Genomic DNA, 144,179 nt, shown 5'->3' with positions numbered 1-144,179 from the left:
CAATACACCTGGCCTTCTTTAGACCGGTTGAGTATCTGGAGCATCAACATTTGTGGGTTCGATTACAGGCTCAAAATGGCCAGAAACAAATAACTTTCTTCTGAAATTCGTCAGTCTATTCTTGTTCTGAGAAATGAAGGCTATTCCATGTGAGAAATTGCCAAGAAACTGAAGATCTCGTACAACGCAAACTGGCTCTAACCAGAATAGATAGAGGAGTGGGAGGCCCCGGTGCACAACTGAGCAAGAGGACAAGTACATTAGTGTCTAGTTTGAGTAACAGACTCCTCACAAGTCCTCAACTGGCAGCCTCATTAATCCGTATGTGCAAAACACCAGTCTCAACGTCAACATTGAAGAGGTGTCTCCAGGATGCTGGCCTTCTAGGCAGAGTTGGAAAAAAAAAGCCATATCTCAGACTGGCCAAATAAATTAAAAGATTAAGATGGGCAAAAGAACACAGACACTGGACAGAGGAACTCAGCCTAGAAGGCCAGCATCCCAGAGTTGCCTCGTCACCGTTGATGTTGAGACTGGTGTTTTGTGGGTGCAATTTAATTGCTTACTTCATGATTCCATATGTGTTATTTCATAGTTTTGATGTCTTCACTATTATTATACAATATTGAAAATAAATAATAAATAAAGAAATACCCTGGAATAAAATAAAACCCTGGAATGAGTAGGTGTGTCCAAACTTTTGACTGGTACTGTATACCTACAGCTAAACGTGTGCTTTCATATAGTTTTTTTTAATCAAATGTGGGTATAAGTGGTATAAGCCCCTCTGTTCTGTACATTACCTTGGACAACTGAACTCTGCAAAGGGACTAGGCTCCAACTCATTCTGCTGAGTTGTCCATTATTTCCAAGGTAATGTACAGAACATTGGCCTTTATCCCTTACTTAACATGATTTTGTATAACTATCCCATCTCTGTTCACTAAAAATACAATTGAGTAGTGAATTCTTTCAATGCCTCACAAAAAAAGGGCACCGATTGTTAGATGTGATTTATTTTTATTTGTAATAATACGCCTATTATCCCTTTGAGCGTGTTGAAGTAATTCATTAGGTTTTGGATGGTGTGTCAATACACCCAGTCACTACAAAGATACAGGAGGATGGAACATGCTCAGGGATTTCACCATGAGGCCAATGCTGATTTTAAAACAGTTATAGAGTTTAATGGTTGTGATATCAGATCTGAGCATGGATCAACAACATTGTAGTTACTCCACAATACTAACCTAAATGACAGAGTGAAAAGAAGGAAGCTTTTTACAGACTAAAAAAATTCCAAAACATGCATCCTGTTTGCAACAAGGCACTTCAGTAATACTTGATTGACAAAAGTCACCTTGTCCAAGAGAGATTTACTGTACATGGTTATCAAAATGTTACGCCAGGGTAAGCCTACACGAAACACAGGCCTTATTTTAAGTGTTTCTAAAATTCCTTATGGGAAAAATGGTTGGTGGAAAAACGATTGGAACCATTTGCCTGTTTGACTACTAGGTTTTATGGGCATTATGACACCTCCGCTGTGGGACTCTATGCTGGTTGTGGAGCGTGCCTGATGCTCTAAGCAGTGGCTTTCTCCAGGCACATCAATGGGTTATATAATACTGTATATGTTTGGATAAAAATAGAAAAATCTATGTACAGTCTGTGCAAATGTAGAGGTAGGGAGGTAGGCAATAAATAGGCCAGTGTCACGCCCTGGTCGAAGTATTTTGTATTTATCTTTATTTATTTGGTCAGGCCAGGGTGTGGCATGGGTTTTTGTATGTGGTGTGTTGGTATTGGGATTGTAGCTTAGTGGGGTGTTCTAGTTAAGTCTATGGCTGTCTGAAGTGGTTCTCAATCAGAGGCAGGTGTTTATCGTTGTCTCTGATTGGGAACCATATTTAGGCAGCCATATTCTTTGAGTGTTTTGTAGGTGATTGTACTTAGTGTCCTGATGTCCTTGGTCTGTGTTAGTTTACACAAATATAGGCTGTTTTCGTTTATTGTTTTGTAGTGTTTGTTTAGTGTGTTTGTAAATAAACATGGATCGCAATCTACACGCCGCATTTTGGTCCGACTCTCCTTCACCACAAGAGAACCGTTACAGCCAGAGGTGAAAATAATTACAATTTAGCATTAATACTGGAGGAATAGATTTGCAGATGATGATGTGCAAGTATAGATACTGGGGTGCAAAAGAGCAAGATGCTAAGTAATAATATGGGGATGAGGTAGATGGGTGTGCTATTTACAGATTGGCTGTGTACAGGTACAGTGATCAGTAAGCTGCTCAGGCATCTGATGCTTAAAGTTAGAGAGGGAGATGACACATATGGTGTCCAGGGCACAACTGGGGGCCGAGGGGGATCTAGAACAAGCCGCAATGGTGAGTGACTTGTTTCTGGAAAGGTGGATGTTTAAAAGTAGAAGCTTGAATTGTTTGGTCACAGACCTGGATAGCATGACAGAACTCTGTAGGCTATCTCTGCAGTAGATTACAGTAGATCACCCCCTTTAGCAGTTCTATAGTGTCAGAAAATTTTATAGTTAGGGATGTAAATTTCAGGATTTTTGGTGGCCTTCCTGAGCCAGGATTCAGACACGGCTAGGACATCCGGGTTGGCAGAGTGTGCTAGGGCAGTGAATAAAACAAACTTAGGGATGAGGCTTCTAATGTTAACATGCATGAAACCCAGGCTTTTACAGTTACAGAAGTCAACAAATGTGCCTGGGGAATGGGAGTGGAGCTAGGCATTGCAGGGGTTAACCTCCACATCACCAGACGAACAGAGGAGGAGTAGGATAAGGGTGCGGCTAAGGGCTAAAAGAACAGGACGCCTAGTATGTTCAGAACAGAGTGTAAAAGGAACAGATTTCTGGGTGCGGTGGGAAAGATTCAAGGCATAATGTACACTATGGTAGGATGTGAATACAGTGGGGGTAAACCTGTGCATAGAGTGACGATGAAAGAGATATTGTCTCTAGGAATATCATTTAAATCAGGTGATGTCACCGAATGTGTTGGAGGTGGAATTAAAGTGTTCATTAAGCTGTATTGAGCAGGGCTAAAGGCTCTACAGTGAAACAAGGCAATAAAGACTAACCAAAACAGCAATGGACAAGGCATATTGACGTTAGTGAGAGGCATGCGTAGCCGAGTAATCATGGGAGTCCAGTGAGTGGCTTCAGGCAGCTAGAGGGCTGGTGCTAGCAGCTAGCAGAAGGGCCTTAGAAGGATGTAGCAATGGAAGAAAGTATGTTGTGGCCCACTCGTGCTGAATATGTCGGCAGACGGATCAGCAGGGCTCCCTGTGGTAAACCAGGCCAATTGGCAGAATAGGTATAGTTGCCAAATAATTTGTCTGATGGGCCTCTTAAGCTAACAGTCCGGTATGCTCTAGACAGCTAACGTTAGCGGGCCGCAGCTAGCAGTGCCACGGAGCCAGTTTGATTACCCCCTCGAGCAGATTTTGTCGGTAGTCCAGTTAAGGATCAGTGAGGTTCCGTGCCCCGTACCGGCAGTCGAAGGGGGTCTGGGACAGTTGGCAAAAAGGGTATTATAGCGCAGGAGTGGCTGTTGGGCTTCTTCTGCTAGCCGGGATATGGGCCTAGCTCCTGGCTAGTTGGTGCTAGCATCGGGACAGGGACGTGACGCTCAACCAGAAATAGTCACTCGGGTTGCAGCTAACCACTGTCTATGATTTTGTCGCCATTGTACATAAATGGTCTGTTTAGCTTAATGTATATATGGTTAGAACTCAAACTCAAAGTAAATGAAGAAATCTTATCACAAACTCAATACAAACTTGACGAAAAACTCAAAGGGAGGTTATACTGCTACACAAACAAGTTATCAGCATGGTTGGTTCCTGTATGTGACTAACACCACACCAGGCTTTTTACCTTGACACTCCTAGTTCCCAGAGCAATGTTCTGGGCATACTGCCAAATTGCTTATGAGTGACAGTGTGGTTTCCTCTGTTAAGGGATTTTTAAAAATCAATAATGACTAAATGAGGTATACGGCACTATAACTGGCAAGAAGAATACCCTGTCTTTCTTGTGTTAAATAATGTTTGTTCATTAGGAAGGGGTTCTATGGCATGTACCTAGGAAGAAAAGAATGTATGTGGAGATAAGAGAGGACAGGGAGAGCTCCTCCAGAGTTCTAGTGTCTGGGAGAGCCTTGAACTGTCAGCTGAGGGTTTATAAACTGTGATGAGACTCATGAGAAAATCCCTATGTTGGTGTGTATGTATGTGCGTAGGTTAGGATGGTAAAGGGAATGTATTTGTGAAAACTTGAGAGCTCTTGCAAATAAATCTGCATCTGATTGATTGTGAGCTGGGAATTCTGTCTGTTTTATTTAAGACCAGAACTTTACAACCTCTGGGTATCAGACAGATAAAGATAATTGGAATTTATGAACATTGATTACAAAATTACTTACACACAGAAACATTTCCATCAAAGGTTGCTCATAAAAATTGCAACCCTTTCCACAGTTTTCTACATGGAACATAAAAATAGTTCTACCTGGAACCAAAAAGGGTTATCCTATCGGGACAATGGTAGAACTCTTTTTTTCCCATAGAAATAAAGTGATATTTGTGCTCTGTGAACAAGGCATGACATACTGCAGATTCAGTTGGCAAACAATAATTGATAGAATTTTTATTATTTCTTTATGTTGGTAACTTTTAAAGGGGTGTGAATGTCTTTTCAGGTCATGGATTGCATTGAATTGAATCTCTTAATGAATACGTTACAGGAAATGAAACCAGCCGTTTTCTTCTTTCAAAGTGGATAATACTGAAATACAAAACAATATTAAATACACATTTCAGTTACAATAAATGTTACACAATGTTAAATATGAAGGTAGTGCAATAAGTAGTATAACTACCCAGATTCACAGACTTAAATTGTCAATACTGCTGTTATTTACTTTGTCAACAAGCTGCTCAATGCTCTCCTGTTGTCCATAGCAATTCATGTTTACCCTGTACATTTGTGGATAATAAATAACAAAGAATATTATTTAATTATATGATAATATTAAACATGATTCGATTTTCTGGTAAGTTGCCCTGTCACTGTGGTTCAGTCTATGAGTATTCGTGAAGCAGTTGTGACAATTACAACCAGACAGATTGTGAGTAGACTTGTCTTGTAGCTTATTCCACTGGAGGCAGAAGCTGTGGTTGTTGCAACAACTAATGTTGTTGAAGCAGCTGTGTTTGCTGTAGGACCAGCTGTTGTTGTTGTTGTTGTGGTGGCTGTGGTAGTTGTGGCAGTTGTAGTTGTCCCTGTAAGACCAAAGAAGTTAACTCATAAATACTATACCAATACTAGAGATGTGACGTGTCAATTTTGAGAGTGACGACAATGACAAGGTCAGCAGTGATGGCTTAACTTACATGCAGTAATGGAGGTTGTGTCAATGTTGAGGAAGAGGTTTCCGTGAGACAGAGAGTCAGTCAATCCCTGCTCTGCACTCGTTGCATTGGGAACCACTGTCTGGTTCTTGAAAATAAGGGTCATGTTGACAATAATTGAGCCACTCCTGTAAACAAAGAAATTTGTTTTTCTTTTCAGGTCAGATGCTTAAAAATATATTTCCCCCAAAAATATTTTAAAAACAAAACAATATGTATTGTAATTGTGTTCTAATAGTTCTTTATGTATTATTCAAACTTGTTATATCACTTATTTCTGGATCATTGAATTTGAATGGAGACATTCTGACTTACAGAAAACAATGAATTGTTACTCACGTGAATTTAATAATCCTACACCTAAGGTATGTTAAAGGGTAAATTATTTTGTAACCACGATTCACCTGTGAAAAAAGTATTTTATTAGTATCAATAATTTCAATCAATAATTTCAGCATTGAAGGGAGAATGTTGTTCAAAAAAGTGCTGATTACCTCTGTGGTAACATTTGCCACCAGTTCCTGATATGTTGTTGTGGAAGAGTCAGAATAGTCACTTAGGAATGTACGGATCATTCTGAATCCTAATCCCAGTGACCCCTCATTTGCTGTCGGTGCCGCTGTTGAGTCTGTTGTTGTGGTTTCAGTGGCTGTGTTGATTGTTGGAGCCATTTTGGTTGTCGTTTGTGCAGCTGTGGTTGTTGTGGAAACCGCTTTGGTGGTTGTGAGAGCAGTTGTGGATGAAGTTGGTGCAGCTGTGGTTGTCATTGCAGAGGCTGTGGTTGTAGTCGAAGCAGCTGTGGTCATTGAGGCAGCAGAGGTGGTGGTGGTGGCAGCTGTGGTTGTAGTTGCAGCAGCTGTGGTTGTCGTGGCAGCAGCAATGTTTGTCATGGTAGCAGCTGTGGATGTAGTGGAAGCAGCTGTGGTTGTTGTGGCAGCTGCTGTAGTAGTGTTGGCTGCTCCGGTGGTTGTAGTTTGAACAGCTGCAGTTGTTGTGGCAGCAGCAGTGGTTGTGGTTGCGTCTGCAGTGGTTGTGGTTGGAGCAGCTGTGGTTGTTGTGACAGCAGCTGTGGTTGTCGTGGCAGGAGCTGTGGTTGTCGTGGCAGGAGCTGTGGTTGTCATGGCAGGAGCTGTGGTTGTCATGGCAGGAGCTGTGGTTGTCGTGGCAGGAGCTGTGGTTGTCGTGGCAGGAGCTGTGGTTGTTGGCAGGAGCTGTGGTTGTCGTGGCAGGAGCTGTGGTTGTCGTGGCAGGAGCTGTGGTTGTCGTGGCAGCTGCAGTAGTTGCAGTTGGACCAGCTGTGGTTGTCTTGGCAGCTGCTGTAGTAGCTGCTGTAGTAGCTGCTGTGGTTGTGGTGGCTGCTCCGGTGGACGTAGTTTGAACAGCTGTGGTTATCGTGGCAGCAGCTGTGGTTGTGGTTGCATCTGCAGTGGTTGTAGTTGGAGCAGCTGTGGTTGTTGTGGCAGCATCTGTTGTTGTTGTGGCAGCATCTGTTGTTGTTGTGGCAGCAGCTTTGGTTGTTGTGGCAGCATCTGTGGTTGTGGTGGCAGTAGCTGTGGTTGTTAAGGGGGCATCTGTTGTTGAAGTTGGAGCAGCTGTGTTTGTTGGAGCATCTGCTGTGGTCGTTGTGGTAGCAGCTGTGGTTGTTGTGGTGATAGCTCTGGTTGTTGTGATGATATTTGTGGAATCAACTGTGTTAGTGGTAGCAGCTGCTATGGTTGTTGTGGCAAAAGCTGTGGTTGTCGTGGCTGCAGCAATGTTTGTCATGGTAGCAGCTGCTGTAGTTGCTGCTGTGGATGTTGTGGCTGCTCTGGTGGTTGTAGATTGAACAGCTGTGGTTGTCGTGGTAGCAACTGTGCATGTGGTTGCATCTGCAGTGATTGTAGTTGGAGCATCTGTGGTTGATGTGGCAGCAACTTTGGTCGTTGTGGCATCAGCTGTGGTTGTTGTGGCAGCTGCTGTAATAGCTGCTGTAGTAGCTGCTTTGGTTGTGGTGGCTGCTCCGGTGGTTGTAGTTTGAACAGCTGCAGTTGTTGTGGCAGCAGCAGTGGTTGTGGTTGCGTCTGCAGTGGTTGTGGTTGGAGCAGCTGTGGTTGTTGTGACAGCAGCTGTGGTTGTCGTGGCAGCAGCTGTGGTTGTGGTTGCATCTGCAGTGGTTATTGTTGGAAAAGCTGTGGTTGTCGTGGCAACAGCTATGGTTGTTGTGGCAGCTGCTGTAGTAGCTGCTGTAGTAGCTGCTTTGGTTGTGGTGGCTGCTCCGGTGGTTGTAGTTTGAACAGCTGTGGTTGTCGTGGCAGCAGCTGTGGTTGTGGTTGGAGCAGCTGTGGTTGTTGTGACAGCAGCTTTGGTTGTAGTCAGAGCAGCTGTGGTTGTTGTGGCAGGAGCTGTGGTTGTTGTGGCAGGAGCTGTGGTTGTTGTGGCAGGAGCTGTGGTTGTTGTGGCAGGAGCTGTGGTTGTCGTGGCAGGAGCTGTGGTTGTCGTGGCAGCCGCTGTGGTTGTCGTGGCAGCCGCTGTGGTTGTCGTGGCAGCAGCTGTGGTTGTCGTGGCAGCAGCTATGATTGTCGTGGCTGCTGCAGTAGTTGCAGTTGGAGCAGCTGTGGTTGTCTTGGCAGCTCCTGTAGTAGCTGCTGTAGTAGCTGCTGTGGTTGTGGTGGCTGCTCCGGTGGACGTAGTTTGAACAGCTGTGGTTATCGTGGCAGCAGCTGTGGTTGTGGTTGCATCTGCAGTGGTTGTAGTTGGAGCAGCTGTGGTTGTTGTGACAGCATCTGTTGTTGTTGTGGCAGCATCTGTTGTTGTTGTGGCATCTGTTGTTGTTGTGGCAGCAGCTTTGGTTGTTGTGGCAGCAGCTTTGGTTGTTGTGGCAGCAGCTTTGGTTGTTGTGGCAGCAGCTTTGGTTGTTGTGGCAGCAGCTTTGGTTGTTGTGGCAGCAGCTTTGGTGGTTGTGGCAGCAGCTTTGGTTGTTGTGGCAGCAGCTTTGGTTGTTGTGGCAGCAGCTTTGGTTGTTGTGGCAGCAGCTTTGGTTGTTGTGGCAGCAGCTTTGGTTGTTGTGGCAGCAGCTTTGGTTGTTGTGGCAGCAGCTTTGGTCGTTGTGGCAGCCGCTGTGGTTGTCGTGGCAGCAGCTGTGATTGTCGTGCCTGCTGCAGTAGTTTCAGTTGGAGCAGCTGTGGTTGTCTTGGCTTCAGCTGAAGTTGAGGTTGGTAGAGCTGTGGTTGTAGTCAAAGCAGCTGTGGACGATGTGACAGCAACTGTGGCAGTTGTTATGCCAGCTGTGGTGGTCGTTTTGTCAACTTTGGTTGTAGTGGAAGCAGCTGTGGTTGTTGTTGGAGAAGCTGTGGTTGTAGTTGCAGCACCTGTGGTTGTTGTGGCAGCTGCTGGGGTAGCCGCTGTGGTTGTGCTGGCTGCTGCGGTGGTTGTAGTTTTAACAGCTGTGGTTGTCGAGGTAGCAGCTGTTGCCATCATTGTGTCTGCTGTGGTTGTAGTTGGAGAAGCTGTGGTGGTTGTGACAACATCTATGGTTTTTGTGTTAGCAGCTTTGGTCGTAGTCTGAGCAGCTGTGGTTGTTGTGGCAGGAGCTGTGGTTGTCGTGGCAGCAGATGTGGTTGTCGTTGCTGCTGCAGTAGTTGTAGTTGGAGCAGCTGTGGTTGTCGTGGCTGCAACTGTAGTTGTAGTGGGTACATCTGTGGTTGTAGTCAAAGCAGCTGTGGTCGTTTTGGCAGCAAATTTGGTAGTTATGCCGGCAGCTGTGGTTGTGGTTGCATCTGCTGTGTTTGTAGTTGGAGCAGCAGTGGTTGTTGTGACAGCATTTGTGGTTGTTGTGGCAGCATCTGTGGTTGTAGTAGCAGCAGCTTTGGTTATAGTCGGAGCAGCTTTGGTTGTTGTGACAGCCACTGTGGTTGTCGTGGATGCTGCAGTAGTTGTGGTTGGAGCAGCTGTGGTTGTAGTCAAAGCAGCAACTGTGGTAGTTGTTATGCCAGCTGTGAAGGTCGTGGTGGCAGCTGTGGATGTAGTGGAAGCAGCTGCGGTTGTTGTTGGAGAAGCTGTGGTTGTAGTTGGAGCACCTGTTGTTGTTGTGGCAGCTGCTGGGGTAGCTTTTGTGGTTGTGGCAGCTGCTGCGGTGGTTTTAACATCTGTTGGTGTTGTGGCAGCAGCTGTTGTCATTGTTGCATCTGCTGTGATTACAGCTGTAGTTGTAGTTGATACAGCTGTGGTTGTAGTCAAAGCAGCTGTGGTCATTGTGGCAGCAAATGTGGTAGTTGTTAAGCCTTCTCTGGTGGTCGTGGCGGCAGCTGTGGTTGTGGTTGCGTCTGCTGTGTTTGTAGTTGGAGCAGCTGTGGTTTTTGTGACAGCATCTGTAGTTGTTGTGGCAGCAGCTTTGGTTATATTCGGAGCAGCTGTGGTTGTTGTGGCAGCTGCTGTGGTTGTCGTGGCAGCTGCTGTGGTTGTCGTGGCAGCTGCTGTGGTTGTCGTGGCAGCTGCTGTGGTTGTCGTGGCAGCTGCTGTGGTTGTCGTGGCAGCAGCTGTGGTTGTCGTGGCTGCAGCTGTGGTTGTTGTGGCAGAAGCTGTGGTTGTCATGCGTGCAGCTGTGGTTGTTGTGGCAGAAGCTGTGGTTGTCGTGGCAGCAGCTGTGGCTGTCGTGGCTGCTGTAGTCGTTGTAGTTGGAGCAGCTGTGGTTGTCTTGGATTCAGCTGAAGTTGTGGTAGGTACAGCTGTGGTTGTTGTGGTTGTTTTTGCAGTAAACTTGTTAGTTGTTATGCCAGCTGTGGTGGTCGTGGTGGCAGATTTGGTTGTAGTGGAAGCAGCTGTGGTTGTTGTTGGAGAAGCTGTGGTTGTCGTGGCAGCTGCTGGGGTACCTGCTGTGGTTGTTTTGGCTGCTGTGATGGTTGTAGTTTTAACAGCTGTGGTTGTGGTGGCAGCAGCTGTTGTCATGGTTGCATCTGCTGTGATTCTAGTTGTTGCAGCATCTGTGGTTGTTGTGGCAGCAATATTGGTTGTAGTTGGAGCAGCTGTGGTTGTCGTGGCTGCAGCTGTGGTTGTAGTTGGTACAGCTGTGTTTGTAGTTGGAGCACCTGTGTTTGTTGTGGCAGCATTTATGGTTGTTGTGGCAGCAGCTTTGGTTGTTGTGGTAGCAGCTGTGGTTGTCGTGGCAGCCACTGTGGTTGTCATGGCAGCAGTAGTGTCAGTTTGAACAGCTGTGGTTGTCTTGGCAGCTGTTGTAGTAGCTGCTGTAGTAGCTGCTGTGGTTGTGGTGGCTGCTCCGGTGGATGTTGTTTGAACAGCTGTGGTTATCGTGGCAGCAGCTGTGGTTGTGGTTGCATCTGCAGTGGTTGTAGTTGGAGCAGCTGTGGTTGTTGTGACAGCATCTGTGGTTGTTGTGGCAGCATTTTTGGTTGTTGTGGTTGTTTTTGTGGTTGTGGTTGGAGCAGCTGTGGTTGTCGTCAAAGCAGCAGCTGTGGTAGTTGTTATTCCAGCTGTGTTGGTCGTGGTGGCAGCTGTGGTTGTAGTGGAAGCATCTGCGGTTGTTGTTGGAGAAGCTGTGGTTGTAGTTGGAGCACCTGTTGTTGTCGCAGCTGCTGGGGTAGCTGTTGTGGTTGTGGCAGCTGCTGCGGTGGTTTTAACAGCTGTTGGTGTTGTGGCAGCAGCTGTTGTCATTGTTGCATCTGCTGTGATTACAGCTGTAGTTGTAGTTGGTACAGCTGTGGTTGTAGTCAAAGCAGCTGTGGTCATTGTGGCAGCAAATGTGGTAGTTGTTAAGCCTTCTCTGGTGGTCGTGGCGGCTGCTGTGGTTGTGGTTGCGTCTGCTGTGTTTGTAGTTGGAGCAGCTGTGGTTTTTGTGACAGCATCTGTGGTTGTTGTGGCAGCAGCTTTGGTAATATTCGGAGCAGCTGTGGTTGTTGTGGCAGCTGTGGTTGTTGTGGCAGCAGCTGTGGTTGTCATGCCTGCAGCTGTGGTTGGTGTGGCAGCCGCTGTGGTTGTTGTAACAGCATCTGTGGTTGTCTTGGCAGCAGATGTGGTTGTTGTGGCTGCTGCAGTAGTTGTAGTTGGAGAAGCTGTGGTTGTCGTGGCTGCAGCTGTAGTTGTAGTTGGTACATCAGTGGTTGTAGTCAAAGTAGCTGTGGTTGTTGTGGCAGCAAATGTGGTATTTGTCATGCCTTCTCTGGTGGTCGTGGCGGCAGCTGTGGTTGCGTCTGCTGTGTTTGTGGTTGGAGCAGCCGTAGTTTTTATGACAGCATCTGTGGTTGTTGTGTCAGCAGCTTTGGTTATATTCGGAGCAGCTGTGGTTGTTGTGGAAGCTGCTGTGGTTGTCGTGGCAGCAGCTGTGGCTGTCGTGGCTGCTGTAGGTGTTGTAGTTGGAGCAGCTGTGGTTGTCTTGGATTCAGCTGAAGTTGTGGTAGGTACAGCTGTGGTTGTTGTGGTTGTTTTTGCAGCAAACTTGTTAGTTGTTATGCCAGCTGTGGTGGTCGTGGTGGCAGATTTGGTTGTTGTGGAAGCAGCTGTGGTTGTTGGAGAAGCTGTGGTTGTCGTGGCAGCTGCAGCTGCTGTGGTTGTTTTGGCTGCTGGCTGTGGTTGGTTTTGGCTGCTGTGATGGTTGCATCTGCTGTGGTTCTAGTTGGTGCAGCTGTGGTTGTTGGTGCAGCTGTGGTTGTTGCAGCATCTGTGGTTGTTGTGGCAGCAACATTGGTTGTAGTTGGAGCAGCTGTGGTTGTAGTTGGTACAGCTGTGGTTGTAGTCAAAGCAGCTGTGGTCGTTGTGGCAGCAAATGTGATAGTTGTTATGCCTGCTCTGGTGGTCGTGGCGGCAGCTATGTTTGTTGCTACAGCTGTGGTTGTGGTTGCAGCAGCTGTGGTTGTTGTGGGGGCATTAGTTGTTGGGCTTTGGGCATTCCCTGATGCTATTGAAAATTAAAGCATAGATTTTAGAATACATTTTTGCAATTCAAAATGATCTACAATATAAATACCAGTGGCTCAACTTACCAACAATCAGAAGGACTGTGAGAATATTTCTGTTCATCTTTGAAACTGTTTCCTTTTTAATCCATAATCACAGAGAGATAAGATAAGATATAAGATAATTACAAACAGAATGACATTGACACATTTAATATATACTGGAATATTGTGGAAGGAGATCGTTAATGGTAAATGCCCATCAGTATTTTTTGTCTGATATTGCACTGTTGTAAAATGTTATGGTAGGAGATCACTAGTATTTAAAAAAATTTAACCATAATTTATTTATCCAGGAAGTCTCATTAAGGTCAGAAGGGATCTTTTATGCTGGAGACCTGGCTAAGAGGGCAGCTAACAAAACCCCCCGGAAAGATACAGTACAGTGCGGTTAGTGTAAATGTGTAAAAAATGTAAATGTATAGATTACCTGCCACAGTATATCTGTAGATTTACCAACGAGAATGAAATCTTTTAGATGTACTGTTTTTACACATTTACCATAACACATACACAGCACAGCGAAAACATAACTATAAATTACAATAATTACCCACCATCATTATAAAACACATGTAATCATAGAGTTGAAGCAGTTCCACAACTCCCGCAGAAAGTTTGCAACTATAGCCTTGAATTCCTCTTTCAGGTCAAAACACTCTAGGTTTAAGGAGTTCTTGAGATTATTCCGTGACTAAGGTGCCAGAAAGTTAAAAACAGTTCTACTAAAGGTCTGATCTGGCCCTGGTACCTGGAACAAGAACTTCACTTGAGATGATCTGAGATTTAAGAACCAAGGATGACCGAGGTCAAGGAACAGAGAGGAAGTTTACCAGTTATAGCCTTGCCAATTAAGATTAACACATTTTTATGCCAAAAGTTCACTTTTACAAATACACACTACAACTCTGATCATAATAAAAAATATAACACAATAATTGAAAACCACACTTACCCCCAAAAATTATATTGTAGCTGAACTCTGAACTCTGAACTCTCTGAACTCTGAAAGCTCAGTATTCAGTAATGGTGCACCTCCAAACTCTACTAAACTGCTGCATTGCTACAGCCTTTATAGTTTAAAAAACAACCTTGATGACATCATTATGATGAATAAGATGTAAAGGAAAATGTGTGTTTATGTCACCTTGTAGAAAAGAGTGTGCTGAAGTGTGTCCTGTGACATCTTTTGAAGAACAATGAATGAGGCCTCCCCCACGTTATGACTGAGTTCCTAATCTAGCAGTACATGGAGACACACATACCAGGGGTGCAATCATTTGTACAGTTACAAAATGTACAACCACAAAACGAAAACTATTGTTTCTATGTCCCACCCTGTTTGCTGAACCTGTCCAATAGAAATGCAGTTGTAATGATTACACCCCTGGACCCGTTTGTATCAATTGCCATTGATTGTAAGACATAATGTCATCTACTACATAAGGAGTGTGATAAATTGATTGAGTTTTCATCAGTCTGAGTTTCCCAAGGAAATGCCAGAACCACAAACATACAAGGTTATTTTTCCAATGACACACACACATATGTATGCTCAAACGTGTGCACACAGCCATTGATGAAAGACAGAATGTGCACATCTACAAACCACGTATTTGATTAAGTAAATAAAGGCTATTATTATGATAATGATCTAAGGGAAATTAACATTCAATTCTCTGGAAACAGCTCTTGTAGACATTTCTGCAATCATCATGCCAATTGCCCACTCCCTCAAAACTTGAAACATCTATGTCATTGTGTTGTGTGACAAAATTGCACATTTTAGAGTGGCCTTTTATTGTCCCCAGCACAAGGTGCACCTGTGCAATAATGAAGGTGTTTAATCAGCTTCTTGATATGCCACACCTGTCAGGTGGATGGATTATCTTGGCAAAGGAGTAAAGCTCACTAACAGGGATGTAAACAAATTTGTGCAACATTTTGAGCGAAATAAGCTTTTTGTGTGTATGGAACATTCTTTACATGTTGCGTTTATATTTTTTGTTCGGTATAAATGAGCACCTAGTTAAACCCAATACTCACAACGAGTAGCTGCATTTATTTTGCATGCTTTGTTTTTCACTCTCAGTGAAATCGAATGGTCCACAAATGGTTTGTGTTTATTACTATAAAATTAGAGTTTGTATTGCATAGGTGTACAAAATAGGGATGCCCATTTTTCCAGACCTATTTACGCTCTTGGTAGAACCTATAGGCTGTTAGGGAACATCAGTGTACTGTATATCGCCGTTTTAAATCACAGGAATAACTCATCATATTTCCTTTTGAGCTGATCACATTTGGATGTACTTATATGATACGCCAAACTCTGTCCCTCAAGTCCTTAACCTTTTTGAATAATTCGTTTTTTTGTCAAGTTTACGATTAAAGACAAATTATATGGAAAAAATGTGGTTACACAGTCTTTGGCCAAGACAACTGCTAACAAATGCTTCTTCTAGTCACCAATGAGCTTGCTGCACCTTTTCACTGGCAATGTTTCAGCAACAAACTGCTCTAATTCTTCAGTGTTTGAGTGGTACCCTCCACCAACTGCTGTTTTCAGCTCTTGACATACGTCATTGATGTGATTCAGATCTGAACTCTTCTGCTGGCCATTCCAGAGCAGTCCAGTGTTTCATATTGGACCATACCAGGGGTTGCTTTCGATGCGTGTTTGGGATAATTGTCCTGCTGGAAGACCCACAACCTTAAGTTTTTTTTCCATTGCAATTTATTTGAGAAGAAATAGGGAATTATTTAATAACAGTGCATGGATGCCAATATATTTGACCGCAACTTTATACTCTGAGTGCTGTCTTCAACCAACAGGGTCTTGTTGGTTGAAGATATTCGAAGATCTGAAGGAGATCTCAATCCCTGGCTCTGTCACGCCCTGGTCTTAGTATTTTGTGTTTTCTTTCTTTATTTGGTCAGGCCAGGGTGTGACATGGGTTTATTTTGTGGTGTGTTTGTGTATTGTTTTTTTTTTCGTAGGTTTTGGGATTGTGGCTTAGTGGGGTGTTCTAGCAAAGTCTATGGTTGCCTGAGGCGGTTCTCAATCAGAGGCAGGTGATTCTCGTTGTCTCTGATTGGGAACCATATTTAGGCAGCCATATTCTTTGAGTGTTTCGTGGGTGATTGTTCATGTCTCTGTGTTTGTTTTCACAAGATAGGCTGTATAGGTTTTCACGTTCCGTTTCTTGTTTTTGTATTTATCGTGTTTCTTCATCATTAAAGATGTATCGAATTAACCACGCTGCATTTTGGTCCGACTCTCCTACGACGGAAGAAAACCGTAACAGGCTCATCATGGTTTTCTACTTTAAACTACAGCTCTGTGAAAACGTATGGTGTACAAAACCCTCTTGCAATATTGATTTCCTCCACCAGAATAACTGGGCGTGTATCCTTGATTGTCCCCCTGAGTGAAATTGGGTGGCTGTGGATCTGTCTCTGTCCTTAGTATTTTAGTCACACTTGACATCATGGACAACACTGGCCCAATTTTGACGAAACTTGGTTGAAAGGTGTGTCTTGCCATAGGAATATGTCATTTGCAAATGTACACTGATTGGCTCAAGGTTGGGAGCTGCATCATTCATGGGGGACAGCCGGTTTACTGTTTCCTTTAAAAAATATATATATTTTGGGTCTGTTTTTCAGTCATAGCAGTTCAGGATCAATGTTCTCTAAAAACTGCCCCCGCAGAAGCCCCAAAACTGCCTTGCTGCTCTCCCAGGGACTGCTGAGCAGAAATATCAGCCCACAGTGAAAAGAACCAGATTGAACTTTAATCAACTTTCTAGAGCACTGGTCACCAACCGGTCCATCGTGATCAACTGGTCGATTTCCAAGGCATTCCTAGTCAATCGACAAACATTTCTGTAAAAAACAACGACGATAAAGCCTTGTGTTACTATTATTTTTATTTATTTGTCTCGAGTTTTTGTGGTAGTTGCACATTAATCAGCTGTCCTGCGTGCCGGGTAGGTGAACAGTTTTGAACCACTTCATGTGTCTGAAAGTACAATCTCTGCCTTCCCAGGGGGGCCCAGAGAGCAAATCAAGTGCATTATAGGTTACCGCAGCCCAATCGGATGGTTCAGATCACTTATAAGCCATACAATGTGCGTTCTTCCTATTTCCACTCAGCACTACAACAAGCACTGTGCAGCAATGAATGAGTAGGAAAGTGTATCTACAGGCTTGCGTTGTTATTATTGGCGGCTTGTGTCTTTTTTAATATCGAGGAATATTTCACTTTCTCTGTTCATAGGAGTAACAACATGAATGTGTGCATGAGGCAGAAATAATGTGGTGTGACTCAAGTTTTAAAATCAGCTGGAAGACGGTGTCCCTTTTTGGTCGGTGTCCTTCGGAAAGTATTCAGACCCATTGACATTTTCCACATTTTGTTACGTTACAGCCTTATTCTAAAATGCATTACATTTATAAAAATCCTCAGCAATACCCCAAATGACAAAGCAAAAACAGGTTTTTAGAAATTTTAGCAATACATTTTTACCAGAAATAGCTTATTTACATAAGTATTCAGACCATTTGCTATGAGACTTGAAATTGAGCTCAAGTGCATCCTGTTTCCATTGATCATCCTTGATGTTTCTACAACTTGATTGGAGCGCACCTGTGGTAAATTCAATTGATTGGACATAATTTGAAAAGGCACACACCAGTCTATAAGTCCCACAGTTGACAGTTCATGTCAGAGCAAAAAACAAGCCATGAGTTCGAAGGAATTGTCCGTAGAGCGCCGAGACAGGATTGTGTGGAATCAGGGGAAGGGTACCAAAACATTTCTGCAGCATTGAAGGTCCACAAGAACACAGTGGCCTTCTGGAAGTGACCAAGAACTGATGGTCACTCTGACAGAGCTCTAGAGTTCTTCTGTGTAGATGGGAAAACCTTCCAGAAGGACAACCACCTCTGCAGCACTCCCCGGCTCAGGCCTTTATGGTAAAGTGACCAGACGGAAGCCACTCCTCAGTAAAAGGCACATGACAGCCTGCTTGAAGTTTTCCAAACTCCAAGCTCCAAAAAGGTGCCTTTTGGAAAACTCCAAGCAGGCTGTCATGTGCCTTTTACTGAGAAGTGGCTTCCAGACCATGAGAAAGACCATGCGAAAAAGGATTATCTGGTCTGATGAACCCAAGATTCAACTCTTTGACCTGAATACCAAGCGTCACGTCTGGAGGAAGCCTGGCACCATCCCTACAGTGAAGAATGGTGGTGGCACATTATGCTGTTGGGTGTGTGTGTGTGTGTGTGGTCAGAGGCAGGGATACAAGTCAGGATCAAGGCCAAGATGAAGGGTGCAAAGTACAGAGAGTTCCTTGATGAAAACCTGCTCCAGAGCATCCAGGACCTCATCCTGGGACGAAGGCTCACACAGCCAAGACAACGCAGGAGTGGCTTCGGGACAAGTCTTTGAATGTCCTTGAGTGGCCCAGCCTGAGCCCGGACTTGAACCCGATCAAACATCTCTGGAGAGACTTGAAAATATCTGTGCAGCAACACTCACCATTCAACCTGACAGAACTTGAGAGGATCTGCAGAGAAGAATGGGAGAAACTCCCCAAATACTGGTATGCCAAGCTTGTAGCGTCATACCCAAGAAGACTCAAGGCTATAATTGGTGCCAAAGGTGCTTCAACTAAGGTATGAGTAAAGGGTCTGAAAACTAAGTAAATGTGATATTTCTGTCACGCCCCGACCTTAGTTCCTTTTTTATGTCTCTATTTTGGTTGGTCGGGGTGTGAGTTGGGGTAGGCATTCTATGTTGTTTTTCTATGTTTTCTATGTGTTTGGCCTGGTATGGTTCCCAATCAGAGGCAGCTGTCTATCGTTGTCTCTGATTGAGAACCATACTTAGGTAGCCTGTTCCCACCTGGTGTTTGTGGGTAGATGTTTCCTGTTTTGAGTTGTGTCACCTTTCAGGACTGTTTCGATTATCGTTGTTTCACTTCGTTATTTTGTATTTCGTGTTCAGTTTTATTAAATTAACATGGACACTTACCACGCTGCGTTTTGGTCCGATCTTTCCTATTCCTCAGATGAAGAAGATCGTTACAATTTCAGTTTTTCTTTTTTTATAAATTAGAAAACCTCTTCTTGCTTTGTCATTATGGGTATTGTGTGTATATTGATGAGGGGATTTAAAAAAAAATCAATTTAGAATAAGGCTTTAACCTAACAAAATGTAAACAAAGTCCACATAATTAAAAAAAAACATAATAAAAAAAAATGTCCCGAACAACATTGCATTGGCAGTGCAATTCAAGCAAAGCTAATAAGATATTTACTACAGTACCGTTTTTAATTGGTTAATGTTGCATAGGCTTACGTTAAGTCATGTTAAAATGAAATCCGAGCGGTAGATCTCAGCTTGCGTTTTGACTCAAAGTGATCTTAACTCAGAAAATGTTGGTGACCACTGTTCAAGAGTTTTCCCTGTTAACACTATCAACGTTTTCCTTAACTGTGGCAGTTTTGATCGAATTAATGCAATATTAGCCACTTTCAATGCATCATATCGAAACAAAATGAACTATGCAAGGTATTTTGTTGGCAGCAGAAGCATTCGGAGTAGAATTATATTGTATTGACACACACTACTAAGCCTGTACTCTACACAGACACGTGCCGCATAAACAATCTGAGCTGCAGTCGGCCTATGTGCAAATAGAACATTGTCATATATTGATCTGTGCCATTTACTTTGAACTGGATTGCGTTTACAGCATGAGCAGTTGTGATGCGATGCAATTGTTTTGAGATCAAAAAGAGAGCTGTATGTAGCCATGTGTGCATATTTTGTTCATATCCTTTGGTAGTTGGTGAGTTATTAGCCCAGTTGTAGATCATTGAAATCAGCAATAGGGGTGTGATTGCTTCCGACAACAGCACAAAACGTATACAATTCTACACCTCCTTGAAAAGCAAGTCAAGCAAAGAGTTTTTTTTTGTCTTAAATGGGCCGTGTTGTATTTTGAGACGGGCTTGAATAAGCTAAGTAGCCAGTAGGCAGAGGGTAGCATAATTTGTCTGATTCTCTGTAATAATGTCATGAGAATAATAATGCATTTTATTTTGTAAAGTGGTTTCTTGCATCAAACAACACAACAGCATTTTCAGTCACCTTGTCTGAAGAACAAGTGGATAAACAGGTTAATGTCAAGCCCTGCATGTTTTTTTTCAAAAGTCTCATTGAATGTGGACCTACGTCGAACATCACACTTTGGCTGCTACTGTAGGCTGAATGATCGAACAGCTATTTCCATGTTAATTGTTTTGGGGTGCATTTTCTCCATTGTTTTTGATGGTAGGCCACTCTGGTAGGCCTGCATTATGTTCAAATAGCCACTGTAGCCTACACGGCCACTGTGAAAACTTAAAGCAGGTACAGACTCAGTGTTCACAGTAAACATGCCCTGGAAGTTGTACAGAATTTTCACAACCCGAGTTGCCCTCAGCAGACCTGAAATATGGTCTGTCAGAAAAAATTAGGGGGAAATTGTTCAGGACCCCTGTCTAAATAAATGTAAGCATCCAAGCCTGATGGCATCAATAGAGTAGTGTGTTGATGGATTATAAAGGTAATTTGATGATTGTCCCCCACAATGAAATTGGTGAGGGGACTGTGGTTCTGTCTCTGTCTGTTAATATGTTCGTACCTTAATCACATGCAATAAGGATCAATGTAACAAATGTTATTTTGCTGAAATAGGAATGTAAGTGCATATGTCTTGGCAATGTTTAACTGTGGAAGCTCTTTGGAAATATATTGTTGATGTTTTAAGACAAATTCTAAGTAAGATCCTTGCAACTTGACCTGCTGTTATGCTCTTTGGTTACAACCCACTTTAAAAAAAAGTATTTTTAAGAAAAGCAACTCATTTGAGCTGCTTCAACAGATGTGAAAAAAACTATTCTCAAGAGATGGTTTAAACCTTATATTGTATTGTATAAATATTGTGTATTAATGTTCAATAACATTTGTATATTAGAGAGGTCAACATAAAAAATGAATGGACCCTGTGTGGAGACTAATCTGTTTCAGGATGTCCAGAGTCATCACCTTTAGTGTATTTGGCTGCTTTTATAGGCTTCATTTGTATGCTTTGTTTGTATGTTTGTGTATTTTTTGCAGTCCTCTTGTGCAGGAATATGTGTCTTAGCACCATCGTGTGTCCCACATGTGTAATTACTCTGCTCATTATAACAGCTGTTTATTTCCCACAGAATACACAAGAACACTATCTATTTTGTGTTTTAGATTCTTGGCTTTATTTATTCCTTGATTTTTTTCTCTTTCATTTGGATGTTTCTCCCCCTGTGTACTGCTTTTATGAACTGCTTGTTTGTTACCTTATACTGAATATACAGTGCCTTCACTGGGGTGGGGGGAGCAATGCAAATAGTCTGGGTAGCCATTTGATTAGCTGTTCAGGAGTCTTATGGCTTGGGGGCAGAAGCTTGGACCTCTTGGACCTAGACTTGGCACTCCGATACAGCTTGCCATGCTGTAGCAAAGAGAACAGTCTATGACAAGGGTGGCTGGAGTCTTTGACAATTTCTAGGGCCTTCCTCTGACACCGCCTGTTATGGAGGTCATGGATGGCAGGAATCTTGGCCCCAGTGATGTACTGGGCCATACGCACTAACCTCTGTAATGCCTTGTGGTCGAAGGCCGAGCAGTTGCCATACCAGGCAGTGATGAAATCCTTTTGAGGATCTGAGGACCCATGCCAAATCTTTTCAGTCTCCTGGGGGGGAATAGGTTTTGTTGTGCCCTATTCACGACTGTCTTGGTGTGCTTGGACCAGGTTAGTTTGTTGGTGATGTGGACGCCAAGAAACTTGAAGCTTTCAACCTGCTCCACCACAGCCCCGTCGATGATAATGGTGGCGCACTGTCACTGGACAGCTCTCGGCTGTTCTTACCTTTGTAGTCTGTAATAAAAAATCCAAACAGGAAGTGGGAAATCTGAGGTTTGTCGTTTTTGAACTCAGCCCCTAACCAATATCCCACTGTGTATTCGATATGTTGCACTTCCTAAGGCTTCCACTAGATGTCAACCGTCTTTAGAACGTTGTTTGAGGCTTCTACTATGAAGGGTGGCTGAATGAGAGGGGATTGAGTCAGAGGTCTGCCAGCAGTCACGTGCTCGTCACACGCATTTCACATGAGAGGTAGCTCTCGTTCCATTGCTTTTCTACAGACAATGGAATTCTCTGGTTGGAACATTATTGAATATTTAAAACAACATCCTAAAGATTGATTCTATTCATAGTTTGATATGTTTCTATGACCAGTAATATAACTTTTTGGAATTTTCGTCCGACCTTTCCACTGGACTTGCATGCACGTTTCGATTTGTTTACCAAACGCCCTAACAAAAGGAGATATATGGACATAAATGATGAACTTTATCGAACAAATCAAACATTTATTGTGGAACTGGGATTCCTGGGAGTGCATTCTGATGAAGATCATCAAAGGTAAGTGAATATTTAAGATGCTATTTCTGACTAATGTTGACTGTGCAACATGGCGGATATTTCTTTTGGCTGTTTTGGGCTCTGAGCGCTGTTCTCAGATCATGCTTTTTCAATAAAGTTTTTTTGAAATCTGACACAGCGGTGTTGCATTAAGGAGAAATTGATCTAAAGTTCCAGGCATAACACTTGAATTTTCATCAACATTTATAATGAGTATTATTGTGAATTGATGTGGCTCTCTGCAAAATCACAGCATGTTTTGGAACTTCTGAACATAACACGACAATGTAAAATTAGATTTTTGGATATAAATATGCACTTTATCGAACAAAACATACATGCATTGTGTAACATGAAGTCCTATGAGTGTCTTCTAATGAAGATCATCAAAGGTTAGTGATTAATTTTATTTATATTTGTGCTTTTTGTGACTCCTCTCTTTGGCTGGAAAAATGGTTGCGTTTTTCTGTGACTTGGTGGTGACCTAACATAATCGTTTGTGGAGCTTTTGCTGTAAACACTGTGGCTGGATTAACGAGAATTGTATCTTTAAAATAGTGCCTAATACTTGTATGTATGAGAAATTTGATTTATGAGATTTCTGTTGATTTTATTTGGTGCCCTACAATTTCATTAGCTGTTGGCGAAGGGTAGCGGAACCCCGTTCCCAGACAGGTCATTGAGTGCAGTTTTAGTGCCAGCCTCGGTCTGTGGGGGTATTTAGACAGCTACGAAAAATACAGATATAAACTCTCTAGGTAGATAGTGTGGTCTACAGCTTATCATTAGATACTCTACCTTGGAGTGGTACAACATTCCACAGGCCACAATCAACAACCTGTTCAACTCTGTGCGAAGGAGATGTGTTGCGCTGCACGAGGCAAATAGTGGTTACACCAGACTAGTTTTCTCATCCACACCCCTACCTTTATTTTTAGGTATCTTTGAACAACAGTAGCATATCTGCATTCCCAGTCATGGAAAATCCATAGAATAGGGCCTAATGAAATTATTTAAATTGACAAATTTCCTTATATGAACTGTAACTCTGTAAAATCCTAGAAAGGATTGCTTGTTGCGTTTATGTATATACAATGCATACGGAAAGTATTCAGACCCATTTACTTTGTTAAGGCCTTTTCAAAAACTGATTAAATTGTTAGTTTTTCGTCATCAATCTGCACACAACACCCCATAATGACAAAGCAAAAACAGGTTTTTAGAATTTTTTGTAAAAGTATTAAATATGTACATAAGGTTTCAGACACTTTACTCAGTACTATGTTGAAGCACCTTTGACAGCAATCACAGCCTCAAGTCTTGTTGGGTATGATGCTACGAGCTTGGCACACCTGTATTTGGGGAGTTAATCCTATTCTTCTCTGCATATCCTCTCAACTTCTGTCAGGTTGGATGGGGAGCGTCGCTGCACAGCTATTAACAGGTCTCTCCAGAGATGTTCCATCAGGTTCAAATCTGGGCTCTGGCTGAGCCACTCAAGGACATTCGGAGACTTGTTCTGAAGCCACTCCTGCATTGTCTTGTGTCATGTCTGGACAATTATTAAATGTGATGACTTATTTATATCAAATCAGGTCTCCAGGATGAATTATGACTGTTATTAAATGAATCATGTAAACATGAATTAACTAGGAAGTCGAGAGTCCATGGAAAATATTGAGATTTACAGTTATCATTTTCCAAATATAACTCTTCAGATATTTTAATATCTGATCGATAGTCCATTCTCATTAATGTATTATTATGACATCTTGTATATTTGCACAAACCCTAGCCTAAATCATGAATCAGAGATATACAAATTGGCTTAATTATTTATTTACTAACTAACTAAATAATCACACAGAATTATATAACGAACAGTAGATATTTGGGTTAATACATGATACAAAGAAAATGTCCCTAGCCGACATAACCGATACGACGGCTTGGTAGACAAAGAAAAGGGATGGGGACTGAGAAAGAGTGGGAAAGACAAAATGGATTCACCTCACACAGTTGGTAATTATATTAATTTAAATGCTAATCCTTTGCACATGAACGGCCGCTCATTCGAGAATAATTGCAATGTATATATTTACACCCGTATGTCATTCTTGTCTACTCTGTTGGAATCCAGTCCGTCCGCTGGAGAGTCAATCGGCAGAAAGTCTCTGGTTGTGTTCATAATGCATACCCATGGTTGTCGCATAGAATAGATGTTTCGATGGTTGTTGGTATGCCCATACTAGACGTACGTAATTTCCAGCTGCAGACTAGTAATTATACGTCTAAGATTTGCTCTTATTCTCTAGTGATCAATAGTCTCAGAGTTTAACAATTTCCAGCCGTGTAGCCAAAACTACAGCTGTATGGTCTAATGGTCTATAGAATTGTAGCCATTCCAAAGTGGGGACTCCACCCCGGTGTTCTCTGACTTAATGTCTATTTTGTAGGAAGTGGGTTTTATACTCTGTGGAAAAAGGGGCGGTTCTATGATGCCTGATGTAATGTCTGGGCTCATGGGGCCACTGACTAGTTAAAACTCTATAACTAAACAAGTATCTCGTTTAGAAGGCCAACATGACATTACATCTTCTCACAAATAGTTCATATTCTATCCTATATTTTACACAACATTCAGGAAGAAAACTAATAACTGAGAAATGTACACTTCCAAAGCTACCGTTATTCTGTGCTTACCGCCCATCCTGATGTCACAAAATTAGACAGCTTCGACAAGATTGTTCTTTAAATACCCACGGGCCATTCCCACATTCTCAAAAATATAACTATTGTCTAATCCTCCAATTTTGTGGAAAAGGAGTTGAACAAAGAAAAGCTCTTTATTCCATAGGTTTATTTCCCCTCTCTTTCTACATGACCAGGGGAGATTGTCTCTGCCAGGAATTTATGACCTGTCGTAAAGTCAATAAATAGCCACAATATACACCCCAAAGGGCCACATCGTGACACTTGGCTGTGTGCTTAGGGTTGTTGTCCTGTTGGAAGGTGAACCTTCACCACGGTCTGAGGTCCTAAGCGCTCACTAGCAGGTTTTCATTAAGGATCTCTCTGTACTTTGCTCCTTTTCATCTTTCCCTCGAACCTGACTAGTCTCCCAGTCCCTGCCGCTGAAAAACATCAGCAAAGCATGATGCTGCCACCACCATGCTTCACTGAAGGGATGGTGCCAGGTTTCTTCCAGACATGACGCTTGGCATTCAGGACAAAGAGTATCTTGTTTCTCATGGTCTGAGTCCTTTAGATGCCTTTTGGAAAACTTCTTCCATTTAAGAATGATGGAGGCCACTGTGTTATTGGGTACCTTCAATGCTGCAGAACATTTTTGCTACCCTTCCCCAGATCTGTGCCTCGACACAATCCTGTCTCTGAGCTCTACAGACAATTTCTTACACCTCATGGCTTGGTTTTTGCTCTGACAATCACTGTCAACTGTATGGCCTTATAAAGACAGGTGTGTGCCTTTCCATATCATGTCCAATTAATTGAATTTACCAAAGGTGGACTCCAATTAAGTTGCAGAAACATCTCAAGGATGATCAATGGAAAAAGAATGCACCTGAGCACAATTTCCAGTCTCATAGCAAAGCGTTTGAATACTTATGGAAAAAAAGGTGTTTCTGACATTTGCAAAAATGTCTAAAACCCAGTTTTTTCTTTTTCATTATAGGGTATTGTGTGTAAATTGATCAGAATTTCTTTAAAAAATATATTTATTCAAAGTAGTCAGAGTTTTTGTTTAATACTGAATTAAGGTGAGGTGCGTAATAGCACAAAATACAATGTTTAGTTAAAATAAATACAAAATAACTGTGACTACAAGGATGATTATTTAAGGGTAAAGGGGACTGAGTAGCAGCAGTTGTTTAAGAAGATCCTACAGATATTTCAGTGTCTCTAGGAATCTTTACCGTCTTCAAAATACATATTATTTATATTTTCATTATATATATTTCATTATATTCAATAAGGCCAAAGGAGGTGTGGTATATGGCCAATACACCACAGCTATGGGCCAATACATATGGCCAATACACCACAGCTATGGGCTGTTTTTAGGCATGCAGAGTGCCTGGATACAGCTCTTAGCCATGGTATATTGGCCGTATACCACAAACCCCTGAGGTGCCTTATTGCCATTATAAACTGATTACAAGTGTAATTAGACCAGTAAAGGTTGTTTTTTGTCATACCCATGGTATACGGTGTGATATACTATTGCTTTCACCAAATCAGCATTCTTGGCTCGAATCAACCGCTCTATAAACAATTATGAATAGGATTTGATATGTGTATTTTGAGGTATGCTATCAAGATGATGATTCGTCTACCGGTATGAGTGAACCAGACATGACATCACAGCCAGGCAGATTGTGAGAAGACTTGTCTTGAAGCATATTCCACTGGAGGCAGCAGCTGTGGTTGATGCAGCAAAAATGGATGTTGTTGTGGCAGCCGTGGCTTTTTTAGTAGTTGTAGCTGGAGCAGCTGTGATTGTCGTAGCAGCAGCTGTGGTTGTTGTTCGAGCTGCTGTGGTTGTGGGGGCAGCAGCGGTAGTTGTGGTGGTTGTAATTGGAGCAGCTGTGGTTGAAAGGGCAGCAGCTGTTGTTGTAGTTAGAGCAGCTGTGGTTGTAGTCGGAGAAGCTGTGGTTCTTGTGGCAGCAGCTGTGGTTGTAGTCGGAGAAGCTGTGGTTCCTGTGGCAGCAGCTGTGGTTGACATGGCAGCCTCTGTCGTTGATGTGGCAGCAGCTGTGGTTGTTGTGGGAGCAGCTGTAGTTGTGTTGGCGGCTACTGTGGCTGTAGTTACAGCAGATGTGGTTCTGTTGGCGGCTACTGTGGCTGTAGTTATGGCAGCTGTAGTTGTGGTGGCGACAGCTGTAGTTGTAGTTGGTGCAACTGTGGTTGTTGTGGCAGCAGCTGTAGTTGTGTTGGCGGCTACTGTGGCTGTAGTTACAGCAGATGTGGTTGTGTTGGCGGCTACTGTGGCTGTAGTTAAAGCAGCTGTGGTTGTGTTGGCGGCTACTGTGGCTGTAGTTACAGCAGCTGTGGTTGAAAGGGCAGCAGCTGTTGTTGTAGTTAGAGCAGCTGTGGTTGTAGTCAGAGAAGCTGTGGTTCTTGTGGCAGCAGCTGTGGTTGTAGTCGGAGAAGCTGTGGTTCCTGTGGCAGCAGCTGTGGTTGACATGGCAGCCTCTGTCGTTGATGTGGCAGCAGCTGTGGTTGTTGTGGGAGCAGCTGTAGTTGTGTTGGCGGCTACTGTGGCTGTAGTTACAGCAGATGTGGTTCTGTTGGCGGCTACTGTGGCTGTAGTTACGGCAGCTGTAGTTGTGGTGGCGACAGCTGTAGTTGTAGTTGGTGCAACTGTGGTTGTTGTGGCAGCAGCTGTAGTTGTGTTGGCGGCTACTGTGGCTGTAGTTACAGCAGCTGTGGTTGTTGTGGCAGCAGTTGTGGTTGTTGTGAGGGCATTGGTTATTGTGCTTTGTGAATTCCCTGATGATGTTGTAAATTAAAGAATCAATTTTAGAATATATTTTAGCAATTTCAAATGATTTACAATTTACAGACTAATGGATCAACTTACCTATAATCAGAAGAAGGACTGTAATAAGTGTTGCATTCATCTTCAAACGGTTTTCTTATTATTCTAATATAACAGAATAAGGGTGAAGTCATTAGGACAACATCATTCATAAGGTAAAAGACAAATAATGACAAACAGAATGACACTGACACATTAAATATAGGAGATCACTATAGTAGTGATTTTCTGGTAATGCACAACATTTGGGATCTATGATTTGCACTTTATAAACAAAGTCATCCATGAGTCCTTTGTCTTGGTATTAATCTCTAGTTAAACTATTGTTTCATAAAAAAATCTTCAAAATATGATTTGTTACACTGTAATTGGGGTGGCAGGTAGCCTGGTGGTTAGAGCGTTGGGCCAGTAACCGAAAGGTTGCTGGGTCGAATCCCTGAGCTAACAAGACAAACTGTCGTTCTACCCCAGAACAAGGAAGTTAACCCACTGTTCCTAGGTGGTCATTGTAAATAAGAATTTGTTCTTCATTAACTTGCCTAGTTAAATAAAGGTTAATAAATAAAATATATGTATTGGGTAGTAATTTCATCCATTAATGTGTATGTTCATTCATTGATACATTTGAGTTATTACACTTTTTGTCAGGTGGCCTCTCCATTGTCAAGACAACAGAAACCCAGCACAAACCAGAATAGTCCCAGGTCTGGATAAAATAATATTTGTTTAGGTCTAGTACCCGAAGTCAATATCCTAAAAAAATTGTAAATAAGAATTTGTTCTTAACTGACTTGCCTGGTTAAATAAGAAATAAATTAAAAACAGACTTACCCCCAAAAATGTGGTTATGGATGTAGGTTTTTCAGTTTACTCCAAAAAAAGGGCTGGCAGTTCAACAATGCTCTTCAATTGTGATGATACACCTGAGTATACACCTGAGTATTGCTACAGCTTTTATAGTTTGAGGAACAGCCTTGATGACATCATTATGATGAAGGTTGATGTAATGGAAACTTTGGTTTTGAGTCACCTCAAAAAAGGTGTGCTCAGTTGTGTCCTATCCTCCATTTCTGCTGAAAATAGTGTCAACTCTCTCCAACTAATGAGTCATTAAGTCCTAATCCTATCCAGCAGGATATGGACCTACACCACACATCCCCGGTCACACTATGTATAAAGTATAACTGATTGTAATATGTAATGTTTTATACACTACTTTGATCAGTAATTGTATGTTTGTTATTCAGATATCCCAAGGCAATTCTAAAACCAAAACAAATGTACATATGCACATGTGAGAACACACACACCCAATGATGACACAGGTTTTTTTTTTAAATTCATGAACAGTATGAAATGATCACTTCATTGGGAATTAAAAAAGATCTACCCATCTTAAAAGGGTTATGGTTTACTCCTCAATAGTGCCTAAGTATGCTCTCCCAGCAGTGTATCCGGCATAAAGCAATTGTCCAGTGTTTCCAGATTTCTATTTAAATATGACCTAGAATTACTTTTAAGAGTGAAATAGTTTTCCTTCCCATAAATGATAGTTAAGTATATTAAAAAGCAGCTTTTATGTGTTGGAATGGTGTAGGTGTACCCCAACTGCAGAATGGTATGGGCGTATACCAGTAAATCCAAAATATTAATGCAAGTAGAACATTTCTGGGAACGTATAATTGGTACAGCATACAACATTGACAACAAATATGACTGACAGGTTGTATGAAAACTTGGGGAATTGTCTTCCACTCTATAGATTCAGAATGCAACTCATTCTATGATTTGTGAAATTCTGAACATACCGTACTGTATTCTCTACACAATCTCCCCACAAAACATTTAGGTACAATCAAATCATTCTGCATTCCTTCGCAACTAATCAAGAGCTGAAAGGATGAACACAACGGGTCAGAAGTATTCATAGAAATGTGATTGCCACATAAATGGCCATTGTGTTGCCCAACAACATCTCTAAAACTAAGAGCATTGTATTTTGTACAAATCATTCCATAAGTTCTAGATGTCAGCTGAATCTGGTAATGAATCTGGTGTTACTTGGTGTTAAATAAGTTGGTAAACTGTCATGGTCAAAACATATAGATTTAATGGTTGTAAAGATGGGGAAAGGTCTGTCTGTAATAAAGAGATGCTCAGCTTTTTTTGACACCACACTCCACAAAGCAAGTCCTGCAGGCTTTAGTTTTTATCTTATCTTGATTATTGTTCAGTCGTATGGTCAAGTGCTGCTAAGAAAGACCTAGTTAAGCTGCAGCTGGCCCAGAATAGTGTGGCACGTCATTGTTCTCAGAGGGCTAATATTAAAACTATGCATGCCAGTTTCTCTTGGCTAAGATTTGAGGAAAGACTTGTTTTTGTATGTTGCACATTCCAAATGGTTTGCATAGTCAACTGACACACACACACTTACCCCACCAGACATGCCACCAGGGGTATTTTCACAGTCCCCAGGTCCAGAACAAGATCAAGGAAACATAGAGTATTATACAGAGACATGAGCGCATGGAACTCCCATCTTATATAGCGCAAGTGAACAGCAAACCTGGTTTCAAAAAACAAATATACTAACACCTCACGGCACAATGCCTCTCCATGTGACCTACTTGACCTACTTTTCCCTTATTACTCATTTGACTGTCTTTTTTTTTCCATTTATGAATGTGTTATTCAATATGTTTCTATGGGCTATGGCAGTAAAGGCCAAATTCTGCTTTTCATAAAAATAATAATAATGTAGAAAAATAAAGTTACCCAAAAATTCAAAATCATGTAGCTAAATTATCCATGATATGACTGTCACGAAACAATTCCATGTTAGTTTAGTAGAACCCCCCCAGCTGGGTGCTTCACAAAATGAATGATCACCTGTTGTTTTAGTAAGAGTAGCAGGACAGTCTTCGTGAAAATCACCTGACAAAGAGGATGAGGCTGGCTATACTCCAAGAAATGGCTTGGCCAAAAATACCAACAATAAACATTGTGGTGTGCCTTAATGGATATGTATACATGAGGTTTACCTTCAGAGATATTTGTCTTTAAATGTAACATATTTGAGTTGAGCATCGACATAGACAATATATATCGCATAGACAATATATATATATATATATATTAATTTATATATTCTGTGTTTACTAATGATTTAGGCCTATGAATACTGATATCAATACAATCACCAGATCAGCGTATACCAAACCCTGGGAGTGCCTACATACTGCCACTATGCAACACTGGCTGTCTACCCTGGCTGCCTATTAGTACCATCTTCACAATTATCTTATAAACCTTCAAAGCATAATTTTGTTTGGCACACATTGTGCTTTCATGACCTTTTAGTCATATATTCCCACTGGCACTCTAAAGTCAACACTCCTCAGATGCTGGCCATGCTTCAATATTTCTCACAGCAACAAGCTATGCGTCATGGTAGGTTGTGTACAGCTACTGCCTTCCAAATTAGGAGATCCCTCTTCTCCCAACCACCTTTCAGAGATTCAGAATCCATCCACATATTCCATTCTAAACATAAGACATACATACACTTAGAAAAAAATGTTTCCAAAAGGGTTCTTCAACTGTCCCCAGAGGAGAACCCTTTTTGGTTCCAGGTAGAATCAAACCAAATCAAATGAATTTATAAAGCCCTCCTTACATTAGCTGATGTCACAAAGTGCTGCACGGAAAACCAGCCTAAAACCCCAAACAGCCAGCAATGCAGGTGTAGAACCACGGTGGCTAGGAAAAACTCCATAGAAAGGCCAGAACATAGGAAGGAACCTAGAGAGGAACCAGAATGTGAGGGGTGGCCAGTCCTCCTCCGGCTGTGCCGGGTGGAGATTACAACAGAACATGGCCAAGATTTTCAAAACAGCAGGTCTGGGACAGGTAGCATGACCGGTGAACAGGTCAGGGTTCCATAGCCATTCCATTCCATTGAAACCGGAGCAGCAGCATGGCCAGGTGGACTGGGGACAGCAAGGAGTCAAGCCAGATAGTCCTGAGGCAGGTCCTTAGAGGGAGAGAGAGAAATAAAGAAAGAGAGAAAGAGAGAGAAAATTAGAGAGAGCATACTTAAATTCACACAGGACACCGGATAAGACAGGAGAAATACTCTGCCTAAACTCTGATTTGGGGTTTTAACTATTGCTTTGATATCACAGGTTTTCATCTATTGTGTTACAACCATGTAATCCAGTGTAAGGCTTGAGTATGTTTAAATCTACGTTCAATCGGATGGAACAAGTTATCTTGATATCGGGGCAGCAGGTAGCCTAGTGGTTAGAGCGTTGGGCAGTTAACCGAAAGGTTATTTGATCGAATCCCCGAGCTGACAAGGTAAAAATCTGTTGTTCTGCCCTGAACAAGGCAGTTAACCCACTGTTCCTAGGCCATCATTGTAAATAAGAATGTGTTCTTTCTGACTTGCCTAGTTAATTAAAGATTAAATAAAATATATATATTGTCTAGCAATTTAATTCATTCATCCTTTCATTTGTATGTTCGTTCATTGATCAATTCAGTTATTACACTTTTTTTCAGTCGGCATTGTCAAAACAACAGAATCCCAGCACAAACCAGAATAGTCCCAGGTCTGGATAAAATAATATTTGGTTAGACCTAGTACCTGACATCAATATCCTAAAAAAAGACTTGGTTACGCCATCGTGGGGTGTTTTCACAGCAGACTAAGGGAGAACAAAGGGTTTAGTATGTGATCTGTGTGTGTTCCAGTACTTGTTATACTTTGACGGTTGACTTCTTATCAAAGCCTTCTTTGTTACTGATATGATCTAAGAGCTCTGGATGTGTAGATGTCTGTGACTGCACTCGGCAACACTTATTTGGATTAGTCCATCTGTAGGTGGTCTACAGACTATCAGTAACATTTCAACTAACACTAGCTCTAACCATAACCTTTACTCTAACCCTAAACTTAACCTATGCCCTAACCAGAAATGTAACCCTTACCCTAACCCTTATTCTAAACCTAACCATAATCTTAGGAAGCAGTTGTTTATCAACAGATAGTTTGTTGATAGTATGAGCGTCTGTATAGCGTCTACAGACGGACAATCCTGACTTTTCTTAACCAGATGAGTAAGTCCAGAATTTCATGTCATTCCCCCAAGACACACTAACCTCTCACCATTACAATAAGGTTAGCATTTTGAAGGGTGTGTGATATTTGTGTGTCTAACTTTCTCACGAGTCATTATTCACGATTCATTCAGGACTATATTTAATCATGGTAGCATCCAAATTAATGTAGAAGTGTTTAGAAACATATTGTATTCTTGTTTACAATAAAAGTGACTCCAAAATGACACCGTACATGATTTACAGTACCATTCATTTCTATTGGGCACAACATAATATGAAGCGCAACCAAAACAAACTGCAAATGCATCCAACAAGTTTGTAGAGTCACAAGTTTGATGTAAAAATTGTGTGCAAATACTAAAGTTTTGACTACTTTAAAACACATATAAGTGAATTTATCCAAATACTGTTGGTCCCCTAAAATGGGGAAGTATGTAAATAAAGTATTGTAATTTCTAAGCGGCTCATCCGATATGGATGAAAATTCCCTCAAATGAAAGCTGACAGTCTGGACTTTACCTCATAGTATCATTTCAAATCCAAAGTGCTGGAGTACAGAGCCAGAACAACAAATGTGTCACTGTACCAACCCTTTTGGAGCTCACTGTATATTACCAGTGCAACGTTTTGTCCGGTTGACAGGCAGCATTTTACACATACCAATAAACAATGTGCGAATGACCAGTGTTGTATTGAGCAGCTTGCTGACCTATGGTGCAGTGGGCAGCTGTAGCCTATCACAGTGTCGCCGGCGGTAGCTAGTAACGTTTCCCTCCTATGATTATATTTCAGGCAAGATGGCAGCCTACACAATAATGAACTCATATTGGTAGCCATCTAGATGTCACCGTGATATAGTCTACTAGTCAATGGGGAGAGCATGAACGGCAACCACACCAGGACACAGTGACCTCCTCAACCCTGTGGGATTCGTTCGGTCGGCTCTCAGCTGGGCGACATATATCATCGGTCATTGTTTTGCAGGCCAGGAGTGTCGGTATACCCTATCCCCGCTAACCATTTTGATGAATTTAAACAACATTGTTCCATACAATACAACAGTATTAGTTAACCTGTTCACTTTACAAGTGGCATGCAAACATTTGGTGGCACAAAACAAAATATGCATGTTGTGAGTCTGGTCAAATAATCTGCGGAATTGTGTAGCAATGTTTTGTTAGTTAGCAAGTGGCTTGAAGTAGGTGTGTCTTGTTGTTTTATTTGTATTTGTTCAATGCCTCAATTGATTTCACAAACTATGTTGGATATATGCTGTAGGTTGGAATAAACCCAAGATGATGAACCCTGAAGATGGAACAAAGTGCATGACAAGGTGGCCCAAAGGAAGCCAGCTTTTCTCAACCCCTCCATTTGCCCCATTCTTCCAAGAGCTCAGAGTTTGAATTAAGACCTCTAGTGAGGTAAGTACACACACACATATACACACACACGACACCAGCTTGACATCTCCCTTGTCACCTGTCTTTTTACCCTCAGAGTAACAGCCCTTGTACTCTCCATCTCCCATTCTATTCTTTCTTTTTCTATGCTTGTCCTAATTAAAGGTGAGAAGAGCTAGCAAATCAGAACTGAGGAAGATTATTACAGAGCCCTATGAGAAACATCTGATGTTGCGCTGACATTCCTGCTCAAACTGTCTCGTTGTGTGTTTCACCGCCTCTGAACCCCCTTACCCTGAATAGTAATAATACTCTCTAATACTCTCTTTGTCTTTCTTCCCCACACCACCCACACAGAGGCACACAATATAGTTTTTAGATTAGATTAGTGTTGTAATGATGCTCTTATTTGGTTAATGTTGTTACCAATTTCAATAAATGGATTTTATTTTAATTTTTAAATTTGTTTTATTTCACCTTTATTTAACCAGGTAGGCTAGTTGAGAACAAGTTCTCATTTGCATCTGCGCCCTGGCCAAGATAAAGCAAAGCAGTTCGAAACATACAACAACACAGAGTTACACATGGAGTAAACAAAAACATACAATCAATAATACAGTAGAAAAATCTATTTACAGCATGTGTAAATGAGGTAGGATAAGAGAGGTAAGGCAGTAAAAAGGCCATTGTATAGCAATTAAACACTGGAATGGTAGGATGTGCAGAAGATGAATGTGCAAGTAGTGTTACTGGGGTGCAAAGGAGCAAGATAAAGAAATAAATACAGTATGTGGATGAGGTAGATTGGATGGGCTATTTACAGATGAGCTATGTACAGGTGCAGTGATCTGTGAGCGGCTCTGACAGCTGGTGCTTAAAGCTAGTGAGGGAGGTAAGAGTCTCCAGCTTCAGAGATTTTTGCAGTTCGTTCCAGTCATTGGCAGCAGAGAACTGGAAGGAGAGGCGGCCAAAGGAAGAATTGGCTTTGGGGGTGACCAGTGAGATATACCTGCTGGAGCGCGTGCCACAGGTGGGTGCTGCTATGGTGTCCAGTGAGCTGAGATAAGGTGGGGCCTTACCTAGCAGACTTGTAGATGACCTGGAGCCAGTGGGTTTGGCGACGAGTATGAAGCGAGGGCAAGCCAACAAGAGCATACAGGTCGCAGTTGTGGGTAGTATATGGGGCTTTGGTGTCAAAACGGATGGCACTGGGATAGACTGCATCCAATTTGTTGAGTAGAGTATTGGAGGCTATTTTGTAAATGACATCGCCAAAGTCGAGGATCGGTAAGATGGTCAGTTTTACAAGGGTATGTTTGGCAGCATGAGTGAAGGATGCTTTGTTGCGAAATAGGAAGCAGATTCTAGATTTAATTTTGGATTGGAGATGTTTAATGTGAGTCTGGAAGGAGAGTTGACAGTCTAACCAGACACCTAGGTATTTGTAGTTGTCCACATATTCTAGGTCAGAACGGTCCAGAGTAGCGATGCTGGACTAACACAGTGTCCAAAGAAGGGCCAGAGGTATACAGAACGGTGTCGTCTGCGCAGAGGTGGATCAAAGAATCACCAATAGCGAGAGTGACATCATTGATGTATACAGAGAAGAGAGTCGGCCCGAGAATTGAACCCTGTGGCACCCCCATAGAGACTGCCAGAGATCCGGACAACAGGCCCTCCAATTTGACATTCTGAACTCAATCGGAGAAGTAGTTGGTGAAACAGACAAGTCAATCAGTTGAGAAACCAAGGCTGTAGAGTCTGCCAATAAGAATGTTGTGATTGACAGAGTCGAAAGCTTTAGCCTGGTCGTTGAATACGGCTGCACAGTAATGTCTCTTATCGATTGCGGTTATGATATCTTTTAGGCTCTTGAGCGTGGCTGAGGTGCACACATGACCAGCTCTGAAACCAGATTGCATAGTGGAGAAGGTCCAAACTTATCATAACCATTGTCTTTTTTTGTTGTTGCCGTTGTAAAAAAATGTCCTGTTCGGCTTGAAATCGATCTTCTGATATTCATATCTCATTCCTATCATAGAAATAAAGTGGTATTTATGTTGTATGTGAACAGGTTGTAGTTGGAGCAGCTGTGGTTGTTGAATGAGCAACTGTGGGTAGTTGTGATGCCTGCTGGAATCGAACCAGGGCATGTAATCATGGCTCTGACATCTAGGGGGCCCCTATTGATTTTGTTAGTCACTCTCACTCAGATATTATTGACATGGCATAAATCATGGCAAAATGTGTAGAATTACAGGAAATTGACTTTATAACTTACATTTTCTCTCTGCCATCAAGAGACAGGCCATTAAATGTTTATGCCATCTGATGACATTTTCATGACAAAATTTTTGCACATAATTTTTGTTAGATCGCCCATCAAAATCTGTTAGTTTAAGGTAGTGATATCTGTTTTCTTGCATGGGCTGCGTTTTAATCCCTCACATCTGCCTATGTTTTCATTCCACATCTGCGGTGGAAAGTGGCAGAGCTACTGAATGTAACCCATAAAAATATATGGAAGTATGGAGGCACTGTAGTTTCACGCCAACAAAATAAAGGGTTCAAAAAGTATAAAAAAACAGTTATTTATTTTTTATGTATATTTCCTGAGCTTTCAAAAATACCAACAATAAACATTGTGGTGTGCCTTAATGAATATGTAGGACATTCCCTATGGCTTTCCACTCTTCAGATTACAGGTATATGGTCGTTAGATACTATACATCAAGTTTCTCTTCAGAGATATTGATGTCTTTAAATGTAACATATTTGAGTTGAGCATCGACATAGACAATATATATATATATAGCATAGACAGCATAGACAATATATATATATATTATATATATTAATGTATATATTTTGTGTTTACTAATGATTTAGGCCTATGAATACTGATATCAATACAATCACCAGATCAGCGTATACCAAACCCTGGGAGTGCCTACATACTGCCACTATGCAACACTGGCTGTCTACCCTGGCTGCCTATTAGTACCATCTTCACAATTATCTTGTAAACCTTCAAAGCATAATTTGGTTTGTCAAAAATTGTGCTTTCACGAGCTGTTACAGTCATATATTCCCACTGGCACTCTAAAGTCAACACTCCTCAGATGCTGGCCATCCCTCAATATTTCTCACAGCAACAATGTTCCATGGTATGTTGTGTAGAGCTACTGCCTTCCAAATGAGAAAATCCCTCTTCTCACAACCACCTTTCAGAGATTTAGAATCCATCCACAAATTCAATTCTAAACATAAGACATACCTCCATACTCTTAGAAAAAAATGTTTCCAAAAGGGTTCTTCAACTGTCCCCAGAGGAGAACCCTTTTTGGTTCCAGGTAGAATCAAATCAAATCAAATTCATTTATAAACACCTTTCTTACATCAGCTGATGTCACAAAGTGCCGAACAGAAACCCAGTCTAAAACCCCAAACGGCAAGCAATGCAGGTGTAGAAGCACTGTGGCTAGGAAAAACACCCTAGAACCTAGGAAGAAACCTAGAGAGTAACCAGGCTATGAGGGGTGGCCAGTCCTCTTCTGGCTGTGCCGGGTGGAGATTATAACAGAACATGGCAAAGATGTTCAAATGTTCATAGATGACCAGCAGGGTCAAATAATAATAATCACAGTGGTTGTCGAGGGTGCAACAGGTCAGCACCTCAGGAGTAAATGTCAGTTGGCTTGTCATAGCCGATCATTTAGAGTATTTCTACCACTCTTGCTGTCTCTAGAGAGTTGAAAACAGCAGGTCTGGGACAGGTAGCACATCCGCTGAACCGGTCAGGGTTCCATAGCCACAGGCAGAACAGTTGAAACTGGAGCAGCAGCACGGCCAGGTGGACTGGGGACAGCAAGGAGTCACCAGACCAGGTAGTCCTTGAGGCATGGTCCTAGGGCTCAGGTCTTCCTGAGAGAGAATGAAAAGGAGAGAGAATTGGAGAGAGCATACTTAAATTCACACAGGACACCTGATATGCCAGGAGAAATACTCCAGATATAACAGACTGACCCTAGCCCCCGACAGATAAACTACTGCAGCATAAATTCTGGAGGCTGAGACAGGAGGGGTCGGGAGACACTGTGGCCCCATCCGACGATACCCCCGGACCGGGACAAACAGGCAGTATATAACCCTACCCACTTTGCCAAAGCACAGCCCCCACACCAATAGAGGGACATCTTCAACCACCAACTTACCATCCTGAGACAAGGCCGAGTATAGCCCAAAAGATCTCCGCCACAGCACAACCCAAGGGGGGTAGGGGGGGTAGAATAACCTAGAATAATTCTGGGTTCCATGTATAACCCTCTGTGGAAAGGGTTCTACATATAACTCAAGAGGGTTCTACCTGGAACCAAAAGGGATCTTCTTTGAACATAAAATGGCACCTTTTTTTCTAAGTGTGCATAGACAGGCCCTCATATAGTCACTGTTAGTGTTATGTCTTCTGCCTAACCCATCACCGTTGTTTTGTTGGATGGTTATGAACTGTTATGTTTCCTCACATCCACCTTTCATGTTCTGTGTAATTACCTACTAAATGTTTCCTTAGTTTGATTAAGTATGCGATTAGTACATCTTCGGACTTTTAAATTAACAGCCATTCATTCTTGAATATAACTTAAATGCTTCATGATAGGGAGAGGGAGGGAAGTGATAGGGAGATGTCAGGGAAGTGCATGACAAAGTTTTTTGTTTGCCACTTATTTTTAGCACCCCGTGAAATCCGTTTCCCGAAGAAACTATACTGAACACAAATGTAAACGCAACATGCAATAATTTCTAAGATTTTGCTGAGTTACAGTTCAAATAAATAAATCAGTCAATTGAAATACATTAATTAGGCACTAATCTATGGATTTCATATGACTGGGAATACAGATATGCATCTGTTGGTCACAGATAGCTTTAAAAAATTGGCCTCACAGTGGGCCTCGGGATCTCGTCACAGTATCTATGTATATTCAAATTGCCATCGATAAAATGAAATTGCACTCATTGTCCTTATCTTATTCTGCCCATACCTTAGCCCCACCATCACCATGGGGAATTCTGTTCACAATGTTGTCATCAGCAAACCGCTCGCCCACATGACCCCATACATACATTTGGTTGTGAGGCAAATTGGACATACTGCCAAATTTTCTAAAACAATGTTGGAGGTGGCTTATGGCAGAGAAACGAACATTCAATTCTCTGGCACCGGTTCTGGTGGACATTACTGCATACCAATTGCATACACCCTCAAAAGTGGAGACATCTGTGGCATTGTGCTGTGTGACTAAACTGCACATTTTCGAGTGGCCTTTTATTGTCGCAAGCACAAGGTGCACATGTGTAATGATCATGCTCTTTAATCAGCTTCTTGATATGCCAAACCTGTCAAGTGAATGGATTACCTTGGCAAAGGAGAAATGCTCACTAACAAGGGTGTCAACAATTGAGATAAACAAGATTTTTGTGCCTCCAGAACATTTCTGGGATATTTTATTTTAAGTCAGGAAACATGGGACCAAATAAAATAAAATCTAATTGTATTTGTCACATGTTCCGAATACAGCAGGTGTAGACCTTACCGTGAAATGCTTACTTAGAAACCCTAAACCAGCAATGCATTTCAAGAAAGAGTTAAGAAAATATTTAGTAGATAAACTAAAGTCAAAATGGTAAAATAAAAAGTAACACAAAAAATAACAATAACGAGGCTATATACAGGGGGTACTTGGGGGTAGAAGCTGTTAAGGAGCCTTTTGGTGCTAGACTTTGGTACTCCGGTACCGCTTGCCATGCGATAGCAGAGAGAACAGTCTATGACTTCGGTGACTGGTGTCTTTGACAATTTTTTGGGCCTTCCTCTGACATCGGCTAGTGTATAGGTCCTGGATGGTAGGAAGCGTGGCCCAGAGATGTATAGGCCGTACGCACTACCCTCTGTAGCTCCTTACGGTCAGATGCCGAGCAGTTGCCATACCATGCGGTGATCAACTGGTCAGTATGCTCTCGATGGTGCAGCTGTAGAACTTTTTGAGGATCTGGGGACCCATGCCAAATCTTTTCAGTCTCCTAAGGGGGAAAATATGTTGTTGTGCGCTCTCCATGACTGTCTTGGTGTGTTTGGACCATGATCATTTGTTGGTGATGTGGACACCAAGAAACTTGAAATTCTCGACCCGCTCCACTGCAGCCCTGTTGATGTTAATAGGAGCCTGTTCAGCCAGCCTTTTCCTGTCCACAATCAGCTCCTTTGTCATTGAGGGAGAGGTTGTTGCCCTGGCATAACGCTGTCACGTCTCTGACCTCCTCCCTATAGGCTGTCTCATCATTGTCAGTGATCAGGTCTACCACTGTTGTGTCATCATAACTTAATGATGGTGTTGGAGTCGTGTTTGGCCATGCAGTCATGGGTGAACAGGGAGTACAGGAGGGGACTAAGCACGCACCCTTGAGGGACCCCAGTATTGAGGATCAGCGTGGCAGAGGTGTTGTTCCCTATGCTTACAACCTGGGGACGGCCGTCAGGAAGTCCAGGATCCAGTTGCAGAGGGAGTTGTTTAATCCCAGGGTTCTTAGCCTATTGTGAGCACTATGCTGTTGAACTCTAAGCTTTAGTCAATGATCATACAGCATTCTCACATAGGTGTTCCTTTTGTCCAGGTGGGAAAGTGCAGTGTGGGAGTGCGATTGAGATAGCGTCATCTATGGATCTTTATATGTTGCGTTTTATTTTTGTTCAGTGTATTTAAATAAAAAACAAAGACAGTCAGGCTGAAAACATTCAACGTTTAGCCAACGTATGAGAATCTATATCAAAACTGCATTGAGTTGGGCCTGAGCTTTAACAGTTTTGTGCACCTCCTTTGTTTTTGAAGGTCTGAAACAGACTGCTGAAATAAGAGTGAAACCACCTTTCCCCCTTAGGACTATACCAAGTCTCACACAAATGGGAAGACTTCACTTCACTTAGTAAGCAGATAAGTTCAACACGATTGCACTGAAATAAAACACCACATGAATTACCAACATTTAGGTAAGTATACCCAACACTTCTGGACTGTAATAATTAGGAAAAACCCTTTTGTTGGCATAATAAATTACAAAAATAGGTAAACTAATCCTGTGTTAAGGTGATCAAGTCACCTTTCCTATAACCACTGCATTTGACCGGCGTCCTTCCACAATGGTGGAAAAAGTATAAATTGTCATACATGAGTAAAAGACTAAAAGTATTTGGTTTTAAATATGCTTAAGTATCAAGAGTAAGTTTAATTGCTAAAATATTCTTGAGTATTTAAAGTAAGTGTAAATAATTTTAAATGACTTATATTAAGGCAGTCCCTAGCTGCTGGGCTGCTCAGTCTGGTCCCTGGGGGTCTGCCATACTGTTGGTTTTCACTCTGGCCTTGGCCTAACACACCTGAAACCAATAATGAATGTTGGGGGGCCAATAATGAATTTAGGGGGCCGTGGACCACTACGGGCAGGACTTCTTAAAGGAAGATGTTGGGGAGAGAGTGGTGGGGGTCGGGCATGCAGGCGGCTTGGGCTGGCTCGTCGGTCTGGCTGAATTTCGATATAGAGGATGTCTTAATAAAGACAATCAAATAAAAGTAACAAATAATTCAACAGCAGCAGTAAAAAACAAACAATAGCTAGGCTATTTACAGGGGTTACCGGTACGGAGTCAATGTGTGGGGGCACCGGCTAGTCGAGATAATTGAGGTAATATGTACAAGTAGGTGGAGTTAAAGGCTGTTTCACATCCGGCCGTGATTGGGAGTCCCTAGGGTGGCACACAATTGGCCAAAGTGACTATGAAAGATAGTCACAAAGTGACTATGCATAGATAATAAACATTGAGTAGCAGCAGTGTAAAAGGAGGAGGGGGGGGGGCAATGCTAGTAGTCTGGGTATCCCTATGATTAGCTGTTCAGGAGTCTTATGGCTTTGGGGTAGAAGCTGTTAAGATGCCTTTTGGACCTTCTGAATCAAAAGTTAAGTCTTTGTACTTTATTTGTAAGAGTTGTTCATTTGCAATGCTAACAGTTAAAGGTGCAAGACAATATTGATTATTTAATTACCATTGATCAAGTTCAGTCTTATCAATCCTCAAACTTATTTTATAATGATCTCTTACTGTAGCTAGATGACTGTGGGCATTACTTTTTGTTGTTCTAAATAGAGATGGCTAGAAGGACCGTGGGTCATATTAGATTGTGTAGAAATGCAGGAAATGAGCTTTAGCTGCCCCAAAAAAGGGGAGGACCCCCAGACCCCGTTCAAGTTATGTCTCCCCCCACTTCTAAAACTAAAGTTGCGTCCCTGCTATGGGCTATTGTATGGCTTAGACCCTTAGTAATTAAAACTAGAATTTGGAACTCATGGATTGTCAGTCCTTCCTTACATAGCATTGTTTATACATTTGAGTGGCGGGCGGTAGTTTTGTTGTATTCCAAATGTCCGACTGTAGCTTTAAATGTTAGTATCCTTGGCTATACAAAAGGTTCTCCGTAAATAAATAGTGTATTGTTATTATTAAGATTGTAGGGAAGCAGCATCCTTGTTTGTCCTTGTTGTTTTTGCCAAGTCACCTTCTCTCTCGTCACCACATACCATATGACAGGTACGTCTTTGATTCAGAGAGACAGGTGTGGTTCTGTGGAGAGGCACCTTAAAGTCACGTAATGTAGGGCAAAGTAACATTTGTTGCCTCCCTGATATGTCCTGTCCCATTTTTGGACTTTTAAATGAACATAGCCATTGATTCATGAATATAACTTATACATGCTGCATGATACTTGTAAACAACAGACCTGGGTTCAAATACAATTTAATTTATTTCAATTACTTTCAAATACATTTCAGGGTAAGTATTTGGATATTTCATGGTTTGAAAGTACAATTAGTTGCATAATGAAAAGGCTACATCCTTGTTTGTCCTTGTTATCTTCGAAACATCACCTATAGGCATGACAGATACAGTATGTCTGATTCAGAGAGACAGGTGTGGTTCTGCCGAGAGCCACCTTAAGTCACATTTGTCGTCAGGTGCCTCCATGATACTGTATGTCCTGTCCCCACCGATGGCGCCTTGATTTGCACACCTATGTTTGCACCACAAACAATAATTTATGAAAGACACAAGCCGGCCATGTGACATTGCGGTACAGGAAGACAGGAAAGTGTCAGGGAAAATATTTACCGTGCCCAGATTCAAACCAATAACTTACCATTAGGCAACTTGACCTGAAACAACTGAATATGTGTTATTGTACTAGATGGAGTTTCTGCTATATAGTTTACACTGATCTAACATCAGCAATGAAAGACACAAATACTCTTCTTCTTACAGTGACAGTTAAGGTTGTCTTCAGTGTTTCTCCACTGTCATGAATTATGTCTCTTTCAAGACCGTGATCGTACAGATACACCTCTCTAATTGCTACCACACTGTCACCCTCCCTTTAGTTATGTACAAGGATTTTGATATTCCCTCTTGAGTCTTAAACGCTTGGTGTGCCATTCTAAGTAAGCATTGCTAAAACTCTGCTTTGGGTCATCTGAAACTCAAGTGAGTTTGCAGATGTAATCATGCAGTCAATTATTTTGCAACAGCTAAAAAATAACAAATCAAAGATGAGGAACCCGAACAAGGACCGAGTTGGAATCGTCGCATCTTAGTACCACGAAGGAATAATGACCTAATTGATAGTTTGTCATTCCATTCCTAATTCTAAATCAAATAATATTTTATTTGTCTCATACTTCCTGAAACAACAGGTAGAAACTAACAGTGAAAGGCTTACTTACGGGCACTTCCCAACAATGCCGAAAGAAAGAAAATAGAGAAATAATAGAAAAGCTAAACATGTAATAATAAATACACAATGAGTAACGACAACTTGGCTACATTTACATCCGGTGCCAGTACTGAGTCTATGTGCAGGAGTACGATGTAGTTGAGGTAGATATGGACATATAACTAGGAATAAAGTGACAGATAATATACAGTAGCAGCAGTGTATTTGTTCAGTCAAAAAGTTATTGCAAAATAGATTAATGCAGATAGTCCAGATAGTTAAATAGTTAGCCAAATAGCTAACTATTTACAGAACTTATGGCTTGGGGTAGAAACCATTCGGGTGACGTTTGGTCCCAGACTTAGAACTCCGGTACCGTTTGTTATGCGATAGCAGAGAGAACAGCCTACGACCTGGCTGGCAATTTTGAGGGTCTTCCTCTGACACCGCCTGGTATAGAGGTCCTCGATGGCAGGGAACTTGGCCCCAGTGATGTACTGGGCCATATGCACTACCCTCTGTAGCACCTTGTGTTAAGATGCTGAGGAGTTTCCATACTAAGCTGTTATGCAGCCAGTCAAGACTCTCAATAGTTCAGCTGAATAACTTTTTGAGGTTCTGAGGGCCCATGCCAAATCTTATCAGCCTCCTGAGGGTGTAAAAAGCGTTGTCTTGCCCTCTTCAGAACTGTGATGGTGTGTTTGGACAATGATAGGTCCTTAGTGATGTGGACACAGAGGAACTTGAAGCTTTTGACTTGCTCCGCTACAGCCCTGTCGATATGGATGGGGGCGTGCTTGGCCCCCTGTAGTCCATGATCAGCTCCTTTGTCTGGTTCACATTGAGGGAGAGGTTGTTGTCTGACACCACACTGCCAGGTCTAGGGGTCAATTTGCATTGCAGCTCGGCCTAAACTTTGATTTTGGGGTTTAACTATTGCTTTGATATCACAGGTTTTCATCTATTGTGTGACAACCATGTAATCCAGTGTAAGGCTTGAGTACATCTAAATGTAACAAATGATCTTGATATAGGGGTGGCAGGTAGCCAAGTGGTTGGACCAGTAACCAGAAGGTTGTTAGATCAAATCCCTGAGCTGACAAGGTAAAAATCTGTCGTTATGCCCCTGAACAAGGCTTTTCCTAGGCCGTCATTGTAAATAAGATTTTGTTTTTAACTGACTTGCCTCGTTAAATAAAGATGAAATAAAAAATATTGTCTAGCAATTTCATTCATTCATCCTTTCATTTGTATGTTCGTTCATTGATCAATTCAGTTATTACACTTTTTTTCAGTTGGCATTGTCAAGACAACAGAAACCCAGCACAAACCAGAATAGTCCCAGGTCTGGATAAAATAATATTTGGTTAGGCCTAGTACCTGACGTCAACATCCTAAAAAAATACTCTTGTTTATGCTATCGTGGGGTGTTTTCACAGCAGACTAAGGGAGAACAATGGGTTTGGTATGTGTGTGTGTTCCAGTACTTGTTATCCTTTGACGGTTGACTTCTTATCAAAGCCTTCTTTGTTACTGATATGATCTAAGAGCCCTGGATGTGTAGATGTCTGCGACTGCACTCGGCAACACTTATTTGGATTAGTCCATCTGTAGGTGGTCTACAGACTATCAGTAACATTTCAACTAACCCTAGCCCTAACCATAATCTTTACTCTAACCCTAAACTTAACCTATGCCCTAACCAGAAATGTAACCCTTACCCTAACCCTTATTCTAAACCTATCCGGAATCTTTGGAAGCAGTTGTTTATCAACGGATAGTTTGTTGATATTGTGAGTATTTGTATTGTGTCTACAGATGGACAATCCAGACTTTTCTTAACCAGATGAGTAAGTCCAGAATTTCATGTCATTCCCCCAAGACATATGTCATGACGTTGCCCTCTTTAGGTACAGCGAACACCATCCCCCGCTCTTTGCTCCATTCAACCAGGCTGCTGTGGTCAGTGAGGTCGTAAATTCCTAGGGCAGTATAGAGAGAGTAAATGTTCATAGAGAACAAAGGAAATCCTTCCACCTCACAGAACTTGAGGTCCGAACAATGTTTACGTTCCAGAGAAGGTATAAAAGATCGGTGAAGAATCCAGCTACGAACTGGTCCGTTTGTTACAACTTGGGGAAGCTCATGGGAGATGTGTGGCCACATTACCATAACGCTGTTTATATAATAGCCTCAGATATGAGGTTTACATCTAATTGTTGTATAAGATGAATGAGTGAGCATGATACTGTTTGTAAAATTGTGTAATGTGATTTTGGACTGTTTAATGAAGGAAACTCCAATTCCCTTTTGAGTTGATCTAAATCAGAGAACTGCCTGTGAGCCCAGTTAGGGTCAGGCATCCAGGGACAGCCCCTTTTCTGCAATTCTGAATAAAACCCTGATTTTTCTCTCAATCACGGGAGGACAATGGTTGTAGACCATTGCTGAATCTTTTAACCATACCACGTGGTTAAACTCTTAGACTATCGATACCGACAGAATAAGAACAAGTCTTTGATATTAATTACTAGTCTGAAGCTAGGAATTCGGTATCATTGAATGCGAATAACGACAACCGCCGAAACATCCATTCTATAACGAATGGATCACTCTGAACAGTCTACTTTAACAGAGAGAGAGAGAGAGAGATAGAGAGAGAGAGATTTAAATCATCTTTATTGGGTCTGGGGCTCCACCACACAATACCACAGTTACACATCAATTAAAAACACAACTTCAATTCCTCCTCCACAGTAACTAAACACAACAGCCTCTGAATACCCCATATACTCAAAAACAGATCAATGTTGTTGACAAGTTTATATTAGGCAAACTCAACCCTTAGTCCCGCTGCCAACATTCCCTCCAGCATTCCCACCACATCCACAGACCCCTTTCCCCGTTCTCAACACAACTACACCCTTTTGACTGAACCTGTACTTTGGCCCAAATATATACAGTTGGGAAGAAAAAAACCTCTCCCAACGTTGAGAACCAATCAGTGATCAGTTCAATCATCCCGACCAACCTGGGACACAGTAAAAAAAGATGTGCCAGAGTTTCAGACTCAGCACAGAATGGACACCCCTCCCCAACAGTAGGGTCCAGGTGTACCAGATGCATGTTGGTGGCTGTAGCTCCATGTATTATCCTCCATTGGAGGTCAGCTGTCCTCTTATCAATAGGCAGTTTGTATAATGATCGCCAACAGCCTTTTGGAGAGGCACCTGAACCAAGCACACCCGCCCACCTCGTCGATTTTACCCCTTCCAGGGAAGAGGCATGGGACACCTTTACACATATTCTGTACATGGCCTTCTTTCCCACCTCCTTGAACTCCCCCAGCTCCGGGGTATCGAAGGAAAGCAGCATCCCCACGGCCTCCTCGATTGCCCCCATTGCAGCACTAACAATCAGTGCAGGGAACACATAATCCAGACCCTCCTTCCACCGATCAGAATTGGAAGTGTCAGTCACATACTGCAGATGAAGCACTGGCAAGGAGTCGCAGACCTCAGCAATGACCTTCATCAATTGGCGAGATGATCGGATCCCCGCTCTTTCTCCCAGCTCCTCCAATGATCTGCTCCTGCTCCACATCAGATGACCCAGCTTGGTACACCCCACGCCTAACAGGCATGAACGTAGGCTAGCTGAACCCAAAACACGGGACTGGATGGCGGTGTTGTGAAAAAGAGGCTCTTTAAAAAGCCACATCCCTGGTGGCGTGCAGGCCTTACGGGACTTGACAAGAACTCTCCAAGCCTGCATAACAGACTCATAAAATGGAGTCAGGCCAGGCAAATCACCCCCCTCCAGCTTTAAGAGGAAAAGGTGCTTGTCTAAGCCCAAACAGCCCGCTCTCCTCATCAATGTGTAGGCTGTTTCGACCCAGCTAGAACCGTCTCTGTACAACAATCTACAACAAGCCATGATTCTAGAGGAAATGTCCACCAGGCCTTGCCCACCCTCGTGCAGTGGCAGGTACAGGGCTGCAGCTTTAATCCAGTGTTGTCCAGACCAGAAGAAATTGACAAGGGTCCTCTAAAGCTCTTGTATCATACTCTTTGGTGGCTGCAAAATCATTAGTCTGTGCCACAGGGTAGAGGCAGCAAGATTATTAGCTACCAGGACCCTTCCCCTATAAGACAGCTGGGGCAGCACCCATTTCCATCTCTACAGTCTGGCACACACTTTCTCCAATACACCCTCCCAGTTCTTTTTCTGAAAGACATCGGAGCCTAGAAAAAAAAGTCTTCATACCATTGAAGCCCCACTGAAGCCCCCCTGGTAACCGTGGAGCGGACCTCGTTTGAAGCTGACCTGCCCATAGGGCTTCACTCTTTCCCCAATTGACTCTAGCTGAGGAGGCCCCCTCATACACCTTTAAAGCGTTTGAGAGAACCTTAACATCCTCACCCCCTGTAATAAAAACTATCACGTCATCTGCATACGCAGACAGTGCTATCGTGGGACCCTTCATTACACCTGGCACAGAGAAACCAGTAAGCTTCGCTCTTAAAAAACAAAGCATTGGTTGAATCGCCAGACTATATAACTGCCCTGAAATTGGGCATCCCTGCCTGATGCCCCTTTGGACAGGGATGGGGCAACTCAAACCACCCCCCCACCTTCACCATACACGAGGCCCCAGCATACAGTAAATTCATCCAAGACAAAAAAACATCCCCAAACCCAAAAGCTTTCATTGTTTTAAACAAGTACTGGTGGTCCACACGATCAAAAGCCTTCTCCTGATCCAAAGAAAGTAAACCCACATTTACAGTTTACAAATGTCTAAAACATCTCTTATCAGAAACAAGTTGTAAACAGTAGAGCAGTCAGGTACACAGTAGGACTGGTCCTTGTGGACCAACAATCCCAGATACTCTTTCAACGTGTTTGAGAGACATTTAGAAACAATTTTGTATTCGGCGCACAGCAAAGCAACTGTTCTCCAATCTTTTATGAGAGCCAAATACCCCTTTTTTGGCAACAGTGAAAGCACCGCACATTGACAGGATACAGGAAGAGAACCCTCATGAAAAGATTCACACACCACTTCATAAAAATCCTCCCCAATAGACCCCCAAAACCATCGATGCCAGGGGCTCGGCCTGTTGAGAGCTGCATAACTGATGTGGACAGCTCTTGCAGTGTAATATCAGAGTCCAATGCGACTTACTGCTCAGGTCCAAATTGAGGAAGACCGCGTAACAACTGTTCAGTACACAGAGAGTCACAATCCTCCGCCTTATAGAGGGCCGAGTAGAAATCCACGACATGTTGACGCATTTCACTGTCATCCGCGGTCACCTTCCCATCAGAGAGACGAAGGCAGACCATCTGTTTACGCTGCAATGTCGACTGTTCTAGGTTTTTTTAAAGCGCTAGAAGCATCCATATCCTTGAGGGAAGCGAAACGAGACCTAATCAAGGCACCCTTCACTCTTCCATGCAGAAACGACCTCAGTTCATGTCTCTTGTCCTGTAAGTTCATGACTAGTCCAGGGTCTTTCTGAGTGAGCAGCTTCAATTCAATAGACTTGATGTCCTGTTCAAGGGCCTTGATATTCTCTTTAACTTCAATTTGAGACAGAGCAGTATACTGTTGACAAAATAATCGTATTTGGGCCTTCCCAACCTTCCACCATTGTCTCAAGGACTCAAAATTCCCTTTTGTAACCCTCCATTTTTCCCAAAACAACAAAAACCTGTCACAAAACATGACATCATGTAACAATTTAACATTAAAATATCAGTAAGGTGATGACCTTCGTGGACAGGACAAGTGAATATCAACAGTAACAATCTGATGATCAGAGAAACCCACAGGAGTAATGGCACACTTTCCAACCCTACTACAGTATTGCTCAGATACATACAACCTGTCTAACCTTGCTGCACTGACACAACCTTCATTCATTTTTAGCCATGTGTACTGCCTATCTTTTGCATTCCTTACTCTCCACACATCAGAAAGCTCAAACTCAGTTAATAGGCCAGACAGGCAAGTGGCTGACCGCAGGTGAGGTTCTTCAGCGGTGCGATCAACAGTAAAATCCACTGTACAGTTCCAGTCCCCCCCTAAAACCATACACCCCTCTTGATCACACTGTCTTAAGGTTTCCTTTATTTGATCAAATATAGAAATACGCTGTGTACCCTCATTAGGAGCATAGACGTTTATTTTTTTTATTTTTTTTAAACCCATAACATCCACCTTGACCAATAAAACCTGACCCTTGACAATCTCTGTTGTAGATACCACAGTCACCCCTAAACCTGAAGAAAACCAGATTGCCACCCCAGCACTGAAATTAGTACCATGACTGAGTACCGACCCTTAGTACCTACATATAGAAAAGAGAAAAGAATAGCAGAAGAAACCACAGAGAAACCAAAGTGAAAAAAGACACCCTATGAAGCATGATCATCATCATTATTTTAATCTTCTCTTAACCTGACCACGTTTCCCACCACCTTTTGCTACTGCAACAGCAGTAAAAGATTTCCTCAAGCGAAACAGCTTCTTCTCACTCAATTGGTCTAAAGCCACCGTCTTCTGTAACATCACAGCTGACCTCACAAACTTATCAACAACAACATAATCTGACAATTTGACAGATTTCCCAAAAGTCTGATCCAGAAACTCATTTACCTCCTCTAGATCGTAAATTGAGTCCTCACCAGCTGCTATCATATCAAAACAGATATCCATATCCTTCTCCTGATCCTCAGCTGAGGCCACAGACAACTGACTCCCCTCTACCACATCCCTTTCAACAATCCCCACTTGCACCCCATCACTCATACCAGGCATCTCCTCCACTACCTGGGAGTCTAGCTCCACATGAACCCCAGCACTTGTAGTGGGCAACTCCTCCAATACCTGGGAGCCTAGCTCCACATGAACCCCCTCCTTTACCCCAGCACTTGTACTGGGCACCTCCTCCACTACCTGGGAGCCTAGCTCCACATGAATCCCCTCCTTTACCCCAGCACTCATACTGGGCACCTGCTCACCTGTCTGAGGAACTAGTTCTTCAGATACATCCTTACCTTCTACAACAATACTTTTCTGCTGCATAACATTTCCCTCTAATACAAGTTGCAACTCCGTGCCCTCAACACGGATAACTTGTTCCTCAGCAACAGGTGCTTGTGGCTGCTCCGGTGAGTCCAGAAACATAAACACCTGTCGCCGAAATGACATAACCTGTTTCAACGCCTGGTGTTTGCAACCCAACGGGACAACCTTAATTGAACTGGCGAACTTCCCAAAGCGCAATAACTCGCGCTCCAATAGCTCATTTGCAATAAACGGCGGTACATTTGAAATCGTTACCCTTGTTGACGGAGAAATGCTCAACCATCCGATCAACAAGACATTCTTCTTTAAGAAATACCACCACCGCTTTATTCATCCGGGATGCATAAGCAACATTCTCGTATCCTACCTTCTCTCCTACGGCGACCAGAAGCTCCTCCACCGTGACAGTAGCTTCAGTAACACACCTAAAGCTGTGCCGAAGTGACAGGGACAGAATCCCCATTCGGGCTGCCATCCCCGCCAAAATCAAGGTAATTTCGATACGAAACTAACTTTTCAAGAAAGATCCCGATGACACACTGAGTGTAAATATATATATTGATTGCAATTGTTCCTGAAAGAGTAAGCGTTATTGTGCAAAGGTTTGCATTTCAGTTGTTATAATTATCAACTTTGTAGTGTCTCATCTTAGTCGACCCCCATCTTCCCTTTTGTCTAACAAGCCACCATGCCAGTTTAGCCCACAAGGGCACATTCTCCTATCATTCCTTGTAACTATCTGCTGTTTGTTTATGCATTTCTGTGATTGTTTAGTTAGTTAATAAATAAATGATTTAAGACAATTGATGTATGGATGACTCATGGTGAAGACTGGGTTCGTGCAGATAACCAACAATTTACTACATTTGGAATGAGACTAACGTGAGGTAAACTAAATAGTTCATTAATTCGAAGACTAATTGATCAGATATAAAATATCTGAAAGATTATATTGGGAAATTATAACTTTGTAATTTGAATATTTTCCTTGGTGCCCCGACTTCCTAGTTAATTACAGTTACATGATTAATCAGTTTGATTGCGTAATAATAATTACAGAGAATCTTTGATAAAAACTAAGTCTTCAATTTAATGATAGTAAAGACACGACACATACTAACTTCTCACCATTACAAAAATGGGAGGTTAGCATTTTGAAGGGTGTATGATATTTGTGCATCTAACTTTCTCACTCGTCATTATTCACGATTCATTCAGGACTATCCTTAATCATGGTAGTATCCACATTAATGTAGAAGTGTTTAGAAACATATTGTATTCTTGTTTACAATAAAAGTGACTCCAAAATGACACTGTATATGATTTACAGTACCATTCATTTCTATTGGGCACAACATAATCTGAAGCACAACCAAAACAAACTGCAAATGCATCCAACAAGTCTGTTGAGTCACAAGCTTGATGCAATAATTTGGTGCAAATACTAAAGTTTTGACTACTTTAATACACATATAAGTGAATTTATCCAAATACTGTTGGTCCCCTGAAATGGAGCAGTATGTAAATAAAGTATTGTCATTTCTAAACGGCTCATCTGATATGGATTAAAATTCCCTCAAATGAAAGCTGACAGTCTGTACTTTACCTCATTGTATCATTTCAAGTCCAAAGTGCTGGAGTACAGAGCCAGAACAACAAATGTGTCACTGTACCAACCCTTTTGGAGCTCACTGTATATTACCAGTGCAACGTTTTGTCCGGTTGACAGGCAGCATTTTACACTTTGTCCAAAGAAGGGCCAGAGGTATACAGAATGGTGTCATCTGCGTAGAGGTGGATCAAAGAATCACCAGCAGCGAGAGCGACGTCATTGATGTATACAGAGAAGAGAGTCTGCCCGAGAATTGAACCCTGTGGCACCCCCGTAGAGACTGCCAGAGGTCCCGACAACAGGCCCTCCAATTTGACATTCTGAACTCTATCGGAGAAGTAGTTGGTGAACCAGGTGAGTCAATCATTTGAGAAACCAAGGCTGTTGAGCCTGCCAATAAGAATGTTGTGATTGACAGTCTAAAGCCTTATCCTGGTTGTTAAATACGGCTTCACAGTAATGTCTCTTATCGATGGCAGTTATGATACCGTTTAGGACCTTGAGCGTGGCTGAGGTACACCCATGACCAGCTCTGAAACTAGATTTCATAGTGGAGAAGGTATGGTGAGATTCGAAATGGTCAGTAATCTGTTTGTTAACTTGGCTTTGAAAGACCTTAGAAAGGCAGGGTAGTATCGGCCTTACGGCCTTCGTCAAAGCTTATTAAAGACCAGTGATACTATCAAGAGCAGTGTGGGGGTTTCCTCTTTTTTTTCTCATTTTATTCAACCGTTACCATGCACCTGCAAAAAGATAGCTCAGATGTGCAAGTGACTTTTAAATTTGGATATACAAATCTATTGTTTTTCTTACTTTAGATTTCAGTGGCAATTTTACAGCTCATAAATAGAGGATAGGCCTAAACAACATTTTTATCTATATTAACATATTGTAAATTGTGGTGGCTTACTTGTTTATTATCTTTTTTTTGCTCCTAAAGTTAAGTAACTTTAGGCTCAAATTTCAACTCTGTCGTTCAGCATACGTAATCTATTTCTTAACCCAATATACGCTGAGTTTACAAACATTAAGAACTCTCATTCCATGACATATACTGACCAGGTGAAAGCTATGATCCCTTATTGATGTTACTTGATAAATCCACTTCAATCAGTGTAGATGAAGGAGAGGAGACAAGTTAAATAAGCATGATTAAGCCTTGAGACAATTGAGACATGGATTGTTTGTGTGCCATGGGCACAATGACTCAATATTAGGAAACTGTTCCTAATGTTTGGTATACTTGGTGTATATACATATACACACTCCATCTTTTTCAGGATATGCAAGACAATCTGTTGTCATCACAATGAGAAACTAGGAACCAGCAAGAGAACATTTGGAGGTAAGATTAATTTTGTAATGTAGAAAAAAATAAAACAATCTATTAAACATTGCCTTGTGCGCTGTAGTTCCCTCTTACTAATGAATGAAGAATATTTACAAAGTCCTGTATCAAATCAACAAAGTCTGCAAATAATTATATTTAGGCATGGTATTTTTACTGGATGAGTGTCACACCCTGACCGTAGTGTTTTTGTTTTCCTTGTTATTTTGGTTAGGTCAGGGTGTGACATGGGTGATGTGTGTTTTCTCCTGTCTAGGGGTTTTGTATGTTTATGGGGCTGCTTCCTTTCTAGGTGTTTATGTAAGTTTATGGTTGCCTAGATTGGTTCTCAATTAGAGGCAGGTGCTTATCGTTATCTCTGATTGGCAACCATTTGTGGGTGATTGTTTACTGTGTCAGTGTTTGTGCCACACAGAACTGTTTCGTTGCCAGTTCATGTTGTTGATTTGTGTTTATGTTGAGTTTTCTTATTAAATACCATGGACACTTACCACGCTGCATATTGGTCCGATCCTTGTTTCACCTCTTCAGAGGACGAAATCTGCCGTGACAATGAGTTGAGGTGAAAGTCCCTTCATTGATATTTTTCTGAGGTTGATACCTTCTACAAAGCCTGAAGTTAAATTACCTATAAATTAACAACATACTCTCAGATCACCATTCAGTTAGCATAGCATGAACCTTTTGTGCATAGGCCTTTATTTCCCACCAAAATATGTTAATCTTTCTGCCTTCATGTGATACGTGACACAATTTTGTGTACATGAGAGACAGACACTGGTTTTATAATGTCTGTAAAGGCCTCTCTCTAATTCTTCAACTCTAGCAGAGAAATACATAGATACACAATTGGTGAAATCAGGGTGACAAAGAAATGGTTGAGGTGTGTTCAAAGCCCTCCCTCAAGACGATAGGAGCTGAACAATGAAATAAGTAAGCAGAACAAAAAATGTTATCTGAAAGGACTGATCTCGTTTATCCCATTTTTTAAGTGTGTTGATAACTGATTTCACAGCACAAACACCCAGTAACATATTACAGCCAGTCTAATATTTTAATGTTATTTCAACATGTGAAATATACCAAACAGATATTCATGAATTTAGAAAAACCTTTCTGGGATAACCTTATCATAACAATTGTCTTTTTTTTTGTTGCCTATGTTTTTGTTGTAAACAAATGTCCTGTTCTGCCTGAAATTAATCTGATATTCATATCATCTCATTCCTGTCATACAACATAAATACCACTTTATTTCTATGTGAACAAGGCATAACAGATGCAGTTGGCACACAATAATAATTATTGAAATGTAACTTAAGGGAAGTGAATGTCTTTTCAGGTAATGGATTGTATTTAATTTAATTTCTTCATTAATCCGGTACAGGAAACGAAACCAGCATTTTCTTCATTCAATGTATAAGTAATAGTGAATTACAAAACAGTATAAATACACCATTCAGTTACAATAAGTATTAGTGCAGTAAGTAGAAGGAATAACTATCAAGATTCTTAAAATCTTGTTGATAATTGGTAGACCAGCTGTCTTTTTTTTTTACATTGTCCTCAAGCTGTTCAATATTCTCATGTTCTCCATAGCAATTAATTATTTCCCTGTACATTTTGGGGTAATAAATAATAATAAATAGTATACAGTTCTAATAATTAATATGATTACATTGTTGGTAAGTTTCCCTGTCACAGTGGTGATCAGTTATATCAGTATTAGTCAAGCAGTTGTGACAACATAACAAGACAGATGAGTAGACTTGTCTTGTAGCTTATTCCACTGGAGGCGGCAGCATTGTTTATTGTTGATTCAACAACAGAAGAAGGTGTGGTCTTAGTGGGGTCAGCTGTGGTTGTGGTTGTAGCAGTAGCTGTGGTTGTGGTTGTAGTTGGAGCAGCTGTGGTTGTTGTTGCAGCAACTGTTGTTGTGGTGGCTGCTGCAGCAGTTGCATGTGTCGTTGTCATGGCAGGATCTGTGGTGGTCATCATGGACATAGCTGAGGTTGTAGTTGGAGCAGCTGTGGATGTTGAATGAGCAACTGTGGTATTTGTGATGCCTGCTGTGGTGACCGTGGCAGCACCTGTGGTTGTGGTGGCGGCACCTGTGGTTGTGATGGCAACACCTGTGGTTGTTGTGACTCCATTTGTGGTTGTAGTTGGAGCAGCTGTGGTTGTTGTGGGAGAAACTGTGGATGTTGCGACTCCATTTGTGGTTGTAGTTGGAGCATCTGTGGTTGTAATGACAAGAGCTGTGGTTGTAGTAGGAGCAGTAGTGGTGGCAGCTACTGTGATTGTGGAGGTTGCTGCTGCTGTTGTTGTAGTCGAAGCAGCTGTGGTTGTTGTGACCGGAATTGTGGTAGTCATCATGCCAGCTGTGGTGGTCGTGGGGGCAGCTGTGGTTGTGGTTGCAGCAGTAGCTGTGGTTGTAGTTGGAGCAGCTGTGGATGTTGTTGAGCACCTGCTGGATGCAGGTTGTTGTCAGCAGGAACTGTGGTAGCTGTGGTTGTTGAATGAGCAACTGTGGTAGTTATGACGCCTGCTGTGGTGACTGTGGCGGCACCTGTGGTTGTTGTGGGAAAAACTGTGGTTGTTGTGACACCATTTGTTGTTGTAGTTGGAGCATCTGTGGTTGTTGTGGGAGAAACTGTGGATGATGTGACTCCATTTGTGGTTGTAGTTGGAGCATCTGTGGTTGTAATGACAGGAGCTGTGGTTGTAGTAGGAGCAGAAGTGGTTGTGGTGGCAGCTCCTGTGATTGTGGTGGTTGCTGCTGTTGATGTTGTCGAAGCAGCTATGGTTGTTGTGACTGGAATTGTGGTAGTCGTCATGCCAGCTGTGGTGGTCGTGGGGTCAGCTGTGGTTGTGGTTGCAGAAGTAGTTGTGGTTGTAGTTGGAGCACCTGTGGTTGTTGTTGCAGCAACTGTGGTTGTGGTGGCTGCTGCAGCATTTGCAGGTGTCGTTGTCATGGCAGGAACTGTGGTGGTCATCATGGACGTAGTTGAGGTTGTAGTTGGAGCAGCTGTGGTTGTTGAATGAGCAACTGTGGTAGTTGTGATGCCTGCTGTGGTTGTGGTGGCAGCACCTGTGGTTGTGGTGGCAGCACCTGTGGTTGTTGTGGGAGAAACTGTGGATGTTGTGGGGGCATTCGTTGTTGGGCTTTGGGCATTCCCTGATGCTGTTGCAAATGAAAAAGCATAGATTTTAGAACATCTTTTAGAATTTCGTAATGATCTACAATTTAAAGACTAGAGAATGAACTTACCTATAATCATAAGGACTATGAGAATTTTTCTGTTCATCTTTGAAAATGTTTTCTTTTTAGTCTGTGGTCACAGAGAGATGGGCACATGATTCATTTAAATGTAAAATACAAATATTTATCAACAGAATGTAATATAAACTTGAATATTGTGGACAAAGATCACTAATGGTAAATGCAGTATTTTTGTCTGTTTGTGTACAGTAAGTCTTGTTTGTGATGTTTCTAATCAAGTGATCCACAACTTCTTTGTCTTGATATTTAATATTTTAATAATTCACATTTGTATTTTTTTTAAACTTTTATTTATTATTTTAACCATGATTTATTTATCCAGAAGTCTTGTTAAGGTCAGAAGGCATATTTTTATTTATTTAAACATGGCTAAGAGGTCAGCTGAATTAAAACACATAGATACGCTACAGTGCATGTGTTATTGTATAATCCGTACATGTATAGACTTACCACTAAATCTGTAGATTTACAAAATGAAAATGTAATCATTCGATTTAGTGTTTTTACACATTTACCATAACACATACACAGCAGAGCAAAACATGAATATGAATAACTGTAATTACCCACCATCAATCATAAAACACATGTAGTCATTAAGAATTGAAACATTTGCACACCTCCTGCAGCAAGTCTGAAACTATAGCCTTGAATTCCTCTATCAGGACAAAGCACTCTAGGTTAAAGAAGATGATTCCTGGACCAAGGGGTCAGATATTCTGATCAGACCCTTGGTAACTGGAATAAGAATTTCACTAGAGATGATTTGAGATGATAAAATGAATCCATGGCTGAACAAGGACAAGGAACAGCGGTATAGAGTGAGTTTACGAGTTATAGCCTTGTCAGTTAACATACACAAATGTTTCTTCCAAAAGTTCACTTTTAAAAATACACAGAAGTCTAATCATAATAAAAAATGTAACACAATATTTCAAAAACCACACTTACCAAATTGTGTTAATTGTGATGTAGCTGAAATCCTCAGTGTTCAGTAACTGTGCAGCTGCAAACCATACTAAGCTCCTGCATTGCTACAGCCTTTATAGTTTAAAGCACAACCTTCATGACATCATTATGATGAATGAGATGTAAAGGAAAATGTGTGCTTACGTCACCGTGTAGAAAAAGGTGTGCTGAGTTGTGTCGTAATCATCTTTTGAAGAAGAATGAATGCGGCCTCCCCCACGTTATGACTGAATTCCTAATCTAACAGTTCATGGAGACACACATACCAGGGGTGCAATCATTTGTACAAACAGATGCAAAATGTTCTGTTTTACAACTACAACTATTGTTTCTATTGTACAGATTCAGATAGGTCCCTCCCAGTTTGCTGAACTTGCTCAATAGAAACACCATTGTAATGATTACACCCCTGGACCCATTTAATGTATCAATTGTATTTGATTGCAATGCATAATGTAAATTCATCTATTACATAATCATTGTGATACATTTTTTTTTCATCAAGCTAATTTTCCTAAGGAAATGCCAAAACCACAAACATGCAAGGTTATTTTTCCAATGACACCACACCCATATGTTTCCGCATACGTATGAAGACAACCTTTGATGACACCCAGGATGTGCACATCTCCAAAACACGTCTTTGATAAAGTAAATAAAGGCTATTATTATGCCAATGGTAATGATCTAAGAATAGCTGTATTACAGAATCTGGACTTTTTCCACATTTTGTTGTGTTGCAGCCAACGTTTAAAATGTATTAAATTGAGACTTTGTGTCACTGGCCGACACACAATACCCCATAATGTCAATTTGGAATTATGTTTTTAGATTGAAAACATAATAATAACATAAAATATGAAATGTCTTGAGTCAGTAAGTATTCAACCCAGTTGATATGGCGAGACTAAATACATTCAGGAGTAAAATGGACTCACTTAATAAATTGCATGGACTCGCTCTGTGTGCAATAATAGTGTTCAACATGAAAAACTACCTCATCTGTGTACCCCACACATACAATTATCTGTAAGATCGAGCAGTGAATTTCAACCCAATACTGAACAAAAATATGAACGTAACAAAGTGTTGGTCAATTGTGAGGTGAAATAGAAGGTCCAAGGATCTGTACACAATTCCTTGAAGCTGAAAATATCCCAGTTCTTCCGTAGCCTGGATATTCACCAGATATGTCACCCATTCAGCATGTTTTGGATGCTCTGGATTGACGTGTACAACAGCATGTTCCAGTTTCCGCAAATGGTGGTCACATTCGATGCTGGCTGGTTTTCTGATCCATCCTTTTTTTTAAGGTATCTGTGACCAACAGCTGCATATCTGTATTCCCAGTCATGTGAAATCTATTGATGAGGGCCACATTTCACTGATTTCCTTATATGAACTGTATCTCAGAAACACCATTTTCAAAAATGTATGTTGCGTTTATATTTTTGTTCTGTATACATTATAAATCAATACAGAAAAGAAAAAGATACTACTTAATGAATTTTTTTCTTAAACTATTTGAGGTACTCAAAGCATTGTTGTGTAATACTGAACTAAAGTGCATAATTCCACAAATAAAATGTTGAGTTATAATAGATATAAAATAAATAAGTTATTGCTGTGACTTCAAGGATGATTACTTAAGGATTACTTAAGACTCAGTAGCCTCGGTTTTTCTAATGACTGCCTTGCCTGGTTCACCAACTACCTTGCAGACAGAGTTCAGTGTGTCAAATCAGAGGGCATGTTGTCCAGTCCTCTGGCAGTCTCTATGTGGGTGCCACAGGGTTCAATTCTCGGGCAGACTCTTTTCTCTGTATATATCAATGATGTTGCTCTTGCTGCGGGCGATTCCCTGATCCACCTCTACACAGTCGACACCATTCTGTATACTTCTGGCCCTTCCTTGGACACTGTGCTATCTAACCTCCAAACGAGCTTCAATGCCATACAACACTCCTTCCGTGGCCTCCAACTGCTCTTAAACGCTAGTAAAACCAAATGCATGCTTTTCAACCGTTCACTGCCTGCACCCGCACGCCCGACTAGCATCACCACCCTGGATGGTTCCGACCTAGAATATGTGGACATCTATAAGTACCTAGGTGTCTGGCTAGACTGTAAACTCTCCTTCCAGACTCATATCAAACATCTCCAATCTAAAATCAAATCTAGAGTTGGGTTTCTATTCCGCAACAAAGCCTCCTTCACTCACGCCGCCAAACTTACCCTAGTAAAACTGACTATCCTACCGATCCTCGACTTCGGCGATATCATCTACAAAATAGCTTCCAATACTCTACTCAGCAAACTGGATGCAGTTTATCACAGTGCCATCCGTTTTGTTACTAAAGCACCTTATACCACCCACCACTGCGCCCTGTATGCTCTAGTCGGCTGGCCCTCGCTACATATTCGTTGCCAGACCCACTGGCCCCAGGTCATCTACAAGTCCATGCTAGGTAAAGCTCCGCCTTATCTCAGTTCACTGGTCACGATGGCAACACCCACCCGTAACACGCGCTCCAGCAGGTGTATCTCACTGATCATCCCTAAAGCCAACACCTCATTTGGCCACCTTTCCTTACAGTTCTCTGCTGCCTGTGACTGGAACGAATTGCAAAAATCGCTGAAGTTGGAGACTTTTATCTCCCTCACCAACTTCAAACATCTGCTATCTGAGCAGCTAACCGATCGCTGCAGCTGTACTTAGACCATCGGTAAATAGCCCACCCAATTTACCTACCTCATCCCCATACTGTTTATATTTATTTACTTTTCTGCTCTTTTGCACACCAGTATCTCTACCTGCACATGACCATCTGATCATTCATAACTCCAGTGTTAATCTGCAAAATTGTAATTATCCGCCTACCTCCTCATGCCTTTTGCACACAATCTACTGTGTTATTGACTTGTTTATTATTTACTCCATATGTAACTCTGTTGTTGTCTGTTCACACTGCTATGCTTTATCTTGGCCAGGTTGCAGTTGTAAATGAGAACTTGTTCTCAACTAGCCTACCTGGTTAAATAAAGGTGAAATAAAAATATATTTTTTGAAAAGGGTGAAGGGGACTGAGTAGCAGCAGTTGTTTTAGAAGATCCTACAGAAATTTCATTTTCTCTCTAGGAATCTTTACTCTCTTCAAACTAAATATTATTTTATGATATATTTAAGCAATAAGGCCTGAGGAGGTGTGGTATACGACCAAAGGATACCATGGCTAAGGGCTGATCTTAGGCACGCGGAGTCCCTGGATACAGCCCTTAGCCATGGTATATTGGCCCTTTACCACAAACCACAGAGGTGCCTTATTGCTATTATAAACTGGTTACCAACGTAATTAGACCAGTATTTTTTATTTTTTTTGTCAAACATATACGGTCTTATATACTAGTTTTTAGCCAATCAGCACTCAGGGTTCGAATCACATGGTTTATATAAAATTCTGAATAGGATTTTGTTTGTGTATGTTGAGGTATGCTGTCAAGATGATGACTAGTCTACCAGTATAAGTGAAGCAGATATGACATGACAGCCAGGCAGATTGTGAGAAGACAAGACTAATCTTCAACTGGAGGCTGCCACTGGAGGCAGCAGCTGTGGTTGTTGTTGCAGTAACAATGGATGTTGTGGTGGCATCTGTTTTTATTTAGGAGCAGCTATGGTTGTCGTAGCAGCAGCTATGGTTGTAGTTGGAGTGGCTGTGGGGGCAGCAGCTGTAGTTGTGGTGGTGGCTCCTGCTGTGGTTGTAGTTGGAGCAGCTGTTGTTGTCATGGCAGCAGCTGTTGGGTTTGTAGTGGCAGCTGTGATTGTAGTTGGAGTAGCTGTGGTTGTTGTGGTGGCTACTTTGGTTGTAGTTGAAGCTGCTTTGGTTGTAGTGGCGACAGCTGTGGTTGTAGTTGGAACAGCTGTGGTTGTTATGGCAGCAGCTGTATTTGCAGAGGCAGCAGCTGTAGTTGGTGGAAGTTGCTGTGGTTGTAGTTAGAGCAGCAGTGGTAGTTATGGCAGCAGCTGTGGATGTGGCAGCAGCTGTGGATGTATTTGGTTCAGCTGTGGTTGTTGTAGCAGGGACTGTGGTTGTGGTGGCATTGGTTGTTGTGCTTTGGGATTTTCCTGATGCTGTTGTAAATTAAAGCATTGATTATAGAGTATATTTTTTCAATTTCAAATGATTTGCACTTTAAAGAGAAGTGGATCAGTTTACAATAATCAGAAGAAGGACTGTGATAATTGTTGCATTCATCTTCAAACCATGTTCGTATTATTCTAATATCACAGAGTAAGGGTAAAGTCATTAGAGTTGAATTCGAAGTTGTGGATGTATTTCAAGGCCTACCTTCAAACTCAGTGCCTCTTTGCTTGACATCATAGAAAAATCTAAAGAAATCAGCCAAGACTTCAGGAACAAAATTGTAGACCTCCACAAGTCTGGTTCATCCTTGGGAGCAATTTCCAAATGCCTGTTGTTACCACGTTCATCTGTACAAACAATGGTACGCAAGTTTAACCACCATGGGACCACGTCATACATGTCAGGAAGGAGATGCGTTCTGTCTATTAGAGATGAACGTACTTTGGTGCGAAAAGTGCAAATCAATCCCAGAACAACAGCAAAGGCCCTTGTGAAGATGCTGGAGGAAACGGGTACAAAAGTATCTATATCCACAGTAAAACGAGTCCTATATCGACATAACCTGAAAGGCCGCTCAGCAAGGAATAAGCCACTGCTTCAAAACCACCATTTCAAATCCAGACTACGGTTGGCAACTGCACGTGGGGACAAGGACATACTTTTTGGAGAAATGTCCTCTGGTCTGACGAAACAAAAATAGACCTGTTTGGCAATGATGACCATTGTTATGTTTGGAGGAAAAAGGGAGAGCTTGCAAGCCGAAGAACACCATCCCAACCCTGAAGCATGGGTGTGTCAGCATCATGTTGTGGGGGTGCTTTGCTGCATTAGGGACTGGTGCACTTCACAAAATGGATGGCATCATGAGGAAAGACAATTATGTGGATATATTGAAGCAACATCACAAGACATCAGTCAGGAAGTTAAAGCTTGGTCACAAAGGGGTCTTCCAAATGGACAATGTCCCCAAGCATACTTCCAAAGTTGTTGCAAAATGGCTTAAGGACAACAAAGTCAAGCCATTCGAGTGGCCATCACAAGCCCTGACCTCAAACCTAAGGACATTTTTGGGCCGAACTGAAAAAGTTTTTACGAGCAAGGAGGCCTAAAAACCTGACTCAGTTACACCAGCTCTGTCAGGAGGAATGGGCCAAAATTCCCGCAACTTATTAGGGGAAGCTTGTGGAAGGCTACCCGAAATATTTGACCCAAGTTAAACAGTTTAAAGGCAATGCTATCGAATACTAATTGAGTGTTTGTAAACTTCTGACCCACTGGGAATGTGATGAAAGAAATACAACCTGAAATAAATCATTCTCTGGGAAACATTTGGGATGCATTTTCTCCATTGTTTTTGATGGTAGGCCAATCTGGTAGGCCTACATTATATTCAAATGCCACAGGAGCCTACATGGCCACTGTTAAAACTGTAACTTAAAGCAGGTACAGCCTCAGCGGTCACAGGAAACGTGCACTTGACGTTTTACAGAATTTTCACAACTCAAGTTTGCACTCAGCAGACCTGAAATATGCTCAGCGTCAGAACACAATTGGGGGAACATTGTTCAGGACCCCTGTCTAAATCAATGTAAGCATCCAAGCCTGAAGGCACCAATAGTCTAGTGTGTTGATGGTCATAAATTTAATGTGATGATTGTCCCCCGCAATGAAATCAGGGAGGGGCCTGTGGTTATGCCTCTGTCTGTGAGTACGTTCATACCTTAATAACATGCAATGATGATCAATGTAACAAATGTAATGTGTATATATATTGTGTATTGACTTCTTATTGCTGCATGGGCACTATTGTGTAGCTTGGATGAAAGGTGCCCAGAGGTGCCTAGAGTAAACGGCCTGCTCCTCAGTCTCAGTTGCTAATATATGCATATTATTATTAGTATTGGATAGAAAACACTCTGAAGTTTCTAAAACTGTTTGAATAATGTCTGTGAGTATACAGAACTCATATGGCAGGCAAAAACCTGAGAAGAAATCCAAACAGGAAGTGAGAAATCTGAGGTTGGTGGATTTTCAATCCAGGCCCTATTGAATTCCCATTGGGATATGAATGAAGTTGCACTTCCTAGGTCTTCCACTAGTTGTCAAAATCTTTAGAAACTTTATTGATGCTTCTAATGTGTTGTGAGACTGAATAAGAGCTGAATGAGTCAGGTTACTGGCAGAGAGCCATTTCCTGGTGATATCGACTTGCGTTCCATTCCTCCTCTAGACACAAAGGAATTCTCCGGTTGGAACTTTATTGAAGATGATAAAAACATCCTAATGATTGATTCTGTAGTTAGTTTGAAATGTTTCTTCGACCTCTAATATAACTTTTTGAAGTTGTTGTCCGAACAAATGCACGAGCATTTGGATATGTATACCAAACGCGTTAACAAAGTAGCTAATTGGACATAAATAACGGACATTGTCGAACAAATCAAGTATTTATTGTGGACCTGGGATTCCTGGGAGTGCATTATGATGAAGATCATCAAAGGTAAGGGAATATTTATCATGTAATTTCTGGTTGCTGTTGACTCCAACATGGCGGCTAATTTGAAGATATTTCTGAGCGCCGTCTCAGATTATTGCATGGTTTGCTTTTTCCGTAAAGTTTTTAAAAAATCTGACACAGCGGTTGCATTAAGGAGAGGTATATCTATAATTCCATGTGTATAACTTGTATTATCATCTACATTTATGACGAGTATTTCTGTTGAATCGATGTGGCTATGCAAAATCACTGGATGTTTTTGGAACTAGTGAACAATGTAAACTCTGATTGTTTTAAATATAAATATCAAACAAAACATACATGTATTGTGTAACATGAAGTCCTATGAGTGTCATCTGTTGAAGATCATCAAAGGTTAGGGATTAATTTAATCTCTATTTGTGCTTTTTGTGACTCCTATCTTTGGCTGGAAAAATGGCTGTGTTTATTCTGTGGCTCGGTGGTGACGTAACATAATCGTTTGTGGTGCTTTCGCTGTAAAGCATATTTGAAATCGGACACTGCGGTGGGATTAACAACAAGATTACCTTTAAAACGGTATAAAATACATGTATGTTTGAGATTTTAATTATGAAATTTCTGTTGTTTTGAATTTGGCACCATGCACTTTCACTGGCTGTTGTCATATCATCCCGTTAATGGGATTGCAGCCATAAGAAGTTTTAATGTTCAACTACATTTGCAAAATAGAGAGGTCAACATTCAAAATTAACGGACCCTGTGTGGAGACTCTGATCTAACCAACTGATCCAAGGCTATCACGTACTCACAGACTCTGTTTTAGGATCTGTCCACAAGTTATCACTTTAGGATATTTGGCTGCTTTTATAGGCTACATTTGTATGCTTTATTTGCATATGTGACCTGATTCAGGAAACTAGGCCTATTTCGCAATTCACTACTTCACAGGAGAGCCTTTTGAACGTAACTTTTAATTTATTAATTTATATTTTTTATTTTTTTCAAAATGCATTCTTTGGCAGAAGTGCCTTCCCGAACATGTGAACTTTCATGTGCCTTAATATCAACACTGAATGTCATCTGTAAAATTGTTACATTTCGAGCCTAGATTGTTTAGCCACAAAAAAGTCAGCAACCTTCCCACTAGCCATGATTGCCTGAGATAATGAGTCGGCTGGACATGCCGAGAGATGAGTTTGGATTGGTCGGTGTTGCATCTTGTGTCTATAAAATGAGCTGCTCGTAATGCGTGAATAATTGTTTCTAATGCAGTTTTTTCCCGAAAGATATTATGTTAGCTATGGAAAACTGCACATATGTTGCTACTGCTCTCAATAACATTGCTGCCCTGAATTTACCAGGCGCTATCGACAAAGGTCAGTGGGAAAAGGTTGTGATGGACTACTTTCTGGATGACGATAGTGACATGCAATTCTGACTCTCTCATTTCATAACATGTTTTGAAATCAGTGGAACACAACAGGCCAAACAAGCTGTGCAAACTAAACAGAAACACAGGATGTCTTATAAAAGGGGTCTGCCGTGAAGCTTTCATCCATGTATACAGTTAGGAATCTAGCTACAGAGTCAGATATTTACATTTCAAATTTTGTCCAAAAGTTGTTTTCATAGCAAGCTAATGCTTTCTGTTAGCTAGCCAGCTGGAGTTCAATGGCTGGCTTGCTAACTAACAATGAACCTAACATTATTTTGTTAACTTTATCTTGCTATGACAATCAGTTTGTATTGCTAATAATGTTCTTTGGATGGTGATTATAGTAATTTTTTTAGCTATCTCGCTAACGTTAACGTGACATGTCTAAAGAAAAGATCCCAAGTTAAAGTTTGCTTTTAGATAGCTAATGTTAGTTGAGATTAGGTGGCTGGCTTGCTAGCTAACATTAACTTATGTGTATGAAGTGTTGCTAGTTATAGCCTAATGCTAGCTAGCTAACATTGAACTTATTGGTTAACTTTAGCTAGCTATGACAATCGGTTTGTATTGCTTTCTGTTAGCTAGCCAGCTGACAATAGATGGCTGTCTAGCTACAGTGTAGTGATATCTCATAATGCCAATTTGCATCTATTGTATAATAATGATAAAATATTTGTATCTGGAATTTGTCTTCAGCAATAATCAGTGGAACACGCCTGACTCTAATCCACCAGTCATACAGAGAGCTGGCCCAAGCAAGCAAAGGCCGCAGCGTAGTCATCAACTACGTGCACCATTTCTTCAACTACGAAGTTGGGAAAACACGTGTGGACCTGAATTGTGACAACTGCAGTGGCCAAAACAAGAACAAGTTCGTCATCAGTTATTGTACCTGGTGGACCATGCACAAGCTCCACCACAATCTGGACCTTCACTTCCTGATCACAGGCCACACCAAGTTTGCCCCTGACTTGTGCTTTTGCCTCATCAAGCAGCGCTTCAGAAAGACCAGACTTTGTCTGAGATTGCTGGTATTGTGAAGGACAGCACTGTGACAGGGGTCAACATCCCACAGCTGGTTGGACTGTAGGATGGTGCGGTGCTGGTGGAAAGCTATGGTGGCAACAACACCTGACTCCATACTTCAGGCCGTTGCCACAGATGAAGCAGTACCAGCACTTCAGGTAAAAAATAGTTTTCTTTGTATGAGGTTATTCTTATCTAAGCTTGGGAGGTGAATTGATGTTGTGCAAGGTTGTAATGTCTTCTGATTTTTTGTTATTCCCTGTTTTACAACTTCAATGCTCTGGAGCCTGGTGTTGCGTTCGGACTATCGGGACAAGGATTCAGCTGCTGCGCAACACTGACATCCTTCCTCCCATAGATGGTCTGCCTGTAAAAGCACCACCCGGACTGGACATAGCTAGACAAACTATATTTTTGACAAAATCAGGGAGTTTTGCGACGAAGAGGCTATGGACATCACATGCTCTGTACCAAAGTCAAGGACAGGACAGAAACAGGCTCTCTGAATATAGATTCCCTCATCCATGTGTGGTTTGGACGGACCAGTCATCAGCACTATCTGCAGTGTACCATGATTTTGTGGCATACCACAACAATATCATGTAACCGTATCAAGTGTCCACCACTTAAATATATGGTGCATGCATCTGTTTATGTACTGTACATGTGCTCCTCACTCAGGTTTCATGGCCTTAACTTATGTATGGAATACTATGTGATAAGTGCATGTGTAAGAGTATATAAAGTACGCCAATGTACTGCTGTGAAGGCATTCTGGCAGTGATGTCAAAATACTTTAAAGTACTTCTTAAGTAGTGTTTTGTGGTATCTGTACATTACTTTACTATTTATATTTTTGGCAACTTTTACTTCACTACATTCGTAAACAAAATAATGTATCTTTTACTCCATATATTTTCCTTGACACCCAATAGTACTTGTTACATTTTGACGGTAAAATTGTCCAATTCAAACACTTATCAAGAGAACATCTCTGGTCATCCATTCTGCCTCTGATCTGGCATACTCACTAAACACAAATGCCACATTTATAAATTATGTCTGAGTGTTGGAGTGTGCCCCTGGCTATCCATCAATAAAAAATAATATTGTGCTGTCTGGTTTGCTAAATATAAGGAAGTTGAAATGGTTTATACTTTTACTTTTGATACTTAAGTACATTGTGCCCCTGGCTATCTGTAATTTTATTTTTTAAATACAATTGTGCCGTCTAGTTTAATATAAGGAATTTGAAATGATTTATACTTTTACTCAAGTATGACAATTTAGTTCTTTTCCCACCACTGGATGTGGCTGGGTGTTATAGCATTTCTTTCACATGACCCATCAATTTAGACAAGTGTATCTGGGTAAGCATCATCTAATATTCATAAAATATTTTGATCTGGACACTCTGTTAACCTGGAATGTTTCCTTATTGTAGGCTACTACCGCTTTTAGTCTTTAGCTCAGGACCTCATGTGAATCCTTAAAGAGATGGGTGGGGCTAAGGCTTAAGAGGGTGTGAACAATGCTGAATGGGTGTAGACAAAGGAGAGCTCTCCAGTAGGTACCAAAATATTCAAATACCCTTTTCTCAAAAGTGAGTTTACCAACTTTCAAAGTAGAATTACTTTCCCATTGTTCCTCAAAAATGATGTGTATGATATACCAGTCTCTACTTTTATCCAATGTAAAATACTGAATTTCATATGTTGCTACCTAAGACCGAATCCAGGTGGTGAGTCACATATTTTTTACATTTATTTCGCAGTCCTCTTGTGCAGGAATATGTTGCTTGGCACCATCATGTGTCCCAAACGTGTAATTACTCTGCTCTTTTTAATAGTTGTTTATTATCCACAGAATACACAACTGCGACACACTCTATTTTGTGTTTTGTTTTGCCTTTTAGATTCTTTACTTTATTAATTCCTTTTTTAAAAACTTTAATTTTGATGTTTCTCCCCCTGTGTACTGCTTCCATGAATTGCTTGTGTGTTACCTTATACTGAATATACAGTGCCTTCAGAAAATATTCACTCCCCTTGAATAAAAAAAAAAAAGCTGAACCATCTTGAGTCAATAAGTTTTCAACCCCTTATGGCAAGCCCAAATAAGTTCAGGAGTAAAAATGTGCTTAACAAGTCACATAATAAGTTGCGTGGACTCACTTTGCGTGCAATGAAAGTGTTTGACCTGGTTTTTGAATGACTAGCTCATATCTGCACCCACACATACAATTACCTGTAAGGTTCCTCTGTCGATGCAGTGCATTTCCAACACCGATTTAACCACAAAAACCAGGGAGGTTTTTCAATGCCTCGCAAAGAAGGGCACGTATAGGTAGATGGGTAAAACAAAAACAAAAAAGACATTGAATATCCCTTTGAGCATGGTGAAGTTATTAATAACACTTTGGATGGTGTATCAATACACCCAGTCACTACAAAGATACAGGCTTCCTTCCTAACTCAGTTGTCAGAGAGGGAGGAAACCGCTCAGGGATTTCAACATGAGGTCAATGGTGACTTTTAAACAGTAGTTTAACGGATGTGATTGGAGAGAACTGAATATGAAGTGTTACGTTTGGGGCAAATCCCATACAACACATTACTGAGTTCCATTCTCCATATTTTTAAGCAGAATGGTGGCTAGATCATGTTATGGGTATGCTTGTAATCGGTAAGGACTGTGGAGTTTTGCAGAATAAAAAATGTATGGCATGTAGCTAGACACAGGCAAAATCCTAGATGAAAACCTGGTTCAGTCAGCTTTCCACCAGACACTGGGAGTTGAATTCACCTAGGCCAAATCTAAGCTGGAGTTGAATGCCAAGAACACAGTGAATGTTCCTGAGTGGCCGAGTTCCAGTTTTGACTTTGTTTGTCTAGTTTTGAAATTGTTGTCTAGTAATGATCAACAACCAATTTGGCAGAGCTTGAAGAATTTCAAAAAGAATAATGGGAAAATGTTTCACAATTCAGGTGTGGAAATCTTTTAGAGACTCACAGGCATAATTGCCGCTAAAGGGGCTTCTACAAAGTACCCACTCAGGAGGAGTGTGAATACTTACGTAAATAAGATAATTATGTATTACATTTTCTAAACATTAGGACACATTTAAAAAAAAAACATGTTTTCACTTTATCATTATGGGCTATTGCATGTAGATGGATAATATACAAAAATGTATATTTGAATTCAGGCTGTACCACAACAAAATGTGGAATAAGTCAAGTTTTATGAATACTTTCTGAACAAAACTGTAAACCCTACATGTAAAGTGTTGGACCCATGTTTTATGAGCTGAAATACAATTTCCCAGAAATGTTCTAAATGCACAACAAGCTTATTTCTCTCAAATGTATTTCTGTCCCTGTTAGTGAGCGTTTCTCCTTTGCCAAGATAATCCGTCCACCTAACAGGTGTGTCATATCAAGAAGCTGATTAAATAGCATGAACATTACACAGGGGCACCTTGTGCAGGGGGAAAATAAAAGGCCACTCTAAAATGTGCAGTTTTGTCACACAGCACAATGCCACAGATGTCTCAAGTTTTGAGGGAGTGTGCAATTGCAGGAATGTCTACCAGCGCTGTCGCAATCATTTTTTATGTTCATTTCTCTAACATAATACGCCACCTCAAATGTAATTTTAAAGAATTTGCCAGTATGTCTGTTACGGGAATTAAATTCCTATATGTTTTAATACCCAATTAAATTAAACACTCTGTCCACTCCTAAGAATTTTGAAGACTCTTATTTGCATAAAATGGACAGGGACCAGTCTCAAAATCAATCTGTAGCGTTTATTCTCGAGAGTACTGAACATGATACACTTTACCACAGGTTAAATACTGAAAATATCGTCATTAGTTTTCAAACTGTCCCGTCTCTTCTTCACCCTGGTACAAAGGCAGTATCTCAAGCCTTCCCACACCAATTTAATATAATTTATGACTGAGCCAAGGTCTTCCTGTGTAGATAAGCATTCTAGCCAGACTGACGATAAGTTCATTAATTTCTACCAAGGAACAGTCATTGTTCTAATTCTTGATTATATTTACACACATTAGATTCAATACTAGGATTAAAAGAAAATGCATACATCTGTACAGTAACATAATAGTATTCTGATTATTCAGTCCTGATTGAAATGTATACATAATTAGTCATTATTGATAAAAAATCCCTTAACAATGTCCGACCGGCCTCACAAACGCAGGCCACATGTATGGCGTCGTGTGGGCGAGCGGTTTGCTGATGTCAACGTTAAGAACAGAGTGAATGCACAGAAAATGTGACAAGATCCTGAGGCCCGTTGTCGTGTCATTCATCCACCACCATCACCTCATGTTTCAGCATGATTATGCCTAGCCCCATGTCGACAGGATCTGTACATAATTCCAGGAAGCTGAAAATGTCCTAGTTATTCCGTGGCTTGCATACTCATGAGGCATGTGAGACATGTTTGGTTTGCGCTGGGTCGACGTGTACAACAGCATGTTCCACAGGCCACAATCAACAGCCTGATCAACTCTATGCAAAGGAGATGTTGTGCTTCACGAGGCAAATAGTGGTCACACCAGATACTGACTGGTTTTCTCATCCACGCCCCTACCTTTGTCGTGGAAATTTCCCAAAGTAAACGGCCTATTTCTCAGGACCAGATGCTAGAATACGCATATAATTGTCAGCTTAGGATAGAAAACAAGTTTCCAAAACTGTCAAAATATTGTCTGTGAGTATAACAGAACTGATATTGCAGGCGAAACCCTGAGATAAATCCAATCAGGAAGTGCATCTTATTTTGAAACCGTTGTGTCCCTATGCATCCCTATTGGCCATTGAAAGGGATATCAGCCCAGATTTCTTTTCTACGTATTCCCAAAGGTGTCTACAGTCTTTAGACGTAGTTTCACAGCTTTATGTTGAATAATGAGCATAAACGACTACATTGCGTAAGTGGCCAGCTGAGGGCTCTCAGAGTGATTCTTGCGTAAAAGACAGAGGTAGTCATGTTTCCTGTCGCTCCTACTGAAAAGCCAATTGTCCCAGTTGATATATTATCGAATAGATATTTGAAAAACACCTTGAGGCTTGATTATAAAAAACATTTGACATATTTCTGTCGATATTATTGATATAATTTGAATTTTTTTTCACCGTTGTCGTGACCCCTGGTGTCGAGGTCCTGGATGGCAGGGAACTCGGCACCAGTGATGTACTGGGCCATATGCACTACCCTCTGTAGCACCTTGTGTTCAGATGCTGAGGAGTTTCCATACTAAGCAGTTATGCAGCCAGTCAAGACTCTCAATAGTTCAGCTGAATAACTTTTTGAGGTTCTGAGGGCCCATGCCAAATCTTTTCAGCCTCCTGAGTGTGTTAAATTGTGTTGTCGTGCCCTCTTCAGAACTGTGATGGTGTGTTTGGACCATGATAGGTCCTTAGTGATATGGACATAGAGGAACTTGAAGCTTTTGACTTGCTCCACTACAGCCCTGTCAATATGGATGGGGGCGTGCTCGGTCCCCTGTAGTCCATGATCAGCTCCATTGTCCTGCTCACGTTGAGGGAGAGGTTGTTGTCTGACACCACACTGCCAGATCGAGGGGTCAATTTGCAATGCAGCTCTGCCTAAACTTTGATTTTGGGTTTTAACTATTGCTTTGATATCACAGGTTTTCATCTATTGTGTTACAACCATGTAATCCAGTGTAAGGCATGTTTAAATCTACGTTCACTCGTATGGAACAAATTATCTTGATATCGGGGCAGCAGGTAGCCTAGTTCTTACAGCGTTGGGCAGGTAACCGAAAGGTTATTCGATCGAATCCCCGAGCTGACAAGCTAAAAATCTGTTGTTCTGCCCTGAACAAGGCAGTTAACCCACTGTTCCTAGGCCGTCATTGTAAATAAGAATTTGTTCTTACTGACTTGCCTAGTTTATTAAAGATTAAATAAAAATATATATATTGGCTAGCAATTTAATTAATTCATCCTTTCATTTGTATTCATTTGTATGTTCGTTCATTGATCAATTCAGTTATTACACTTTTTTTCAGTTGGCATTGTCAAGACATCAGAAATCCAGCACAAACCAGAATAGTCCCAGGTCTGGATAAAATAATATTTGGTTAGGCCTAGTACCTGACGTCAATATCCTAAAAAAAGACTTGGTTACGCCATCGTGGGGTGTTTTCACAGCAAACTAAGGGAGAACAAAGGGTTTAGTATGTGTGTGTGTTCCAGTACTTGTTATCCTTTGACGGTTGACTTCTTATCAAAGCCTTCTTTGCTACTGATATGATCTAAGAGCCCTGGATGTGTAGATGTCTGCGACTGCACTCGGCAACACTTATTTGGATTAGTCCATCTGTAGGTGGTCTACAGACTATCAGTAACATTTCAACTATCCCTAGCCATAACCATAACCTTTACTCTAACCCTAAACTTAACCTATGCCCTAACCAGAAATGTAACCCTTACCCTAACCCTTATTTTAAACCTAACCATAATCTTAGGAAGCAGTTTTTTATCAACAGATAGTTTGTTGATAGTATGAGCGTCTGTATAGCGTCTACAGACGGACAATCCCGACTTTTCTTAACCAGATCAGTAATTCCAGAATTTCATGTCATTCCCCCAAGACATGCTAACCTCTCACCATTACAATAAGGTTAGCATTTTGAAGGGTGTATGATATTTGTGTCCAACTATCTCACTGGTCATTATTCACGATTCATTCAGGACTATATGTAGAAGTGTTTAGAAACATATTGTATTCTTGTTTACAATAAAAGTGACTCCAAAATGACACCGTACATGATTTACAGTACCATTCATTTCTATTGGGCACAACATAATATGAAGCGCAACCAAAACAAACTGCAAATGCATCCAACAAGTTTGTAGAGTCACAAGCTTGATGTAATAATTGTGTGCAAATACTTTTTGACTACTTTAATACACATATAAGTGAATTTATCCAAATACTGTCGGTCCCCTAAAATGGGGAGGTATGTAAATAAAGTATTGTCATTTCTAAACGGCTCATCTGATATGGATGAAAATTCTCTCAAATGAAAGCTGACAGTCTGCACTTTACCTCATAGTATCATTTCAAATCCAAAGTGCTGGAGTACAGAGCCAGAACAACAAATGTGTCACTGTACCAACCCTTTTGGAGCTCACTGTATATTACCAGTGCAACGTTTTGTCCGGTTGACAGGCAGCATTTTACACATACCAATAAACAATGTGCGAATGACCAGTGTTGTATTGAGCAGCTTGCTGACCTATGGTGCAGTGGGCAGCTGTAGCCTATCACAGTGTCGCCGGCGGTATCTAGTAACGTTTCCCTCCTATGATTATATTTCAGGCAAGAATGCAGCCTACACAATAATTAACTCATATTGGTAGCCATCTAGATGTCACCGTGATATAGTCTACTAGTCAATTGGGAGAGCATGGACGGCAACCACACCAGGACACAGTGACCTCCTCAACCCTGTGGGATTCGTTCGATCGGCTCTCAGCTGGGCGACATATGTCATCGGTCATTGTTTTGCAGGCCAGGAGTGTCGGTATACCCTCTCCCCGCTAACCATTTTGATCAACCCAAGATGATGAACCCTGAAGATGGAACAAAGTGCATGACAAGGTGGCCCAAAGGAAGCCAGCTTTTCTCAACCCCTCCATTTGCCCCTCCATTTGCCCCTCCAACCCCTCCATCTCAACCCCTCCAAGAGCTCAGTTTGAATAAAGACCTCTAGTGTGGTAAGTACACACACACATATACACACATACGACACCAGCTTGACATCTCCCTTGTCACCTGTCTTTTTACCCTCAGAGTAACAGCCCTTGTACTCTCTGTCTCTCATTCTATTCTTTATTTTTCTATGCTTGTCCTAATTAAAGGTGAGACGAGCTAGCAAATCAGAACTGAGGAAGATTATTACAGAGCCCTATGAGAAACATCTGATGCTGCGCTGACTTTCCAAACTGTCCAAACTTTCGCAAACTGTCTCGTTGTGTGTTTCATCGCCTCTGAACCCCCTTACCCTGAATAGTTGCCCCTGATCATAGATCTAGGATTGTACCCAATCCCGATGTTAACTTCTAGGTCTCTCTGTCTTTCTTCCCCACACCACCCACACAGAGGCACACAATATAGTTTTTACATTAGATTAGTGTTGTAATGATGCTCTTATTTGGTTAATGTTGTTACCAATTTTAATAAATTATTTTATTTAAATGTTTTAATTTGTTTTATTTCACCTTTATTTAACCAGGTAGGCTAGTTGAGAACAAGTTCTCAATTGCAACTGCGAACTGGCCAAGAATAAAGCAAAGCAGTTCGACACATACAACAACACAGAGTTACACATGGAATAAACAAACATACAATCCATAATACAGTAGAAAAATCTATATACAGTATGTGCAAATGAGGTAGGATAAGAGTGGTAAGGCAATAAATAGGCCATGGTGGCGAAGTAATTACGATATAGCAATTAAACACTGGAATGGTAGGATGTGCAGAAGATGGATGTGCAAGTAGAGATACTGGGGTGCAAAGGGAGCAAGATAAATAATTAAATACAGTATGGGGATGAGGTAATTGGATGGGCTATTTACAGATGAGCTATGTACAGGTGCAGTGATCTGTGAGCTGCTCTGACAGCTGGTGCTTAAAGCTAGTGAGGGAGGTAAGAGTCTCCAGCTTCAGAGATTTTTGCAGTTTGTTCCAGTCATTGGCAGCAGAGAACTGGAAGGAGAGGCGGCCAAAGGAAGAATTGGCATTGGGGGTGACCAGTGAGATATACCTGCTGGAGCGTGTGCTACGGGTGGGTGCTGCAATCGTGACCAGTGAGCTGAGATAAGGCGTGGCTGTACCTAGCAGAGACGTGTAGATGACCTGGAGCCAGTGGGTTTGGTGACGAGTATGAAGCGAGGGCCAGCCAACGAGAGCATACAGGTCACAGTGGTGGGTAGTATATGGGGCTTTGGTGACAAAACAGATGGCACTGTGGTAGACTGCATCCCAGTTTGTTGAGTAGGGTATTGGAGGCTATTTTGTAAATGACCGCCAAAGTCGAGGATCGGTAGGATGGTCAGTATTACAAGGGTATGTTTGGCAGCATGAGTGAAGGATGCTTTGTTGCGAAATTGGTAGCCGATTCTAGATTTAATTTTGGATTGGAGATGTTTAATGTGAGTCTGGAAGGAGAGTTTACAGTCTAACCAGACACCTAGGTATTTGTATTTGTCCACATATTCTAAGTTCAGAGTAGTGATGCTGGACTGGCGGGTGCGGGCAGCGATCGGTTGAAGAGCATGCATTTAGATTTAATTGCATTTAAGAGCAGTTGGAGGCCACGGAAGGAGAGTTGTATGGCATTGAAGCTCATCTGGAGGTTAGTTAACACAGTGTCCAAAGAAGGGCCAGAGGTATATAGAACGGTGTCGTCTGCGTAGAGGTGGATCAAAGAATCATCAGCAGCGAGAGCAACCTCATTGATGTATACAGAGAAGAGAGTAGGCCCGAGAATTGAACCCTGTGGCACCCCCATAGAGACTCCCAGAGGTCCGGACAACAGTCACTCCGATTTGACATACTGAACTCTATCGGAGAAGTAGTTGGTGAACCAGGCGAGGCAATCATCATACATAGATACACAATTGGTGAAATCAGGGTGACAAAAAAATGGTTGAGGTGTGTTCAAAGCCCTCCCTCAAGACTATAGGAGATGAACAATGAAATATGTAAGCGGAACAAAAAATTATATCTGAAAGGACTAATCTCGTTTATCCCATTTTTAGTGTGTTGACAACATGTTTCACTTCACAAACACCCAGTAACATATTACAGCCAGTCTAATATTTCAATGAATTTTGACCTATGAAATATACCTTCAGATATTCATGAATTTAGAAAAGCCCTTTCTGTGATTACTGTCCAAACTTATCATAACCATTGTCTTTTTGTTGTTGTTGCCATTGTAAACAAATGTCCTGTTCTGCTTGAAATTGATCTTCTGATATTCATATCATCTCATTCCTATCATAGAAATAAAGTGGTATTTATGTTGTATGTAAACAAGATATAACAGATGCAGTTGGCACACAATAATAATTATTGAAATGTGACTTAAGGGAAGTGAATGTCTTTTCAGGTAATGGATTGCATTTAATTTAATTTCTTCATTAATCCGGTACAGAAAACGAACCCAGCATTTTCTTCATTCAAAGTATGAGTAATAGTGAATTACAAAACAGTATAAATACACCATTCAGTTACAATAAGTATTAGTGCAGTAAGTAGAAGGAATAACTATCAAGATTCTTAAAATCCTGTTGATAATTGGTAGAACAGCTATCTTTTTTTTACATTATCCTCAAGCTGTTCAATAAATAGTATACAGTTCTAATAATAAATATGATTACATTGTTGGTAAGTTTCCCTGTCACAGTGGTGATCAGTTATATCAGTATTAGTCAAGCAGTTGTGACAACATAACAAGACAGATGAGTAGACTTGTCTTGTAGCTTATTCCACTGGAGGTGGCAGCATTGTTTATTGTTGATTCAACAACAGATGTTGTTGAAGCAGCTGTGTTTGGTGTAGGACCAGCTGTTGTTGTTGTTGTGGGGGTGGCTGTGGTTGTTGTGGTGGCTGTGGTAGTTGCGGCAACTGTGGTGGCTGCAGAAGTTGTAGTTCCTGTAACACCACAGAGGTTATCTCATAAAAATGTACCCAATATAGAGTGCCATGAGTCAATGTTGAGAGTGACGACAAGGTCAGCAGTGATGGCTTAACTTACTTGCAGTAATGGAGGTTGTATCAATGTCGAGGAAGGTGTTCCCGTGAGACAGAGAGTCATTCAATCCCTGCTCTACACTCGTTACATTGGGAACCACTGTCTGGTTCTTGAAAATAAGGGTCATGTTGACAATAATTGAACCACTCCTGTAAACAAGGAAATATAGAAAGATTTAGTTTTCATTTCGAGGTCAGATCTTTTTTTGATGTTTTTTTTAAACCTTTATTAACTAGGCAAGTCAGTTAACAATGACGGCCTAAAACCGTTGTTTCCATGAAAGTATTAAGAAAACAAGACAATGTATAGTAATTATTTGTATTTGTTTTCTTAATATATTATTCAAACTTATATCACTGTTATTTCGAGATAATTCTATTTGAATGGAGAGATTCATAGACATACAGAAAACAATTATTGTTACTTACGTGAACTGAATAATCCTACACCTTACGTATGTTAAAGGGTAAATTATTTTGTAACCACGATTCACCTGTAAAAAAAGAAACAAATTAGCATCAATAATTTCAACAGTGAAGTCAGTGACACAATGTTATGGACACAATGTTGTTAAAAGATGAGCTGATTACCTCTGTGGTCACATTTTCTGCCAGTTCCTGATATGCTGTTGTGGAAGAATCAGTATAGTCACTTTGGAATGCACGGAACATTCTGAATCCTAATCCCATTGACCCCTCAATCGCTGTCGGTGCCGCTGTTGACTTAGTTGTGGTAGCGGTGGCTGTGGTGGTTGTGGGAACAATTTTGGTTGTCGTTGGTACAGTGGTGTTTGTGGCAGCAGCTGTGGTTGTCGTCACAGAAGTTGTGGCTGTAGTCGAAGCAGTTGTGGTATTCGTTCCAGCAGCAGTGGTGGTGGTGGCAGCTATTGCTGTAGTAGCTCTGGCTGTTGTAGACGCAGCTGTGCCTGTTGTAGTAGCAACTGTGGTAGTCCTGTTGCCAGCTGTGGATGTGGTGGGGGCATGTGTGGTTGTAGTTGGAGCAGCTGTTGTTGTAGGGGCAGCAACTGTGGTTGTGGTGGCTGCTGCAGCAGTTGCAGGTGTCATTGTCATGGCAGGAACTGTGGTGGTCATCATGGATGTAGTTGAGGTTGGAGTTGGAGCAGCTGTGGTTGTTGAATAAGCAACTGTGGTAGTTGTGATGCCTGCTGTGGTTGTGGTGGCGGTACCTGTGGTTGTGGTGGCGGCACCTGTGGTTGTGGTGGCAGCACTTGTGGTTGTTGTGGGAGAAACTGTGGTTGTTGTGACTCCATTTGTTGTTGTAGTTGGAGCATCTGTGGTTGCTGTGGCAGCAGCTGTGGTTGTTGCGGGAGAAACTGTGGATGTTGTGACTCCATTTGTGGTTGTAGTTGGAGCATCTGTGGTTGTCGTGACATGAGCTGTGGTTGTAGTAGGAGCAGTAGTGGTTGTGGTGGCAGCTCCTGTGATTGTGGTGGTTGCTGCTGTTGTTGTAGTCGAAGCAGCTGTGGTTGTTGTGACCGGAATTGTGGTAGTTGTCATGCCAGCTGTTGTGGTCGTGGGGGGCGCTTTGGTTGTGGTTGCAGCACCTGTGGTTGTTGTGACAGCAGATGTGGTTGTTGTGGGAGAAACTGTGGATGTTGTGAGTCCATTTGTGATTGTAGTTGGAGCATCGGTGGTTGTCATAACAGGAGCTGTGGTTGTAGTAGGAGCAGTAGTGGTTGTGGTGGCAGCTCCTGTGATTGTGGTGGTTGTTGTAGTCGAAGCAGCTATGGCTGTTGTGACCGGAATTGTGGTAGTTGTCATGCCAGATGTGGTGGTCGTGGGAGCAGCTGTGGTTGTGGTTGCAGCATCTGTGGTTGTTGTGAAAGCAGCTGTTGTTGTTGTTGCAGCAACTGAGGTTGTGGTTGCAGCGGCAGCCGTTGCAGGTGTCGTTGTCATGACAGGAACTGTGGTGGTCACCATGGACGTAGTTGAGGATGTAGTTGGAGCAGCTGTGGTTGTTGATTGAGCAACTGTGGTAGTTGTGATGCCTGCTGTGGTGACCGTAGCAGCACCTGTGGTTGTGGTGGCAGCACCTGTGGTTGTTGTGGGAGAAACTGTGGTTGTTGTGACTCCATTTGTTGTTGTAGTTGGAGCATCTGTGGTTGTTGTGGTGGCAGCTGTGATTGGTGTTGCAGCAGTAGCTGTGGTTGTAGTTGGAGCACCAGTGGTTGTTGTGGGAGGAACTATGGTTGTGACTCCATTTGTTGTTGTAGTTGGAGCATCTGTGGTTGTTGTGGCAGCAGCTGTGGTTGTTGTGGGAGAAACTGTGGATGTTGTGACTCCATTTGTGGTTGTAGTTGGAGCATCTGTGGTTGTCATGACAGGAGCTATGGATGTAGTAGGAGCAGTAGGTGTTGTGGTGGCAGCTCCTGCGATTGTGGTGGTTGCTGCTGTTGTTGTAGTCGAAGAAGCTGTGGTTGTTGTTACCGGAATTGTGGTAGTCGTCATGCCAGCTGTGGTGGTCGTGGGGGCAGCTGTGGTTGTGGTTGCAGCACCTGTGGTTGTTGTGAAAGCAGCTGTTGTTGTTGTTGCAGCAACTGAGGTTGTGGTGGCAGCGGCAGCAGTTGCAGGTGTCGTTGTCATGACAGGAACTGTGGTGGTCACCATGGATGTAGTTGAGGATGGAGTTGGAGCAGCTGTGGTTGTTGATTGAGCAACTGTGGTAGTTGTGATGCCTGCTGTGGTGACCTGTGGTTGTGGTGGCAGCACCTGTGGTTGTGGTGGCAGCACCTGTGGTTGTTGTGGGAGAAACTGTGGTTGTTGTGACTCCATTTGTTGTTGTAGTTGGAGCATCTGTGGTTGTTGTGGTGGCAGCTGTGATTGGTGTTGCAGCAGTAGCTGTGGTTGTAGTTGGAGCAGCTGTGGTTGTTGAATGAGAATCTGTGGTAGTTGTGATGCCTGCTGTGGTGACCGTAGCAGGACCTGTGGTTGTAGTGGCAGCACCAGTGGTTGTTGTGGGAGAAACTGTGGATGTTGTGAGTCCATTTGTGATTGTAGTTGGAGCATCGGTGGTTGTTGTGGCAGCAGCTGTGGTTGTTGTGGGAGAAACTGTGGATGTTGTGACTCCATTTGTGGTTGTAGTTGGAGCATCTGTGGTTGTCATGACAGGAGCTATGGATGTAGTAGGAGCAGTAGGTGTTGTGGTGGCAGCTCCTGCGATTGTGGTGGTTGCTGCTGTTGTTGTAGTCGAAGAAGCTGTGGTTGTTGTTACCGGAATTGTGGTAGTCGTCATGCCAGCTGTGGTGGTCGTGGGGGCAGCTGTGGTTGTGGTTGCAGCAGTAGCTGTTGTTGTAGTTGGAGCACCTGTGGTTGTTGTTGCAGCAACTGTGGTTGTGGTGGCTGCTGCAGCAGTTGCAGGTGTCGTTGTCATGGCAGGAACTGTGGTGGTCATCATGGATGTAGTTGAGGTTGGAGTTGGAGCAGCTGTGGTTGTTGAATGAGCAACTGTGGTAGTTGTGATGCCTGCTGTGGTGACCGTGGCGGTACCTGTGGTTGTGGTGGCGGCACCTGTGGTTGTGGTGGCGGCACCTGTGGTTGTGGTGGCAGCACCTGTGGTTGTTGTGGGAGAAACTGTGGTTGTTGTGACTCCATTTGTTGTTGTAGTTGGAGCATCTGGGGTTGCTGTGGCAGCAGCTGTGGTTGTTGTGGGAGAAATTGTGGATGTTGTGACTCCATTTGTGGTTGTAGTTGGAGCATCTGTGGTTGTCGTGACATGAGCTGTGGTTGTAGTAGGAGCAGTAGTGGTTGTGGTGGCAGCTCCTGTGATTGTGGTGGTTGCTGCTGTTGTTGTAGTCGAAGCAGCTGTGGTTGTTGTGACCGGAATTGTGGTAGTCGTCATGCCAGCTGTTGTGGCAGCGTGGTTGGGGCAGTTGTGGTTGTGGTTGCAGCACCTGTGGTTGTTGTGACAGCAGATGTGGTTGTTGTGGGAGAAACTGTGGATGTTGTGAGTCCATTTGTGATTGTAGTTGGAGCATCGGTGGTTGTCATAACAGGAGCTGTGGTTGTAGTAGGAGCAGTAGGGGTTGTGGTGGCAGCTCCTGTGATTGTGGTGGTTGCTGCTGTTGTTGTAGTCGAAGCAGCTATGGCTGTTGTGACCGGAATTGTGGTAGTCGTCATGCCAGATGTGGTGGTCGTGGGGGCAGCTGTGGTTGTGGTTGCAGCACCTGTGGTTGTTGTGAAAGCAGCTGTTGTTGTTGTTGCAGCAACTGTGGTTGTGGTTGCTGCTGCAGCAGTTGCAGGTGTCGTTGTCATGGCAGGAGCTGTGGTGGTCATCATTGACGTAGTTGAGGTTGTAGTTGGAGCAGCTGTGGTTGTTGAATGAGCAACTGTGTTAGTTGTGATGCCTGCTGTGGTGAACGTGGCGGCACCTGTGGTTGTGGTGGCAGCACCTGTGATTGTGGTGGTTGCTGCTGTTGTTGTAGTCGAAGAAGCTGTGGTTGTTGTGACCGGAATTGTGGTAGTCGTCATGCCAGCTGTGGTGGTCGTGGGGGCAGCTGTGGTTGTGGTTGCAGCACCTGTGGTTGTTGTGAAAGCAGCTGTTGTTGTTGTGGGAGAAACTGTGGATGTTGTGACTCCATTTGTGGTTGTAGTTGGAGCATCTGTGGTTGTCATGATAGGAGCTGTGGTTGTAGTAGGAGCAGTAGTGGTTGTGGTGGCAGCTCCTGTGATTGTGGTGGTTGCTGCTGTTGTTGTAGTCGAAGAAGCTGTGGTTGTTGTGACCGGAATTGTGGTAGTCGTCATGCCAGCTGTGGTGGTCGTGGGGGCAGCTGTGGTTGTGGTTGCAGCACCTGTGGTTGTTGTGAAAGCAGCTGTTGTTGTTGTGGGAGAAACTGTGGATGTTGTGACTCCATTTGTGGTTGTAGTTGGAGCATCTGTGGTTGTCATGATAGGAGCTATGGATGTAGTAGGAGCTGTAGGGGTTGTGGTGGCTCCTGTGATTGTGGTGGTTGCAGCTGTGGTGGTCGTGGGGGCAGCTGTGGTTGTGGTTGCAGCACCTGTGGTTGTTGTGGCAGCAGCTGTGGTTGTGGGGGCATTCATTGTTGGGCTTTGGGCATTCCCTGATGCTGTTGCAAATAAAAAAGCATAGATTTTAGAATATCTTTTAGAATTTCATAATGATCTACAATTTAAAGACTAGAGAATGAACTTACCTATAATCATAAGAAGGACTATGAGAATTTTTCTGTTCATCTTTGAAACTGTTTTCTTTTTAGTCTGTGGTCACAGAGAGATGGGCACACATGATTCATTTAAAGGCAAAAGACAAACATTTATCAACAGAATGACTTTGACCAATGCAATATAAACTTGAATATTGTGGAAAGAGATCGCTAATGGTGAATGCAGTAATTTTGTCTGTTTATGTACAGTAAGTCTTGTCTGTGATGTTTTTAAACAAGTGATCCACAACTTCTTTGTCTTGATATTTAATATTTTATTAATTCACATTTGTATTTTTTACTTTTATTTATTATTTTAACCATGATTTATTTATCCAGGAAGTCCTGTTAAGGTCAGAAGGCGTATTTTATTTATTTAGACCTGGCTAAGAGGTCAGCTGAATTAAAACACATAGATACGCTACAGTGCATGTGTTATTGTATAATCCGTACATGTATAGACTTACCACTAAATCTGTAGATTTACAAATGAGAATGTAATCCTTCGATTTAGTGTTTTTACACATTTACCATAACACATACACAGCAGAGCAAAAACATGAATATGAATGACTGTAATTACCCACCATCAATCATAAAACACATGTAGTCATTAAGAATTGAAACATTTGCACACCTCCTGCAGCAAGTCTGAAACTATAGCCTTGAATTCCTCTATCAGGACAAAGCACTCTAGGTTAAAGAAGATGATTCCTGGACCAAGGGGTCAGATATTCTGATCAGACCCTTGGTAACTGGAATAAGAATTTCACTAGAGATGATTTGAGATGATAAAATGAATCCATGGCTGAACAAGGACAAGGAACAGCGGTATAGAGTGAGTTTACGAGTTATAGCCTTGTCAGTTAACATACACAAATGTTTCTTCCAAAAGTTCACTTTTAAAAATACACAGAAGTCTAATCATAATAAAAAAAATGTAACACAATATTTCAAAAACCACACTTACCAAATTTTTTAATTGTGATGTAGCTGAAATCCTCAGTGTTCAGTAACTGTGCAGCTGCAAACCATACTAAGCTCCTGCATTGCTACAGCCTTTATAGTTTAAAGCACAACCTTCATGACATCATTATGATGAATGAGATGCAAAGGAAAATGTGTGCTTACGTCACCTTGTAGAAAAAGGTGTGCTGAGTTGTGTCGTAATCATCTTTTGAAGAAGAATGAATGAGGCCTCCCCCACGTTATGACTGAATTCCTAATCTAGCAGTACATGGAGACATTCATACCAGGGGTGCAATCATTTGTACAAACAGTTGCAAAATGTTCTGTTTTACAACTACAACTATTGTTTCTATTGTACAGATTCAGATAGGGATTCAGAAGAGATCAACATCCGGACGAGCTTCTCCTTCACGTCTCTATGGAATAAAATGACAATTTTTTGCTGTTTGCTGAACTTGCTCAATAGAAACGCCATTGTAATGATTGCACCCCTGGACCCATTTAATGTATCAATTGTATTTGATTGCAATACATAATGTAAATTAATCTATTACATAATCCTTGTGATACATTTATTTTGTTTTCATCAAGCTAATTTTCCTAACAATGCCAAAACCACAAACATGCAAGGTTATTTTTCCAATGACACCACACCCATATGTTTCCGCATACGTATGAAGACAACCTTTGATGACACCCAGGATGTGCACATCTCCAAAACACGTCTTTGATAAAGTAAATAAAGGCTATTATTATGCCAATGGTAATGATCTAAGAATAGCTGTATTACAGAATCTGGACTTTTTCCACATTTTGTTGTGTTGCAGCCAACGTTTAAAATGTATTAAATTGAGACATTGTGTCACTGGCCGACACACAATACCCCATAATGTCAATTTGGAATTATGTTTTTAGATTGAAAACATAATAATAACATAAAATATGAAATGTCTTGAGTCAGTAAGTATTCAACCCAGTTGAAATGGTCGAGACTAAATACATTCAGGAGTAAAATGGACTCACTTAATAAATTGCATGGACTCGCTCTGTGTGCAATAATAGTGTTCAACATGAAAGACTACCTCATCTGTGTACCCCACACATACAATTATCTGTAAGATCCATCAGTCGAGCAGTGAATTTCAACCCAATACTGAACAAAAATATGAACGTAACAAAGTGTTGGTCAATTGTGAGGTGAAATAGAAGATCAAAGGATCTGAACACACACAATTCCTTGAAGCTGAAAATGTCCCAGTTCTTCCGTAGCCTGGATATTCACCAGATATGTCACCCATTCAGCATGTTTTGGATGCTCTGGATTGACGTGTACAACAGCATGTTCCAGTTTCCGCAAATGGTGGTCACAATCGATGCTGGCTGGTTTTCTGATCCATCCTTTTTTTTAAGGTATCTGTGACCAACACATGCATATCTGTATTCCCAGTCTTGTGAAATCTATTGATTAGGGCCTCATTTCAAATCATTTCAAAGGACTGATTCCCTTATATGAACTGTATCTAAGAAACGTCTTTGAAAATGTTGCATGTTGCGCTTTATATTTTTGTTCTGTATACATTATAAATCAATACAGAAAAGAAATAGATACTACTTAATTAATTTTTCCTACATTATTTGAGGTACTAAAAGTAATACTGAACTAAAGTGCATAATTCCACAAAAAAAAAGTTGTTATAATAGATATAAAATAATAAAGTTATTGCCGTGATTTCAATGATGAAGGGGACCGAGTAGCAGCAGTTGTTTTAGAAGATCCTACAGCTATTTCATTTTCTCTCTAGGAATCTTTACTCTCTTCAAACTAAATATTATTTTATGATATATTTAAGCAATAAGGCCTGAGGAGGTGTGGTATACGACCAAAGGATACCTTGGGTAAGGGCTGTTCTTAGGCACGCAGAGTCCCTGGATACAGCCCTTAGCCATGGTATATTGGCCCTTTACCACAAACCACAGAGGTGCCTTATTGTTATTATAAACTGGTTACCAACATAATTAGACCATTACATTTTATTTTTTTTGTCAGAAACATATACGGTCTCATATACTACAGCTTTCAGCCAATCAGCATGCAGGGTTCGAATCACATTGTTTAAAAAATTCTGAATAGGACTTGGTTTGTGTATGTTGAGGTATGCTGTCAAGATGATCATTAGTCTACCAGTATGAGTGAAGCAGATATGACATCACAGCCAGGCAGACTGTGAGAAGACTTATCTTCAACTGGAGGCTGCCACTGGAGGCAGCAGCTGTGGTTGTTGTTGCAGTAACAATGGATGTTGTGGTGGCATCTGTTTTTATTTAGGAGCAGCTATGGTTGTCGTAGCAGCAGCTATGGTTGTAGTTGGAGTGGCTGTGGGGGCAGCAGCTGTAGTTGTGGTGGTGGCTCCTGCTGTGGTTGTAGTTGGAGCAGCTATTGTTGTCATGGCAGCAGCTGTTGGGTTTGTAGTGGCAGCTGTGATTGTAGTTGGAGTAGCTGTGGTTGTTGTGGCAGCAGCTGTGGTTGTTGTGGCAGCAGCTGTGGTTGTTATGGCAGCACCTGTAGTTGCAGTGGCAGCGGATGTAGTTGTGGTGGCAGCAGCTATAGTTGTGGTGGAAGCTGCTGTGGTTGTAGTTAGAACAGCAGTGGTTGTTATGGCAGCAGCTGTGGATGTGGCAGCAGCTGTGGATGTATTTGGTTCAGCTGTGGTTGTTGTAGCAGGGACTGTGCTTGTGGTGGCATTGGTTGTTGTGCTTTGGGATTTTCCTGATGCTGTTGTAAATTAAAACATTGATTTTATAGTGTATATTTTTGCAATTTCAAATGATTTGCACTTTAAAGAGAAGTGGATCAGTTTACAATAATCAGAAGAAGGACTGTGATAATTGTAGCATTCATCTTCAAACCATGTTCGTATTATTCTAATATCACAGAGTAAGGGTAAAGTCATTTCAGTTGAAGTCGAAAGTTAACATACACTTAGGTTGGAGTCTGTGGATGTATTTCAAGGCCTACCTTCAAACTCAGTGCCTCTTTGCTTGACATCATAGAAAAATCTAAAGAAATCAGCCAAGACCTTAGGAAAAAAATTGTAGACCTCCACAAGTCTGGTTCATCCTTGGGAGCAATTTCCAAATGCCTGTAGTTACCACGTTCATCTGTACAAACAATGGTACGCAAGTTTAACCACCATGGGACCAAGTCATACACCTCAGGAAGGAGATGCGTTCTGTCTATTAGAGATGAACGTACTTTGGTGCGAAAAGTGCAAATCAATCCCAGAACAACAGCAAAGGCCCTTGTGAAGATGCTGGAGGAAACAGGTATAAAAGTATCTATATCCACAGTAAAACGAGTCCTATATCGACATAACCTGAAAGGTCGCTCAGCAAGGAATAACCCACTGCTTCAAAAACACCATTTAAAATCCAGACTACGGTTTGCAACTGCACGTGGGGACAAGGATCTTACTTTTTGGAGAAATGTCCTCTGGTCTGACGAAACAAAAATAGAACTCTTTGGCCATAATGACCATTGTTATGTTTGGAGGAAAAAGGGTGAGCTTGCAAGCCGAAGAACACCATCCCAACCCTGAAGCATGGGTGTGTCAGCATCATGTTGTGGGGGTGCTTTGCTGCAGGAGGGACTGGTGCACTTCACAAAATAGATGGCATCATGAGGAGATACAATTATGTGGATATATTGAAGCAACATCTCAAGACATCAGTCAGGAAGTTAAAGCTTGGTCACAAAGGGGTCTTCAAAATGGACAATGACCCCAAGCATACTTCCAAAGTTGTGGCAAAATGGCTTAAGGACAACAAATTCAAGCCATTGGAGTGGGCATCACAAGCCCTGACCTCAAACCTAAGGACATTTTTTGGCCGAACTGAAAACCTTTTACAAGCAAGGAGGCCTACAAACCTGACTCAGTTACACCAGCTCTGTCAGGAGGAATGGGCCAAAATTCACGTAACTTATTGTGGGAAGCTTGTGGAAGGCTACCCGAAATATTTGACCCAAGTTAAACAATTTAAAGGCAATGCTATTGAATAGTAATTGAGTGTATGAAAACTTCTGACCCACTGGGAATGTGATGAAAGAAATACAACCTGAAATAAACCATTCTCTGGGATGCATTTGGGATGCATTTTCTCCATTGTTTTTGATGGTAGGCCACTCTGGTAGGCCTACATTATATTAAAATGCCACAGGAGCCTACATGGCTTCTGTTAAAACTGTAACTTAAAGCAGGTACAGCCTCAGTGGTCACAGTAAATGTGCACTTGAAATTTTACAGAATTTTCTCAACTCAAGTTTGCGCTCAGCAGCCCTGAAATATGCTCAGCGGCAGAAAAAAATTGGGGGAACATTGTTCAGGACCCCTGTCTAAATCATTGTAAGCATCCAAGCCTTGAATGAAAGGTGCACAGAGGTGCCTAGAGTCAACAGCCTGCTCCTCAATCTCAGTTGCTAATATATGCATATTATTATTAGTATTGGATAGAAAACACTCTGAAGTTTCTAAAACTGTTTGAATGATGTCTGTGAGTATAACAGAACTCATATGGCAGGCAAAAACCTGACAAGAAATCCAAACGGGAAGTGAGAAATCTGAGGTTGGTGGATTTTCAACTCAGGCCCTATTGAATTCACATTGGGATATGAATGAAGTTGCACTTCCTTGGGCTTCCACTAGATGTCAACCGTCTTTAGAAACTTGATTGATGCTTCTACTGTGTTGTGGGACTGAATAAGAGCTGAATGAGTCAGGTTACTGGCCGAGAGCCATTTCCTGGTGATATCGACTTGCGTTCCATACCTGCTCTAGACACAAAGGAATTCTCCGGTTGGAACTTTATTGAAGAGTTATAATAAAAACATCCTAATGATTGATTCTGTACTTAGTTTGAAATGTTTCTTCGACCTGTAATAAAACTTTTTGAAGTTTTTGTCCGAACTAATGCACGAGAATTTGGATATGTATACCAAACGCGTTAACAAAAGTAGCTAATTGGACATAAATAACGGACATTATCGAACAAATCAAGCATTTATTGTGGACCTGGGATTCCTGGGAGTGCATTCTGATGAAGATAATCAAAGGTAAGGGAATATTTATCATGTACTTTCTGGTTTCTTTTGACCCCAACATGGCGGCTAAATTGATGATATTTTTGAGCGCCGTCTCGGATTATTGCATGGTTTGCTTTTTCCGTAAAGTTTTTTTGAAATCTGACACAGCGGTTGCATTAAGGAGAGGTATATCTATAATGTCATGTGTATAACTTATTTTATAATCTACATTTATAATGAGTATTTCTGTTGAATCGATGTGGCTATTCAAAATCACTGTATGTTTTTGGAACTAGTGAACGTAACGCGGCAATGTAAACTCAGATTTTTGTATATAAATATGAACTTTATCAAACAAAACATACTTGTATTGTGTAATATGAAGTCCTATGAGTGTCATCTGATGAAGATCATCAAAGGTTAGTGATTAATTTTATCTCTATTTGTGCTTTTTGTGACTTTATCTTTGGCTGGAAAAATGGCTGTGTTTATTCTGTGGCTTGGTGGTGACCTAACATAATCGTTTGTGGTGCTTTCGCTGTAAAACCTATTTGAAATCTGACTCTGCTGTCGGTTTAACAACAAGATTACCTTTAAAACGGTATAAGACACATGTATGTTTGAGAAATTTTAATTATGAGATTTCTGTTTTGAATTTGGCACCCTGCACTTTCACTGGCTGTTGTCACATTATCCCGTTAATGGGATTGCAGCCATAAGAAGTTTTAATGTTCAACTACATTTGCAAAATAGAGAGGTCAACATTCAAAATTAACGGACCCTGAGTGGAGACTCTGATCTAACCAACTGATCCAAGGCTATCACGTACTCACAGACTCTGTTTTAGGATCTGTCCTCAAGTTATCACTTTAGGATATTTGGCTGCTTTTATAGGCTACATTTGTATGCTTTATTTGCATATGTGACCCGATTCAGGAAACTAGGCCTATGTCGCAATTCACGACTTCACAGGAGAGCCTTTTGAACGTAATTTTTTATTTATTATTATTATTATTTAATCAAATGCATTCTTTGGCAGAAGTGCCTTCTCGAACATGTCAACTTTCATGTGCCTTAATATCAACACTGAATGTCATCTGTAAAATTGTTACATTTTGAGCCTAGATTGTTTAGCCACAGAAAAAGTCAGCAACCTTCCCACTAGCCATGATTGCCTGAGATAATGAGTCGGCTGGACATGCTGAGAGATGAGTTTGGATTGGTTCTTTGTTGCATCTTGTGTCTATAAAATGAGCTGCTCGTAATGCGTGAATAATTGTTTCTAATGCAGTTTTTTCCTGAAAGATATTATGTTAGCTATGGAGAACTGCAAATATGTTTCTACTGCTCTCAATAACATTGCTGCCCTGAATTTATCAGGCGCTATCGACAAAGGTCAGTGGGAAAAGGTTGTGATGGACTACTTTCTGGATGACGATAGCTGACTCTCTCATTTCATAACATGTTTTGAAATCAGTGGAACACAACAGGCCAAACAACCTGTGCAAACTAAACAGAAACATAGGATGTCTTATAAAAGGGGTTGCAGTCTGACGTGAAGCTTTCATTCATGTATACAGTTAAGAATCTAGATACAGTCAGATATTTTATGCTTCAAATTTTGTCCAAAGGTAGTTTTGATAGCAAGCTAATGCTTTCTGTTAGCTAGCCAGCTGACAATAGATGGCTGTCTAGCTACAGTGTAGTGATATCTCAGAATGCCAATTTGCATATATTGTATAATAATGATAAAATATTTGTATCTGGAATTTGTCTTCAGCAATAATCAGTGGAACACGCCGGACTCTAATCCACCAGTCATACAGAGAGCTGGCCCAAGCAAGCAAAGGCCGCAGCGTAGTCATCAACTACGTGCACCATTTCTTCAACTACGAAGTTGGGAAAACACGTGTGGACCTGAATTGTGACAACTGCAGTGGCCAAAACAAGAACAAGTTCGTCAACAGTTATTGTACCTGGTGGACCATGCACAAGCTCCACCACAATCTGGACCTTCACTTCCTGATCACAGGCCACACCAAGTTTGCCCCTGACTTGTGCTTTGGCCTCATCAAGCAACGCTTCCGAAAGACCAGACGTTGTCTGAGATTGCTGGTATTGTGAAGGACAGCACTGTGACAGGGGTCAACATCCCACAGCTGGTTGGACTGTAGGATGGTGCGGTGCTGGTGGAAAGCTATGGCTTTGCAACAACACCTGACTCCATACTTCAGGCTGTTGCCACAGATCAAGCAGTACCAGCACTTTGGGTAAAAAATTGTTTTCTTTTGTATGAGGTTTTTCTTATCTAAACTTGGGAGGTGAATTGATGTTGTGGAAGGTTGTAATGTCTTCTGATTTTTTGTTGTTCCCTGTTTTACAACTTCAATGCTCTCAAATCAAATCAAATCAAATTTTATTTGTCACATACACCTGGTTAGCAGATGTTAATGTGAGTGTAGCGAAATGCTTGTGCTTCTAGTTCCGACAATGCAGTAATAACCAACAAGTAATCTAACTAACAATTCCAAAACTACTGTCTTATACACACAAGTGTAAGGGGATAAAGAATATGTACATGAAGATATATGAATGAGTGATGGTACAGAGCGGCTTAGGCAAGAGTACAGTATATACATATGAGATGAGTATGTAAACAAAGTGGCATAGTTAAAGTGGCTAGTGATACATGTATTACATAAAGATGCAGTAGATGATGTAGAGTACAGTATATACGTATACATATGAGATGAATAATGTAGGGTATGTAAACATTATATTAGGTAGCATTGTTTAAAGTGGCTAGTGATATATTTTACATAATTTCCCATTAATTCCCATTATTAAAGTGGCTGGAGTTGAGTCAGTGTGTTGGCAGCAGCCACTCAATGTTAGTGGTGGCTGTTTAACAGTCTGATGGCCTTGAGATAGAAGCTGTTTTTCAGTCTCTCGGTCCCAGCTTTGATGCACCTGTACTGACCTCGCCTTCTGGATGATAGCGGGGTGAACAGGCAGTGGCTCGGGTGGTTGTTGTCCTTGATGATCTTTATGGCCTTCCTGTAACATCGGGTGGTGTAGGTGTCCTGGAAGGCAGGTAGTTTGCCCCCGGTGATGCGTTGTGCAGACCTCACTACCCTCTGGAGAGCCTTACGGTTGTGGGCGGAGCAGTTGCCGTACCAGCCGGTGATACATCCCGCCAGGATGCTCTCGATTGTGCATCTGTAGAAGTTTGTGAGTGCTTTTGGTGACAAGCCGAATTTCTTCAGCCTCCTGAGGTTGAAGAGGCGCTGCTGCGCCTTCTTCACGATGCTGTCTGTGTGGGTGGACCAATTTAGTTTGTCTGTGATGTGTACGCCGAGGAACTTAAAACTTACCACCAATACCCTCTCCACTACTGTTCCATCAATGTGGATAGGGGGGTGTTCCCTCTGCTGTTTCCTGAAGTCCACAATCATCTCCTTAGTTTTGTTGACGTTGAGTGTGAGGTTATTTTCCTGACACCACACTCCGAGGGCCCTCACCTCCTCCCTGTAGGCCGTCTCGTCGTTGTTGGTAATCAAGCTTACCACTGTTGTGTCGTCCGCAAACTTGATGATTGAGTTGGAGGCGTGCATGGCCACGCAGTCGTGGGTGAACAGGGAGTACAGGAGAGGGCTCAGAACGCACCCTTGTGGGGCCCCAGTGTTGAGGATCAGCGGGGTGGAGATGTTGTTGCCTACCATCACCACCTGGGGGCGGCCCGTCAGGAAGTCCAGTACCCAGTTGCACAGGGCGGGGTTGTGACCCAGGGTCTCGAGCTTGATGACGAGTTTGGAGGGTACTATGGTGTTAAATGTCGAGCTGTAGTCGATGAACAGCATTCTCACATAGGTATTCCTATTGTCCAGATGGGATAGGGCAGTGTGCAGTGTGGTTGAGATTGCATCGTCTGTGGACCTATTTGGGCGGTAAGCAAATTGGAGTGGGTCTATGGTGTCAGGTAGGGTGGAGGTGATATGGTCCTTGACTAGTCTCTCAAAGCACTTCATGATGATGGAAGTGAATGCTACGGGGCGGTAGTCGTTCAGCTCAGTTACCTTAGCTTTCTTGGGAACAGGAACAATGGTGGCCCTCTTGAAGCATGTGGGAACAGCAGACTGGGATAGGGATTGATTGAATATGTCCGTAAACACACCAGCCAGCTGGTCTGCGCATGCTCTGAGGGCGCGGCTGGGGATGCCGTCTGGGCCTGCAGCCTTGCGAGGGTTAACACGTTTAAATGTTTTACTCACCTCGGCTGCAGTGAAGGAGAGGCCGCATGTTTTGGTTGCAGGCCATGTCAGTGGCACTGTATTGTCAAAACAAAACACTTATCAAGAGAACATCTCTGGTCATCCATTGTGCCTCTGATCTGGCATACTCATGAAACACAAATGCTTCATTTGTAAATGATCTATTATCTTAGTGTTGGAGTGTGCCCCTGGCTATCCATCAATAAAAAATAATAAAATTGTGCTGTCTGGTTTGCTTTAATATAAGGACATTGAAATGGTTTATACTTTTACTACTTAAGTACATTGTGCCCCTGGCTATCTGTAATTTTATTTTTAAATACAATTGTGCCGTGTAGTTTAATATAAGGAATTTGAAATGATTTATACTTTTACTCAAGTATGATAATTTAGTACTTTTTCCACCACTGGATGTGGTACTAAGACTGGTGTGCAAAAGAGCAACCAAATCTGAACAGTATACATTACGTACTTTTACACTCAAAACCTCAACACCCGGAGTGTGTTTGCTAACTCATGAGCTCCTTCCATTACATTCAAGGAGACCATTTTCCCTGGACCAATATCCAATCTATATAGGTCAAATGTTTGCAAGTTGCCATTTCACTTTGATATATCTTGGCAAATGGTTTAGTTATGTTTTTAGAGCTTTTCACTTGTTTTTAAAAATGTATATGTTTTGATTCATAGCACATACACCAGCTTTGGAGAATTGGCCACATTTTCTAAATACATTGCGCATAATGCACCATAGAATGATGCTTTGGTAACAACCTTTTCCAGGAAACAAATGCTTAAACAATCTGTGGTGTTCTGCAATCAAGTGCTTCAAATAGACTGTAATACCAGCTGAAAACACTGGAGAAAAGACCATGTTGACTATTTGAAGCAACAAAAGCAGCAAATACCAATGTTGATCATTTGGAGACACCAAATCACCAAAGATAAGTGGTAGATTACGTGGTAGACACCAAGAATGAATGGCATTTAAGCCCAAATCATTGGAACCCTCAAGTAACTTCACTGCAATAAAACTGCATTAAACCATAGCTGAATCTCTAAATTCTCATGTCAATTTCTGTTGAGGTTAAATGTTCATTTTGAAGGGGCCTCCCGGGTGGCGCAGTGGTTAAGGGTGCTGTACTGCAGCGCCAGCTGTGCCACCAGAGAATCTGAGTTCGCGCCCAGGCTCTGTCGTAACCGGCCGTGACCGGGAGGTCCGTGGGGCGATGCACAATTGGCCTAGTGTTGTCCGGGTTAGGGAGGGTTTGGCCGGTAGGGAAATCCTTGTCTCATTGCGCACCAGCAACTCCTGTGGCGGGCTGGGTGCAGTGCGCGCTAACCAAGGTTGTCAGGTGCACGGTGTTTCCTCCGACACATTGGTGCAGCTGGCTTCCAGGTTGGATGCGTGTTGTGTTAAGAAGCAGTGTGGCTTGGTTGGGTTGGGTATCGGAGGACGCATGACTTTCAACCTTCGTCTCTCTCGAGCCCGTACGGGAGTTGTAGCGATGAGACAAGATAGTAGCTACTAAACAATTGGATACCATATAAAGGGGGTAAAAAAAAAGCTCATTTTGCAAGTAGCAATTTCACCTCATACAACCTCCAAGATGTCTTATGTAATATGATTTCATCTTGTCTTTCCTGAGCCCGTACGGGAGTTGTAGCGATGAGACAAGATAGTAGCTACTAAACAATTGGATACCACGAAATTGGGGAGAAAAAGGGGTAAAATTAATATTTTATTTTTTAAAGTTCATTTTGCAAGTACTGTAGTAACAATTTCACCTCATACTGCCCAACAACCTCCAAGATGTCATACATGATACCAAATCAAACATGATTCAACATTTTTTAAAATTAATTTAATATGCAAGACTTTTTAACACCCACATGTATCTCTTTAGTTCAATACTATCTTTGGACAGTCTTCACTAAACTCTGCCTGAAAGTTGTCTTTCTCAGCAAGACAGAAACGGCAGCAATATATTGCACAAAAAAATAAAACATATTAAAATAAACCATGAGGACCATGGTTGTCACCTGTTTATTGGACAATGGTTCCATGAATTTGGTGGTCGTACAAGGGAACCTTAATTCCCTCCCTTTCCAAAATGATTACATCTCGTACAATTGGGTCAAGTAGTTAGAGAAACTGATAGGTTTTTACATCTTGAACATCTTTTACATCTTGAACATGACATAGAAACCAGGTGAACATTGAGCAGCACTTTGGAGAGACATCTCTTAAAGTAAAGTAAATGGCACCCAATTTATGTATGCCACGCCTCGATCCAAGAGGATTAGAGGTTTCAAAGTCATCATAGAAGAGCTGCATTTTATTGCATGTTTCTCTTTTGAGAGTAGAGCGTGATTCTTAAAGATCAATCTTGCCTCTCATAAAGTGGGACCATCCATAGCCTGCTAAATTTAGTTTATGTGTGAATTTTTGTAAATAGACTAACGTCTGCAAAATGGGTATGTACATTCACTTACCTGTAACAATAACCTGGTCATATGTAACAGTAACCTGGTTCTGTCACGCCTGGTCCCGCTCCCTGGAGCTCGAAGGCTCCAGACTCCTGCCACCATCAGTACGCACACCTGCCCCCCGTCCCCCCGTCCCCCCGTCACGTGCATCAGCGACTCACCTGGACTCAATCACCTGGTTATTACCTCCCCTATATTTGCCAGCTCCCCAGCTTTATTCCCCGCTGATGCGTTAAAGTTTTTATATCGTTGTTACCTGTGTACTGATGATGTCTTGTTACCTGTCTGTTCCGCATTAAATGTTCAACTCCGATTTACCTGCTTCTCATCTCCGGAGTCGGTCCTTTCAGGTTCTATTGTGTTGCGTGTCAAATCTTGTGACAATAACGTATTCAACTGGATCTACAGTTCCCCGTTTCTCTGAGAAACACTTCAACCTTTTGGTTTCAGAATTCAAGTAACTGAAAGGATTTTCAATTTGCACTGATCTATTTTACACCCAATATCATTGTTACCAACGTCCTGTAAAGACAGACACTTCCTCACAGATTTTGTTAGTTTGACTGTGGATATCAACTACCTCTTCATTTGAACTGTCTAAGATGTTCACTGTTGTTTCACCAACTCCTGCTGCTTTGAGTTGAGCTATTGTTGTGGCACAATTTTCCACAATAGTCTTATTATACAGAGCTGAATCACAATGGGAGCTTTGCTACAGACCTGTTAGCAGCCGTAGAGGGGCCTCCACCATCAATATCAGAAACTGCTATGGTATGCTCTTCATGTGCCTTGTTAAGATGCTTTCAAAATCCAGACAAAAGTGCCAAATACATGTGAACATCCAACCTGACCACATTTTAAATGCAGATATTTCCCTGAAGAAAGACTGTGGATTAACTTTAGATGTTTTACAAGGCTATTGGCATTTGCCTGGCAGCATTTGCAAACAAAACAAAACAATTCTGTGTCTCAAACAGATTTGTTTAATGCAACATTCTGTCCCTCATCTCTGCTACCCTATCTCTGCTACCACGGGATTCATCTTAGTTGTATCAACGTCAATGTTGTAGATGGTCGTTTGTAGAAAAGTGGACATGTTTGCCAGACCCTGACTGTATGAGGTACCAAAGACAAAGTGAGCTTTGAAAAGCTAATCAAAACATCTCAGTGAGCCAGATGCCTTACAAGGTACCGCATGTTAGTCAATCGCCATGAAGTTGGTGTAAAAGCTCGTTCTCTGGGTCCCCACGGCAAGAAGAAGGTGCTGTTGACCTCCAGTGATGCCATCAAGAAGCTGGTCCCTGCCTGTAAGACAACAATGCATCATTAGAACACCTACTATTAATTCTATCAACATCTACCATAAGTCTCGCAGGCCAGACAGTAGTGATTCTAATATTTATTACAGTATTATACTGCCACAGTTGAAGTAGTTTAACTAGTATTATAGCAGTAAAGTTGATGATTGTGCTCTTTGCTGGGGTAAATGTTTGTACACTTGAAGGAGGGGTGAAGGGGAAAACGGGGGTGGGGAGGGGATCAGGATACAGTGACACAATTTAAAGATAACACATATTTGTTGAATTGTAGCCTTACCTTTATGAACCTCACAAGATGTTCCGCTGCGTGCCGTGCTGACATCTTCCCTGGCTTGTTGCGGCCTTGAGCGGAGGGAGGCAGAAGATGGATGAGGAGAAGGATGGTCGACATGTCACTGTCCCAGCCTCGAAACACAAATTTGAATTCTGACATTAGAAAACTTTCAGAAAACATGCATGCCAGGGCTGGTGTGTGAGATGTGACCCTTTCAACAAAAATCCCAAAATTATTCTCCAGCCCAAATGCACATAATAGAACTTCATATTGCAGTGTAAAGTGGTAAGTCTGCACCATTTCCCACCTCAGCTGTAGACTCAGCGTTGTGTATCAGGTCATGAAGCCCGGTTGTTGGTGTGAGTCCATGGCACTGCAGGATGACCTTCTGTTTGAAAACAGTAGGCCATTGCTCCAGGAATTTTGTGGAAGTTGCGTCACCTAACAATCTGTCCAAAATCTTGCTCAATCTACAGACAAGACACATAAATACAACAGTAAAATCTCAGATACGGGATTTCTAAGACATGGTCCAGTCGCCTTTTAAGGGTAATAGCTCTGGCAATGGCCACCCTGCGGCATGGTCATGCTTTGGGAAAAAACAATACATCAACATGTTATTCATACATCCAGAAACAACAGAAACGCTGACTATGTCAGAGGAGCTCTGTGGGTCCGTTTCATCTTTACTTTTAAGGTTGCTTCATCAGACGTGTGTTTCATCAGCGCGATGGCCTCTCAACACTGCCCTTCTTCACTCTTCGTCCATGGTGGGGTCTCTGTCAGCAGCTGGTCCACCTTCAACCAACGATTAAAAAGGACCTGAACACACAACACTGGTCTAACAGTCCAACCAAACCCATAAGAAAACAAGTCTCCCTCCCTTGTGAACAAACCCTCACATGCCTACACCCTCAAATGCCTGCACCCTCAAATGCCTGCACCCTCAAATGCCTACACCCTCAAATGCCTACACCCTCAAATGCCTACACCCTCAAATGCCTACACCCTCAAATGCCTACACCCTCAAATGCCTGCACCCTCAAATGCCTGCACCCTCAAATGCCTGCACCCTCAAATGCCTGCACCCTCAAATGCCTGCACCCTCAAATGCCTACACCCTCAAATGCCTACACCCGAGCAAAGCACAAACCATAAACACACAAATAAAAGGCAGTTACGTATGCCAACCAGCTGACCTACCTGTTCGTGATCTACAAGGGAACTTTACCCCAGCAGCACCCTTTTGCAGGTGCTTCAGTCTCCATGCCAAGTTTTCTGCATTGTAATAGTGGGCCTAGATAAACAAACATTTTATTCACCTGAAAGCAAATTTGTCACCGGTTGATGTTAGAATCTGGAAGAAAGGTTTAACAGTTGCAGGGACTGAGTAATGTTTAATGCTCCTCGGTCACCTTCACATACACACAGCCTGATTGATGTCATCTTCAATTGCAAGTGACTGAGGAGCAATGTAAACAACATCTGTGCTATGTTAGACAGCTTTGCAATTTGAATTGTGATTTGAAATGCTGTGTTTATCATTTATCATTTAAACATCTAGTGATGTTGCAGTGGCAGATTCACTAACGGCAGATTGTGCCTCTAAAACAGCAAAGCCGTTGCATAAATAGTCTTACAAACACTTCCCATTGGCCCTGTAACCATATTGATGTGTGCAGATTCAGAGTGAAAGAACCATGCCTACACTGCTTACATCTATCCACACACTTCAAATCTGCAAACATCAAAGGGTTAGGGCTAAGGGGAAGTGGTAGAGAGGGAATTGGGACCCAGATTTATTTCGTAGTCACATAGCCAGTCTTGCTTTTTGGGTCGGCCAGGTACGGGAACAAGGAAACTATTCTTCTTGCATTATGTCTCCTTCACATGTCATGGGAGACTTGTTCTTACTAATTATTAGACAGGCAATAATGCTCCAATTCAAAACATTGATCCTAATGCTTTAAAAAATGTAATGGTTTACCTATGATCCTCTGTCATATTTGCAAACCAATACCTTGATCATGTCGCGTCTAGTGTGGTCAGTCAAGCTTTTTGTGCGAACATACTCGTTCATGATCCTTTCCCCTCCAGCTTTGCTCTGGAGAATGCCCTCAATCATCTAGCAAAAAGACACAGACCCTAGTAAACCAGGGTTCTTTCTCAAAATATTTGTTATTGATTCCTCGCCTCCTTCTCAAATCCCATTTGATAATAAAACCCAATGTTCCTCTCCTAATTCATTGTTCTGTAGTTGGTTTTGATAAAGATGAGAAGAGGACACTTGGAGCCAAGGATAGAAAAATTGAGCTCATCCTCCTGGAGAGCTACTGTGCAAGCATTGGTTTCAGCCCTGCTCCAACACCTAACTATATCACTAAGCTGCACATTAGGATCTTCCAAAATTATTTAAGTCGATAAGAGCAGGACTGGAAACATATTAAGTAACTCTCCTTGAGTAGGCCAACCCAACACCAAAAAGATGGACCCTCAGGAAGATCAATACCATTTTTAAATGTAAAAAGACAATCATAGCAAATAATGAAAGGCTTACTTTGGCTGCACTATCTTCCTCTGCTCTCCTTTTTCTGTTAGGACTTTGTGTCAGGGTAACAGTGTCATCAAGGTCTGATGAACCACCAAAATCAAATCAAATTGTATTTGTCACATGCTCCGAATAAAACAGACGTAGACCTTATCATGAAATGCTTACTTACAAACCCTTAAACTCTTTAATGTAATGGCAAAATGTACATTTCTGCATAGACAAACGTGATTATAACATGCAAACACTTGGTATATTTGGAAAGAAGACGTCTGGGATATTATGAGGAAATTATCAGAAGATAGATAGGAGTTACATAGTTCAGAATACACAAGCACAAACAAAACATCTGTTTGTTTCTTTATTTTGAAAGTCAAAATAAATAATATAGCTTGTCTTTCATTGACAAGCTATACGCGAGTTGTTGATGACTAGAGCTGGAAACAAATCAGATAGCTTCCACAACATGTGAACAATATCAGAAAAAATGGGCAGATATGTTAGTAATTGGTGTCCAGAGTGGTCAAAGGACATTTGCGTGCATCCCAAAATCTCTCCAAAGTGTCATATGTTTGTACATTAGATCATTCCTGTGTATTACATATGAACATGCGTGACATTTGTTTATTGTGTGTCGATTTCAGCATTTAAGATTGAGATAAACACCTAGCTAACTTTCTAAAATCCCTTAATGGCTGTGATAGGAGAGAACTGAGGATGGATCAACAACATTGTAGTTACTCCATAATACTAACCTAAATGACAAAGTGAAAAGGAGGAAGCCTGTACAGAATAAAATCTATTCCAAAACATGCATCCTGTTTGCAATAAGGCATTAAAGTAAAGAAATTAACTTTATGACCTGTATACAAAGCGTTATGTTTGGGGCAAATCTAACAGAACACATCACTGGCTACCGCTCTTCATGTTTTCAGGCATGGTGGTGGCTGTATCATGTTATGGGTATGTTTGTCATTGGCAAGGACTAGGGAGTTTTTTTAATGATAAAAATAAACTGAATAAAGCTAAGCACAGGCAAAATCCCAGACGACAACCTGGTTCAGTCTGCTTTCCAACAGACACTGGGAGACAAATTCAACTCTCAGCAGGACAGTAACCTAAACCAGGCCAAATTTACACTGGAGTTGCTTACCAAGAAGGCTGTGACGATTCATGAGTGGCTTGAAAATCTATTGCAAGACTTGACAACAATTTTAGTTTGAAGAAAGGATAATGAACCTGTAATGACGTTGGCCTGGGGGGTAGGTTTATGACAGCCATAAATACCTCTTCCCCCATTTTCCTCTCTCTACCCTACTGATGTTACATTTGCAAAAACCTTGGTTAACATAGAGATTCTGGGAACATCAGAAGGTGGGTGAAAATGAACTATATTCTGGTCATCCGAACAATGGAACATATGCGGTAGTACTTAATGAATTAGATGTCAGTTCGGTTGTCATCTGAGACATTCTCATCAATGATAAGATGACATATACTCTACAGGGGAAAGTCTACACATCAGAGTTATTGGATTCACATGGAATTGTTGTTCAATTTAAATGTTTGAATATGAAATTATTTGTGATGGGATGAAATGTGATTTTAGCTTCTAAAATGTGAGATTTGGGTTTTCATAAGACAGGGCTCTGCTCAATGGCCCACCCCTGTGAAGGGACATGGGCTCTAAAACTTTTCAAACACGCGCTCCTCTCCCTTCCTATATAAAGCCTTGATGACAATATAACCTCCTGTTCCGAGGATGTAGGACGACAGTCCGATGTCAGAATGGTTCAGATAATAACTACAGAACGAAGCCAACATCAGCGTGAGCTTTGGTTGCGAATGGTATGAACTTTGAACTCTTATTCACTACAGAAGTGATACCTCCTGGCCGTTGAGTTAGCAACAGCAGATGCAACGAGGGTTAGGAAGGACAGACAGAGTACAGACAGAGTATCCCGTATATCACCCCACAACGTTGCTACAACGTATCCATTTGACAACCAGAGACATTCTTCAAAGGACATTCTTCAAAGGACTTGGTTTGACAACACAGCCTTCCATCTACCTCCAACCTACCGAAGCGCAGCTCAGAGTAAATATTTATTGCATTTTCCTTTTCCATATGGGCAGTAATTTAGAATGCATCAGATACTGTATTTACGATAGCACAGCTTCTCCCTGTGTCCCTCAGTCTTCCCGCTCTTTCACTCAAACCCAGCCCTTTTCCTTTGTGTAACAAGCTGTCATATCTGTTCCGCCCGCTAGGGACGTTTTCCTTTATGACGTAATTTGTAATCAAGTTATGATTTAATTATGTGTATGTTTAATTCTGTGTGTTAGGTATTAGGTATTAGTTAGGTATTTAGTAAATCAATAATTAAACCCAACTTTGTATTGCTGATTCAAATTGTTAGCCAGGGTTCATGCAGATAACCAAGAATTTACAACTTTCAGATGAGACTGAATTAAGATGACGATTGATATTGACTGCTATTGATGTAAATTATTACTAGGTCTTTAAGTGTTTATTCGGAAGATAACAGCTCTATAAATATTATTTTGTGGTGCCCGAGTCTCTAGTTAATCACATTTACATGATTAGCCCAATCAAGTGATATTAATTACAGAGAAATTATTTTATAAAATAGCATGTCATATCACTTAATCCGGCATATCCAAAGACACGACAAACCTATATTTTACAATCCAGATGTGCAAAGCTGTTAGAGACTTACTCAGAAAGACACACAGCTGTAATCGCTGCCAAATGTGATTCTAGCATGTGTTGACTCAGGATAGTTGACTACTTACCGTATGTAATCAAGATATATTAGTGTTAGTGTTTTTTTTTTGTGTTTTTTAAAAACAATGTTCAAATTTTTTCTTCCATTTTGAAATTACCAAGTATTTTGTGTAGATCATTGACAAAAAGATGACAATTATGTAATGTTCGTCGTCCTAAGATTTGCAGTGTGGTTTGTGTCCATTTTAATAAAAAAAACTGAACTCACACGGAAACAAACACCCACGAACCAAAAGTGAAACCCAGGCTACCTAAGTATGATTCTCAATCAGGGACAACAATTGACAGCTGCCTCTGATTGAGAACCATACTAGGGCGAATTCAAAACCCCAACATAGAAAAACACACAGACTGTCCACCCAAATCACGCCCTGCAGCGCCGGACAGGCGGGAGACTCCGGCAGAGTCCCCAGCACATTCTTGTGAACACCACTGACACCCATCTCCAAAAGGACACGGTTGATGAATCTTATGATATCCCCTATCACGTAACAGTCAGATTTCAGCAGATAAACATCTGGCAATAGCACTCTTGGTAACCTGGATGAGGATAAGAAAAATAACCAGAACTCCCACTATTGGAAATATCATGCTCACCAAAAAACTTCCCCATGTACAAAATGTGGAAGACAACCACATGACTAAGCCTAAATCATCTGGATTGGAATCATGATATTTAGTGCCCTCAGTCCTGATCTTTTGGATTAGATTAGATTTATCAGAACTGTATGTACAGTATTCAGCGCCAATAACAGCACATGTACCCCTGTATGCGGACAAGAAATAGTCCAGGGCAAAACGATTGTGCATCGCTACAATCCGAATGGCAACCATCTCAGCTGTAATTAACTCAAGACTCTCAGCCGTTCTATGAGCTAGGATTTCCAAAGAGTTGGCCATATTAATGACTTCCCATTCTATTTTAGAAATACCATAAGAAGAAACGCAACTGCAAGAATCTCTCAGTTTCTGTAATCACACGTTTATGATGGTGTAAAGAAGGAGAATTCATCGAATGTCTTACATGGGGTACGACATATCCCAAATGACCCTCGCCACAACTCTAGTAACCAGGAATAGGCAGAGAAGAATTAGGCCTCCTCCAGCACCTATCTGCAGAACTAGGTACTCTCGCATGTTGATACTCAACATTCGTACCCAAATTAGTACCAATAACCGTCTCACACCAATTAACATCTCTCCATATACCCAACATTTCGCTCTGGTTAATAAAGGAATAACCCTTAATGGAATCCCTGGCCTTGATGTGAATGGAGCATACGTACAAACCCAACCACTACTTTGACTGACTACTGTGGCATAATGTAGAGAGAGAGCTAGAAACCTATTGACGCCCGAGTGTCCCTCATCCTGCTGATGCATCACTGTGTTAGAAATGGAAACACCACCCACATCCTGTATTAGGAGGAAACTCACAAGGAAAATCATTTCAAACATCTTTCACTTGTCTGCAAGACAACAATATTCAATCGTCCTATTGACAAGGTAATCATTCACAAAGTCCTTTAAAAATGACCAGCTCTTCCACCAATGTATCAGTCCCACATAGATAACTATTAGAAATGATGTTCTGACAGTCTGCGGGTAGTGAGGAATTCTTCTTCCCTTCCACTGGTTGCACTTCACCAGTGATCTTGTATTGTTTGAAGTACAGTCCTTGAATCAAAGGATATTGCTTCAGACTGTAGATTATCATAACCTGTAATGAAGCAAACAAAAAAGTGAAAGTAACATGTCCTGATTTCAATAGAAATTGGTATTTCACAAAGATTTCCCTCAGTAAGCATGTCCCAATTTTCAGGAAAACGTTGGACATTTCACCTAGATATCCCTATGATGATGACTGCGGTGTACAACATAGAAGCTCATCAGATTCTGATCATCTTACTATGCTTCTTCACCTGAGATTGGCCCCCAATTGCTAATCAATCAGTTCTTTATTCTCCAGGCTCCGCTTCGTAATTATAATGGACAACTTTGCAATTGAATGACATGTACCCATCGTGATTTTCCCTGAACTTGTACTGCTTACCTCGTTAGGTGCATAACTTGATAAGGACCTTCCCATTTTGCCCTAATGTGTCTGTCACATATTTTTTTTTACCATCACCCACTGTCCTGGTACTACGTCATGTCCCCCCTCGGGAGTTATGCCCCATTAGAGAGTTGTATGCAATAGTTAAAGTGAACGTCTGCAGTTCTCAAATCTAACATGCCTGTATTATCACATTGTCCATTGTAGTAACTACCCAGTAACTAACCATGTCCAGCCTGCCCCCCTCTACAGTGCTTGAACCGCCGGTGTATAAGATGGACTCAGGGTTTTCCAACTGATGACTCTATAAACCCATTGGATAGCTGATCCAAAACAACTTGCAACAGTCGTGTTCAAGTAATGTGGTATCTGTAGGATACAACAGGGTAGCTGGATTGCATTGTGTCTTTTCAACTATACCCATGTCCCATAGATCTTTAATCACTACTGTAGTAGCGTCCAAAGCTCCTTGCTAATGGGATACTGTTTTGCGCAAGGTGGGGCAACACCTGTCAAGCACACTGATTCCAAATCCAAAATTCCACACTCATTTTTCTTCATAGTCCAAATAGGATGGTTCTGAACCATAGATTCCTACATCAATCATTGGACCAATAGAAGTTGATAATGGTTTGGTCTGTTTCATATCTGCTGCTCTGCTGCTGAGCCGGAGAGAGCTTCTTAAATTTCTGTACAAGTATTGTGTCATTGTGGCTGTTGCCTTGTTTCCATCTTCCCTTGGACGGATCCTTCTTCTCCTGGCCACTTCTCATAAAATCACATTTTCTTTTCCAACAATCTCGTTGCCAGTGACCAGAAAACCCGTAATAATGACATACCCCAGGTGTCTTTTCTACTGAACGAATAATGTTGTTGGTTTCACTCGAAACATGCATAACTCTGATAACCACATCTCGTGGATGCTTAAAAGTTTCTGATCAACTGTTTTGGAGATGCTGATTTGTGTGTGATTACTGTCACTAGAAGTTTCCCTTTACTTCCGTTTACAGGCTGTGTTCTGGTTGGCTTAAGACATCGTTCATCACTGCTGTCAGAATCTGTTGACTCAAAGACAGACAGTGCTGACCAGTTGCTTGAAACCTGATCTACCTTGCCCAATTCAGTGGGAGAATAGATAGAGGAGACAGAGAGCCCACAGGTGTGGGTCACGTCTGACTTTTTCACCCGTGTCTCCTGCTCTACTTTGAAACGTATGTTTATATCACTAGACAGTGAATTTAAAATCTCATTCATATTCACATCCGGAAGAGCTGTTCCGCCCTCTTCCAGAGTGGTTTTCTCACTTAGCAATGACATTACCTTAACTTCAAAAGTTGTATAATATATCTTTAGGTTAATATATATATTTTGGGGTTAAATAAATACCTTGTCTTATACAGCTGAAGTTGGATGTTTACATACACTTAGGTTCGAGTTATTAAAACTAGTTTTTCAACCACTCCACAAATTTCTTGTTAACAAATTACAGTTTTGGAAAGTCGGTTAAGACATCTACTTTGTGCATGACACAAGTCATTTTTCCAATAATTGTTTACAGACAGATTATTTCACTTATAATTCACTGTATCACAATTTCAGTGGGTCAGAAGTTGACTGTGCCTTTGAACAGCTTGGAAAATTCCAGAAAATATTGTAAGGGCTATGGAAGCTTCTGATCGGCTCATTGACATCATTTGAGTCAATTGGAGGTGTACCTGTGGATGTATTTCAAGGCCTACCTTCAAACCCAGTGCCTCTTTGCTGGACATCATGGGAAAATCAAAAGAAATCAGCCAAGACCTCAGAAACAATATTGTAGACATCCACAAGTCTGGTTCATCCTTGGGAGCAATTTCCAAATGCCTGAAGGTACTACGTTCATCTGTACAAACAATTGTACTCAAGTATAAACACCCTGGGACCACACAGCCATCAAACTGTTCAGGAAGGAGACACGTTCTGTCTCTTAAAGATGAACGTACTTTGGTGCGACAAGCACAAATCAATCCCAGAACAACAGCAAAGGACATTGTGAAGATGCTGGAGGAAACAGGTACAAAAGTATCTATATCCACAGTAAAACGAGTCCTATATCGACATAACCTGAAAGGCCGCTCAGCAAGGAAGAAGCCACTGCTCCAAAACCGCCATAAAAAAATCCAGACTACGGTTTGCAACTGCACATGGGGACAAAGATCATACTTTTTGGAGAAATGTCTTCTAGTCTGATGAAACAAAAAATAACTGTTGGCCATAATAACCATCGTTATGTTTGGAGGAAAAAGAACACCATCACAAGTGTGAAACACGGGGGTGGCAGCATCATGTTGTGGGGGTGCTTTGCTGCAGGAGGGACTGGTGCCTTCACAAAATAGATGGCAACATGAGGGAGGAAAATATGTGGATATATTGAAGCAACAACTCAAGACATCAGTCAGGAAGTTAAAGCTTGATCGCAAAGGGGTCTTCCAAATGGACAATGACTCCAAGCATGCTTCCAAAGTTGTGGCAAAATGGCTTAAGGACAACAAAGTCAAGGTATTGGAGTGGCCATCACATAGCCCTGACCTCAATCCTTTAAAAGATTTGTGGGCAGAACTGAAAAAGAGTGTGTGAGCAAGGAGGCCTACAAACCTGACTCAGTTACACCAGCTCTGTCAGGAAGGATGGGTCAAAATTCACCAAACTTATTGTGGGAAGCTTGTAGAAGGCTACCCGAATAGTTTTAACCAAGTTAAACAATGTAAAGGCCATGCTACCAAATACTAATAGAGTGTATGTAAACTTCTGAACCACTTGGAATGTGATGAAAGAAAAACAAGATGAAATAAATCATTCTCTCTACTATTATTCTGACATTTCACGTTCTTAAAATAAAGTGGTGATCCTAACTGACCAAAGACAGGGACTTCTTGCTAGGATTAAATGTCAGGAATTGTGAAAAACAGAGTTTAAATGTACATGGCTAAGGTGTATGTAAACTTCCGACTTCAACTGTACATATACATACATATATAGAATTTCCTGAATTGTTTCACTCTGTACTGTAAATACTGTATTCTCATCATAGATCATGCTAATATTTCTACTACAACATTGCATTTTAGTTACACTGTTTATACACATCACATATTTATTCATATAGTGGACTCTTGCCACAGCTCACTGTAATACACATACTGCTGCATATTATTCATAGCATATCTAGTGTAAATTCATCCGGTGTACATACGTATAGATTGCGTTTGGATTACTGCTACAGTGCTATTCGGATTGTTAGTTGGATTCGTGCTAACATGTATTAATGTATTTAGATACTTTGTGTACTCATTGTTAGAAGGTAGTAAAATAAGCATTTCGCTGCACCCACTATAACATCTAAAAACTTAGTACGCAACCAATAAACTTTGATTTGATTTGAATATTGTTAGATGTTCTCAAAGCAAATTCTGAACATACAGTACTGCACTGTGTACTCGCACAATATCCCACAAATACTTTTGGTACAATCAAATCCTTCTGCGTTCCTTTGCAACTATCCAAGAGCTGAAAAGACAAACAAAACTGGTTAGAAGTATTCATAAAATAAAATTAGCACATAAATGGACTTGGTGTTGTCCCACCTGGTGGGTTCCCTGTCACAATTGTATCTCTCCAAACACACCTGACACACGCAAATAACTCCCAATAGTAACATATTCACGTTCATTGCTGATTTCACAGGGATTAGACATTGTTAATGTTGGGAGTGAACGTGCTGTTTCAGTTATGTGGGTGTGTCAGGTGTGTTCGCAGAGATACAATTGTGACGGGGAGCTCACAAGGTGGGGCAGCACAATGCCCATTCATGTTGCAATCTTATGAAAACAAATACTTCTGACCAGTTTTGTTTGTAATTCCAGCTCTTGATAAGTTGCGAAGGACTGCAAAATGATTTGATTGTAACATAACTATTTGTGGGGAGATTGTGTGAGTATACAGTCTTTTCAGAACATAAAATTATAACTCAAATCATAGAATGGAGTTGCATTCCAAAACGTATAGAGTGGAAGAAAAATCCCCAAGTTTTCATTGAACTTGTCAGTCATCTTTGTCGTTAAAGTTGTATATTGCACCAATTATATGTCCCAAACAAAAATAGCACATACAGGTAACTGACAAAATAAAGGGAACCCCAACATAAAGAGTCTTAATAGGGTGTTGCGACAACATGAGCCAGAACAGCTTCAATGCACCTTGGCATAGATTCTACAAGTTTCTGGAATTCTTTTGGAGTGATACGACACCATTTTCCCCCCAAGAAATTCCATATATTGGTGTTTCGTTGATGGTGGTGGAAAATTATGTTTAAGGCACTGCTCCAAAGTCTCCAACAAGTGTTCAATTGGGTTGACATCTGGTGACTGAGACGACCATGGCATACATCGTTTTCATGCTCATCAAACCATTCAGTGACCACTCGTGCCCTGTGGATGGGGGCATTGTCATCCAATGGGGGGATAGCCATGGTAGACAAAATAAGGCATGCCCAGAATTTTTATACATGACCCTAAGCATGATGGGATATTAATTACTTAATTAACTCAGTAACCACATCTGTGTGGAAGGACCTGCTTCCAATATACTCTGTATCCCTTATTTACTCAATGTTTCCATTACTTTGGCAGTTACCTGTACATGACTAACAGTATGATGTCCACACCTAATCATTTTCATCCAGATGGACCAGATCTATTTTTCCTTTACATCTCATCCTTCTTCATACTTATGTCACTGTTACTGTTTACTGTCACTGATTATAATAGCAATTCAGAAGTTTTAAGATGCACTGCTGGGAGAGAATTTAGATTTAGACTTATCTCTACAGCATCCTATGGGAGAGCATACTTGGCACTCTTGGGGAATAAACTCTTAAAATTACATGCATAATCCTTAAACCGGTTCAATTTCCTTGGGATATCTGACAAAAGTACAAGTATCATGTATAACATTACATTATGCATTACAATCAATTATAATTGATACATAAAGTGCATCAAGGAACGAACGTGTGGTGTATGTCCATGTACTGCTGGATTAGGATTAGGACTTCAGTCTTAATTGGAGAGAGTCGTTATTCTATTTTAGGCAAATGGTGAGTATAGGACACACCTGAGCACGCCCTCTAATCAAAACCTACGTTTCCTTTACATCTCAGCCTTTGTCATTAATGATGTCATCAAGGGTGTTCGTTAAACTATAAAAGCTGTAGCATTCCAGGATTTTAGGAGAAGTGTGGCGGTACACCGTTGGAAGAATGTACTCGGCTGCTAAAATGGTTTCTTCTACAGCATCACAATTGAAGAGCATTGCTGAACTGTCAGCACTTTTAAGGAGTAAACTGAAAATCATACAATTGTAATCCATTTTTTGGGGTAAGTGTGTTTTAAATGTATTGTGTAACAAATCATATTTTGAAGATTTAACAAACAACAACAATAGATTAAAACCAGGACAAAGCAGTGATAGATGACTTTGTTTGAAAAGTGAAAATCGTAGATCCCAAACTTTATGCAATACTAGAAAAAACCGAGTGATGGGCTATTACTCTAGTGATCTCCTATATTTAATTTGTCATGGTCATTATTTATTTTTTACCTAATGAATCACGTGTTCCTATACACAGTTGAAGTTGTAAGTTTATATACGCCTTAGCCAAATACATTTAAACTCAGTTTTTCACAATTCCTGACAATTAATCCTAGTAAGAATTCCCTGCCTTTGGTCAGTTGGGATCACCACTTCATTTTAAGAATGTGAAATGTCAGAATGATAGTAGAGAGAATGATTTATTTCAGGTTGTATTTCTTTCATCACATTCCCAGTGGGTCAGACGTTTACATACACTCAATTAGTATTTGGTAGCATTGCCTTTAAATTGCTTAACTTGGGTCAAATGTTTTGAGTAGCCTTCCACAAGCTTCCCACAGTAGGTTGGGTGAATTTTGGCACATTCCTCCTGACAGAGCTGGTGTAACTGAGTCAGGTTTGTAGGCCTCCTTGCTCGTAAAAGCTTTTTCAGTTCGGCCCACATATGATCTTTAGGTTTGAGGTCAGGGCTTTGTGATGGCCACTCCAATGGCTTGAATTTGTTGTCCTTAAACCATTTTGCCACAACTTTGGAAGTATGCTTGGGGTCATTGTCCATTTGGAAGACCCCTTTGCGATCAAGCTTAAACTTCCTGACTGATGTCTTGAGATGTTGCTTCAATATATCCACATAATTGTCTTTCCTCATGATGCCATCTATTTTGTGAAGTGCACCAGTCCCTCCTGCAGCAAAGCACCCCCACAACATGATGCTGACACCCCCATGCTTCAGGGTATGGATGGTGTTCTTCGGCTTGCAAGCCTCCGCCTTTTTCCTCCAAACATAACAATGGTCATTATGGCCAAACAGTTCTATTTTTGTTTCGTCAGACGGGGGGCCATTTCTTCAAAAAGCATGATCCTTGTCCCAACGTGCAGTTGCAAACCGTAGTTTGGCTTTTTAATGGTGGTTTTGGAGCAGTTGCTTCTTACTTGCTGTGCAGCCTTTCAGGTTATGTCGATATAGGACTCGTTTTACTGCAGATATTGATACTTTTGTAACTGTGTCCTCCAGCATCTTCACAGGGTCATTTTGCTGTTGTTCTGGGATTGATTTACGTTCATCTCTAATAGACAGAACGCATCCCCTTCCTGAGGCGTATGACGTTGTCCCATGTGTTTATACTTGCTTACTATTGTTTGTACAGATGAACGTGGTAACTACAGGCATTTGGAAATTGCTCCCAAGGATGAACCAGACTTGTGGAGGTCTACAATTTTTTATCTGAGGTCTTGGCTGATTTCTTTAGATTTTTCCATGAAATCAAGCAAAGAGGAACTGAGTTTGAAGGTAGGCCTTGAAATACATCCACAGACTCCAACCTAAGTGTATGTTAACTTTCGAGTTCAACTGAAATGACTTTAACCTTACTCTGTGATTTTAGAATAATACTTACATGGTTTGAAGATGAATGCTACAATTATCACAGTCCTTCTTCTGATTATTGTAAACTGATCCACTTCTCTTTAAATTGCAAATAATTTGAAATTGCAAAAATATACTATAAAATCAATGCTTTAATTTACAAAAGCATCAAGAAAATCCCAAAGCACAACAACCAATGCCACCACAAGCACAGTCCCTGCTACAACAACCACAGCTGAACCAAATACATCCACAGCTGCTGCCACATCCACAGCTGCTGCCATAACAACCACTGCTGCTCTAACTACAACCACAGCAGCTTCCACTACAACTACAGCTGCTGCCACCACAACTACATCCGCTGCCACTGCAACTACAGCTGCTGCCATAACAACCACAGCTGCTCCAACTACAACCACAGCTGCCGCCACTACAACCAAAGCAGCTTCAACTACAACCAACGTAGCCGCCACAACAACCACAGTTACTCCAACTACAACCACAGCTGCCACTACAAACCCAACAGCTGCTGCCATGACAACAACAGCTGCTCCAACTACAACCACAGCAGGAGCCACCACCGCAACTACATCTGCTGCCCCCACAGCCACAGCTGCTCCAACTACAACCATAGCTGCTGCTACGACAACCATAGCTGCTCCTAAATAAAAACGGTAACATCCATTGTTACTGCAACAACAACCACAGCTGCTGCCTCCAGTGGCAGCCTCCAGTTGAAGATAAGTCTTCTCACAATCTGCCTGGCTGTCATGTCATATCTGCTTCACTCATACTGGTAGACTAATCATCATCTTGACAGCATACCTCAACATACAAAGACCAAATCCTATTCAGAATTTTATATAAACCGTGTGAATCGAACCCTGAGTGCTGATTGGCTGAAAGCTGTAGTATATAAGACCGTATATGTTTCTGACAAAACATTTTCTTTCCTTGTCTAATTACGTTGGTAACCATTTTATAATAGCAATAAGGCACCTCTGTGGTTTGTGGTAAAGGGCCAATATACCATGGCTAAGGGTTGTATCCAGGGACTCAGTTGGTGCTATACCACACCTCCTCAGGCCTTATTGCTTAAATATATCATCAAATAATATTTAGTTTGAAGAGAGTAAAGATTCCTAGAGAGAAAATGAAAAAGCTGTAGGATCTTCTAAAAACAACTGCTGCTAATCGGTCCCCTTCACCCTGAAGTAATCATCCTTGAAGTCACAGCAATAACTTGTTTATTTTATATCTATTATAACTCAACATTTTATTTGTGGAATTATGCACTTTGGCTCAGTATTACACAACAATGCTTTGAGTACCTCGAATAATTTAAGAAAAAAATTAATTAAGTAGTATCTATTTATTTTCTGTATTGATTTATAATGTATACAGAACAAAAATATAAGCGCAACATGCAACATTTTCAAAGATGTTTCTGAGATACAGTTCATAGAAGGAAATCAGTCCATTGAAATTATTTGAAATGAGGCCCTAATCAATAGATTTCACATGACTGGGAATACAGATATGCATCTGTTGGTCACAGATACATTTTTTTTAAAAGGTAGGGGCGTGGATCAGAAAACCAGCCAGCATCGAATGTGACGACCATTTGAGTCATGCAGTGCAACACATCTCCTTCAGATAGAGTTGATCAGGCTGTTGATTGTGGCCTGTGGAATGTTGTTCCACTCCTTTTCAATGGCTGTGCGAAGTTGCTGGATATTGACGGAAACTGGAACATGCTGTTGTACACGTCAATCCAGAGCATCCAAAACATGCTGAATGGGTGACATGTCTGGTGAATATCCAGGCTACGGAAGAACTGGGACATTTTCAGCTTCAAGGAATTGTGTTCAGATCCTTGGACCTTCTGTTTCACCTCACAATTGACCAACACTTTGTTACGTTCATATTTTTGTTCAGTGTTGGTTTGAAATTCACTGCTCGGCTGAGGGATCTTACAGATAATTGTATGTGTGGGGTACACAGATGAGGTAGTCTTTCATGTTGAACACTATTATTGCACACAGAGCGAGTCCATGCAATTTATTATGTGAGTCCATTTTACTCCTGAATGTATTTAGTCTCGACCATATCAACTGGGTTGAATACTTACTGACTCAAGACATTTCATATTTTATGTTATTATTATGTTTTCATTCTTAAAACATAATTCCACTTCGACATTATGGTGTATTGCGTGTAGACCAGTTACACAAATCTCAATTTAATACATTTTAAACGTTGGCTGTAACACAACAAAATGTGGAAAAAGTCAAGATTCTGTAATAAGGCTATTCTTAGATCATTATCATTGGCATAATAATAGCCTTTATTTACTTTATCAAAGACGTGGTTTGTAGACGTGTCATCAACGGTTGTCTTCATATGTATGCGGAAACATATGGGTGTGGTGTCATTGGAAAAATAACCTTGCATGTTTGTTGTTTTTGGCATTTCCTTAAGAAATTAGCTTGATGAAAACAAAATAAATGTATCACAAGGATTATGTAATAGATGAATTTACATTATGTATTGCAATCAAACACAATTGATACATTAAATGGGTCCAGGGGTGTAATCATCCAGGGACCTATCTGAATCTGTACAATAGAAACAATAGTTGTAAAACAAAACATTTTGCATCTGTTTGTACAAATGATTACACCCCTGGTATGTGTGTCTCCATGTACTGCTAGATTAGGAATTCAGTCATAACGTGGGGGAGGCCTCATTCATTCTTCTTCAAAAGATGATTACGACACAACTCAGCACACCTTTTTCTTTACATCTCATTCATCATAATGATGTCATGAAGGTTGTGCTTTAAACTATAAAGGCTGTAGCAATGCAGGAGCTTAGTATGGTTTGCAGCTGCACAGTTACTGAACACTGAGGATTTCAGCTACATCACAATTAACACAATTTGGTAAGTGTGGTTTTTGAAATATTGTGTTACATTTTTTATTATGATTAGACTTCTGTGTATTTTTAAAAGTGAACTTTTGGAAGAAACATTTGTGTATGTTAACTGACAAGGCTATAACTCGTAAACTCACTCTATACCGCTGTTCCTTGTCCTTGTTCAGCCATGGATTCATTTTATCATCTCAAATCATCTCTAGTGAAATTCTTATTCCAGTTACCAAGGGTCTGATCAGAATAGCTGACCCCTTGGTCCAGGAATCATCTTCTTTAACCTAGAGTGCTTTGTCCTGATAGAGGAATTCAAGGCTATAGCTTCAGACTTGCTGCAGGAGGTGTGCAAATGTTTCAATTCTTAATGACTACATGTGTTTTATGATTGATGGTGGGTAATTAGTCATTCTTGTTTTTGCTCTGCTGTGTATGTGTTATGGTAAATGTGTAAAAACACTAAATTGAAGGATTACATTCTCATTTGTAAATCTACAGATTTAGTGGTAAATCTATACACGTACGGATTATACAATAACACATGCACTGTAGCGTATCTATGTGTTTTAATTCAGCTGACCTCTTAGCCATGTTTAAATAAATAAAATACGCCTTCTGACCTTAACAGGACTTCCTGGATAAATAAATCATGGTTAAAATAATAAATACAAGTGAAAAATACAAATGTGAATTAATAAAATATTAAATATCAAGAAAAACAAATTGTGGATCACTTGATTAAAAACATCACAAACAAGACTTACTGTACAAAAACAGACAAAAATACTGCATTTACCATGAGTGATCTCATTCCACAATATTCAAGTTTATATTGCATTGGTCAAAGTCATTCTGTTGATAAATGTTTGTCTTTTGCCTTTAAATGAATCATGTGTGCTCATCTCTCTGTGACTACAGACTAAAAAGAAAACAGTTTCAAAGATGAACAGAAAAAATCTCATAGTCCTTCTTATGATTATAGGTAAGTTCATTCTCTAGTCTTTAAATTGTAGATCATTATGAAATTCTAAAAGATATTCTAAAATCTATGCTTTTGAAATTGCAACAGCATCAGGGAATGCCCAAAACCCAACAACGAATGCCCCCACAACAACCACAGCTACTGCTGCAACCATAACCACAGCTGCCCCCATAACCACGACAGCTGGCATGACGACTACCACAATTCCGGTCACAATAACCACAGCTGCTTCGACTACAACAACAGCAGCAACCACCACAATCACAGGAGCTGCCACCACAATCCCTACTGCTCCTACTACAACCACAGCTGCTGCTGCCACAACAACCACAGATGCTCCAACTACAACGACAAATGGAGTCACAACAACCACAGTTTCTCCCACAACAACCACAGGTGATGCTACAGTCACCACAGCAGACATCACAACTACCACAGATGCTCATTCAACAACCACAGCCGCTCCAACTACAACCTCAACTACGTCCATGATGACCACCACAGTTCCTGCCATGACAACGACACCTGCAACTGCTGCAGCAGCCACCACAACCACAGTTGCTGCAACAACATCCACAGCTGCTCCAACTACAACCACAGCTACTGCAACCACAGCTGCCCCCACGACCACAACAGCTGGCATGACGACTACCACAATTCCGGTCACAACAACCACAGCTGCTTCGATTATAACAACAGCAGCAACTACCACAATCACAGGAGCTGCCACCACAACCACTACTGCTCCTACTACAAACACAGCTCCTGTCACGACAACCACAGATGCTCCAACTACAACCACAAATGGAGTCACAACATCCACAGTTTCTCCCACAACAACCACAGCTGCTGCCACAACAACCACAGCTGCTGCCATCACAACCACAGGTGCCGCTTCAGTCACCACAGCAGGCATCACAACAACCACAGCTGCTTCGACTACAACAACAGCAGCAACCACCACAATCACAGGAGCTGCCACCACAACCACTACTGCTCCTACTACAACCACAGCTCCTGTCATGACAACCACAGATTCTCCAACAACAGCCACAAATGGAGTCACAACATCCACAGTTTCTCCCACAACAACCGCAGCTGCTGCCACAACAACCACAGGTGCTGCAACCACAACCACAGCTGCCCCCACGACCACCACAGCTGGCATGACGACTACCACAATTCCGGTCACAACAACCACAGCTGCTTCGACTACAACAACAGCAGCAACCACCACCATCACAGGACCTGCCACCACAACCACTACTGCTCCTACTACAACCACAGCTCCTACCACAACAACCACAGGTGCTGCAATCACACCCACAACCACAGCTGCCCCCATGACCACCACAGCTGGCATGACGACTACCACAATTCCGGTCACAACAACCACAACTGCTTCGACTACAACAACAGCAGCAACCACCACCATCACAGGAGCTGCCACCACAACCACTACTGCCGCTACTACAACCACAGCTCCTGCCACAACAACCACAGCTGCTGCAATCACAACCACAGGTGCCTCTACAGTCACCACAGCAGGCATCACAACAACCACAGCTGCTTCGACTACAACAACAGCAGCAACCACCACAATCACAGGAGCTGCCACCACAACCACAGCTGCTCCTACTACAACCACAGCTCCTGTCACGACAACCACAGATGCTCCAACTACAACCACAAATGGAGTCACAACATCCACAGTTTCTCCCACAACAACCACAGCTGCTGCCACAACAACCACAGCTGCTGCCACAACATCCACAGCTGCTGCCATCACAACCACAGGTGCAGCTACAGTCACCACAATTCCGGTCACAACAACCACAGCTGCTTCGACTACAACAACAGCAGCAACCACCACAATCACAGGAGCTGCCACCACAACCACTACTGCTCCTACTACAACCACAGCTCCTGTCACGACAACCACAGATGCTCCAACTACAACCACAAATGGAGTCACAACATCCACAGTTTCTCCCACAACAACCACAGCTGCTGCCACAACAACCACAGCTGCTGCCACAACATCCACAGCTGCTGCCATCACAACCACAGGTGCAGCTACAGTCACCACAATTCCGGTCACAACAACCACAGCTGCTTCGACTACAACAACAGCAGCAACCACCACAATCACAGGAGCTGCCACCACAACCACTACTGCTCCTACTACAACCACAGCTCCTGTCACGACAACCACAGATGCTCCAACTACAACCACAAATGGAGTCACAACATCCACAGTTTCTCCCACAACAACCACAGCTGCTGCCACAACAACCACAGCTGCTGCCACAACAACAGCTACTGCTGCAACCACAACCACAGCTGCCCCCACGACCACCACAGCTGGCATGACGACAACCACAATTCCGGTCACAACAACCACAGCTGCTTCGACTACAACAACAGCAGCAACTACCACAATCACAGGAGCTGCCACCACAACCACTACTGCTCCTCCTACAACCACAGCTCCTACCACAACAACCACAGGTGCTGCAACCACAACCACAACCACAGCTGCCCCCATGACCACCACAGCTGGCATGACGACTACCACAATTCCGGTCACAACAACCACAGCTGCTTCGACGACAACAACAGCAGCAACCACCACCATCACAGGAGCTGCCACCACAACCACTACTGCCGCTACTACAACCACAGCTCCTGCCACAACAACCACAGCTGCTGCCATCACAACCACAGGTGCCTCTACAGTCACCACAGCAGGCATCACAACAACCACAGCTGCTTCGACTACAACAACAGCAGCAACCACCACAATCACAGGAGCTGCCACCACAACCACAGCTGCTCCTACTACAACCACAGCTCCTGTCACGACAACCACAGATGCTCCAACTACAACCACAAATGGAGTCACAACATCCACAGTTTCTCCCACAACAACCACAGCTGCTGCCACAACAACCACAGCTGCTGCCACAACAACCACAGCTGCTGCCATCACAACCACAGGTGCCGCTACAGTCACCACAATTCCGGTCACAACAACCACAGCTGCTTCGACTACAACAACAGCAGCAACCACCACAATCACAGGAGCTGCCACCACAACCACTACTGCTCCTACTACAACCACAGCTCCTGTCACGACAACCACAGATGCTCCAACTACAACCACAAATGGAGTCACAACATCCACAGTTTCTCCCACAACAACCACAGCTGCTGCCACAACAACCACAGCTGCTGCCACAACAACAGCTACTGCTGCAACCACAACCACAGCTGCCCCCACGACCACCACAGCTGGCATGACGACTACCACAATTCCGGTCACAACAACCACAGCTGCTTCGACTACAACAACAGCAGCAACTACCACAATCACAGGAGCTGCCACCACAACCACTACTGCTCCTACTACAACCACAGCTCCTACCACAACAACCACAGGTGCTGCAACCACAACCACAGCTGCCCCCATGACCACCACAGCTGGCATGACGACTACCACAATTCCGGTCACAACAACCACAGCTGCTTCGACTACAACAACAGCAGCAACCACCACCATCACAGGAGCTACCACCACAACCACTACTGCCGCTACTACAACCACAGCTCCTGTCATGACAACCACAGATGCTCCAACTACAGCCACAAATGGAGTCACAACATCCACATTTTCTCCCACAACAACTACAGCTGCTGCCACAACAACCACAGCTGCTGCCACAACAACCACAGCTGCGTCAATTACAACTACAAATGGAGTCACAACAACCACAGTTTCTCCGACAACAACCACCGGTGCTGCCACCACAACCACAGGTGCTGCTACAGTCACCACAGCAGGCATCATAACTACCACAGGTGCTCATTCAACAACCACAGCTGCTCCAACTACAACCACAAATGGAGTCACAACATCCACAGTTTCTCCCACAACAACCACAGATGCGCCAACTACAACAACAAATGGTGTCACAACAACCACAGTTTTTCCCACAACAACCACAGGTGCTGCCATCACAACCACAGGTGCCGCCACAGTCACCACAGCAGGCGTCATAACTACCACAGTTGCTCATTCAACAACCACAGCTGCTCCAACTACATCCTCAACTACGTCCATGATGACCACCACAGTTCCTGCCTTGACAACGACACCTTCAACTGCTGCAGCAGCCACCACAAACACAGTTGCTGCAACAACAACCACAGCTGCTCCAACTACTACCACAGCTACTGCAACCACAGCGGCCCCCATGACCACAACAGCTGGCATGACGACTACCACAATTCCGGTCACAACAACCACAGCTGCTTCGACTATAACAACAGCAGCAACCACCACAATCACAGGAGCTGCCACCACAACCACTACTGCTCCTACTACAACCACAGCTCCTGTCACGACAACCACAGATGCTCCAACTACAACCACAAATGGAGTCACAACATCCACAGTTTCTCCCACAACAACCACAGCTGCTGCCACAACAACCACAGCTGCTGCCACAACAACCACAGGTGCCGCTACAGTCACCACAGCAGGCATCACAACAACCACAGCTGCTTCGACTACAACAACAGCAGCAACCACCACAATCACAGGAGCTGCCACCACAGCCACTACTGCTCCTACTACAACCACAGCTCCTGTCACGACAACCACAGATGCTCCAACTACAACCACAAATGGAGTCACAACATCCACAGTTTCTCCCACAACAACCACAGCTGCTGCCACAACAACCACAGCTGCTGCCATCACAACCACAGGTGCCGCTACAGTCACCACAGCTGGCATCACAACAACCACAGCTGCTTCGACTACAACAACAGCAGCAACCACCACAATCACAGGAGCTGCCACCACAACCACTACTGCTCCTACTACAACCACAGCTCCTGTCACGACAACTACAGATGCTCCAACTACAACCACAAATGGAGTCACAACATCCACAGTTGCTGCCACAACAACCACAGCTGCTGCCACAACAACCACAGCTGCTGCCATCACAACCACAGGTGCCGCTACAGTCACCACAGCAGGCATCACAACAACCACAGCTGCTTCGACTACAACAACAGCAGCAACCACCACAATCACAGGAGCTGCCACCACAGCCACTACTGCTCCTACTACAACCACAGCTCCTGTCACGACAACCACAGATGCTCCAACTACAACCACAAATGGAGTCACAACATCCACAGTTTCTCCCACAACAACCACAGCTGCTGCCACAGCAACCACAGATGCTCCAACTACAACAACAAGTGGAGTCACAACAACCACAGTTTCTCCCACAACAACCACAGGTGCTGCCACCACAACCACAGGTGCCGTCGCCACAACCACAGGTTCCGCCACCACAACCACAGGTACCGCCACGGTCACCACAGCAGGCATCACAACTACCACAGTTGCTCATTCAACAACCACAGCTGCTCCAACTCCAACCTCAACTACGTCCATGATGACCACCACAGTTCCTGCCCTGACAACGACACCAGCAACTGCTGCAGCAGGCACCACAACCACAGTTGCTGCAACAACAACCACAGGTGCTCCAACTACAACAACAGCTACTGCTGCAACCACAACCACAGCTGCCCCCACGGCCACCACAATTCCGGTCACAACAACCACAGCTGCTTCGACTACAACAACAGCAGCAACCACTCCAATCACAGGAGCTGCCACCACAACCACAGGTACCGCCACGGTCACCACAGCAGGCATCACAACTACCACAGTTGCTCATTCAACAACCACAGTTACTCCATTTACAACCTCAACTACATCCACAGATGCTCCAACTAGAAACACAGCTACTGCCACATCAACAACTTATCCAACTACAACCACAGTAGCTTCCTCTGCAACCACACCTTCTGCCACAACAACTATACCTGCTGCCACTACTACCACAGCTGCTCAAACTGCAACCAACGCAGCAGCCAACACAACCACAGCAGCTGCCACAACAACCATAGTTGCTGCCACAACAACCACAGCATCTCCAACTACAATCACAGCTGACAAAACAACAACCACAGCTTCTGCCACAAAAACTACAGATGCTCCAACTACAACCACAGTTTTCGTTACAACAACCACAGCTGCTCCTATAACATCCACAGCTTCTGCCACAAACACCACTGTACCAACGACAACCAAAATTGTTCCCACAACTGCCACCGCTACCACAACTAAGTCAACAGCGGCACCGACAGCGAATGAGGGGTCAATGGGATTAGGATTCAGAATGTTCCGTGCATTCCAAAGTGACTATACTGATTCTTCCACAACAGCATATCAGGAACTGGCAGAAAATGTTACCACAGAGGTAATCAGCTCATCTTTTAAAAACATTGTGTCATTAACATGGTGTCACTGACTTAGTTACTGACTTAATTAGTATCAAAATTATTGACACTAATTTGTTTACAGGTGAATCATGGTTACAAAAGAATTTACCCTTCAACATACGTAAGGTGTAGGATTATTCAGTTCACGTAAGTAACAATAATTGTTTCTGTATGTCTATGAATCTCTCCATTCAAATAGAATTATCTCAAAATAACAGTGATGGTGATATAAGTTTGAATAATACACTGCTCAAAAAAATAAAGGGAAGACAAAAATAACACATCCTAGATCTGAATGAATGAAATATTCTTATTAAATACTTTTTTCTTTACATAGTTGAATGTGCTGACAACAAAATCACACAAAAATGATCAATGGAAATCAAATGTATTAACCCATGGAGGTCTGGATTTGGAGTCACACTCAAAATTAAAGTGGAAAACCACACTACAGGCTGATCCAACGTGGATGTAATGTTCTTAAAACAAGTCAAAATGAGGCTCAGTAGTGTGTGTGGCCTCCATGTGTCTGTATGACCTCCCTACAACGCCTGGGCATGCTCCTGATGAGGTGGCGGATGGTCTCCTGAGGGATCTCCTCCCAGACCTGGACTAAAGCATGGAGCGAGACATGATTTCCCAGATGTGCTCAATTGGATTCAGGTCTGGGGAATGGGCGGGCCAGTCCGTAGCATCAATGCCTACCTCTTGAAGGAACTGCTGACACACTCCAGCCACATGAACGTTCTCCATGGCGTCTACAGACTCTGTCACATCTGCTCAGTGTGAACCTGCTTTCATCTGTGAAGAGCACAGGGTGCCAGTGGCGAATTTGCCAATCTTGGTGTTCTCTGGCAAGTGCCAAACGTCCTGCACATGTTGGGCTGTAAGCACAACCCCCACCTGTGGACGTCGGGCCCTCATACCACCCTCATGGAGTCTGTTTCTGACCGTTTGAGCAGACACATGCACATTTGTGGCCTGCTGGAGGTCATTTTGCAGGGCTCTGGCAGTGCTCACCCCTGCTCCTCCTTGCACAAAGGCAGAGGTAGTGGTCCTGCTGCTGGGTTGTTGCCCTCCTACGGCCTCCTCCACATCTCCTGATGTACTGGCCTGTCTCCTGCTAGCGCCTCCATGCTCTGGACACTACGCTGACAGACACAGCAAACCTTCTTTCCACAGCTCGCATTGATGTGCCATCCTGGATGAGCTTCACTACCTGAGCCACTTGTGTGGGTTGTAGACTCCGTCTCATGCTACCACTAGAGTGAAAGCACCGCCAGCATTCAAAAGTGACCAAAACATCAGCCAGGAAGCATAGGAACTGAGAAGTGGTCTGTGGTCACCACCTGCAGAACCACTCCTTTATTGGGGGTGTCTTGCTAATTGCCTATAATTTCCACCTGTTTTCTATTCCATTTGCACAACAGCATGTGACATTTATTGTCAATCAGTGTTTGATTTCACAGAAGTGTGATTGACTTGGAGTTACATTGTGTTGTACATTGTGTTGTTTTTTGAGCAGTGTATATTAAGAAAACAAATACAAATAATTACTATACCTTGTCTTGTTTTCTTAATACTTTCTTGGAAACAACGGTTTAAGATCTGACCTCGAAATGAAAACTAAATCTTTATATATTTCGTTTACAGGAGAGGGTCAATTATTGTCAACATGACCCTTATTTTCAAGAACCAGACAGTAGTTCCCAATGTAACGAGTGTGGAGCAGGGATTGAATGACTCTCTGTCTCACGGGAACACCTTCCTCGACATTGACACAACCTCCATTACTGCAAGTAAGTTAAGCCATCACTGCTGACCTTGTCATTGTCGTCCCTCTCCTCATTGACTCATGGCACTCTATATTGGGTACCTTTTTATGAGATAACTTCTGTGGTGTTACAGGAACTACAACTTCTGCAGCCACCACATTTGCCGCAACTACCACAGCCACCCCCACAACAACAACAGCTGGTCCTACACCAAACACAGCTGCTTCAACAACATCTGTTGTTGAATCAACAATAAACAATGCTGCCGCCTTCAGTGGAATAAGCTACAAGACACGTCTACTCATCTGTCTTGTTATGTTGTCACAACTGCTTGACTAATACTGATATAACTGATCACCACTGTGACAGGGAAACTTACCAACAATGTAATCATATTAATTATTAGAACTGTATACTATTTATTATTATTTATTACCCCAAAATGTACAGGGAAAAGATTAATTTCTATGGAGAACATGAGAATATTGAACAGCATGAGGATAATGTAAAAAAAGAGATAGCTGTTCTACCAATTATCAACAGGATTCTAAGAATCTTGATAGTTATTCCTTCTACTTACTGCACTAATACTTATTGTAACTGAATGGTGTATTTATACTGTTTTGTAATTCACTATTACTCATACTTTGAATGAAGAAAATGCTGGGTTCGTTTTATGTACCGGATTAATAACGAAATTAAATTAAATGCAATCCATTACCTGAAAAGACATTCACTTCCCTTAAGTCACATTTCAATAATTATTATTGTGTGCCAACTGCATCTGTTATATCTTGTTTACATACAACATAAATACCACTTTATTTCTATGATAGGAATGAGATGATATGAATATCAGAAGATCAATTTCAAGCAGAACAGGACATTTGTTTACAACAAAAACATAGACAACAAAAACAAAGACAATGGTTATGATACGGTTGGACAGTTATCCCAGAAAGGTTTTTTTAAATTCATGAATATCTGAAGGTATATTTCATATGTCGAAATTCATTAAAATATTAGACTGGCTGTAATATGTTACTGGGTGTTTGTGAAGTGAAATATGTTGTCAACACACTTTAAAAATGGGATAAACGAGATTAGTCCTTTCAGATATAATTTTTTGTTCCGCTTACATATTTCATTGTTCAGAGAGAGAGAGAGGCATTACAGACATTATAGAGAGAGGCATTACAGACATTATAAAATCAGTGTCTGTCTCCCATGTACACAAAACTGTGTCACGTATCACATCAAGGCAGAAAGATTAACATATGAGAATCAAGAACATTTTGATGGCAAATAAAGGCCTAATCACAAAAGGTTCATCCTATGCTAACTGAATGGTGATCTTAGAGTATGTTGTTAATTTATATGCCATCTCACTTCAGGCTCTTTGTAGAAGGTATCGACCTCAGAAAAATAACAATGAAGGGAATTTCAACCTCAACCCACCCAGTAAAAATACCATGCCTAAATATAATTATTTGCAGACTTGATTGATTTGATACAGGACTTAGTAAATTGAGTTAATTCATTAGTAAGAGGGAACTACAGCGCACAAGGCAATGTTTAATAGATTGTTTTATTTATTTCTACATTACAAAATTAATCTTACCTCCAAATGTTTTCTTGCTGGTTCCGAGTTTCTCATTGTGGTGACAACAGATTGTCTCGCATATCCTGAAAAAGGTTCTACTAAGTTAACATATGGAATTGTTTCATGACGGTCATACCATGGATAATTTAGCTATTTGATTTTTAATTTTGATTTTAAGATTTTGAAGTGTCTGTCCTCTAATTATGAGACATAAGAAAACTCAGGAAATATATATATATATATATATATATATATATATATCATTTTTATTTTATCGATATCTCTAACTTAAATTGACCGATTTTAATGGGGATTTTTTAAAATTATGTTCATTAGATTGACGTACGACTGCGTCAATAGAGAAGGATTTTATTGTATTTTTTAAACCAATTATTGGCCAAAGTTGTATCATGAAAATGTCATCAGTTGGCATAAACTTTAAATATGTTTGTGTTTTTTAAGGGTGAATTGATTGTCCACATATGCATATGTATATATATATATATATATATATATGTCCACATATGCATATAATATATAATATATTCAGGGCCGTGTATAGCCTTGTGGGGGCCCTAAGTGAGATTTCTTTGGTGGGGCCCCCCACAAAGCGGGCAAAAACATTTAATGGCCTCTCTCTTGATAGCGGAGAGAATATGTTATATATATGTTATCAAGTTAATTTCCTGCAATTCCACACATTTTGCCATGGGTCTGAGAAAACAATTTTAGCTATTTTATTAGACATTTGTTTTGCTCTTTTAAAGCACATTTACTGCATTTCTACTCATTTTTTCATGGTTCAGAGAGAACATTGTGCAACTTTTTATCAATTATCTAGAGACATTTTTGCAGTTTTAAAACACGTTTTCTGAAGTTCTATACATTTTGCCCAGGGGGCGGAGACAACATTTAGCAATTGTATAATGCTACTTATTTTGCCATGGGGCAGAGAGACATTTTTGCAGTTTAAAAAAATAATCCTACAATTCTACACATTTTGCAATGATTTATGTCATGTTAATAATATCTGAGTGAGAGTGACTAGCAAAATCAATAGGGACCCCTAGATGTCAGACCCCTGGGCACGTGCCTGGTCGGTATTCGGCCATGATTACAGACCCTGGTTCGATTCCAGGCTGTTTCACAACCGGCCGTGATTGGGAGTCCCATAGGGCAGCGCACAATTGGCCCAGCATCGTCCGGGTTAGGGTTTGGCTGGGGTAGGCCGTCATTGTAAATAAGAATTTGTTCTTAACTGACTTACCTAGTTAAATGAAAGTTAAAGTAATGATGGACTATCATTTCTCTTTGCTTATTTAAGGGAAATTCCCCCACAACCACAGCTTCTCTAACAACAACCACAGCTGCTGCTACGACATTCACAGCTGCTACAACTACAACTACAGCTGCTCCTAAATAAGCCACGGCTGCCACAACAACATCCATTGTTGCTGCAACAACAACCACAGCTGCTGCCTCCAGTGGAATTTGCTTCAAACAAGTCTTCTCACAATCTGCCTGGCTGTGATGTCATGTCTGGTTCACTCATACTGGTAGACTAATCATCATCTTGATAGCATACCTCAAAATACACATATCAAATCCTATTCATCATTTTTTATAAACCGGTTGATTCGAACCATGAAAGCTGATTTGATGAAAGCCATAGTGTATCACGCCTGATACCATGGATATGACAAAAAACAACCTTTAACTGGTCTAATTACGTTGGTAATCAGTTTATAAAACAATATGGCACTTCTGGGGTTTGTGGTATACGGCCAATATGCCATGGCTAAAAGCTGTATCCAGGCACTCCGCGTGCCTTAGAACAGACCATAGCCGGGTCTTATTGCTTATATATATATAATGAAAATAATATGCATTTTGAAGAGAGTAAAGATTCCTAGAGAGAAAATGAAATATCTGTAGGATCTTCTAAAACATCTGCTACTTGGTCCCCTTCACCCATAAGTAATCATCCTTGTAGTCACAGCAATAACTTATTTAGTTATTTTGTATTTATTATAACTAAACATTCTATTTTGTGATATTATGCACCTCACTTTAATCCTGTATTAAACAAAAAATGTTGAATACTTTGAATAAATGAAGAAAAAATAATTAGGTAGGATGTACTTATTTTTTGTATTGGATTTAAAATGTATTTGATGTATTAAAATGTACTGTATGCCATTTGAAGTGACATTATTATAACGCGTGAATTAGCTGTATGACATGAAATGTGGAATATGTTTTACATACAGTGCATTAAACTAAAAAATCTGATCAATCTACACACAATATCACATAATGAAAAAGCAAAAACAGGTTTTTAGAAATGTTTGCTAATGTATTAAAAATAAAACAGAAATACCTTATTTACATAATGATTATAATTATCTCAGACCCTGAGACTAAAAAATGAGCTGAGATGCATACTGCTTCCATTGATCATTCTTGAGATGTTTTTACAACTTGATTGGAGTCCACCTGTGGTAAATTCAATTAATTAGACATGATTTGGAAAGGCACACACCAGTCGATATAAGTACATACAGTTGACGGTGCATGTCAGAGCAAAAAACAAGAAATTGTCCATAGAGCTCCGAAACAGGATTGTGTCGAGGCACAGCTCGGAAAGAGTACCAAAAAATGTCTGCAGCATTGAATGTACCCAAGAACACAGTGGCCACCATCATTCTTAAATGGAAGAAGTTTGGAACAACGAAGACTCTTCCTAGAGCTGGTCACCCAGACAAACTGAGCAATAGGGGGAAGGGCCTTGGTCAGGGAGGTGGCCAAGAACCCGATGGTCACTCTGACAGAGCTCCAGAGTTCCTCTTTGGAGATGGGAGAACTTTCCAGAAGGACAACCATCTTTGCAGCTCTGCACAAATCAGCCCTTTATGTTAGAGTGGCCAGCCGGAAGCCTCTCCTAAGTAAAAGGTACATGACAGCCCGCTTGGAGTTTGCCAAAAGACACCTAAAAGACCATGAGAAAAAAGATGATCTATTCTGATGAAACAAGGATGAACTCTTTGGCCTGAATTCCAAGCGTCGCGTCTGGAGGAAACCTGGCACCATCCCTTCTGTGAAGCATGGTGGTGGCAGCATCATTCTTTGCTGATGTTTTACATGGCAGGGACTGAGAGACTAGTCAGGATCGAGGAAAAGATGAACGGAACAAAGTACAGAGAGTTCCTTGATGAAAACCTGCTCCAGAGCGCTCAGGACCTCGGACCAGTGCGAAGGTTCACCTTACAACAGGACAATGACGCTAAGCACACAGCCAAGCCAATGCAGGAGTGGCTTCGAGACAAGTCTCTGAATGTCCTTGAGTTTCCCAGCCAGAGACCGGACTTGAATCCAATCAAACATCTCTGGAGAGACCTGAGAATAGCTGTGCAGCTACGCTCCCCATCCAACCTGACAGGGCTTGAGAGGATCTGCAGAGAAGAATGGGAGAAACTCCCCAAATACATGTGTGCCAAGCTCGTAGTGTCATACCGAACAAGACTTGAGGCTGTAATTGCTGCCAAAGGTGCTTCAACAAAGTACTGAGTAAAGTTTCTGAATATTTATGTAAATGTGATATTTATTACATTTGCAAAAAATCTAAAAACCTGTTTTTGCCTTGTCATTATGAGTTATTGTGTGTAGATTGATGATGAAAAAAACAAACAATTTTAATCCATTTTAGTCTAAGGCTTTAACGTAAAATTGGGGTCTAAATACTTTCCGAATTAGCTGTATATACTGAAATATATAAATGCAACATGTAATCCTTTCAAATATTTACCTGAGTTACAGTTCATATAAGGAAATCATTATTTTTGAATAATTTCATTAGGCCGCATGCTATGGATTTTACATGACTGGGAATACAGATATGCATCTGTTGTTCAGACACATTTTTGAAAAAAAGGTAGGGGCGTGGATGAGAAAACCAGTCAGTATCTGGTGTTACCACTATTTGCCTCGTGCAGCACGACATCTCCTTTGCATAGAGTTGATCAGGCTGTTGATTGTGGCCTGTGGAATGTTTCCCCACTCCGCTTCAATGGCTGTGCGAAGTTGTTGAATATTAGCGAGAACTGGAACATGTTGTCGTACACGTCAACCCCCAGCGCATCCCAAACATGTCTCACATGTCTCATGAGTATGCAAGCCACCGAAGAACTAGGACATTTTCAGCTTCCTGGAATTATGTACAGATCCTGTCGACATGGGACCGTGCATAATCATGCTGAAACATGAGGTGATGGTGGCGGATGAATGACACGACAACGGGCCTCGGGATCTCGTCACATTTTCTGAGCATTCACTCTGTTCATAACGTTGACATCAGCAAACCACTCACCAACACGACGCCATACATGTGGCCTGCGGTTGTGAGGCCGGTTGGACATACTGGCAAATTCTTTAAAATGACATTTGAGGTAGCGTATTATGTTAGAGAAATGTACATTAAATTCTCTTTCAACAGTGCTGGCAGACATTCCTGCAATTGCACACTCCCTCAAAACTCGAGACATCTGTGGCATTGTGCTGTGTGACAAAACTGCACATTTTTGAGTGGCCTTTTATTTTCCCCCTGCACAAGGTGCCCTTGTGTAATGGTCATGCTCTCTGCGCACCGAACCCGTTAGCGGGATGAAATTCGACAACATACGGTGATCGCTACATAAATTCATCATATTCGTCATATTAAACATTCATGAAAATACAAGTGTCTCACATGTTTCGAAAGCCTAGAAACTTGCTAATCCAACTGCGTTGTCAGATTTAAAAAGGATTTACTACGAAATAATAGGATGCGATTATCTGAGGATAGACTCCCACAAAAAACAACTATTTCAACCAGCACAGGCGTAACAAAATCACAAACTGCAATAAAATAAATCGTTTACCTTTGACGAGCTTCCTCTGTTTGCAATCCCAATGCTCATTGTTACACAATGAATGGTCTTTTGTTTGATAAAAATCCATTTTTATAGCCTAACACGAAACATTTTGTGAACCGCTTGTTTCGTGAATTCCGTCTCATTCCATTTTCGACGACACATTCGATGTAAATACCCACAGTAAACGTTACTTTTCCAGTCATGTTTGGCTTCATTGCAATCACCTTTGTTTGTAACACAACCAAACCTGATGAGTCATTTCGCGGTACGCATTTACTGAAAGAAACCGATTTGAAGACAACAAGTAATGACATCATTATGCACCAATGATATGACCGCTGTTTCGTTGATTGACTGTATTTTAACCCAATGACCACTGATCGTCTTGAAATTTAGCTCGGTAGATAGCCAATGAGCTGAGGTAAACGGCAATATGTAATGTTTATGTGTTGGAAGACCAAACAATGTAGTAAACTCCGGCGTAAAGAGGGTCATCCGCCATTGAAGTTTCATACCGGAAGGAGCAACGCATGTTACGCACAGTGTTGTTTTTGGTAAAGCACATCTTCAGCTGTTTATATATCAATCAGTATGGCGGCTAAGTCAGGGAAAGCTAAATCTAAGTCTAGATATACAGATGTACAAACAATTTTAGAAGAAATTGATCGGGAAAGTGAGACAGAGATTGTTGGAGAATGATTCATTTAGCGATTCCCAAATGGAGGAATATTTTTTGAACGGAGAGGACATCATTTTGGACTGGCAAGTTCTTCTCATGCTTCTCAATGCCGTTGTTTGAAATTAATAATATAAAATATTATTTGTGATTTTTAAAAATTTTAGTAGCAATATATAAAAATGTAATGTAATGAAATGTGAGATGCGTGTGTCTGCCGCCCCACCCCACACCCACACGAAATAGCCTATTTGAGGCTGTTGAGACAATGGCCAAAGTGAACAATGGCCAAAGTGAAATGGAGACAGGAGATACAGCTGGTCTGTTGTAATATAATAAAGACAGTAGATCTAGCTGGTCTGTCATAATATAATAGAGACAGTAGATCTAGCAGGTATTCAACCTTATGTTCCCTGTACTCTATATATATATGTTTATTATAACTGTTGATACAGGGCTCATATGTGAAACTATTCTAACTGAACATTATCTTTCACAGTGACACTGACTCCGGATGGGAGCCCACAGTGTTAAGGTGTCCATCCCCCACTGAAGCTGGTTCATCCAGCTCCTGCCACAAGTGGTGTTCATCTGCCCAAATGTATTTCTGCAGGCATGGATGTGCCTCAGGGCCAAAAGGGCACAGCATGGAGGCGTCACTGTGTTCTTTGCTAAATGAAATCCCCATCACCTGCACCACATGCTTGGAGACCCTCTGCTTTACAGCAGAAACAGACTGCTATGCCACCTGGCATCAGCAGCACAATATTGTGTAGAGGACTGAGGGTCTTCCAAATATTGAAAGTGTTATTTTGTAAATGTATATATTTTTTTCATATTTTTCTCCATTTTTTTTGGGGGGGGGGTGTATTAGAATACCATTTTGGTATTTTGTATATAGTTTATCCATTCAAAATGTATAACTTCACCAATATGGCCACTTGGTCTACTTGTGTGGGACACCTGGGGAACTTCATGATAAATGTCATGTAGTACACTCATTTTGGAAGTTATCAGTCTGAAACTTTGCACAAGTACTGTTCCCATCATCCTATCTGAATGTTTGTTTTGTCTTGTTCATTTTAAAGATGATGATACAACAAAAAAGAAGAAAAAACATGTTTTTTTCATTGTATTATCTAAACCAGATCTGTTGTGTTATATTCTCGTACATTCAAATCACATTTACACAAACTTCAGTGTTTTCTTTCAAATGAAATCAAGAACATGCATATCCTTGGTTCTGAGCCTGAGCTACAGGCAGTTAGATTTGGGTATGTCTTCAGGCGGAAATTGAAAAAAGTATGGGGGTAGCTCTAAGAGGTTTTAAAAAACCACAGAATCTCCCACAGCAACCACAGCTGCTCTCACAACAACCACAGCTGCTCTCACAACAACCACGGCTGCTGCCACCACAACCACAGCTGTTCTAACAACAACCACAACTGTTCCAACAACAACCACAGCTGCTCCAACACTAACTACAATTGGGGCTACAACAACCACAGACACTCCAAGACAACCACAACTGCTCCCACATCAACCACAGCTTCTCCAACGACAACCACAGCTTCTCCAACAACAACCACAGCTGCTCTCACAACAACAACAGCTGCTCTCCCAACAACCAGAGCTGTTCCCACAACAACCACAGCTTCTACCACAACCACAACATAATCTCCCACAACCACCACAGTCGCTACTTCAAAAACCACAGCTTCTCCCACAACAACCACAGCAGCTCCAACAACAACTACAATTGGGGCTACAACAACCACAGATACTCCAACAACAACCACAGCTGCTCCCACAACAACCACATCTGCTCCCACAAGAACCACAGAATCTCCCACAACAACCACAGTCGCTACTTCAAAAACCATAGAATCTCCCACAGCAACCACAGATGCTCTTACAACAACCACAGCTGCTTTCACAACAAAAACAGCTGCTCCCACCACACTCACAGCTGTTTCAACAACAACCACAACTGCTCCAACAACAACCACAGCTGCTCAAACAACACCCACATCTGCTCCAAAAACAACCACAGCAGCTCCAACAACAACTACAATTAGTAGTACAACATCCACAGATACACCCACAACAACCACAGCTGCTCCCACAACATTCACATCTGCTCCCACAAACAACAACAGCTGCTCCCACAACAACCACAGATGCTCCCACAACAACCACAGTCGGTACTTCAAAAACCACAGAATCTCCCACCACACCCACAGCTGTTCCAAAAACAACTACAACTGCTCCAACAACAACCACAGCTGCTCAAACAACACCCACATCTGCTCCCAAAACAACCACAGCAGATCCAACAACAACTATCATTGGTGCTACAACATCCACAGATACACCCACAAAAACCACAGCTGCTCCCACAGCAACCACAACTGATCCAACAATAACCACAACTGCTCCAACAATAACCACAACTGCTCCAACAATAACCACATAAACTCCCACAACAACCACAGCTGCTCACAACAACAACAGCTGCTCCCACAACAATCACAGATGCTCCCACAACAAACACAACGGCTCCCAGAACAACCACAGCTGCTCCCACAACAACCACAGCTGCTCTCCCAACAACCGCAGCCTCTCCCACAACAAACACAGCGGCTCCCACAACAACCACAGTCGCTACTTCAAAAAACCACAGAATCTCCCACCACACACACAGCTGTTCCAACAACAACCACAGCTGCTCCCACAACAACCACAGCTGCTCCCACAACAACGACAGCTGCTCTCACAACAACCACAGAATCTCCCACAACAACCACAGTCGCTACTTCAAAACCCACAGTCTCACACAGCAACCACAGCTGTTCACACAACAACCACAGCTGCTCCCACAACAACCACAGCTGCTCTCACAACAACCACAGCTTCTCCCACAACAACCACAGCTGCTCCCACAACAAACACAGCTAATCCCACAACAACGACAGCAACTTACAGAACATCATCAGGTGTTCCTACAGCAACCACACCTGCTCCAACAACAACCACAGCGTCTACCACAACAAACACAGATGCACCAACAACAACCACAGCATATCCAACAACAACCACAGCTGTTCCCACAACCTCCACAGCTGCACCCACAACAACCACAGAATCTCCCACAACAACCACAGGTGCACCCACAACAACCACAGCCATCCCCACAACACCCATAGCTTCTCCCACAACAACCATAGAAGCTCCAACGACAACTACAATTGGGGAAACAACAACCACAGATACTCCAAAAACAACCAAATCTGTTCCCACAACAACCACGGCTACTCCGACAACAACCCCAGATGTTCCAACCACAACCACAACTCTTCCAACAACAACCACAGCTGTTCCAACAACAAACACAGATACATCCACAACAACCACAGACATCCCCTCAACACTCACTGCTTCTCCCACAACAACCACAACAGCTCCAATGACAACTACAATTGGGGCTACAACAACCACATATACACCAACAACAACCACAACTGCTCCCACATCAACCACAGCTTCTCCAACAACAACCACAGCTGTTCCCACAACAACCACAGAATCTCCCACAACAACCACAGTCGGTACTTCAAAAACCACAGCTGCTCCACAACAACCAGAGCTCTTCCCACAACAACCACAGCTTCTCCGACAACAACCACAGATGTTCCAACAACAACCACAGCTGCTCCAACAACAACCACAGCTGCTCCAACAACAACCACAGCTGCTTGCATAACAACCACAGCTGCTCTCCCAACTACCAGAGCTTCTCTCAAAACAAACACAGCAGCTCCCATAACAACCAGAGCTGCTCCCACAACAACCACAGCTGCTCCCAGAAAAACCACAGCTGCTCCCAAAACAACCACAGCGGCTCCCACAACAACCACAGCTGCTCCAACAACAACCACAGCTGCTCGTATAACAACCACAGTTTCTCCCACAGCAAACACAGCCGCTCCCACAACAACCACAGCTGCTCCCACAATAACCACAGCCCGTCCAACAACAACCACAGCTACTCCCACAACAACCACAGTGGTTCCCAAAACAACCACAGGTGCTCCCACAACATCCACAGCCATCCCAACAACACCCATAACTTCTCCCACAACAGCCATAGAAGCTCAAACGACAACTGCAATTGGGGCAACACAACCACAGATACTCCAAAAACAACCTCAGCTGTTCCCACAACAACCACAGCTACTCCGACAACAACCCCAGATGTTCCAACCACAACCACAACTCTTCCAACCACAACTCTTCCAACAACAACCACAGCTGTTCCAACAACAAACACAGATACATCCACAACAACCACAGACATCCCCTCAACACTCACTGCTTCTCCCACAACAACCACAACAGCTCCAATGACAACTACAATTGGGGCTACAACAACCACATATACACCAACAACAACCACAACTGCTCCCACATCAACCACAGCTTCTCCAACAACAACCACAACTGTTCCCACAACAACCACAGAATCTCCCACAACAACCACAGTCGGTACTTCAAAAACCACAGCTGCTCCACAACAACCACAGCTGTTCCCACAACAACCACAGCTTCTCCGACAACAACCACAGCTGCTCGCATAACAACCACAGCTACTCTCCCAACTACCACAGCTTCTCCCACAACAACCACAGCTGCTCCCACAACAACCACAGCTTCTCCAACAACAACCACAGCTGCTCCCACAACAAATAAAGCTGCTCTCACAACAACCCCAGCTGCTCCAACAACAACCTCAGCTGTTCCCACAACAACCACACTGCTCCCACAACAACCACAGAATCTCCCACAACAACCACAGTCTTTACTTCAAAAACCACAGCTCTTCCCACAGCATCCATAGCTGCTCTCACAACAACCACAGCTTCTCTCACCACAACCACAGCTGTTCCACCAACAACCACAGATGCTCCCACAACAACCACTGCTGCTCCAACAACAACCACAGCTGCTCCCACAACAACCACAGCTACTCTAACAACAACCACAGCTTTTCTGACCACAGTTACAACTGGTTCTTCAACCACTACCACAACACCGGCCCCTCCACCACCAGAGGTTAAGTTGGAGTTCAAATTAGAGAAAAACGTCACAGCAGAGTTGAATAATGCATCTTCACCAGAGTTCCAAGCATTAGTAACCAGTGTGGCTACAGAGGTCAATTCTGTTTTACTTTCCACTCTTTTAATACTGTTCATCTTCATTTGTACAGTTTCTTGAAGGGGCATTTCATCCCTAACATAAGTTTTCATATTTGTCATTTTGTCTAACACATTCCCTCTAGTTGTTTATGTCAATGTTTCAGTTCTCAAGACAAATGTCTAAATTAGCTTATATTACGGTTACAGCTGGACACAGTTTATCGAAACAAATATGGAACCAGTTTTAATCGCACAGAGGTTCTAGGTTTCAGGTACGTAGTTATTCTTTAGTTTTTATTTAGATTTTGGGCCATTATTGGAATACTTTTTAAGATAGACATTGTATTCATCAATTAATTTAAAGGGAAATCATTCAATTGTGGTAGTGTTCATATTTGTCATAGCATTTAAATATGAATTTTCTTTACTGATGGTATCATATTAATTGTTTTTCATTTTGTTGTATTCCAGTCAAGGTTCGGTTGTGGTAGATGCTAAGCTGATATTTAACAATGCCAGCTCAGTCCCTGAGTCCAGTGCAGTGGTTGCAACCTTAGAACATAGAGAACATCTCAAGCAACAGCTCTTATATCTCTCTCCCACTGAACACAACTTCTATCGTGGCAACAAGTACGAAACCTTAATATTCTGAACTCTAAATGACTTAGTATTTCCAAGCATTCTCTCTACCTCAGGTGTTTTAAAGACCAAGTTACAATACAGCTGCACTTCTTTATATGTCTGCATTTTACTGTCCTAAGTTTGAATATATCAAATTAATTAGAGTTATCTGGTCTCTATATTACTTAACTGTTTAACATTCTAAGAATATTATAACAACTGAAACAAATTCCTATAAACGATTATTGATTGGACATCAAGTAATCTATTCTATCTTGTCATGTCACAATACAATTCTGATCGTTAACAGTGATCAGATGTTGTCAAAGCTGTGTACGATGCTTAATGTTCATCAATACATCTTCTGTTATACACACATAATGATATCTGATGATTTGCTGTCTTCCAGGAGTCATTTCAACCTCAGCTACAACTACTACTTCTACTCCAGATCCTCCAATATCAACACCATATACGGTCATGAACGCAACTTCAGCCCCCTCAAACAGGTCAACTACAAATATGGTTGTCAATGCAACATCGGATCCTGTGAACATGTCAACAATACACATAGTGCCCAATGGAACATCAGCGCCCATAAATGTGTTAACATCAGCCCAAAGTGCTGTCAATGTCACATCAGGACCTGTAACACAAAGCAATACAACTTCAACACTATCAACTACAACCCCATCTTTGTCAACTACCCCAATAGTCAACACAACAGCTCCTTCAACTACACCCATAGTCAACACAACAGCAACTCCAAATACCACAGTAGTCAACACAACAGCTCCTCCAACTACCTCAGTAGTCAGTGCAACAACCTCTCCAACTACCAGTGTGGTCAGTGTAGCAACTCCTCCAACTACCCCAGTAGTCAATGCAACAGCTCTTCTAACTACCCCAGTAGTCAAGACAACACCTAATTCAACGACCCCAGTAGTAAATGCAACAGCTCCTCCTACTACACCAGTAGTAAGCATAACGGTTCCTCAGATTACTCCAGTATTCAATGCAACAGCTCCTCCAACTACACCAGTAGTCAATGCAACAGCTTCTCCATCTACCCCAGTAGTCAGCACAACAGTTACTCCAACTACTGCAGTAGTAAGAAACATCTCTAGCTCCAACCGCTCCGATAACCAATTTGACCGAATTACTAACTACCCCATTACCAACTACACCGGTAGCAACTAACCCAGTACCAACTATCCAAGTGCCAACTACAACGGCATCCCGTACAACAAAGGCGCCACTGACCAGCCCACAACTGTCACTGCAGTTCAGCCTGACATCTATCTTCACTATCTCTCTGAGCAACAGCAGGTCACCAGAGTTCCTGGCTTTGGCAAATCATGTGACTACACAGGTAACTTTCATTCAATTTAATACAGTGTCGTTAGTTGTTTGAAAGACGCATGACAAAATCATAATCATGATCATCTTCGTCATAATTCATCATATGGCATCTTGATTACCAGCCTTACATTGTTGAATTGTTATTATAATATAACTTAAAATTCTGTATACACTTTTTTAAGCTGGATAATTTGTTCAAGGATCATTTTGGAGCCAGATTCTTTCAAAATGTTCTCAATAGTTTCAGGTGGGTACATAATTATCATCTGAATGACTTTGAAACAGTGTGGATGATGGAGAAAAATAACATTTCAATGAGTATTGTTATTTAGTATGCCTTGGGAGTGGGTTGTTACTGAAGTAACGCTTGTAAAAGTTCTTAATTTTTCTCATATCATTTTCAGGTCAGGGTCAATTGTGGTGGAGTCTACGTTGATATTCAACAACATCAGCTCAGTGCCCAACAATAGCCTGGTAGCACAAACTTTACAAACTGCCATTACTTCCAACACGTCTGGCCTGACCTTGCCTATCAATTCATCCTCCATTGTGGTCATCAACACATCGCTTTACCTATTCTCACACACTCAAAACACTAGATGGCGCCGAAAGATAGGGCTGCCTCGCTTCTAGTTCTTAGGAGACTTTGCAGTGTTTAGTGTTTTAATGTGTTATTTATTACAGCTGGGAAGCACTATTAGATATCAGAGCAATGGTAACTCACCAGCAATACCATCATTATGACCAGCAATACAACTTTCCCCAAGCAGATCCTTTGTTTGCACCACCGAGGGCAATTGAACTGATTCCAGAGGCTGACCCAAAACAACGCCGGCAAAAAAGGGGTACTCGGAGGGTTCTTATAGTCCATCTTAGAAGGCACGCACATAACACACTACTCCCGAGTATATTATTTGCTAATGTTCAGTCCCTGATTAACAATGTTGATGAGATTAGGGCAAGGTTTTTTTCCAGAGAGACATCAGGGATTGCAACATACTCTGTTTCACGGAAACATGGCTCTCTCGGGATATACTGTCGGAGTTGGTCCAGCAATCTGCATTATCAGTTCATCGCACCGACAGTAATAAACATCTCGCCGGGAAGAAGAAGGACGGGGATGTATGTTTGATGATTAACAACAAATTATGTAATTGGAATAACATACAGGAACTCAAGTCCTTTTGTTCACCTGACCTAGAATACCTCACAATCAAATCTATATACCCCCTCAAGCTGATACCACGATGGCCCTCAAGGAACTACACTGGACTTTATGCAAACTGGAAACCATATATCCTGAAGATGCATTTATTTTAGCTGGAGATTTGAACAAAGCAAATTTGAGAAAAAGGCTGAATAAATTCTATCAGCAATTTGACTGTAGTAATCATGCTGCTAAAACTCTACACCACTGTTACTCCAACTTCCGGGATGCATACCAGTCCCTACCCCGCCCTCCTTTCGGCAAATCTCACCACAACTCCATTTTTCTGCTCCTTTCCTATAGGCAGAAACTCAAACTGTTAGTATTCGTGCTGAGGACTATTCAACGCTGGTCTGACCAATTGGAATCCATGCTTCAAGACTGTTTTGATCACGTGGACTGGGATATGTTCCGGGTAGCTTCCGAGAATAATATGGACGAATTCACTGAAACGATAACTGAGTTTTCAGGAAGTGTATAGGAATTTTGTACCCACTGTGACTATTAAAACCTACCCTAACCAGAGACCGTGGATAGATGGCAGCATTTGCGCAAAACAGAAAACACGAACCACTGCATTTAAACATGGAAGGTGACTGGGAATATGGAAGAATACAAACAGAGTAGTCATTCCATCCGACAAGGCAATCAAACAGGCAAAACGTCAGTATAGAGACAAAGTGGATTCACAATTCAACGGCTCGATACGTATGTGGCAGCGTCTACAGACAATCATGGACTACAAAAGGAAAACCAGAGGAAACAAAAGGAAAACCAGCCATGTTGCGGACTCCGACGTCTTGCTTCTTGGTTACTAAAACAATGCAATAAAGGGTCCCTAGTGGACTAAATATATGACGGCTTGGTAGACAATGGACAGGGTGGGGACAGATAAAGAGTGGGAAAGACATAATGGGACCCACTACACACAGTTGATAACTAGGCTCAATGAAATTATTATAATTTTCACATGAACAGCCGCTCATTTGAAAATAATTGCAATATATATATTCACGCCTGTATGTCTTGTTGTCTCTGACGAAATCTTCGGTCTGTCTGCTGGAGAGTCGGTCGACAGAAATTCTCTGGCTGTGTCCACCAGAGATCAAAATCTTTCATAGTTGTATTTCTGTTACAATGGATACGTCAGATGTACCAATGGTCATTCTATAGGGAAATCTTCTCCAGAATGGATCTTTCAGAGTACAATTCGGTCGTTTGATTGTGAAATGTTCTCCTCTCGTCTTCGATCGAGTTTCCTAGACTATTCCACATATAGAGCTGCAGACTGTGAATGTGTGCATCTTCAGTTTTGTAGATTTCCTAACCATTCGCAACGTCCGGTTCAACACTGTCCGTCTGCTTGTTCTATAGAGTAGTTGCCATTTCAACGTGGGGACTCCCGTCCCTGCGTTTTCTTGACTAATTGTACATTTTCTCACAAGTGGGTTTTATGCACTCGGGGGGAAAAGGGGGAAAAGGGGTGTTCCCTCCTTTTGTCGTAATGTCTGTACTTACATGGGCGTGGCCACTGACTTGTTTAAGACTTCATTTGAAAAACAATTCTCTAATTTAGAAGTCTAACATCACGTTACATCTTCTCACAAATGGTTTCAAATTTAATCATATCAGTTCTGCAAAATTTGGATATGACCCTGACAACTGGGAAATATATACATTCAAAGATAAGGTTATGTTGTTATTCTGTCCTTCATGAGATCCCAAAACACAACTGATCAGACACTTCATCTCATATGTTTATAAGGGTATTCTATAATATTCCACTGTATATTAGCGTATGCCACTCTGATATTGCTCACCCATATATTTATATATTCTTAAATCCATTCGTTACTTAGATTTGTGGGTTTTCGGAATATATTGTGAAATTGTTAGATATTACTTGTTAGATATTGCTGCACTGTCGGAACCAGAAGCACAAGCATTTCACTACACACGCAGTAACATCTGCTAAACACGTGTATGTGACAAATAAAATTTTATTTTATTTTATTAATTGCAAAATGTAGACATTGCATTGAATGTTGCCTTTTTGCAGGCACTACTACAATGACTAATGCAACCACCTCTGCTGCAACAACTGCTTCTTCAACTGCAGCTGTGACCACCACCACTCTGGCAGATGTCACCATGACCCATCCGGCAATGGCCAAAACCACCACCACCTCTGTTCCGGCAGCAACCACCACCACCGCTGTTCCGGCAGCAACCACCACCACGCTGTTCCGGCAGCAACCACCACCACCGCTGTTCCGTCAGCAACCACCACCACCGCTGTTCCGTCAGCAACCACCACCACGCTGTTCCGGCAGCAACCACCACCACCGCTGTTCCGTCAGCAACCACCACCACGCTGTTCCGGCAGCAACCACCACCACGCTGTTCCGGCAGCAACCACCACCACCGCTGTTCCGGCAGCAACCACCACCACGCTGTTCCGGCAGCTACCACCACCACGCTGTTCCGGCAGCAACCACCACCACGCTGTTCCGGCAGCAACCACCACCTCCGCTGTTCCGTCAGCAACCACCACCACGCTGTTCCGGCAGCAACCACCACCACCACCTCTGTTCCGGCAGCAACCACCACCACCGCTGCTCCGGCAGCAACCACCACCACGCTGTTCCGGCAGCAACCACCACCACCGCTGTTCCGGCAGCAACCACCACCACGCTGTTCCGGCAGCAACCACAACCACGCTGTTCCGGCAGCAACCACCACCACCGCTGTTCCGGCAGCAACCACCACCACACTGTTCTGGCAGCAACCACCACCACCACCTCTGTTCCGGCAGCAACCACCACCACCGCTGTTCCGGCAGCAACCACCACCACGCTGTTCCGGCAGCAACCACCACCTCCGCTGTTCTGGCAGCAACCACCACCACCACCTCTGTTCCGGCAGCAACCACCACCACCGCTGTTCCGGAAGCAACCACCACCACCTCTGTTCCGGCTCAGCCACCACCACTGCTGTCCCACCAACTGACCCTCCATCTTCTAGTGAAGGAACCCTGATTCTTCGGTTCAGTCTCAATGATAAATTTACCTCGGATCTTGCCAACCCGTCCTCTTCAGCATTCAAGGCTCTGGCTGGCAAAGTGGTCTCAGAGGTAAGTATCCAGATGCCTTTTCATCAATACACACCACAACAAACAGACTGAATATCAAATCAAATCAAATGTATTTATATAGCACTTCGTACATCAGCTGATATCTCAAAGTGCTGTACAGAAACCCAGCCTAAAACCACAAACAGCAAGCAATGCAGGTGTAGAAGCACGGTGGCTAGGAAAAACTCCCTAGAAAGGCCAAAACCTAGGAAGAAACCTAGAGAGGAACCAGGCTATGTGGGGTGGCCAGTCGTCTTCTGGCTGTGCCGGGTGGAGATTATAACAGAACATGGCCAAGATGTTCAAATGTTCATAAATTACCAGCATGGTCAACTAATAATCACAGGCAGAACAGTTGAAACTGGAGGTGGACTGGGGACAGCAAGGAGTCATCATGTCAGGTGTCCTGAGGCATGTTCCTAGGGCTCAGGTCCTCTGAGAGAGAGAAAGAAAGAGAGAAAGAGAGAATTAGAGAGAGCATACTTAATTCACACAGGACACCGGATAGGACAGGATAAGTACTCCAGATATAACAAACTGACCCTGGCCCCCCGACACAAACTACTGCAGCATAAATACTGGAGGCTGAGACAGGAGGGGTCAGGAGACACTGTGGCCCCATCCGATGACACCCCCGGACAGGGCCAAACAGGAAGGATATAACCCCACCCACTTTGCCAAAGCACAGCCCCCACACCACTAGAGGGATATCTTCAACCAACAACTTACTATCCTGAGACAAGGCCGAGTATAGCCCACAAAGATCTCCGCCACAGCACAACCCAAGGGGGGGCGCCAACCCAGAGTGGGCATCCTATTGTTAGATAGAACCAAAGATTATTCAGTACAAAGATATCGTACTCTGGGACCTCCCCGTTGAGAACAATGTCCATAATTAATTTTACGGTCTTCTTAGTGGACATGAACCCATGTGCCTGCCTATGAACCCTTGTGCCTGCCTAACAGCTGTTATGGGCAACAGAGAGTACAATGTGCACAGCATGGGACATATTTACAGTTTTGCATGTCAGTAGTTAAGTCATTAAGATATTAAACAACTTTTTACTTGCAGAAATACAGCCAGTGTGATGCATTTTGCATCATATGACGCAAACGCAGCATCTTATGATGCAAAATGGATCATACCTGCTGTGTTTCTGTATTTGAATGTTAAATATCTTCAAAACATTTATGGGATTATTTCAACAATGGACTAATGAAACAAACACTTTTTGAGTGGCGTATTCCTAACTTTGAAATTTGAAGTTCGGAGCAACTTCGGAATTTGACGTTGTATTGCATGTCAGCATTCATGTATGACACATTTTCCGTTAATGGTTAAGGTTTTGGATAGGGTTAAAACAGTATGTTTAGGCATTCATTCCGAA

General features: G+C 42.0%; 5 protein-coding genes and 2 long non-coding RNA genes across 10 annotated transcripts; 4 read left to right on the top strand and 3 right to left on the bottom strand.

Annotated features, from left to right (window-relative positions):
- Positions 1 to 7,140: 7,140 nt before the first annotated feature.
- Positions 7,141 to 11,093, bottom strand: LOC121841764 (mucin-5AC-like). Its single transcript, XM_042311784.1, has 3 exons — positions 10,997 to 11,093; positions 8,247 to 10,759; positions 7,141 to 7,254 (listed from the first exon to the last, which is right to left on the bottom strand). Exons 1-3 carry the CDS (start codon positions 11,091 to 11,093, stop codon positions 7,141 to 7,143), a joined length of 2,724 nt encoding a protein of 907 aa, XP_042167718.1.
- A 14,472-nt stretch (positions 11,094 to 25,565) lies between these two features.
- Positions 25,566 to 58,202, bottom strand: LOC112231770 (A-agglutinin anchorage subunit-like). The gene is made up of 6 exons (XM_042311782.1): positions 58,105 to 58,202; positions 57,142 to 57,202; positions 56,338 to 57,054; positions 55,873 to 56,107; positions 27,518 to 27,580; positions 25,566 to 27,426 (listed from the first exon to the last, which is right to left on the bottom strand). The coding sequence occupies exons 2-6, from the start codon at positions 57,176 to 57,178 to the stop codon at positions 26,406 to 26,408; spliced, it is 2,073 nt and encodes a 690-aa protein (XP_042167716.1). The 5' UTR covers positions 57,179 to 57,202; positions 58,105 to 58,202; the 3' UTR covers positions 25,566 to 26,405.
- A 10,594-nt stretch (positions 58,203 to 68,796) lies between these two features.
- On the top strand, positions 68,797 to 75,407 carry LOC121841811. The gene is made up of 3 exons (XR_006080767.1): positions 68,797 to 68,948; positions 74,594 to 74,991; positions 75,136 to 75,407. It is a non-coding gene; the product is annotated as an uncharacterized LOC121841811 (long non-coding RNA).
- Positions 75,408 to 77,217: 1,810 nt separating this feature from the next.
- LOC112231779 (mucin-5AC) lies at positions 77,218 to 83,388 on the bottom strand. 4 transcript variants are annotated; one of them, XM_042311986.1, is made up of 6 exons: positions 83,209 to 83,388; positions 82,447 to 83,121; positions 78,629 to 79,749; positions 78,467 to 78,531; positions 78,042 to 78,187; positions 77,218 to 77,938 (listed from the first exon to the last, which is right to left on the bottom strand). In XM_042311986.1, exons 1-6 carry the CDS (start codon positions 83,246 to 83,248, stop codon positions 77,712 to 77,714), a joined length of 2,274 nt encoding a protein of 757 aa, XP_042167920.1. In that variant the 5' UTR covers positions 83,249 to 83,388; the 3' UTR covers positions 77,218 to 77,711. The 4 variants fall into 4 exon arrangements, with proteins under 4 accessions (XP_042167920.1, XP_042167921.1, XP_042167919.1 ...); XM_042311987.1 differs by having other exon boundaries at positions 82,720 to 83,121; positions 83,209 to 83,387; XM_042311985.1 differs by lacking the exons at positions 82,447 to 83,121; positions 83,209 to 83,388 and adding exons at positions 80,810 to 81,523; positions 81,587 to 81,627 and having other exon boundaries at positions 78,629 to 80,322.
- A 32,737-nt stretch (positions 83,389 to 116,125) lies between these two features.
- LOC121841763 (GATA zinc finger domain-containing protein 14-like) lies at positions 116,126 to 121,906 on the top strand. Its single transcript, XM_042311781.1, has 4 exons — positions 116,126 to 116,761; positions 116,973 to 116,998; positions 117,462 to 118,937; positions 120,459 to 121,906. Exons 1-4 carry the CDS (start codon positions 116,126 to 116,128, stop codon positions 121,759 to 121,761), a joined length of 3,441 nt encoding a protein of 1,146 aa, XP_042167715.1. The 3' UTR covers positions 121,762 to 121,906.
- Positions 121,907 to 136,667: 14,761 nt separating this feature from the next.
- LOC112231771 lies at positions 136,668 to 137,882 on the top strand. Its single transcript, XR_002950519.2, has 3 exons — positions 136,668 to 136,740; positions 136,940 to 137,098; positions 137,499 to 137,882. It is a non-coding gene; the product is annotated as an uncharacterized LOC112231771 (long non-coding RNA).
- A 3,846-nt stretch (positions 137,883 to 141,728) lies between these two features.
- On the top strand, positions 141,729 to 142,667 carry LOC121841762 (bromodomain-containing protein 4-like). Its single transcript, XM_042311780.1, has one exon. It carries the CDS (start codon positions 141,729 to 141,731, stop codon positions 142,665 to 142,667), a length of 939 nt encoding a protein of 312 aa, XP_042167714.1.
- Positions 142,668 to 144,179: the final 1,512 nt, after the last annotated feature.

Source organism: Oncorhynchus tshawytscha, linkage group LG34 (genome assembly GCF_018296145.1).
Source record: "Oncorhynchus tshawytscha isolate Ot180627B linkage group LG34, Otsh_v2.0, whole genome shotgun sequence".
NCBI classification, from domain to species: domain Eukaryota; kingdom Metazoa; phylum Chordata; class Actinopteri; order Salmoniformes; family Salmonidae; genus Oncorhynchus; species Oncorhynchus tshawytscha.
Note: the sequence above shows the minus strand (reverse complement) of the source record. Positions and strands in the feature narration are given on the sequence as shown.

Excerpts from the sequence above, each read along its gene's own strand:
- LOC121841764 (XM_042311784.1), bottom strand. The coding sequence starts at position 11,093 with ATGACAACAGCTGCTGCCACAACACCAACAGCTGTTAAAACCACCGCA. Across the intron at positions 10,760-10,996 it reads AGCAGCTGCGACAACAACAG|ATGCAACCACAACCACAGCT; the intron begins GTGCTCCAACTA and ends CAACCACTGCAG. Across the intron at positions 7,255-8,246 it reads CTGCCACAACAACAACAGAT|AGCAGCCACAACATCCACAG; the intron begins GCCACAACAACA and ends TACAACCACCAG.
- LOC112231770 (XM_042311782.1), bottom strand. The coding sequence starts at position 57,178 with ATGAACAGAAAAATTCTCATAGTCCTTATGATTATAG. Across the intron at positions 57,055-57,141 it reads CATAGTCCTTATGATTATAG|CATCAGGGAATGCCCAAAGC; the intron begins GTAAGTTCATTC and ends CATTTGCAACAG. Across the intron at positions 27,581-55,872 it reads CCAACTACAACCTCAGCTAT|AATAATAAGAAAACCGTTTG; the intron begins GTCCATGATGAC and ends CTGTTATATTAG.
- LOC112231779 (XM_042311985.1), bottom strand. The coding sequence starts at position 81,452 with ATGATGACCACCACAGTTCCTGCCATGACAACGACACCTGCAACTGCT. Across the intron at positions 80,323-80,809 it reads TGGAGTCACAACAACCACAG|TTTCTCCCACAACAACCACA; the intron begins TTTCTCCCACAA and ends CAACATCCACAG. Across the intron at positions 78,188-78,466 it reads TGTAGGATTATTCAGTTCAC|GAGTGGTTCAATTATTGTCA; the intron begins GTAAGTAACAAT and ends CCTTGTTTACAG.
- LOC121841763 (XM_042311781.1), top strand. The coding sequence starts at position 116,126 with ATGACGACTACCACAATTCCGGTCACAATAACCACAGCTGCTTCGACT. Across the intron at positions 116,762-116,972 it reads ATGGAGTCACAACATCCACA|ATTCTCCAACAACAGCCACA; the intron begins GTTTCTCCCACA and ends TGACAACCACAG. Across the intron at positions 116,999-117,461 it reads CAACAACAGCCACAAATGGA|GTGCCTCTACAGTCACCACA; the intron begins GTCACAACATCC and ends TCACAACCACAG.
- LOC121841762 (XM_042311780.1), top strand. The coding sequence starts at position 141,729 with ATGACTAATGCAACCACCTCTGCTGCAACAACTGCTTCTTCAACTGCA.